This window comes from Xyrauchen texanus, chromosome 2 (assembly GCF_025860055.1).
Source record: "Xyrauchen texanus isolate HMW12.3.18 chromosome 2, RBS_HiC_50CHRs, whole genome shotgun sequence".
Classification (NCBI taxonomy): Eukaryota; Metazoa; Chordata; class Actinopteri; order Cypriniformes; family Catostomidae; genus Xyrauchen; species Xyrauchen texanus.
The window spans coordinates 58,721,741-58,865,919 of NC_068277.1; the positions used below are offsets into that span (position 1 = coordinate 58,721,741).

A 144,179-nucleotide genomic window follows, 5' to 3' on the forward strand; every position below is an offset into this window, starting at 1 on the left:
GAAAGCTTCAGAGAGCATTGCGGCAGTATATCAGATGGTAATAAAAAACAAGGTAGCATTTTAGTGTTTGTCAAACAGTTTGCTTCTGTACAACTGCAGATTTGCTTCGATGTAAGGATGAACTGCCCTTCATCCTTTGCTGTCAAATCACTTTGGCCATTTTTCACAAGTATACCATTCACGTACAAGATACAAATCTCACTTTTAAAACAGTCATGGGTGTATATATATCTTGGTTTACACAAAATAGATTTATCACAGCAGTCTGAGTGTGTGAGTACCCTTAATGAACACTTTCCACAAATTCTGCACACAAAGCCTCTGTTGTGCCACAGAAACAGTTCAGACAGTGTAAATGTCAGTACTCTTGTACTTTGTGGTCTAAGGTTATAGACTTTAAAACGGCAAGTTCCCTATTGGAAAACGTGATTGTTACCCAGCACAAATGGATCTACAAAACATTATGCCCAGATAGTGTAAACATTTCTAAACATTTTCAAGACAATGAGAAAAGAATAGAATATATTTTTAATATTTCAAAGAAATGAAGTAAGAAATATAGACCTCGATTCATTACATCCACACTGACATTTCATGATATGCAATTTGCTGTCGAACACATATTGAGCTACACATAACACACAAGCTACATATACTGTATGAATTTTTTCGACGCCTAAATGACAAAATCCAAATCATACTGTTAAACTTGCTATAGTTTACTTCCATGTTGCTTCTTTGTCAAATAGTGATGTCAAATGTAAATCATGTCAATCACTATCACATAAACATATATATATATATATGATATATTTTACACTATTCATAAGAGAAAGGTTGAGGAATGTTAAAGAGGTGTGGGCATCTAAAAAAATGGATGAGGTACAAGGGGAGGAATGAGGTCTTGGGTCACTAAAGCCTTGGGACTTGGGTAAGCATTACTGGGTTAAATGTGGCAAAATTTTGTCATCACAAACTTACAACATTAGCAGAATGAAAGTGAGAATAAACAACAGAAGCAAAGATAAAGAGAGTATTTATTGAATTATTGATCCATTTTTTGCCATTATTCTGTCCAGCGTGCACAATACCTGACCAACTATATACACTGATCCACATCACTTGACATTCTTGTGGTTAAACATGTTACACTTTAAATTCGACTATATTAAAGGTTTAAAATAGAATAAAATAAGTTTCCATGTAGACAGCAGCTTTAATTATGTTGCAAACCAAATATTTCTTTGTCATTGTGTAGTGTGACAGCAGCATTCAGTTCATGATTTGGAGAGTCAAACACGTATCGGACCCTTAATTCATCTTTCTGGGAATCAAATGCTCATATGCCATCCTTAATAAGATCAGATAGTCTCCTAAAAGCCTGTGGATAAAGTGGAAAGAGGCATAGAAAACCTGTAAGTATAGATATTGGAAATACTGTTTTGTGTATCAGGGGTCAGTTCCATAGAAAGATGGATCAGAACGTACAGTAGTTCTGTTCCATTTACATTTTCATTTATGCATTTTGGTAGATGCTTTTATCCAAAGTAACTTACAGTGCATTCAAGGTATACATTTTTTCAGTTTGTGTGATCCCTAGAAATCGAACCCATGATTTTGGCATTATTAGTGCCATGATCTATGGGTTGTGCTAAAGACCGACCGCTGACTTCCATGATGCACTGCGAATGACACAATCGAGTCGGCCTCCCTACACTCTCAATTTATATACAGTATATCTGAATATTTTGCAATAAAGTATATTGTTTCTATACATATAATAAGCAACTTAAAATCAAAAGTTATATATATATATATATATATATATATATATATATATATATATATATATATATATATATATATATATATATATATATATATATATATATATATATACAGTGAGGAAAATAAGTATTTGAACATCCTGCTATTTTGCAAGTTCTCCCACTTGGAAATCATGGAGGGTCTGAAATTGTCATCGTAGGTGCATGTCCACTGTGAGAGACATAATCTAAAAAAAAAATCCAGAAATCACAATATAGGATTTTTTAACTATTTATTTGTATGATACAGCTGCAAATAAGTATTTGAACACCTGTCAATCCGCTAGAATTCTGACCCTCAAAGACCTGTTAGTCTGCCTTTAAAATGTCCACCTCCACTCCATTTATTATCCTAAATTAGATGCACCTGTTTGAGGTCGTTAGCTGCATAAAGACACCTGTCCACCCCATACAATCAGTAAGAATCCAACTACTAACATGGCCAAGACCAAAGAGCTGTCCAAAGACACTAGAGACAAAATTGTACACCTCCACAAGGCTGGAAAGGGCTACGGGAAATTGCCAAGCAGCTTGGTGAAAAAAGGTCCACTGTTGGAGCAATCATTAGAAAATGGAAGAAGCTAAACATGACTGTCAATCTCCCTCGGACTGGGGCTCCATGCAAGATCTCACCTCGTGGGGTCTCAATGATCCTAAGAAAGGTGAGAAATCAGCCCAGAACTACACGGGAGGAGCTGGTCAATGACCTGAAAAGAGCTGGGACCACCGTTTCCAAGGTTACTGTTGGTAATACACTAAGACGTCATGGTTTGAAATCATGCATGGCACGGAAGGTTCCCCTGCTTAAACCAGCACATGTCAAGGCCCGTCTTAAGTTTGCCAATGACCATTTGGATGATCCAGAGGAGTCATGGGAGAAAGTCATGTGGTCAGATGAGACCAAAATAGAACTTTTTGGTCATAATTTCACTAACCGTGTTTGGAGGAAGAAGAATCATGAGTACCATCCCAAGAACACCATCCCTACTGTGAAGCATGGGGGTGGTAGCATCATGCTTTGGGGGTGTTTTTCTGCACATGGGAGAGGGCTGACTGCACTGTATTAAGGAGAGGATGACCGGGGCCATGTATTGCGAGATTTTGGGGAACAACCTCCTTCCCTCAGTTAGAGCATTGAAGATGGGTCGAGGCTGGGTCTTCCAACATGACAATGACCCGAAGCACACAGCCAGGATAACCAAGGAGTGGCTCTGTAAGAAGCATATCAAGGTTCTGGCGTGGCCTAGCCAGTCTCCAGACCTAAACCCAATAGAGAATCTTTGGAGGGAGCTCAAACTCCGTGTTTCTCAGCGACAGCCCAGAAACCTGACTGATCTAGAGAAGATCTGTGTGGAGGAGTGGGCCAAAATCCCTCCTGCAGTGTGTGCAAACCTGGTGAAAAACTACAGGAAACGTTTGACCTCTGTAATTGCAAACAAAGGCTACTGTACCAAATATTAACATTGATTTTCTCAGGTGTTCAAATACTTATTTGCAGCTGTATCATACAAATAAATAGTTAAAAAATCATACATTGTGATTTCTGGATTTTTTTTTTTAGATTATGTCTCTCACAGTGGACATGCACCTACGATGACAATTTCAGACCCCTCCATGATTTCTAAGTGGGAGAACTTGCAAAATAGCAGGGTGTTCAAATACTTATTTTCCTCACTGTATATATACACATGATTTTTATTTGGATTACATAATTTGCAATGAGATTATCATTCCCTCATGAAAGGCGGTAAGTACACAGTCTTGTACCTTTATTTTGTTGTCTGATTTTCAAATACTTCTCTGCTTCAAAACAAAGTTTGTAATGTTGTAATTCACCTCTGAGCTTGTTGGTTTGGTTCATGACTTAGAAATCTAATGAAGAATTTAATGAAAACAAACCCTATGGCAAAAATGAATTTGAAAAATACTTCAAGAACCAAGGCAGCCGAAAAAGTGGGCGGACACGGTTGCACACTTTAGAGTTTAACCAAAGAATTTCTAGCAAGTCAGTCCACTGGTTGCCATCTTTGGAATGCTCTCGGGTAGTTATTACAAGAGCAGCTCCTATCTGATCAAGACTATGATCAAAGAACATATTTCAAATCAGCAGTAAAATCTGACAACACTGGAATCATACATTGTGTCTTTACCTCAGATAACACTAGACAAATGGCATTATTCTGGCATGTATAGTTAGTGCGAAAGCACATTCTTAAGTTGATTAACAGGCGATGTCTGTATTTAAAAGGTGATTGGCTCTTTTACCTTTAATATGGGACTTTCTTCCTACATCTGTTGACCATTAGGCATTACAATTTCTACCATTCATTTTAATAGAAGTGACCCGTTTCTGCTAAATAGTCTCTGGTTTAACATTAGCATGTTGCTAAGCTACTGCTTCAATAATCTGATAAGAAAGCAATATATAGTATATATATATATATATATATATATTGGGGAAAATAGTAAAATTTGAATTAGATTTAACTTATTATTATCAATACTTTTTTAGTATTAAATGGAAAAATTATAAATCAACATTTCTTAAATCATCCACCATCTTGGATGTTGTTTTCCCCCCACTGAGCTTGTCGCAGTGCATTCTGGAATTGCTTTCTCTGTGAATGACAAATGTGATATTGCCTTAGATTTTGTCCAAAGAGAAGGTATCTTAGAGGGCAGCATAATTGGAATATCTTTTGGAATATCGCTTTGGGTCAGGAGCCTATGATGCCTTTAAATGCTACCATGGGTGGGCTGCTCACTAGTCTGTTGTCTGAGTTTGTGCATGTACCTCATCAATCTGTTGAGGGGTTGAGAGCGAGAAGGCTGCTCTAACGTATGGACACGGATCTGAGCTGTTGATGTTGAACACTCCACCAGGAACCAAAAGAACCTATGGACACATAGAGAGTAAATTAAACAAGAGTCCATTATTGGTGTCAGAAACCTTGACAACAAATCAAATCCATGTAGTTCTCGTGTATTAACGTTTTGAGTTAGAACAGACTTAAGTACAACATTTAAAAGTGTAGCTAATCTTCTTACAACTCAGATTGTTGTATTTAACATCGTTTTTTATTTTTAAATTCAGTATTTCCTTCTTTAAAAAAAAAACTTCAACTAACCTTTAAATTTGGTGTGAATTAAAAAATGAAAAGATATATTGCTGGCCATATTTGAAGCGAACAAGAATTTGAATTGAAATAATTATACTGAATGGACCCAAGGTCAAAAACGAATACTCTACAAACATCAAAAGGCAAGTTCAAATCGGCCGGTAACTTTGTTAGGAACTAAATTAGAATTTTCTGCATCCAATAACAACATGGAAAACTGTACAAAATTTGGAATCAGGGGATCATCTAGGATTAGAGGTCTACATCCCGACATGGTCTACAACCCGACATGGGCCCGACGGGACCTGACAAACTGTCGGGTTTTGGGACAGATTCAGGTCAGTGTTTCAAGTCATTTCTGGTTTGTAATTAATGAAAAAAAAAAATAAATAAATCTGCCAACCTAACTGTTTCGCAAATGCACTCTTGCTCACAGACACACACAATCTTGGTTACAGGTCAGGTTCAGGCTTTATTTTAAGGCCCGTGCAGACCAATACCTAAGATGCAGAAGGTTTCAGGGGATATTTCGCCAGAACTCCAATATGTATATGCAGTATGTGAAATATTTCTTAAAGTATCTTTTTATATACATTGATGAGCCAAAACATTATGACTATGCAGAGGTGAAGCGAATAACATTGATCATCTCCTAACAAGGTCACATATCAAGGTCACATGTCAAGGTCTGAGTAGATTATATGGTAGGCGAACAATCAGTTCTCGTAGTCAACGTGTTGAATGCAGGAGAAATGGGCAGGAGTAAAGACCTGAGCGATTTTGACAAGGGCCAGACGACCCTGTTATGGCCAGACGACTGGGTCAGAGCATCTCTGAAATGGCAAGGCTTCTGGGGTTTGTGGAGTCCATGCCTCAGTAGGCGGGCGCTGTTTTGGTGGCATGCAGAGGACCAACATCATATTAGGTCATAATGTTTTGGCTCATCAATTTATATTTAAATAAGCACAATGCAGTTTCATGACTAGTTTTTATTTTTATTTCATTTCACCTGCAATAGGTGTAGCAAAAATGTACATTTAGCCCTATATAAAACCTATTCATACTGGGGACAAAATTTGACCAACAATTGAACAAGGAATTTTTTTTCCTTCCAGTTGAACCCCCCCCCCCCCCCAACTATTTGGATACATGTTTAAAATATATTTGTACTGCACCTACCTTGCACCATTTGATTACTAATAGTCCTTTTGTCACTCTGGCAAATATTCCAACACAAAAAATCAGTTGGCTTGTATTTTGCATTAGAGTGGACCTATTATGCAAAATTCACTTTTAGATGGTGTTTGTGTGTACACAACCACCCTACAATGTTAAAAGTCCACCCACTCCTCTTTCTTATATATTTCTATTAATCAAAAACAGTGTGTCAAAATGAACGGTTTTCATTTCTGGTCTACCCTGACATCACGTTAGATCAGGCCACACCCACGACTGGTGACGGACTCCACCCTATTATCATAGATCCTCCCCTGAGTGATCTACACACAGTCCGACATTTATTTCCATGCTAGAGCAGATACAGTGAGAAGAATAATGTCTCAGCTACATAAGTATCATAAGTGTTCTGTTGTTGGCTATAAAAGTGACAAGAGTCTTCATGTACTCACGGCATCAGAGCCACTGAAGATGCAGTGGACAAATTTTTTTTTTGAAGGAAATGTGCCCCAAAACATAAAAAAATGTGTGTATGTTTGTGCAAATCATTTTACACCGGACAGCTATGTGAATGAGTGCCATTATAAAGCAGGATTTTCAAAAAAATGGATTCTCAAGCATGGATCAGTACAACTGTTCGTGTTCCAGCTTTATATCCTGAAGATGTAAGTATCAAACTTTATATATCGTGAATGTTTGCAAATCGCCTTTCCGAATGTGCTTGTTAATGGATTCCACGGCTAATGTAGTTACCATTGTCTCTGATTGCATTCACAGAGACCAGAGCTATGTTGTGGGCGGGGAGAAGAAGCTCATTTGCATTTAAAGAAACACACGCTTTTGATTTCACCCAAAATGAGGCATTTATCAACATGGTATAATAAATCATCTGTGGGGTATTTTGAGATGAAACTTCACAGACACATTCTGGGGACACCTGAGACTTATATTACATCTTGTAAAAAGGCGCATAATAGGTCTCCTTTGAAGTGAGTGAAATCTGTATTATCAGAAGTGTTGTTCTTGCACAGTGTCTTTTCATTTCATTTTTGGTGAAAGGACAAAATGAAGTAAGTGGATTGTTGACAAGCTCATAGACTTTTTAAATCAACCTTTATCAAAGATTTTAGGTTATAATTTACATAAATATATGAGTGTGAGAATTAAAATCAGGTTCTTTCAGTCAGATCACACACAATTTTCAAGCTCTGATTTGACAAAAAGCTTCAGTAAAGCTGCTGTACTGTATTAATCCAGCACTTCAGTCACATTGAGACATACAAATGACTTTCATTCACAAGAAGTGCTTGTAATCCATGTCTGCCTCAAACAGATCTATGCCACATATCACAGAAAGGTCTTTTATATTGCACACGTGTGCATTTGTACATGTAGTACATTAAACCATTTAGTAATGAAACTCAGCAAACCTCTTTCTCCAGTGCTCTCTCCATTATTAGCTGTTGTGTGTCTTTAATCCCCCTGAGTTTAATCCAAAGGAACATCCCGGCCATCGGAGGATGCCACTCAGCTACATCTACAAAACAAACACACATTTAGAGTGGTGCTTGCCTGTGCAAAACACTTTGCCACGATGATAGGGTGTTGTGGTTGGTTACCAGGGCAATGCTATTCGGTTTCTAAGGCATTCTCAGTCTCAGCTGGCCCCTAGATATGACTCGGGTTCTTGTGAAAAATGTTTAATCCTATGGTGATTTGTTGCTATTATTAATCAAATTCAGTCCACTGTGTCATCTCGATGTTTAATTATAATGCAATTTTTAAATCTCAAATAATTGTAAAAAAAAAAAACAAGTGGTCCTGGCAAGGTCCAAGTTGACAGTCAAGCACATATAGTCAGAAACGTATTTTGTGCAATACAAATGTCACTGATTATAATAATTGGCACAGGTTTTACCTTTGAGCCATTTGTCAGCTGAGGAGAGCATGGCATTTCTCTGAGATCTGTAAAACTCAATCACTCTGATGAAGAGAACAAACAACAGTCAACCACAAGAATCTCAGTTCATCTGCTCAAAATACAATACACAAATCCGGCCAAAGAAAATCAGAGATTACAGAGGTTTAAAACTGCACACATCAGCCCTGACTCCATCCAATACTTTATGGTCAATTTATTTGCAATAAAGCAAATAATAGAATTTATTTCATAAATGCATTTCACTATAAAGTAAAACCTGCTCAATTTCAGTTAATCTCAGTAGTTAAATCAGACTCAATCAAATCCACGACAGACAATATCGCTAGTAGATCTAACAAAACTGCTTTTCCTTTTCACTGTGGTGTTCAAATCCAACGACAGAACCATCTATACAGATACTCTCAACTGACCCCACTGTGTTCTCACAACCCAATGGAGGTATAGTAATGACAAATGTTTTTCATACAAAAAAATTAAAAACTGCCGAATTGCACTAATTATTCGCACTAATAAAGACAGTGCTTAAACAATTTTAGAGCTGAAATTTAATATGGTTGAACATTTAAGCTGTAAATTTTACAATGGAAATCTTTTCGCACAAATTTTCATCATTAAAAATGCAATGGTAAATGGTATGTACTTATATAGCGCCTTTTTAAGCCTTAACGGTATTCAAAGCACTTTACACTCTGTCTCATTCACACATTCATACACCAATGGCGGCAGAGCTGCTATGTAAGGAGCAACTTGGGGTTCAGTGTCTTGCCCAAGGATACTTCGGCATGTGGAGTCGTGTGGGCAGGGATTCGAACCACCAACCCTGCTCTACCACCTGAGCCACAGCCGCCCCATAATAATAATAATAATAATAATAATATACAAGTATATTCACCTTCCAAAGTTTATTTCCAAAATATACTTATTTTTTTAAATTCATTGTTTTTATTCAAAAGCTGATTTTGGTTCCATTATATTCGCATAAAACATTTCAGTGGTTTAAATTCGGTTGGAAATTCAACCTTGTACACCTTGGCATTGCAGGAAAAGCAGTAAAGTGCTAATGCACAATCTTTACTTTCTGCTACTAGGCTTCACCACTCTGGTGTTGATAAAGACAAAGAGAAACAGGGAGAGGAATGTGAATGTTTATAATTGAATTTGTAATTATTCAACTAAAAAAAGCACAACTTAAATATACAAACCATGTTAAACTACAGCCCCCCCAAAATGCAAGCACTGTAAATGCAAGGCATTTATTTTCCAATTAGTGCAAATTAGCGTGCTTTTTTTGCTTTCATTTACAACTGTGTCAACTTTTAGTGACAACTTTGTTGATAATAATTGGATGGGAGCATCAAAATATCACACAAAATATATTTTTTCATTCTATAAATTGGAATTATTTATCTTGATTACAAAATTTAAGCAAATATTCAACCATTTTAATTTGTTACACTCGTGCAACCCTATTTTAACATATGAACTTACCCATCAATGTGGTTAAGAAAGCCATCTTGACCCCAATTATGCAGCAGCTGAGAGACCATTAACTAAAAACACAGAGCAGAGCTAAAATTTCCATGTGATTCCTTACATTGACTGCACATGTTTTTATATAGATTGACAAACATTTCTGTACGTTAATACACAGTAGACATGCAACAGGGAAGCTAGCCGATTTCAGACTAGATGCCCATGGACCGTTCACAGATCGACCAAAGCAAATTGTGCATCAACCTGTAAAACCCAAACAAAATCACAAGCTGTGATCAGATTGCCTGAATTAATAGTAACTTCTGGGACTCAGGGGGAACAGGTTTTTAATAGTCTGCCTTGAATCAGTCCTGTTTACAAGGTACCAGGCTGCTACAATAACTGCTTATTGAGGAAGAACAAATTAATTTACAGGTGTTTGCAAGGTTAGTGGCGCAAAATCTTCGAAAAAATTTCAAAGATTTGTTTGAAGCGCTTGGTAGCTAGTAAACTAGATGTCCACAAGGAAAACTTTTCACTGTGATTTCAGAAAATATGACTTTAGCTGAAAGGTCAGTAGTTTGGTTACCTGTGTGTTGTCTGGAGCATTAGCTCCTGGTTGTGCCTCCCTTGGTATTTTGGTCCCAAGCGAAAGGCCAGACAAAGAGCAATCTAGAAATCCACCTATAATGTGGTCAACAGGCAAAAAGATTGCCCAGATCAGGGAAACTTGGGCCCTCTCCTGGAGCCAGGTCTGTAAGAGGAGTGTCTGGTGGCTGGGCTTTGACCCATGAATCCCAACTCAGCTTAGCCTAAAATAAATGACATTGGTCCACCTCCTTGTGGACACAGTACCTGCAAGGAAGGAAGATCTGAGTGAGGCTCTGGAAGAGGTGCCATCTGGGGACACTATAGTTCTGCTGGGTGACTTCAACACCAAAGTGGGTGATGACAGAGAAATTGGAAGGAAATGATTGGCAGGAACGGCCTATCCGATCTGAACCCAAACAGTGTTTCCATTGGACTTCTGTGCTAGTCATGGATTGGCCATTACAAACACCATGTTTGAACATAAGGATGTTCATAAAAGTACTTAGTTAGCCGTCAACTGATCACCACCAGTTGGTGAGTTGGATCAGATGGCGGGGGAGGCTACCGAACACCCCTCGCAAACCTAAACATATTGTGAGTGTGAACCTACATAGGTTTCTGTACAGAAGATCTTCAACTACCACCTCCAGAGGAGGTTGCCACACATCCCAAAGGGATGCTGGGGACATAAGAGTTGGGGACAACCTGTTTAAAAAGCCTCCATCACTGACGTGGCTGCTTGGAGCTGTGAATACAAGGTTGTTGGTGCCTGATGGGGCAGCAACCCAAGAACTCGTTGGTAGACACCAGCATTGAAAGAACTGTCAGGCTGAAGAGAGAGGCCTTTCAGGATTTGGTTAGCCAATGGGACTCCTGATTCAGGAAAAAGGACAGCCGCAGGGGTAGCTGTGGAATTGAAAACTCTGGTATGGATGGAGTTTGTGGATGCCATGGAGAGGGACATTTTGTCAGCCTTAAAGAGGTTCTGGCAAACCATCAGACAGCATAGGCGTGGGGTGGGGGGAGAAGGACTCAGGCAGGGATGAAGGACACAGGGGAGGTCACTGAGGTGGTCAAAAAGCCAAGTTGCAAGGTGCCAGGTGTGGATGAGTTTCACCCTGAGATGCTGAAGGCCCTTGAAGTTGATGGGCTTCCACAGCTGAAAGGCGTTTTCAGCATTTCACATTGAGGACAGTACCTGGTGATCGGCAGGAAGTCAACCTTGTTCCCAGTGGGTGTTGGACCCAAGGCTGTGCCTTGTCACTTAACTTGTTAGTGTATTAAGATACAATAGGCTGAAATTAGCCTATTGTATCTGGAGGATGTGGCTGAGGAAAAGGATGGGCTGCTCGGATTAGTCTTCAGCCATCACGAGTTTGACCTGTAAAAGCTGCGAAAAATGGATGGATGGATAGATGAAGGGATGGAGAGGGACTTTTTGGGGTTTCTCTTTGCTTGAGGCCCATGGCAATCAGAAGCTTTTTTTATAGTTAAATGACTTTAGTTATGATTTGTTTGTTTTTTTACATCAAATCTTAATTAAAGATTCGCAAAGCAACCCGATGTGACAAAATAATCTTTATCACAACCACAATGGGAACAGAACTGACTTAATTCTCATCTGTGTCTCATGTCACAACTTACAACAAAATTCTTTGCTCTCACACTTGTTTTCCCCGCATCTCTCTTCTCCTGAGATTCTCGCTGTGAGATTCATTATTTAGATTCAATAAGTTCAAATTCATCAGCACAGTATTGCATCCCACTGGAAGCTGATAGACATCATACATTACAAACGAACAACCACACTGCCGTCTTATGATATTCACTCCAACATTGCCAAAGATTGTGACATGTTTTTTCACATTCAATGAAGCAATCAGCTGTAAGTTTGATGCAATACTTCAGCATTAATAAAATGTGATACATTACTACTGTATGCATTCAACTTTATTATCAACATAAAGCCATTATCCTTATATTAGTATTACTACAACAATGTATATTTAGTTGGAAATTAAAGATCATTTACATAAGTAGGTCAGTTATTCAAATATGTAACAAATAAAAACATTGCCAAAAAATCTCATATATTTCTTGTAAATATAATAATTTTAATTTAGACAGACGTGATAACAAAGTGGCTATTATAGCTCTGTAGTGCGCCAAAAAGAGAATTGCATTGCACCACAACAGACGATTCTAGGGTTTACAGCTTCCCTGATTATATTTTGTTTTGACATGTCGCCTGCTAATGTCTGGTTTAGACGATGTACATGATTTACATTGTCTTCTTCTAAATATAAGCTTGCAATGCATTGCCCAAGCACTCACATTTGCATGGAGTATGTTTCTGTATAAAGAAAAGATTTAAAGGATGTCTGACCTGTGTGAAGCTGCTGGTGTGCATTGTAGAAGCCTGTATATGTAGCACAACTCTGTCTACTAACGGCTTTGGCCCAGTGACGAATCCTATCCTTAACCTGCCAACAACAGAAACACACAATAAACACACACATTGTAATTAACAAATGTGTTACACAAATTTTTACTAAATAAACACTAGAAAAATATATATTTATGACACACTTTAGGAAACTTAATGGCCATATTAAAAAGGGTATTCAATTTATCAAAAATATATTGTAAATATATCACCCAGCTCTACTACTGAATGAATGCCAAATTCATATACCATACATGGTAATTCTCCAAGGTACTTCAAAGAAGGTCCAAAAACAGTATATTATCACAGTCCCATATTCATGAAACCATAGTACACTTTTGTTAGTGAAAGCCTTTCCTTACACTTCCTTTGCACAAGCCTGTCTCACTCCCTAAGGAAGTCGCACACTGATTTGTTCATACCATCACTCCCTTGAGTCAATATCACTGAGAACATCTTAGGGAGAAAAGCTTCCACAAAGAACTAGGCTTTTCAGTCAGCATCATGTCAACTGTGTCTAATGACAAAAGAGCTACTGTTCGAGCTGATCTACACACTGACATTTAAAATACAACAATGCTTTCAACAGCACTCACCCCGATGACAGAATCTTCGAGAATGAGTCAGTACGGAGGACGCGACCATCAATGTCCATCGAGAGGAATGTCGGTGCCCACGGCTAGACAAGAGCATTATAAAAAAATAAAAAGAGCAGAGCTTTGAGTATTGACTTAACATGGGTTACTGACTTTGCATTGAGTGTTTATCTTATCACTAGAGCAATAAAGAGGCTATTAGACAGGTCAGGTAGATCAATCACTCAATGCTAATTGATTCTGTAAAGATAGCTATAAATCAGTGGAACTCACTTTTTGGAACTGAAGGAAATAATACGGGTCATCCTCTATGATAAGGAAGTCATATTTCCTGGCAAGCTGCAAAAGAAAGACACTGTGATAACATTGTATGAAACTAACCCAGTAAGCACAAGCGGTACGGTTCAAAAGTCTGAGAAAATGAGAATTTAGAGAAAATGCTTCTACTTTGCAACTTTAATACAAAATATTTGACTACAAATGATATTATCAGTCAGTACTAGAGGTAGAATGATATATTGGTTTTACAGGTCTGTGTCAATGGAAGCTTTTTGGAACTATCGGCTATCTGGAAAAACTCTATGATGATGGTTATCAATAGTTTTTATTTTATTTTATTTTTTAATTGTTCCTTTGTGGCCAGCACTGGGGGATTCCAAGCGTTTCTGTCTGAATCTTGCAAGACGACAAAGAACACCCACTACATTGACTTGCCCACTCCAAATAATATGAACTTTTTAAACCTAATGCAAATCTCTGAATGATTCATGTTGTCTTAATTATGTGAATATGACAAACTCTAACTTTTTAATTGAATGACACATTTCAAATTATTAAACTGCATATATACAGTAAATGGGGAAATTAAACATTTCTCTGTTTGGTTTTGTTAGTCTATTAGCTAACCATTCCACTAGCCGATTACCCTGTTAGCTAATGGTACAGCCTTTTCTCTACTCTAAATTTTTTCACATGTCTCCTCACTGCTGCCACCTAGTGTTATGGTGTTATGAACGTATTTGTGACATCAATTTATAGTCAAATCCAGATATTGAATTTGCCATGGGTTCCCTCTGGAGTTTTTATAATGGGGGTTTTGCCATATTGTGTCATCATTGACAATATTCATCAATCTTTTTACTGTATCCTCACTTATTATATAATTACATACAGTATATTATTATTTTATAATTTGATTAGAAAATAAATTGTTCAAAATTAAAGCGAAGCTTGCAAAAAAATAAAAAAAATAAAACGTGACTATATAGAAGCGTGCCCTCTCAGCTCTACATTGAGTCTCCAACTTTATATCAAGTGAAAAATATTAAGTCTTATTCCTCTTTAAACCTCATCTGGTAAAACATATATATATACACAGATCAGCCACAACATTAAAACCACCTGCCTAATATTGTGTAGGACCCCCTCGTGCCACCAAAACAGCATTCTGAGATAATATTCTTCTCACCACAATTATACAGAGTGGTTATCTGAGTTACCATAGATTTTGTCAGTTCGAACCAGTCTGACCATTCTCTGTTGACCTCTCTCATAAACAAGGCGTTTCTATCCACAGAACTGCCGCTCACTGAGTGTTTTTTTGTTTTTGGCACCATTCTGGGTAAACTGTAGAAACTGTTGTGCGTGAAAGTCCCAGGAGATCAGCAGTTACAGAAATACTCAAACCAGCCTGTATGGCAGCAACAATCATGCCACAGTCCAAGTCTCTGAGATCACATTTTCCCCATTCTGATGGTTGATGTGAACATTAACTGAAGCTCCTGACCCATATCTGCATGATTTTATGTACTGTACTTAGGCTTTATGAGAGAGGTCAACAGAGAATGGCCAGACTGGTTTGAGCTGACTGAAAGTATACGGTAACTCAGATAACCACTCTATACAATTGTAGTGAACAGAATAGCGTCTCTGAATGCACAACACATCAAACCTTGAGACGGATGGGCTACAACAGCAGAAGACCACGCCTGGCAGTTTATTAGGACCATAGTGTTTCTGTATACGTGTATATTTATACAAAACCCTTTGTCTGGTGAAGATATAGGCTATTAAAAACTTAATTTGCTTAATAGCTTAACTAAAGACAGTATCTGTCATTTCAAAATAAAAGTCCCCAGTGTGTTTCAGGCTTGTTTATACTTAAACAGCCCAAACTATGCAGATAATCTTATTTTTTTTTCTGGTTATTATTGGGATTTTGGTTAAACAATAAATTGCATCTGGGATTGTATTGATTTACACTCTACGCATTCTCTCAACTAACTTCATGAGGTCTTTAAACAGTACTGAAGGAGTTCCCATGTATGCTGGACACTTGCTGGCTGGATATCTTCATTGCCTGCTCCTACAATTTCAGTTTTGTCAGTTTTAGAATAAATTCTTATGTAGGTTGGCAGTAGGCACAATTCACATTTGTCTTTAAAACTAATTTCAAGCATTTAAGCACAAGCATGAGAATCACAAGCTATGTCATGTGTGTCCAAACGTTTGACTGGCAGTGTATTTGCGTTGAGTGTGTTTCAGGCCTTAGAGACAAATTACAGGTAAGCAAATGCTCTTAAAATGACACGCATCTAATAGATGTCTGGGCATATGCATCGTATGCTACTAGTGAATTAGACGTGTAAACACTTCTTACTTCATAAACTTGCTGTTTCCTTTCTAAAGTCATGGATGCTCCTGTCGGATTGCCTCCATTGGGGATGGTGTACAGAACTCTTGGTATAGTACATCCTGGCTTTTGAGCGTCTGCCGGGGCCCACTGGGCCAGAACCTTCCTGAGATCCTCTGGGATCATTCCAAACTGATCACTCGGCACGTTAATGATGTTACAGCCCAGCGGTTGAAGCTGTTAAAGAAACAGTTGCAAATAATTCAACATTTTAAACATGTTCCTTTAAGCAATGAAAAACAAAGGGATTCATGGTGAAGGGTGAGGGTCAAAATCCCTTGTCTCTTCAGATATATCAATACATATATATATATATATATATATATATATATATATATATATATCCTTTTATATCAATATCTATCTGTATTTTGTTGCTTAACTTCTTTAATAAAGTGATGAATTAACTATATGCATGATCACATAATCAATTCTATTTTCTTATGCATAACTGAAATATACTTTGAATCATATGTGTGTTGAATGCTAACTAGTCTCTTTTAGGAACATTCCAGAGTCTTTCTCTCTGTCCTGCACGTAGGCTGAAGGTCTTTTGGGGATAAGCTTATCTGTGATGCTCTCCAGCCTCTCAGGGAGGGGGCCGGAGAATGCGTTAAACATAGGTTCCAGATGTATTCTGTGTTTGATTGTTACCTTTCCATGACTAATTATATGGTTTAAAGTCCTATGTAATAATACCTGAATAGTAGAAGTGTGATTTTCTCTTATTATTTCTTTAGGGAAGAAATGTATGTTATTTCTACCCCTCTCCTCTGCCCGAGGAGTGAATATTTTATCTCTCTGTTTTGGTTTAAATTGCCTGATAACGTTATGCTCCGGCTCTCTTGTGCCCAGAGAAGAACTGTCGTTCGTCAGTGTTTTGTGTGTGCGTTTGACCTTCTACCCAGGTTTTGAACCCAGGGATGCACACCAGGCCGACTCGAAGACGCCCAGCGACCATCTGCGAGGTCACTTCAGATGTAAATCTCGGGCTCGGACGACAAGTGCGCTGATTAATGTTGATAGGCCGCATAGCTGTCTATATGTTGTGACTTTATGGTCTTTTAGCCAATCAGGAGTAAAATAATGGAATGTACGTCCTTGCAAATGGTATAATTGATGTAAGATTTTGTGTAAGGTACGAGTTGGCTTTCGATCTCCTCGTGAGACTTTGCCGCTGGCTCTACCAATTTCACTGCAGACTATACTTCAGTAAATTTTTGATTCTTTAATTGAACTTCTCGACTCCTGGTCTTCCTTCTCCATATCTGGTCTGGGTCATAACTGTTATACCCCTAACAATGGTGATGGCAAATGTGTTTCATTTGTATCCTTACTGATGCCAGCGTTCCAGAGTACGTAGGTGCATCAAGGAGGACGTTGTCGCCAGGATTGACAAGCATCTCAAATATCTGATGATCAGAATGACAGATAAATAAGGTTTTTTTCTCTCATTGCATACTGTAATTCTCAGTTTAATAGAATATGCGCCATATATCATAAATCAGCCAAAATGTATTTTTCAGCACATCCCTAGCCAAACAACAGTCATGCATTATATCAAGGGTGTTAAATAGGTGGCGTACTTTGCAGAGCCCCTCCTGACTGCCCGTGGTGACGCACAGCTCCATCTGTCCTCTCTCTGGGCTGTAGCCAACTGTAGGCGGATTGTGGAGATTCTTCTGAAGATCCTTCATCCATGACACCAGTTCTGGAATACTATGAGCACACGACACAAGCAGATGATGTGAACATTATAAGTGTCCAGATACCAACAGCTGTCATCTTTATTTTGCTGGATTTATTTGACGTAGCTTATCGAGTGTGTTCTATACCCATATGAGCCGGAGTACTGAAGCGCTCTTTTCATCAGATTCTCATCAAACACCACAGATTCTCCACCCTTCACTTTAATGATGGCCGACTGGAAGGGGAAGGTGTTGGGGTTTGGAGCACCTCCAGCCAGTGAGATTAGAGATGGAGGAGATCTCTGCTGCAGCTCCGCTGTTATAAAATAACAGACAGAGCTGTGCCAGTGTTTGTCAAAAGAATAGTTAACCAAAAAAACATTTTTGTTTTTAAATCTGTCATCATTTGCACATCTTTATGTTGTTCCAAATCTGTACAACTTCAGTTATTTTAAATATTTCGTGGACCACAAAATGAGATAGACAGAATGTTAGGGACTGAAAGCTACCATTAACTTTTACTGAATGGACAAAAGATGCATTATAAGTGAATGGTGACTGAGGCTAACATTCTGCCAAATACCTCTTCTTGTGTTACACGGAAGAAATAAAATAATAGAACCAGGTTCATGAAGCTGAGTATATGATGATTTTTGGGGGAATTATCCTTTTAAAGGTGCACTCAGTCATTTTTTCCTCACTAAAAAAAGCTATACTCCTTCAGAAATTAATTGTAATTTTGCAATACATGTAGGAAATCATGAGCATGGACTGAAGAGGGTCCACACATGGGGGCTGCCATGTTAGAATCACATGACCAGCCGAATACTACTCGCTTAATCTCAGTAACCATCCTAATATTGGCAACTTTCACTCATAGATTAAATTAATAATGGCGGAGTGTAAATTCAGCCATTATTGGCATCTGAAACTGAAAACTATTGATTTTAAATGATGCTGCATCCAAGCCACTAGGTGTCAGTGCAAGTCCAAGATGACATGAACAGAAACTTACTGAGTGCACCCTTTAAGTTACATCTCTGAGATGCAGTTTATGTCAATAATGAAAATGTAAAAACTAATAATAATAATCTAATAATAAAGCTCAACATGTGTCTGGGATTTCAGACTCACTCAGTATCCGAATAGGTGATGGTTTTCGTGCTGCACTCACAGCTGTCAAAAAACGAGCGTAATTCATGTTTCTGATGGGATAAAAATTGAGACAAATTAACTGTACAAGACAAAGAAAAGTGAGTTTATGTGAGGTTTTGTTTCTCTAAAAACAGGTCTTCCACAGCGATAGTGGCAACAGAAGACAACACAGATGCACAAAAACCAGAGAACAATGTCTGAAGTCAAGTCAAGTGGTTTTTATTGTCGTTTCAACCATATACAGTTAGTACAGTACACAGCGAAACAAGACAATGTTCCTCCAGGACCATGGTGCTACATAAAACAACATAGGACAAACACAGACCCACATGAGACTACACAGACTACATAACATACCTATATAAAGTGCACGTGCAAACGTGTGCAAAAAGTACGGGACAGTACAATAAATTACTAACAATGAACAGGACAAAAGGCACAGTGAGTGACCTGTACACAGTAGTGCAAAAAGATGACAGTTTCTAAAAATGCCAAACGTAAACATAACATACAATGAGATAGTGTTCTATGGACATAGCAGTTATTGAGGTAGCAGCCAGTTATAAAGTGACAAAATTAAAGTGCAACTCAGGACACGTGTGTGTGTGTGTGTGCGCGCGTGTGTCAAACCAGTCTCTGAGTATTGAGGAGTCTGAGGGCTTGGGGGAAGAAGCTGTTACACAGTCTGGCCGTGAGGGCCCAAATGCTTCGGTACCTCTTGCCAGACAGCAGGAGGGTGAAGAATTTGTGTGAGGGGTGTGTGGGGTCATGTAGCGTTTTGTGTACATGTCTTTGATGGAGGGAAGAGAGACCCCGATGATCTTCTCAGCTGTCCTCACTATCCTCTGCAGGGCTTTGCGGTCCGAAACGGTGCAAGTCCCAAACCAGGCAGTGATGCAGCTGCTCAGGATGCTCTCAATAGTCCCTCTATAGAATGTAGTAAGGATGGGAGATGTGCTTTCCTCAGCCTTCGAAGAAAGTAGAGACGCTGCTGGGTTTTCTCGGTAATAGAGCTGGTGTTGAGGGACCAGGTGAGGTTCTCCGCCAGGTGAACACCAAGGAATTTTGTGCTCTTGACGATCTCCACAGAGGAGCCGTCGATGTTCAGCGGAGAGTGTTCACACTGTTCTTTCCTGAAGTCAACAACCATCTCTTTTTTTTTGTCGACAATCAGAAACAGGTTGTTGGCTGTCCAGTCCATTAGCCGCTGCACCTACTCTCTGTATGCTGACTCATTGATCTTGCTGTTGAGACCCACCACGGTCGTGTCATCGGCGAACTTAATGATGTGGTTTGAGCTGTGCATTGCCGCACAGTCGTGAGTCAGAACAGCAGTGGACTGAGCACACAGCCCTGGGGGTCCCAGTGCTCAGTGTGGTGGTGGTGGAGATGCTGTTCCCGATCCGGACTGACTGAGGTCTCTCAGTCAGGAAGTCCAGGATCCAGTTGCAGAGGGAGGTGTCCAGGCCCAGCAGGTTCAGCTTTCCAATCAGGTGCTGGGGAATGATTGTGCTGAATGCTGAGCTGAAGTCTATCAACAGCATTCGAACATATGAGTCCTTTTTATCTACGTGGGTGAGGGCCAGGTGGATGGTGTTGGCAACGTTTGGACGATACGCAAACTGCAGTGGGTCTTGTGAGGGGGGCAGCTGGGTCTTAATGTGCCTCATGACAAGCCTCTCGAAGCACTTCATGATGATGGGTGTGAGTGCGATGGGATGGTAGTCGTTGAGGCAGGACACTGAAGACTTCTTTGGCATGGGGACGATGGTGGTGGCCTTGAAGCACGTTGGAACAACGCCGCTGCTCAGAGAGATGTTGAAGATGTCGGTAATGGAAGAATTGATGCCTTTCTATGCCCAGCCTTATTTTTTTTTTTACAGAGTAATGTGTAGTTACGCACGCAATGCCGAAAATAGAAAACAAGCGATCAACAGAATGTACTGTCGCTCGTCACAGCTGGTTAGGACAAAAACTGATTACCATAGAAAATAAAACTTTTAAAAGCGTGTCGTTTGCCATCAGGTGTGACTGTGGCTTCTGGTTTCTGTTTGATTTCCGAGTAGTCCATTATAAAATATAAGGCTTGGCGTAGAAATGCATAAATTCTTCCAATACAATCTCTTCAGACATGTTTAGTTCTGTTCTCTGGTTTGTGTGCAGCTGTGTTGTGTTCTGTTGTCACTATCGCTATGGAGGCTTTTTGATAAACAAATTAGTTTTCGTTTGAACTCCCCAATGTTGCGAGGTGGCTGCGGGAATTGATGCTCTCGTGCCCTATCATGAGATCAACGATCAGTGCATTTTTGAACATTTTCACTAAATAATACTATATCATTTTTTTTCTCACCAACCTTATCGTATGCTTTCATAAGTCATGAGTATCATGGAAAAATTTTTTAGTCTTCTGAATGATACTTTTGAGTTCTTTTGAAGCTTGAACTGGTGCGATAAACTGGCACCAGTATGACATCACTGAGCACAATAATAAGCAATCTCTTGTGCAACAAGTTCAGCAGGGTTAATTTCAAAATCACTTCTTCGGTAAAATCTTAATCATTTTAATTTTCCAAAATAAACATGACACGATTGTGCACATATGTCAATAACATGCACATTTTCCTCGTACGCGATGAACTCAGCCAAACTTAAACATTAATCAATCCAACATGACATGAGGTGACAATACATCATACACAAATATATAAACACTCTTTCTTAAAAGAACATGAAATCGGATTATTCGGAAAGGGCTAAAGCACATTTCCGAAAAACATTGTCCATGCAATAAAGTCTAATCTCAAAAACACATTTACTGACCTTGCGTAGTACTTTGTACTACCGTTTAATAATCGCAAAGCTATCTGGACTTTGTAGTTTGCGGAAATAATCGGGCGTAATAATAATGCGTTTGAAGTCTCTATGCTAAAACATATATTTTTAAATATATTATTTTGAACATTTACACCTGAGACTCAAATTCGGCTCTGAAATCTCCATACAATTCATTTAAAACATGTGATTGATTCATAATAATCAGCGCTGAGAAAAGTATCAGCTACCACGTGACTAACGCTAGCACTGTGTTGCTTCAGCAGGTAACGAAACACCTTTTAGCGAAGATTTGAAATATGAAAATTATTATTAGACCTATGAAAAATTCGGGAAGTAATATAATAAAAATAATATATATATATATATATATTTTTTTTTTGTGACAGTGAGCAATTAGACTACATTACCCACAATTCATTTGGCAGGCAGAATCCGTTTGGAAACGCCATGCTAGTATGCTAAGAGACACTGGGATGTTTACGACTGTTGTTGTGACTAGTTTAGTATCATCTTATTGTCGATAATTTAGTTAGGTTTTATTGTTTCAGAGGTATTAGTTATAATAATAATAAGAAGAATAAAGCACTGTTAGTTTCAGTTAATTGATTTGATAGGAGTTCAGGCCTGCAGCTGGACGAATACTAATATATTATTGAATATGATTCTCGAGGTGAGCAAATAAGTCCAAACTCCTTTGACGTGTCCATGGGGAAAAGGAAAGACATGATTCACCCCAGATTTCTCGCTGGTAAGGGTAATTTAATGCTTTATACAGAGTCTTGACCCACGTGTCTTTTAGAGTATTAAAACACAACATAAGGCTCATAAACCTTCAACATGTGATGATGTTGTCCTTAAATTGTGAACATGGACCTTGACATGTTATTCATTTTTTACATGTGTTTATAAGTAAACTCAGAAAATATGTGTGGTTCAGGAAATGGGGATGATTATAGTGTCCACAAAAAGAAACACAAAAAGCACAAGAAACACAAGAAGAAGCATCATCGGGATGATGGACACAGTTTCTCCTCTGAAGCTCTGGAGTCAGACTCTGGTATCGTGCTGAAACCTCCTCAACTCAAACTCAAGATCAAACTTGGTGGACAAACTCTAGGTACCAAGAGGTCAGTGAGTTATCATGCAGTGTATTAACTATTTAGTATGCTGTAGTTCACTCACAATCAAAGCTTTTTTGTATTTCCCTGCATCACCACATTTTTTCGTGTTTGTGTATAACAGTTAATGGTTGTGATATTGCCTGACTAAACTGCTGATGCCATAACCAGTATAAATTGTATATAGTATATGTATAATTGATCCTACTCAACTCGGTCCGAGCGGAATTCGAACTGGCATCTCCGGCAAGGGAGGCAGTCGTGCTAACAAGGAGGCTAAAGTTAAGAGAATAAATCAGATTGATAATACAAATTGATTTGAACAATAACAGTAAAGTTTGTTAAAGATTAATGATTTAAACTTTTTACTTTTCAAATTGAATGTTTTCTTGACCAAATTAATGATTAGAACTTTTCTGTGTCTCCGAACTAACTTCTGTGTCTCTGTCATCCATAAATGTTGTTCTTTAATATTTCCATTTCGTCTAAATTATGGATAATGATTATTCATACTGCAACCTCCGTAAGCATTTAAAAATGCGGCACTCATGCACGAGACACTGTTAAAACATTGAGACCTGGCGCGACTTCCGTCTAGAGTCAGACGCCTACATCATACGCTGGAACTTGACTCCCTTGTGAACGTGTAGACGGCAGTTACCGGAAGCTAGTGATTATAGTTTATAAAGTTACAAATATGGATGTTTTTCTTACAAAAACGCATCGCTTCACTTCAGAAGGCCTTTACTAACCCCTGGGAGCCGTATGGATTACCATTTTGATGGATGGAAGTGCTTTTTTGGTCTTCAAAATCTAAGTTAACCTTTATTCCAATTATAAAGCTTGGAAGAACCAGGATATTTTTTAATATAACTCTGATTGTGTTTGGCTGAAAGAAGAAAGGACAACTAGGATGGCTTGAAGGTGAATAAATTATGGGATAATGTTTTTAAAGGGTGAACTAACACTTTAAAAAGAAAACTCTCCATAGAAGCAGTTGGATTGCACTATTCTTTCTATAGTGCCCCTTGTGGTAACGTTGAGAATAAAACGCATAATTGCGCTGTGTTATGTATTGCAGCCTGACACATTTGGGAATGCAACAATGCACAAAATCGAGCTCGAGTATCTTGAAGCGTCTGTTTTCACGCAGTTGCTTAGAGTATGTTTCAGTCTTAAGTTGCTTTGGATAAAGTGTCAGCTAAATTAGTCTTAATGGTAATCTCTGTCTGTTGTTAGTGTTCCCACATTCACAGTGATCCCAGACTCTCTACACTCCATATCACCAATGACTGTAGACAGTGATGATGACAACGATGATGATGAAGACTCTGATGATGAAGTGCCATCAGAGGGAGTTCCAATCGAGCAGTACAGAGCGTGGCTAGGTAAGTGACCGCACGATTAGTGGATGCATAAAATGTTTTTGTGCCATCATCAGTTTAGGTTCAAATGTATATGGTTAGTAACTGATCATCATTTCTTTAAAATATCAAAGAAAATGGCTTGGAAAGTGTGCTTATTCTATCTTTCTTTTAAAAAAGAAATGCTTCGATATTTTGTTTTTTAATGCAGTGACATTCATACATTGCCAAAAATCATTATTGGGGTCACTGTAATTACAACGCATTTAGAGCTAATTTGGTCTTTGTGTTAATGGTCATGCACTTATTTTACTTGTAATACTTAGATGAAGACAGTAACCTGGACCCGGGTCCTCTACCAGACATGAACACCGATTCGCTGTTGGTAGGACCCATGGATGAGGAGGAAAGGTGGCTGGATGCTTTGGAAAAAGGAGAATTGGATGATAATGGAGAGTTAAAGAAAGAGATGGATGAGTCTCTACTTACTGCCAGACAGGTGGGCTAAAAAATACACGCAATCCATTTTCATTTAATAATGTGTGTATTTATATCCTTCTTGTGTGTATTTATATCCTACCGTCAGTTGTTAAACAAAAATATAAAATAAATATGAATTCTAATAACGCATAGCAAAGATGCAGTAAAGCAACCATGCAACTCATCTCTCGTTAATGAGATGATTTCTAAAACATTTCAGAAACATGTGCTGGACTACCTGCATTCTTAAAGAGACAGTACCATTTTAGGGCTTGTTACACAAAAGAATGCAAGTTCTTAAATTATTTCAAGTAGTGACTCATATCATTATTATATATGTAATTTCATGACATAATATTAATTGATAGAATGTAAATGTTTTTTTTTTTTTTTAAACTTAAGGGCCCAATTTTAAAAGTGCTACGTCTGAAGCAAAGCACTATGAGCTATGACACGTCATATGCCCAAAGTCAGTAGGCACGGCCATGAAGATTTGGTATTGTTCTGCAAGCATGTGCTAAGTCTAGGTGCAAAATGGTTTGCAGAATTGCATGCACAAAGCACTAATGGGCTGGGTCAATTGCAATTTAATATGGAAGTTCTTCTCTGGTTATTGCAGCATCTGTGTCCTATTATGTATTTAATTCCCTGTTAAGCACCAGTGATATAAACGAAGACGGCACATTCAGAAGACATTGAGTCCTTGTTGTATGCCAGGCATACAGTGGTAACAAAAAGTATGTGAACCCTTTGGAATTAGCTGGTTTTCTGCATTAATTGGTCATGAAATGTGATCTCATCTTTATAAAAGTCACAAGTATAGACAAACACATTGTGCTAAAGCTAAACACACAAACAATTATAATCTTTCATGTGTTTATTGAACACATCCCATTAAACATTCACAGTGCTCTGGAAAACCCTTGGATTTAATAACTGGCTGATCCTCCTCTGTAAGCAGTAACCCTAACCAAGCATTTCCGGTAGCTGCGGATTACCTGCACAACGTTCAGAGGGAATTTTGAACCATTATTCCTTAAAACTGCTTCAGCTCAGCCATATTCTTATGATGTTTGGTGTGAACGGCTCTCTTGAGGTCAATCCACAGCATCTTCATCCACAGTATTCCTGAGTCCCATGACGTTTTGTGGGTGATGTGGGCGGAACTTCCGGTTAAATGCAAACAATCGTTATGTTATGTAAACGCAGCATAAAAAATGACAGAAACTCTAGAGCAAATGACCATAGAATTATAGTGAGGCGATATTGTTCTTCTCCACCTATTTGATAATGATTGTGGGATTCAGGATGATGGCCAAATATTGCAAATAGAAGCATTTTAGTTATTTTGTTGAGTCTTTATCCATCGATGGAAGAACCTGAGCAGAGTAAGCCTGTTAGCGCCTTCGCAGTTGTAAAGTTGTTTTGAGAACTGTAGATAATTATGTTTATTTTAAAGCCTATGTTGAGTCTAGTCAGAACCTGAAGAGTTTGTTGTACTGAGATTATGTACATACTGCTGATTTTTTTTACTGCATTGAGTCATCTTGGCTGGACGATCACTTCTAGGGAGAGTAGGCCCTTCGAGATAACTTTTTAACCCTTTCCTGCTTAATGCAAAGCAATAATTCTTGATCATAGCTCTTTGGAGATCTCTTTTCTTTTTTTTTCTTTTTTTTTTGCGAGGCATGGTCCATGTCAGCAGATGCTTCTTGTTATTAGCAAACTCAAAATGTTTAAGTGCTTTTTAGAAGTTGGAATAGCTGTAACCCTGATCTTCAATCTTGTCTCATTTATTGGATGCCAGGTTTGCCAACTCCTGACTGTAATTATCTTTTGTTGACTTCATTAGCTTTGGGGTTCACATACTTTTTTCCAACCTACAATGTGAATGTTTGAATTATGTACTCAATATGTACAAGAACAATGTTTGTACACAGACATCTTAGTGCAATGACCTATTTCTCAGGGAAATAGCAAATTGTTACTGTTTGCAGGAAAACCCTCATACTTTGCGCTGGCATGAAAATTGCACTTAGAATTAGCACTCTTACGGAAATTGGAAAAGATGCAGCGTAAGGTCATTGTGCGTAGTGCTGCTTCTAGCGCGGTCAAGTAGAGCCCAACATGTGATTTATAATAATGATGAGAAGAAGAATTTTTTTTTATATATATTAGTACATTTTCACATAATATGCATCAAGTGCATTACTATTCCTGGCCAGTTACATCGTTGATCCAGTTGTTAATAGTATGTTCACACCATTTTGGATTTACTATAACTAGTTCCCAACTAGTAAATACCAATTTGGAAACTCTGAATTATATCTTCTGAGATCTCTCCACTGATCTATATATATAACTGGATAGCTCATAGAATTCTAAACTGCCAGCGGTAGGTGAAGCTACCGGAAGTGCTCTGGCGGCCATCTTACTATTCCCTACCGACAGAGGGCATCGCGGCATGTGCAGCGTTTAACCGCGAAACAACACTCACTTAAGGATGCGGCTAAAGTGCCCACAGGTTGTAATTTATGACTATGTACATATTAAGCACACATTAGTCGTTATCCCCATGTAGAGTGTCCATAACGATCATAATCAACAGTAAAAATACAACACCAAAGTGTATTAATACCCCTTTTTAAAGCAAAGTTATCCATCTGCAGATTGTTACAGGATGCAATGTTTCTCTGCCTTCATAGTTTAAATCTGTTGATGCTCATTAGTTCATAATGTTGACAAATTATACATCTGCATAATTTGCCAACATTATTAACCATTTTTGACTAGATTATATAGTAAATGTGAACTAATTTAGGGGGGGTGCATGCACATCAACAAATTTTAAAGTTAAGAAAAACTACTAGCTTTGTGTTGATATTGTAACTAGACAGTATCTCTTAGAATAAATCCAGAACCAAATATAAAAATGTAGCATAGTATACACACACAAGTTCATATGTAGTATGTGTGTGTGTGTATATATATATATACACACACACACACACACACACACACACACACACACACATTAATTTACCTTTACTTAATGGAATTATCCATTTGCATTCATTTCTGGAACATGTACATACCAGCTTGTGAGCATTTAATTATTTCAACAATCCCCTGATATTTTAAATCATAATCAGAAATAGGTTTATTGACATATGCACACTCAAGGAAATCATACATATTTATTTGTTCAATAACAAAAGCTTCCAAGTACATAAAAAAATTGACTTAAAGAACAGGTGGAGCAACCAAATTAAGCACCAACTTAGTTGCAAACTAACTAGTAGTTACTGAAGCCTTGAACTTTATACCCCAACTTAAGACCTTACGCACAGCTATTTACTCAACCTCATGTCCTTCCAAACCTGTATGACTTTTTCTGTGGAACACAAAAGATGACATTTAAAAAAATGTTTTTGTCCATATAATGAAAGCCATTGGTGACTAAAACAAGCTATTTTGCTCACCATTTACTTTCATTATATGGAATACAAAATACATTTTTGGGGGTTCTGCAAAAGAGTCACATGAATTTGGAAGGACATGAGGTTGAGTATATGATGACAGAATTTACATATTTGGGTCAACTTTTCTATTAATATTAAATGTTATAACTATCTGAAACACAGTAATTTTATGAGACTTATACTGCATGTTGCAAAAGTATCTTCATTGCAAATAAAAACAGACAGTATAATATTTTTTACTCTGTTAAAACAGCTCTTCATTGAAGCCAGGCTGACTCCTCATACAGCTTTTCCTCCTGTTGCAAACCAATTCCAGTTTTATCTAGCATTCAGTGCGATGTTTATTGAAATCCAAACGGCAAATTCACCTTGTTTAACTTCAACAATATCCATGTGCACCTTTTCAGGGCTGGACTGGAAAGAGAAATCGGCCCGGGATTTGACATAACTGTCAAAAAGTTGTTGGGGGGGTAGTGTTCGCTAACGCGGCAGCTCGTTTTAGATTATCGCGGCCGACACAGCGACCCGCTCGGTTCTCCCGATGGCCAGTCCACCCTGATCGGCCCCAAAGTTTGTCGGTCCACCGGAAAAATGTCCGGTAGTCCAGATTACCAGTCCTGCCCTGCTCCTCGTCTATTCCAATTGATCACTTTATAAATGATGCCCGTGAGCTGGACCGTATTCAGGCCTGCACTGCAAAAAGTACAAATCACACACAGAGAATTAATGAAAGCCCACATTATATTTATCATATGTAACCGGTGTTGATCTGCAATTAGATATTCAACTTGACCAAAAAAGCTGACTTAGGAAAATAACCACAATGAATAACAGTATAACTCACTAAGTTAACGTTAGCTGCATAGCTAATATTCATTTATCCTAAGAAAATAACGACAATGCACGTTCAACGTAAACAAAAGCTACAAAACATAATTATGTATTCAGAATAAAAACTTTAAAGCCTGCAAAAAATATGTTTGAAAATGTCTACTGATATCTTACCTCAGTTTCTTAAACTTGTTTCTATTGAAACACGTGCGCCGCTGAACGTAATGCTGCTGCAATAAAGAGTAACAACACGCTCACATTTAGAATAAGCAGGGGGGAAAATTAAAGTCAAAATAAATAATGAATTACATATTTAGGAAGATTGCATTGTGATACAGTGTATGCAGACATAAGAAATGTGTTTTAATGTGACTGGATGGGTACAAATTACTCACCAAAACAGACGATTTCCCATTGAGACACATAGGAGTACAGAATGTTAGGGAATACCAAGATGGCGGCGCAGTAGCTTCACTGTTGTGACGTCATGAGCTATCCAGTCATATATATAGATCAGTGGATCTCTCTCATATGAGGTCCTTGAAAATTTAAAAATAGTGCTGGAAAAAGTCCTGAACAGAACTGTCTCTGTCCAAACAGAAAGCGCTCTTACTCAAGCACCAGGTCCAGCCTTTACTGGAGCTCCCTATGGGATACAAAGAAAAGGAGCTAACGGCAGAAATGATGCAGAAACGTGAGGAACGAGCTCGCAAACGACGCCTTCAGGCAGCCAAGAAAGCTGAGGAGAGCAAGAACCAGACTATCGAGAGACTGACTAAGACAAGCAAAGCCAAGATTAAGAGTATGAAGGAACGCAGGTCAAAACAGACCCATCTGCCTATGGTGCGCTATAGCAGTTCTGCCCATGGCACAACTGTTTCTTACCCTGTTGGGGTACTTGCCCCGACCCCTACACCGCCCCGAGCACCACCTGCTGTGCCAGTAAACTGTGGAGTGTCTGGATGCTCCAACCTGAAGAAATACTCCTGTTCTAAGACTGGGACGCCTCTGTGCAGTCTGGAGTGCTACAAGAAGAACCTGATACTTGTGGAGGGTGTTGCTTAAAGTGTGGCAATTCAGGTGCAACTTTGTGCGTGTAGTGTTTGTGAGTTTTAGTCAATTGAAAATTATGTGAGCATGGCATTCCAGGATACTACAATTATGCTGACTAATCAGTGTAGAATCAAGATAAAGTTGTATTTATATTAAGGCACATTTGGCCTCATTATCTGAATATTCTATTAATTGTAACAGTTTAGGTAAAAATGGTTTTATGAATGATTTACATAGAAATGTATAAAACAGAAGCAAAGCGAATTGGTCACACCAATCTTTTGTAAATAGTTGCATTCAGTTTGTCAGTTTACGTGAAAATGCTCCATAAAACCAATTCAATGACCCAATTTGACCCAATGGTTTTATGAAAGATTTACAAAGAAATGAATTCTGTTTATTACTCATAAAAATGGCCCAGTGTTTTCAGAACCATTCTTACGATGAATGTTGCATTTAAAATTCAATGTGTCAATTTGTGTAACAATGGTTTTGCCAACAATTTGCATGAAAAGTAGCATAAAATAAAAAAATGTCTGTAAATCCTTTGTAAACTATTTATTAGATTGTCGCATTGAATTGAATGTGGACCGATATGTCAAAATACATTTTCATTGAGACTATCTGGTCATGTAAGAGCAGCTTAATTTTTGTATAAAGATGGAAGTAATAAAGAACACCTGAAGTACATTTTTCATGCATTTATTTGCTAAGCCTATTTTAACTTAGAGAAACAAAGTACCCCCACATAACCTAAGTTCTGAAGCACAACTTTTTGTAAGGCTGTGGACAACATTTCTGCATATCTACTGCCAAGAAAATGTTATTCCACTTGATCCAGCAAGAAAAGGTAATATAAAAAAGCCTAAGTTCCTAAGCCGTTCATCTTATTGTGCCTGTTTGAGAAATCAATCATAGGTATTAAAGTTTTTTTTTTTCTCATTTCAGAAGCATGTATTGTCTGTAAAGAGATGGACAATTGATTTATTAGTTTGTTGCTTCTGACAGTTTGTGAATCACATCGAACTCTGATTTTGATGCCTTGGCTGACTTGTCAGTAGCCAGTTCTACTTCAAACCGTGCCTGTATTTAACTTCCATTGTTGAAAAAAAAAAAACAGCAAAAGGTAAGTTTAATCACATAAACCACATATGATTGCCACATGGTTAGCATTTTAGCTAAGCCCACCTATGGAATTATTTGGTCACTTTTACCTGAATTTATTTTCCCTTGTTTAATAAAATGGTTTCCTTTATCTAAGCAGCACAAGACTTGATGACTTCAAGTCACAATGCTAAACACACACACTCAGAAATTAAGGGGTGAAACGATAACACACACATACCAGGTCATCACTAAGTGGAGCTCTACAGCCATCTTTTGGTCATTGTTGGCAATACAAGGCAATTGTTGCTTTTCAGCTGATGACAACAATCTGACACACACACACACACACTTTTGCAAAATACATTTTTACTATAGAATGTTTGAAATTTCAATTTAATTTTCAGAATTCTGCAGTTCATTTCTGTTTCTTGATGTAAATTTTCTTGACATTATTGTGCATTTACTCTGAGTTATAAATGTTTATGTTTGAAATAAATTATTGATAGAAAAATCCTTATTCTGTGTCTTTTCTTTGTAGCACCATGGTCAGGTTTGATTGCAAACATAATGCAAAAACTAACACTTCATTTTTAGAATGTGACATAATAAATTGATAATATCCAAATGCATATCATGTGATAAAATATAAAATTAGGTTACAACAAGCCATCAGACTACACCATAGGTGGCTACAGCCCTCTACAGGCTGTTACTGGCAAGTCATGTTTATATTTTGTTCACAAGATAGCAGCATTTTTTTGCTTATTTGTATATGCAAATTAATGTAGAAATGTACATGTAAATAAGATAAAAATAGCATGAAATTCCTAAATAAATGCACGATTTTATTGTTTTTACTTCAGGGAAGAAGAAATGGTATTATTATCATAAAAATGGGTTACACATATTGAGCCATTTTTCAATACCATAGAAGGTTTAAGGATGGACCGGTAGCCTGTTTGACAGAAGGGTGCTTTTCGAGTATCATTGATGTCTGATTCTCTCTAGTGGAAAACATTTCTGCAGATAACTCATAAAAATGAGAAGCCCTTCAATGAAATGTCATAGACCAGCCCTGTGCTGCACAACAGCATGTAAATGTTAAGGACGATAACTTGTAGAAGTCTCTCTGGAATATTATCACATGGCCAAGCCGAAAGACAGCCGGAACGCCATCTCCACAGGAACCTCTGCGACAGAATCATGGAAGCACACGTAGAACTCTTGGGGCACAGGTTCTAGAAGCATTCGTCTGTAACACAAATCCCAAAAGAGAATATGCTTTGATGTTGCCAACGTGTGTGGCATCTCACAAGACTGCAAACTAAGTCTGTATTGATTTGGTGTCAAGTTGGAAAGCTGCTTTCAATTATATTCACTGTATATTTAATATAAGGAAAAAAGTTCTCAGCCTGAAATATGTCATCAGTAATTGATATAACTTACAGCTATTCCAAGAACTGTAACCACAGATACCAAACATTGAGGTTTGACGGTGTTAGTTTAGAAACATACGTAAGTACGCAAACACTGATGTGAATGCTTGGCCAATGCACTGCAAGTGTGCAGTCCCATTGTACGTACATAACATGTTCTTGCATCACTGCGCTGGTCTCAAAACTCAAGGGGACCATAACGTCGATGTCTTTGCCATTAAACCCAACTTTTTATTATATATATACTGTAGCTAGCGAGCTATAAACATGTCAACTAACTTGCTTGGCAACTGATTATCTTTTGTTGCTCCAACATGACAGTAGTTGATCTTAAAGAGAAACCCGTTTGTAGAAGAAGACAGTTTACACTAATACACGCACTAACGTCCCTCTTAGACACGCTGAGAATGCACGTGAAATCTAGCTTGCATAGCTAGTAGCATTTGTGTTCACGTTCTTGTGTAGAGTATGTTTCGGGCTTTAAGATGATGCTCTTTATGAAAACTAGATTATGTACCCTATAACCCAGTACGTCATGGTGGGTGCTGGTTTCTTCTGATCTGTCCAGTTTTCAGGTTTACACTGGAACAGAACGCCGTGTTCTTTGACTGGGCCCAAACCCCGAGTGCTCTGCGGTCGATCCGTCCCTCTACGATCCTGAAGTAAACATTTACACATAAAACAAGTCTTAGCAAAACTATTTAGGGCTGTTAAAGTGTTAATGACTAATTTAATTATAAATTAAATCCAGATGGGGCTTTTAACTTTTTTTAAAGGGAAAATAAACAATATAAGTTACAAGTTAAATAAGTTAAAAATGAACTTTACATTTTTATTTGAATTCTGTCACTATTATTGCATTAACATTAAGAAAAGGCTTTGGAATAAAAGAGAAACCCATTTGTAGATTTTCCTTTTCATTTTAATATTGGCAGTCTTGCCTGAAGATTGCAGTGAAAATGAAATGTAAAATCATCAATTGCATTTTAGTTTTTAACTTGACACGCACAATGCATTGTCAATGTAAATATTACAATTAAAACGTAATTATTTCATTTTTAATTTTGTTACTTTGCAGAATGAAATGGTTAATGTTTTTGTTTTCATTGTTTTTTTCTCTCTTCATTTTCATCATTGTATTTATTTAAAACTGGCATCAAATAAGCTCCATTTTGGAGTGCCATGTAAAAAAAAATTGATCAAAAATGTATTAATAATAAAAAAATAGATCACTTTCTAAATTGGCAAAAAAAAGTTTTAAAATGTAGTTAAATTCAACAAAATAATACATATATTAATGCATCTTTAAAATTGCAAATATGCATTTGCCAGTTGCTTTCCTTTATCCGTTTGCAAACTGAGTTAAACGATGCCATTGGACACTTGATCACATGGATGCAAACAATAGAAAAATTCTGTTTATGACAGAATTACAAGATAAGAATATAGAATTATAAGACACACCAGTATTTCTTAAAACTAAAATCTCCATTGACTACATTAAATTAAATCAATAAAACATAGTAACATCAATATTTTGTTTTCTTTACTTAAGAGAAGCTGAAAACAAATATTCTGTGTACAGCCAAATGTAATAATTTGAGTGACATATTTAATAAAAAAATAAATAAAAAAAGCGAAATTTCACCAAAATGTTTTAATTCTCTCATCATTTACTCAACCTCATTCCATCCCATCCCAGATGCATCCTTTAGTAGTAGTCCTTTTTTACTATACGTTTTCCTCCTTGACCAGTAGGTGGCGATACAGACAAATAACTATTATTTTAAGACAATGAATGCTTACTTTAAAATATATTAATAATAGATGATCATGATAATAAAGAAAAAAAATGTATATAAAGAAAAACATTGCAACTATCTAAGTTAGTGTAATTCAGGGGTCCAAAACACCTTTAGAATCAGTCAGATCTATATATGTTCAACAGCGTTTCCCCTTTATGTATTTTGCAACGGCGCAGCATAACGCTTGCCAGCCCATTCAGCTGTGTGCTTTCTACTGCAAAAGAGACACATACACACAGTGACGTCATTGCATAGCACGTGTCAAACTCACTTCATTTAATGTGGCCCGCATGCAAATTTCTGAATGTAGGATGGCAGGGGATCGCAACGTTTCACTGACCAAATGAGATAGCGCTTTCCTCGTGAATATTAATGAGCCTACCCCTGTCATCTTAACCTAATGTTTTGGAGCACATTTTGCTTGCTTCAAAAGAGGAAAGTCAGCGCTACACGGGCCATTTATCAACACGGATCAATGGATAGAGCAGCACGAGCGCAGAGCAGGTGCGGTAATTCATGGACTTGTCTCAACCAAACAGACTAATTTAAATGCATTTGTGAACCAATAAGATGTGCGGCGGGATTGCGAAACCCATTTGAATGTGGTGCAGAGTTGCAAAACTCTTGTCTCAGAAAATTCTTCATGATTTTGTTCTTGAAATTTGTAACTTGGATGGAAACATGACTATTGTAATAGCAACCGGCAGCAGCAGTATATAAGCCGTGTTTACCCGTGTGGGGAGGCTCTGCTGGAAGGCATGACGTATGGACAGACAACAGTGGTAGAAGTTCTGGATGAGCTGCGGGTGGATAGAGCCGCTGAGTTGATTCACTTCTCTGTGTGTAGGTGCAATGAAGATGCCCTGCACTGTCTCCATTAACACGTAATGAAACAATGTGTTCTCCGCACCTGCTGTTAGTCTGAAAACACATACATACATAAAAACTGTGATAATCTGAGCATTGCTCAGCCTGTGCTCCATCATCAGCCAATGGGACGTTAGTCCATGCCCCATTTTCTGATGAATGACATAATGTAAGAAAAATCGGTATTATAATGTGATTATACCATTATTATAAAAAGCTTTTTGGCGGAAACCAAGGATTGGAAATTCATGACTCGTCCATTAAGCATCATTCAGTAATGGAACCTCTAAATAAATATTACATTTTCATTTGGTAAATTATGTAAAAATCTGTATATTTAATTGTTGATTTATTAAATTATTTAATAGATTTAATTATCTATAAAATGAAGGTCACTTTTGGTTTGGTTTTAAAATGTACAACGTCAAATGGCCTTATTTACTGGCAAGGTTCGCGCTTTAACTTGCCAGAGTAGATGTATACACCACGGGACCCCCAAAATGAAGCACAAAATGGAACCCAATTTGGAATGCTCAATTCCCAAATGCGCTCGGAGTCCTCGTGGTCGCGTAGTGACTCACCTCAATTCCAGTAGTGGAGGACGAATCTCAGTTGCCACTGTGTCGGAGACCGTCAACCCGCGCATCTTATCACGTGGCTTGTTGAGCGCATTGCCGCGGAGACACGCCGTTTGTGGAGGCTTTACACAACTCACCACACGCCCCACTGACAACAAACCGCATTATAGCGACCACGAGGAGGTTACCCCATGTGACTCTACCCTTCCTAGCAACCGGGCCAATTTGGTTGCTTAGGAGACCTGACCGGAGTCACTCAGCACACCCTGGATTCGAACTAACTCACTTGAGAACATTGTGCATCATCTCCTCAGTTTCCCGGTCTGTCAGACTCTTCTTCAAGGAGCCCAGGTAGAACGGGTTAGGGTGTTTTAACCTCGGAATCTGACAAAAGAAACAGGAAACAACAGGAAAGAAATATGATTTACTTAAATCTTGTTTTGGGCTAAATACAGTATTTAACAGAAAATCACAAATTTCACAATTTAAGATATACATTTTCTAATGAAAATGTTAGTGGCGCTTGCTCATGCCACAATATCGCTACAGTGCCCGTCCACTTTATCAATATTTTGGATCCTGAATTATTTTTCTCATTCCTTTCTTCCATAGGGATCTCATAAAATTCTTCACAAAAGAACTTTTAGCCCACCAAATCAACCACCTCTGAGGTGAATCACATTACAAACATTGATTTGAAGCAAAAATATAATTGAAAATTGGACAACAAACAAAGGTACAAGACTGTGTTCTTGTCATCTTTCATGAGGTCATGAATTCCGGGGGGAATATGCAATTAGAGAGGAGGGTTTAAATGTCTTTATTTGTCATGGAAAAAATATCACAAAGCAAAACCCTAAAATATGTTTTCTTAATGCAAAATATAGTTATTTTTCCCCTTTTGATTTTTGGGCAAAAATAAACCTGAAATGTTCTTGACAATATTTGTGACATTGAATGTAAAAACATAATACTAAAAACAGGTGTATATAAACACAATACAGAATTTGAGATGACACTGTGGTGGAAACTTTCACGATTTTCAGAAAACAGTAGTGATGTACATAAATCATTGGACATAGTTAATTAGTAGACAAACTTGTATTAGTGTGAATATTTTTTTAACAAGACTTTAATATCAGGAAATGCACAGTGCTAAAAGTGCCTGAAGTTAAGCAAACACCCATATATGACATAAACCATAATTAATTTTAAGATAAGCACCTTGAAAAAACCTGCACTGCCCAAGCTGCCGTCTGACCCTCCCGACCCGAGGGAGTCCCTGCGTGTACCACTAAAGGGTGTTCGCTCATGAGGACTCAAACCCGGAGTTAAAGATGCCACTCCCTCCCCGTGACCCTCGCTGCCACTATCAGACAAACTCCTCTGTGGACTTGGTCTTCGTCCTTTTAGACCCGATGTCCCTATCTCTCCAAACAGACTTCGACTGATCACGGCCGGCGATGTGGGTTTGATGGCTGCCGTCAGCCGGTTGAGTATGGGTGAGCTGCCAATGACATCTTGACGATCCCGCCCACCAGCAGGAAGGAACCAATCAGCGCAGGAGAGGCACGGAGTGGGTGGAGCTGAAAGCCGCTCCTCGATGCCCGCATACAGGCTCTCCAGTTGAAGCAGGGTGGCTTTGACCTGGTCCACGTAGACACAGTCTGGACCAGGAGACCCCAAAGTGGGTGAGGCACAGCCACCAGCCTCCAGCAATACACACTGCATAAAGTGTCTCTGGAAACACAAATACAAATGGGATGAACTGTCTTGCTGTAATAACTTAATATCCAAAAACCTGCCATTGAAAGAAGTCTTCGAACAAATACGCACAGCTATAAATGAATAACAACATGAGCCATCTTAAATGTGTGATGTAAGACTTTGAGGCAGAAGAGAACTAAGAGAAATTGAACAATTATACACAGAATGACTTAAATACAGAATCTACACTGACATTCTCCTGAGCTATAAATAAATTCAGACTGGTGCCAGGAAGATTTAACTGTGGGGGAAAGCATAACACAATCTCTCTCTTAATCAAATAAACCCCCAACTTAACTCATCACATGACTGATAAGGGACTGTTCTATGACTGCCATGGAAACCTCCATTGTTTTTAACCAACTCTGTATCCTTAAAATGATTACACTAATCATGAGGCATGTTTCCGACTTGCCAGCTCAATCAAAGCTTAATTCAAGAACATTTCAAATGGACTTTGGACTTTGCTTATTTTACTACTATCAAAATACACAGCCATGTGTAGGATTATACTTAAAAAATGGACAAATATATCCTATGTTGATGTTAACCCTGACAATTATGTTTTTCATTTTGTGTAATGTATTGTCCATGTTTAAAACTAACAAATTAAATATTAGGAAGTTTTACCATGCATTATAACTTAATTATAACTGTAATTTAATAAGAAAGTACAAGTGTCTGGTATGTAATGTTTTGTCTTTTTGGGTTATTTGCAGTTCTAGTTCTCTTAGAACAATAGGTCGAAAATGTAATATCTTGAGGAAGGACAGAAATGACCATGTGACCTAGCAAAAGACATGTCTGATTGGCTCAAGATACATTTGATGTGCGGCCAACCTCAACTCAACAAAACCTCCCCGGCAAGGACGAACGCTCTCTGTTCTTCTTCTAGCAAACAGGTGACAGGGAGTCCCTAGTCTCACTTGAGGGAGACTTTGCTTCCGCGGTTCTGCCTGGTCATTCCATCACCCATACGGCATCCACGATCTTCAACAGAATTCCAAACATCGATGCAACAAAGACTTTCAACGGAACCAGCCAAAGAAAAAAAGCAATGCACAGAACTTGCCCAAGTACTTTCGCTGAAAGTGCTGATGTTTTATAAATAATTTCTTATCCGATTACAAATCGAGGCATACTAAATTAAGTAATGTTGGTTCTCAAGGCATGGTCTGTAGACTCCATAAAGTTAATTTTTCTGTTCCAGATTATTTCAAATGTATCTTCTGTCAAAACTCACTTACCAACCTGTATTTATGTTTATCTGTGTTTTAGTTTAGTTTTTTAATAGTTTAGTTGTAAGTTGTAGATTAGTTAATAAAGTCTTGTTTGTATTCAAAGAGGAATTTGACTGTATATTTGATTAAATCATATCAGTCCCTAGAAATCTGGTCCTAAGAGCTACAATTGCTCATAAAAAGTATTTAATCTTACAAGCTGATCAACTCATCGCTGGCCGAAGACTTTGATCGGACATAACCATTAAATATTAATGGTTTATCCCCCTATTGTGCTAAATGACTTGCATTAATGGTCGGAGAATGACGCAGGCACAATCTCAAAGTCATAAGCGAACCATTATGATAATTCCCTACATATAATTGGTTGAGGAACTCAATTCCAAAACAAATTACATATATATTAGTGGATTGAATACTGGTAGATTCCGAAAACATGATGAATGCTGGCTGTTGTAAATATACCCTCACAAAATTGCTAATTCCCTACAGTGAAAAGGCTGAATAGTCTCACCAGGCCCACTATGAGCAGGAAGTGCCGTGCGTGTGGTTCACTGTAACTGAGATGTGATGTGGGGGGTGTTGTGAGAGGACAGGGGTGGGCTCTCCGCTGGGGGAACACCTCCCTCCACACCACCAGCTGTCCCACATGCTGTTCTGATGCCAGTGGCAGCAGACAGTAGTGCTGACAGTACAGACACACGTCCAGCAGGTCTTCTTTAGGGAGGTGATTCGCTATCAGATATCCCTGCATGACACAACAGGCAAGACCGGCATCAATGATAATGATGTGTAAGGACTAATTGACTCCAGACCATTAAATTACTGAAAATGAAAGGATTATCTCACTTAACAAAGGAAAATTCTGTCATCATTTACTAAACACACTTTCTTGGATACAAAATGAGAAATTTTGAAAACCTACTGGTTGTTTTTACCCATGCAATTACAATGAATGGCTTTCAAGCTTCAAAAAAGGATGCTTGTCCAGCATCTGTCATTTTCTACTGAGCCCCTTTGAGGGTAGGAGGAAATTTATTTTCCACAATAGTTTTCCATTCCCTCACAATAAGTTATGCATTCCCACACATTGAATTTTTTGTGTTCCCAAACAATAGTTCTCTTTCAAACATTCGTTTGGTATCTCACTATGGAAAAATGCCTCATGCATGAAATCATGGAAGCAATTTTTTATAGCACCACGTCTGTCCAATGACAGACAATGACAGCAGTGACCAGGAAGCCCAGCCTTCCCGATATAACACCTCCCTTTATGTTATTCTCGTTCCCTTCCCCATGAAGATCGAGTTGGAAGCTACCCTTCAGCAGAATTTCTGAGATTATTGCCATTTAACTGTTTTCAAGGATGAGCCATTGAAGTATGTCACTAAATGTGGTAATATTTTTTACTTTTAAAAACTGTAAATTGTCAGAGACTTTACCAGCATGTTATGGTGGGTAATCTCTCTTATTCTCTCTCCATGTTATCGACAGTCATAGTTGGTAATATTGCTGCACCGCTGTGGTGTTATTTATCGCATTTAGTTAAATAAATAAGATAAATAAGAGAGAGGAAGTGATTTTCTGCCTCAAATGAACATGTCGCGGTGAGTCAGGATGTTAATCACTGTACCATGGCCACTGCTAAACCAAGCGGATCCAAAGAGAAGGAAAGTATGTGCTTGCTTGGCCATGACTTCAGCCAAGGTCTTGCACCCCCTGTGCATTGTTTGCCTGGGGGTAAAACATGGACGGGCAGCATTGGCTCTTCTTGAGTGCTGCCCATACTGCGTCAGATTCCAGTTAGGGTTTGCAAAAGGAGAGTGCAATTCTCAGCTGCGGGAAAGGGAGACCCGTATCTTTCTCCTCTCCTAGTGGAAAACAAACCATCAAAACCTCCAGAAGTCCAGAAGTTGGGGGGACATTATGGATGAGGCCTGCCGAACCTCCTTCCTCTTTTCGCTGTCTCCGACAAGAAGAGGAGAATGAGGATGACGATATGGACGATCACCTTCTAGGATGATGAGGAGGATGAAGAAGATGCAATCCTTCCACCTCAAGATTCCAGGCTGCCAAGCAGGCCGAGTGGGGGCTCCCCTTCATCGACACCCGTGGATCTTGATCTGATCGAGATGTGCCATCGGGTGGTGGCCAAGCAGTCTATTGACTGGCCATCTCAACAGATGGAAAAGGGCACAGAAAGGGACTTGTATGATGGGAAGAGGCTGCCATTACATCTCACTCCTGAAAAAAATTTAAAGAGGCAGCTCTGGCTCCATTGAGGAGAGCAGGTCTCAGAGTGTCCGCATATTTGGACGATCTGCTCTGCTGTGGGAAAACATGGGTTTTGTGATAAACCTCACAAACAGCTGTCTGGTGCCATCTCAGGAAATAAATTATCTGGGTCTCAGACTGAACTCCGATCTGTATCGAGCATTTCTTTCAGAGGAACGCATCAGATCATTTTGCAATTATCAATCATAATTGATAATTTAATGGCCTCAATAATTTAATGGGTTAATGGCCTCAATATTTTCAGTCATTCCTTTGGGACTTTTGTGAATGAGAGAGTTTCAGCACTGGATGGAAATACATTGTTTGTGTCCACTCAAACCGAAGAGGGGATACACGCTCTCCGACACTAAAGAATTCCCGCTTTCCTTAACAAGGAAATCCCTTTGGGGCGGTCTCTTTGTGGTCATGATGACAGACATGACTCTCACAGGTTGGGGCGTGGTGTGTGAAGGCAGAATAAATTTAGGCTTTGGCCCACGTTACTACAAAACGTGCATATAAACTTTGTTACTGACAGTATTTCTAGCATTGAAGCACTTTGTGCAGTTCCTTCAAGTCCACCATGTCTTAGTCAGATCAGACAATACAACATCAGTGGCATACATAAACAGACAAGAGGGCACATGTTCCTAGCGGCTACACAACCTGGCACAAAAACTGATTGTGTTGAGTAGTGTGCACTTCCTCTCATTACAGAAGACTCAATTGAGTGCTAATGGAAAAGCATGAGGTATATATTTATGCAGTTTACATGCAATTTAGAACAAAATACCCTTTTTTCCCCCAACAAATTTCAGTAGGCTACATTTGGGCGGTGGGGATGCCGATGTTCCACATGCTCTGATGACATCATCATAGGATTATTGCTGGGCATATCGCAATATCCAACAACATAACGCATATATTGTTTTCCTCCATATAATTTTGAAGAGCCATCAGAGCACCAAAGACCCTCAGATGGTGGGTAAACACAGGAAGTTTATCCTTTTGAAAACAATAGACCCCAGAACTTCAGGGATCTTGTGACTAGAGCTCAAATTAAAATCACACTTTAAATATACACAAAAAAATTTATATATACAATCACAACATTAAAACCACCTCTCTAATATTGTGTAGGACCCCTCATGCCACCAAAACAGTGCCAACCTGCATCTCAGAATTGTACAGAGCGGTTATCTGAGTTACCATAGACTTGTCAGTTCAAACCAGTTTGTCCATTCGTTTTTGACTTCTCTCATCAACAAGGCATTTACGCCCACAGAACTGCAGCTCACTGGATGTTTTTTTGACCAACAATCATGCCACTGTCCAAATCACTGAGATCAAAAATGTTCCCCATTCCGATGGTTGATGTGAACATAAGCTGAAGCTCCTAGCTCTTTTTTATGCACTGCTGCCACATGATTGGCTGATTAGATAATCGCATGGATGATTGTTGGTGCCAGACGGGCTGGTATAATTATTTCTGCAACTCCTAATCTCCTGGGATTTTGAAATGACAAAGACTACGGTAACTTAGATAACCGCTCTGTACAATGGTGGTGAGAATAATATAATCTCAGAATGCTATTCTGAGATGCAGGTTGGTGCTGAGAGGGGGTCATTGGGGATTTTGAATGTTAAAATAGGGGTCCCCATGGAAAAAAGTTGGGAACCAAACGCTCTACGCGATCATTATAGGATTTAAAGTGGGGTGTGTTTGAACAGTGGTGCGCCCACAAACATATCATTCCCTTCTTATGTTCTGTAGCGGATGTGCAGAGTTTTCTGCAAGACCTTTTGCATAAGGGTAGACCACTCTCTACTATTAAGGTATATCTTGCAGCAATATCCGCATGCCATGTTGGGTTTGACTTGGGAACAGTTGATCAACACCCTCTGGTGTGAAAGAAATGCACAGTGACAAATATATTATGATACAATAAGTCATGAGCCATCACATTATAATCGAGCAGCAAGTAAACGCGCTTGAGGGACAAGCGTCCGCGTGACAGAGTGTGCATCAGCCAGGTGCAGCTTTCAATCTCTCCCCCTTATATTGGGACACTTCGCGCAACTCATAGAAGAGGCGCTGACAGCACAGAGAAATGGCAGTTTCGGAGTTTGTAGTTATTTACATGAACTGCTTCCTTATTTTTTAACTTAAATAAAACTATAACGCATTAAATATAACTCCATTTAAGACATAACGCTGGGGTTTTTTCCTTTAAAGTCGTTCGACATTAATTTCCGAGCGGTAGCTCCGGTTTCCACAACAAGAGTGCTTCTGTATTTACTTGTTTGGTATTTTTGTATAATTCCCTCATATTTGCGATCTACATCACCTGAAGCTGTGAAAGTTTAGAGTGTATCTGGACTGTGAGCAGTGTTTTCCTCCACTCTTCAGTTAGTTGCAAGCTGCAGTGCTGCTCTCACGCACCATCATTTGAGGTTTAAATGATCACATGTAACGGGAAATGGCATCAAACGACTATTCAATAACGAAAACTTTTGCCGGCAATTTTTTACTGTCGACAACGCCGACTAATCGCTTCAGCCCTAATTCCCAAACAATAGTTTGCATTCCTTTGCAACGGTTTGCATTCCCTCACAATAGTTTGACACTGGGCAAATTGTGGATTGATTGTTGAAAATATGTGATAGCATGTTGCTTCAGAAGGTTTCAGACTCACCTTATAGAAAAGACAGGAGCCCAAAATTACATACAGACGCCTCATGCAGTAGAAGTCTTCAGACTGGCCAATAAAAGAACAGAGAGAAAAATCAATGTACTGACCTTGGCGGTTGATGTGTAATGGTGCGACGGGCCATATATATTGGTACTGTACTGTATATTTATTCTGAGAAAAAATGGTTTTAGTTCTTAGTTGAAAGTGACAAACATTAAGCTTTTCTTTAGTATAGTACTTTGTTTTGGATCATTTTAGTCATAATTTAGTCATGCCATTGCTACATACAATTCATTTTTAATTGTTCATTTTGGAATGTAGTTGTTTCCCTAACACCCTGTTTACACCAGACGTGAGCGAGGTCACATTGCGATGCAACACCTTAAGGCTGTTTACACTGGATGCATTGAAGCAAACTTTCTAAACCGTTTATTTGTCTTGTTGGTAGGAGTGCAGCCAGAATGGCCATTTACTATCTGCGTGACAGGACCTCGGCATCCAGTGTAGACAGCATCATTGATTATAATGGAAGTCTGGTGTAAACAGGGTGTAAGAAGCTTCATCTCGATGCTGCTCTCTGCATATCTCTGATTCTGGCCACTTATCAGAATGCATGAATTGACTCACCATTTCACCAAAATCTGAGGACTCAAAATCTGATAGTATAGTGTCCACCTCTACCTAGAAATACAGTCAAAACAAAAATCTGTCAACTTTTAATTTTATTTTCATGAATTCTGGTCGAGATGCAATAAAAATGAGCTAATAGTGTTAGGGCTAGTCCATGTGTATAAAATGTTATCTGGGACAAAGGTCTTACATTTTGGAGTTCATAATTACTGTCATCTGGTAGTCAAACCTTTATATCAGGTGGTAAAGTGAGCCAGCGTACGGCTGGTAAGCCATCTAAGAAGAGAGTCCCTGAGATGTCTGAGGAGGGCGGTTCAGAGCTATCAATCAAACGGGAGGGCTGGAAAAGCTGCTGAAAGAACAGGCAGAAGAAATGATCCAGACGGGGAGAGTTCTCCACCTCACAGAACGCACTGAAAAGAGAAAATGAGTTAATTAAGACACTGTGTTTATACATAGCAATTTTATAATAATTTTTAATAACTGTGAATATTTAAAGGGGTCAAATCACAAAAGAATCAAAATTTTCTTGATTTGTTTTTAGATAAATAGCTTTTTGTACAGTACAATGAAAACATACTGTAAGTTTCAGAACTCAAATCTTCCTCCCCGGGTTCATTTACAAAAACAAACTGCAAAACTGCTCGTTACAAATTTCCACTTTCTGATTTCAGATAAAACATGAACTCATTACCTTCCATGTTTGCGTGTCATTGACGCTTGTCGGGTGTTCAGAAACTTTAGGTGAGGTAATAAGGAGGAACCTAGAAAGATACTCCTATACATTGTAAACATATACTCCGAAGAACTAATGATAATTAGGGCTATCGATTTAATGCATTCATTTAGTATGATTAATTATATAAAAAAATAATGCAATAAAAATGTTACGCAATTAATCATGCCTTCTGAACCGTTTATAAATGTCGTAATAAAGGTACGTATTTTCCTACCATCAAAGCATATAAAGCTTGAAATACAGGTAACTTGCGTTTTTTACGTGCTGTGTCAGTAAGGGCAATCAGCATGCCTCAACAAAAGTCACAAACAGTGCAGACACTGAATAAGAGCTAGTCACACAGAATGCATTCTTGACAGCTGGACAAAGCTCAACAGAATGTATGGATCTTGAGTAGCGTTTTTCAAAGTTTCGACTACTTTTAACTTGACAAAGCATCCTAAAAATGTCGCGTTTATGATGCTCCAAAAGCCTCTGTCTCACTCATTTACATAGACTGTCAATATAATTACAACACATTCAAAATAACACTGATAGAATGCAAGAACTTGTTCTGTGAGAACAGGACAGATTGACAAACTTAATTGCAAAATGGTTTGCCGTCAACTGTAGGCCTATGTTCAATGATATGGGTATAAAGCAAACATTCCTTTTGCAAATAGAATAGAAGAACAGGGAGCCCTGCAACAGATGGCATGTACCTCACAGAGCCCCCCACTGTTATATTATACTCTGAATATCGAACCAGTCTGGGATTACAAGAAGGGACTGAAGCAATTGAGACCGCCTAAATAGATAGAAAAACTGTGGCGAATTCTCCAAGAAGCTTGGAACATCCTATCTACCAACAACCAAGAAAAACTGTGTCCAGTGGTCCCAGACAGTCATTATGCTTAATGTAAATAATGTAAATGATAACCAATCTGAATGCGAGTGGATCTGGCAGGACGTTGTGTTGACACATCTGATTTAATAACATACAGCAGTACAGCACTGTATTGATCCAACTATTCTCAAATAGTGTATTCTATATTGTGTGTATTGTTTACTGTACATTGTATATTATTATTGTGTTGTGTAATTATGTGTACATTAGATATGTTAATTGTGTTGTGTAAATATGTTGTTTATGGTAAATTGGTATAGACACTACTTGTCTCTCCAGCCCAACGACACCACAGTGACCACTCGAATCGCTGCCTGTCTGGCAGACATCTCAGCCGGATGAAGGAACACCACCTGCAACTCAACCCAGCCAAGACCGAACTCCTTGTCTTTCCAGCCAACCCTGCTGTTGAACACAACATCACCGTGCAGCTGGGTCCAACTACAGTTTCGCCTTCCAAAACGGTCAGAAATCTAGGGGTAACCATTGATGATGAGCTAAATTTCACAGACCACATCTCAAAGACTGCAAGATCATGTAGATTTACACTCTACAATATCAGGAAGATAAGACCTTTCCTCTCTGGACATGCCACACAACTGCTCGTTCAGTCACTTGTAATAACTAGACTGGACTACTGTGACGCTCTCATTGCAGGCCTTCCTACATGTGCTATTAGACCTCTGCAAATGATCCAGAATGCAGCAGCACGTCTGGTCTTTAATGAACCAAAGGGAGCACATGTTACACCACTCTTTGTCTCTCTCCACTGGCTGCCGGTTCATGCACGTACTAAATTCAAGGCCCTGATGCTGGCATACAAAACAGTCACTGGGTCTGCTCCAGCATACCTAAAAACATTTATGCAGAGCTACGTTCCCACCAGAAGCCTGCAGTCGGATAAGGAACGTTCCCTTGTCGTACCAATAACAAAAAAGGCACCAAAACACTTTCAGTTTCATCATACCATGTTGGTGGAATGACCTTCCCAACTCAATCCGTGAAGCTGACTCTCTCTCTATCTTCAAAAAACAGCTAAAAACACATCTTTTCCAAAAGCACTTAATCGGTCACAAAAAAAATTTTTTACAATTCTTGTTGCACTTAAATCTGTTTTGTCTACTATTCTGATGATAGTGAAACTTTGTAGTATGGCACTTTTCGTACCACTGTCTCCTTAAGATGATTCGCTTATGTTTTCCTCTTTTGTAAGTCGCTTTGGATAAAAGCATCTGCCAAATGAATAAATGTAAATGTAAACGTAAATGTCTCGTCACTGTCATGACTGCTATGTTGCTCGGAACTGCACACAAGACTTTCACCCACTGTTGCACTTGTGTATATGGTCGTGTGACAATAAAGTGATTTGATTTGAGAGTCTGACTTTTGCTATCAGCATAACGTCTGCTCCAGATTTTTCTGGCCAAGAACAGCCACTTAGACAGAAAGAGGCCATCTGACCGACATGACCAAACACAGCTTTCTTTGTGTCTTTAAGGGCAGGTCAGTCTGAAATTGATAATACCAAAAAAATAGACCAGCATGGAAATTAGCAGAAGCTCATTCACATAATGATGCCACAGTCTGTGAGAGATTGCTCAGACCATGCTAAAGATGTGTGTTGACATTGTGGTCAGAATATCTGTCAATATAAATGACATAATTAAAGATTATTCAATAGATATTACTCTGAAAACACCTTTATTTTCATCTTGCCATATTTGCGTTCAATATGCATTAGAGGTATAAATGGTCTTGTTGGTGGTTCATGCGTGTGATGTCTGAGGCTGAGGCTATGACCCACCTATCAAGAGAGCCGTACATGACCTTGAGAGTTCGGACGACTCCTTCGATTATAGTCTGCAGGTACAGCAGTGGAACCCTGCAGAACCAATTGAGATCATGTAGAAATGTACTATAATTATGACTGTTAACCGATTAAAATCAAATGAGGTGACTATAATGATTCAATGTTATCCAAGTTCAGTGTTAGGAGCTGATTAGAATGAGATTAAAGCTACTAGTTTGCAGACTGGATGGTAAAAAAAGAGAATTACTTGCTGGCGGGAACGCCGATGACTAGTAGATTGCTGCCATCCTTCCAGTAGCCCACATGAACTAACTCATTCTGCAGCAACAGTGAGGAACTGTAAAGTGAAGGATAAATTAAATTACATTTTGTTAAGAAAATGAGAATGCTGCTAGCCACGGGTTGTGGGTGGTTGCCAGGACTTTGCTATGGGATTGCTATGGTGTTCTGAATGGTTTTAGAACGTTGATATGCAATAGAGAGCAACAGATTGGTTCCCATTGATTTTTTCGATGAGGGAACAAAACATTTAACAATACCTTATAAACATTTCAAGACAAACCTACCATGAGCTTCAAGGTTGTTAATCAATGGCATATGCTTCTGTTGAAGTCATCATTCTGTCATTTCAATTTCATAAAAAAAAAAAAAAAAATCACATTTAATAGCAGAATTCCTGATGACAACTACACTGCCCATAATCCTAAAGAAAAACGGCAAACCAATCAGAGAATCGCGGACAACAAAGTGTGCCAAGCAAGTGCTGCAGCGATCACCCACTTCGCATGATGTACTGTGCATGACGCAATCAAGTCTGTCTTCCTACACTCTCAAACTACTTCTATATTTGTAAATATCTGAATAATTTGCAATACAATTTAAATATATTGTTTCTATACTTTGAATCATCAACTTTAAATCAATAACATTGTGATTCACCTCAGAGCTCGTTGGTTTGGCTCAGGGCTTAGAAATCTTTAAAGATGGATTTTATGAAAAGATAAATGGGAAAAATACTTAAGTGGGCGGGCACAGGCGAGCACTCTATTACCAGGGTGTTTTGGGTGGTTGCTTTCATGCCCTATTCAAAAGAGCCTGCCCCAAAGTCTATGCGATATTCTGATCTATAGGTATGGCTCAGTTCCCGCTCTCAATGTAAGTTTAAGAGATTTTTTGGCTGTTTTATCAACTGCCAGGTGAAAATCGTTAATTTGATCGCTTAACAAAGTAACAGCACAACTCTCCTAAACAAGTCACATGATTTAAAGTATCATTCATGTCTGTAGAACAAATGCTATGAGTTACTTTCCAAAAGTTGAATACTTTTGTATAAGGTATTTATTAAAATCCCTAACCCTAAGTGAGTTATATTAACCCTAATATGAGCTATATTAAGAAAGATGCTTGCCTTAGCAATCACCAAAAAAAAAAACAGGGGAGTCCAGATGAAGGGGAATGAGAGAGAGTTATAGAGAGAAAGTCAGCAAGAGAGAGACAGAAAGAAAGAGAGAGTGCCAAAAGCCACAACTTTTACCTGACTATCTGTCCACCAGTGACATTCTCCAGCATGTCACAGAGCGTCAGGAAAATCCCTCTCACCGCTTTCAGCTGGGTCGAAGCCTCAGACACTGGATACTGGTACAACATGTCCTGCTATAAAGAAAAACACTTCAGTTTAACATGGAGCTGTTACCCCAGTTCAATACCTTTGGAGTACTGGAGGGCCGGCACAATGGTTAAACCAACTGCGGTTTTAAAATGCGCAGTCAATCCCGCCTTGACAACAATATTGGTGTGTGCCTATAATGAAAATGACATCTCTAGAAAGAGTGGAAAGATGCCGCTGTTTTATCATAGAAGATTATTTTCTGCATCTACCACAAGTTGTGTTTTTTAGCATCATGTAACCAATAGAGTATGTACAATGACAGATAAATGACATGTCCAAGCACATGTGAAGAGAAGAGGACCAAACAAGCCACATTTTATAGAATAGATCCTGTGGATGCTGTAGACAGCTGTTTTTGTGCTGAATTTTTACTGCTTTGATGACAGTTGCATAAGAAGCATTTTCATAAGTTGTAACAACTTCCCCCTAGCAGGGGAAATTGATCTCAGAATGTTCTGTTGTCCATGTGTACAAAGTATTGTTTATGAATATTGAGCTTAAAAAGTGGCTTTTATCTTCCAAATGACTTTCTGAAGAACTTTTTGTCAGGAGGATCCCTGTCTGATATGTCAACTTTTGTTTGAATCGGCCTATAGGACGAATTCGAAAAAGTATGTTTTTCAAAAAATCAAAGTGGTAAAAAAAGTTTTCTTGCAGAAAAAGAAATTTGGAGGTACTGAGGGATTAAAAAAAACACAATTTTATTTACTCTAGCCATTCCGGAGTTATTAGCAAAAAATGTGAATTAGCTTATTATAGCACCAATTTGTGGTCAATTCACACAAAATGTGGTATGCATACCCTGCTTGTGTATACATGGTTTCATAGCCATTGGCCATTTGAAATTTAAGTTATTAGCTGCCAGTGGCGGTTCTAGCTTGTATGGCACCCTGGGCTCAAAAAGAAGTAACAAAGACAAATAGAAACAAATTGTAGTATATAGATAAAAATAAAAAGAGAATCGAATTATTACACTATTACCCTATTGCTAACAAAAAACACACAAATAAAACTAAATTGCACACATCCTATATCACACAAAGACACAAATAGAATAACACACTTATAAAGAAGAGAACCCGATTTTTCCTAAACTGGGCACCTGATGTCTTAGACCTTTTCTTATACATCTGTGTTGATTTGGCTCTCGAGCATCAATAACCACTGTCAACCAATCAAGACTAAACCAATTCACCTTGGGGAGTGCAGACTGTCTGGTTTTATATTATTCTTAATGATTTCACACAAACCAGAAAAAAATGCAACAATGTGTCTGTGAAACTATATATTCACAGTATTATGAATTAATTGTGTTTTGTAGTGTGACTTATTTCATTAGTACTGTACAAAGTTAGTGCGCTATTTGATAGATTCCCCTGCTCCCCCTACCTCAGGCTTCCAGTGGTTAGACCTGAACTACCCCCACCCCATACCCATCTCATACTTCTGAGTGGGAGAACTTCCCAGGTAGTACCCTGCCTAGCTCACAAAAAAAAACTAGAATCAGGGCACCCACTCCGACAAGGTTAATTGACCCACAGTCCCACACGGTGACATGGTATCATTGACGTGACGCGCAAATGAGCGATAGAAAACTGAGTGCACAAATGTCACCATTCCAAATTTGTTTCGTTAGGGCGCCCTGTGCCCCTGCATTGCTGACAAGATGGCACCCTGAGTGCTTGCCCATGTTGCCTATAACTAAATCTGCTAATGTTAGCTGCTGAAAATGTATATGTAAGCACTTGAATAAAAGATGCATGCTTTTAGTTATAGCTCCCCCTATGGGCAGAAGTGGACAAAATTTGGTGGGTATATTCAAAATGTTTTTGTGTGGACATTTACCACGTCTTGTTAAGTTTTGACTTTGTATTTAGAAGATATAGGTGGGTAAGTGAAAATGGGCCACTCCCAAACATTATACTGGCTTGTAACTCTAAAGCACTTTGACAAATCAAAATTATTTGAACAAAGTTTTGTCAAGACGGTCACTAGAGGGGGCCTGGGTAGCTCGGCGAGTATTGACTCTGACTACCACCACTGGAGTTGCGAGTTCAAATCCAGGGCGTGCTGAGTAACTCCAGCAACCAAATTTGCCTGGTTGCTAGGGAGGGTAGAGTCACATGGGGTAAGCTCCTCATGGACGCGGTTAGTGGTTCTCGATCTCAGAGGGGCACTTGGTAAATTGCACATGCCTCCACATGTGGAGTCTCTGCAGTGTCATGCACAACGAGCCATGTGATAAGAGGCGTGGATTGACTGTCTCCGATGCAGAAGCAACTGAGACTTGTCTCCGCCACCCAGATTGAGGTGAGTTACCACGCCACCATGAGATCAAGTCAAGTGTCAAGTCAAGTGGTTTTTATTGTCGTTTCAACCATATACAGTTAGTACAGTACACAGCAAAACGAGACAACGTTCCTCCAGGACCATGGTGCTACATAAAAACAACAAAGGACCAACATAGGACCACATGAGACTACACAACAAAATAAAATACCTATATAAACTACCTATATATACCTATATAAAGTGCACGTGCAAACATGTGCAAAAAGTACAGGACAGTACAACAAATTACTGACAATGAACAGGACAATAGACAGTGCAGCGCCGACCAGTACTCAGTAGAGCAAAAAGATGACAGTTTCTAAAAATGTAAACATAACATACTATGGGATAATGTTCTATGCACATAGCAGTTATTGAGGTAGCAGACAGTTATAAAGTGACAGTTATTAAAGTGCAACTCAGGACACGTGTGTGTCAAACCAGTCTCTGAGTATTGAGAAGTCTGATGGCTTGGGGAAGAAGCTGTTACACAGTCTGGCCGTGAGGGCCCGAATGCTTCGGTACCTCTTGCCAGACAGGAGGAGGAGTAAAGAGTTTGTGTGAGGGGTGTGTGGGGTCAGTCCACAATGCTGGTTGCTTTCATGGATACAGTGTTTTTTGTAAATGTCTTTGATGGAGGGAAGAGAGATACCAATGATCTTCTCAGCTGTCCTCACTATCCTCTGCAGGGCTTTGCGGTCCGAAGCGGTGCAAGTCCCAAACCAGGCAGTGATGCAGCTGCTCAGGATGCTCTCAATAGTCCCTCTATAGAATGTAGTGAGGATGGGGGTTGGGAGATGTGCTTTCCTCAGCCTTCGAAGAAAGTAGAGACGCTGCTGGGCTTTCTTGGTGATAGAGCTGGTGTTGAGGGACCAGGTGAGGTTCTCCGCCAGGTGAACACCAAGAAATTTGGTGCTCTTGACGATCTCCACAGAGGAGCCGTCGATGTTCAGCGGAGTGTGTTCACCTTGTGCTCTCCTAAAGTCAACAACCATCTCTTTTGTTTTGTCGACATTCAGGGACAGGTTGTTGGCTCTACACCAGTTCGTCAGCCGCTGCACCTCCTCTCTGTATGCTGACTCGTTGTTCTTGCTGATGAGACCCACCACGGTCGTGTCATCGGCGAACTTGATGATGTGATTCGAGCTGTGCATTGCTGCACAGTCGTGAGTCAGCAGAGTGAACAGCAGTGGACTGAGCACACACCCTGGGGGCCCCAGTGCTCAGTGTGGTGGTGGTGGAGATGCTGTTCCCGATCCGGACTGACTGAGGTCTCCCAGTCAGGAAGTCCAGGATCCAGTTGCAAAGGGAGGTGTCCAGGCCCAGCAGGTTCAGCTTTCCAATCAGGTGCTGGGGAATGATTGTGTTGAATGCTGAGCTGAAATCTATGAACAGCATTCGAACGTATGAGTCCTTATTGTCTAGGTGGGTGAGGGCCAGATGGAGGGTTGTGGTGATGGCATCGTCCATTGAACGGTTTGAACGATACGCAAACTGCAGTGGGTCTAGTGAGGGGGGCAGCTGGGTCTTAATCTGCCTCATGACGAGCCTCTCGAAGCACTTCATGATGATGGGTGTAAGTAAGACGGGACGGTAGTCGTTGAGGCAGGACACTGAAGACTTCTTTGGCATGGGGATGATGGTGGTGGCCTTGAAGCACGTTGGAACAACGGTGCTGCTCAGAGAGATGTTGAAGATGTCGGTAAGAACATCTGCTAGCTGGTCTGCACATCCTCTGAGCACTCTGCCAGGAATGTTGTCTGGTCCAGCAGCCTTCCGTGGGTTGACTCTACGTAGAGTTTTCCTCACATCTGCCGTGGTAAGACAGAGCGCCTGGTCGTTGGGAGGAGGGGTGGACTTCCTCGCCATCACGTCGTTCTGCACTTCAAACCGAGCGTAGAAGTCGTTCAGCGCATCTGGAAGGGAGGCATCTTTGTCACAGGCAACTGATGTTGTCCTGTAGTTGGTGATGGCCTGGATGCCCTGCGTGTCACCGCTGTCCTGGAAGTGACTGTGGATTCTCTGGGCGTGTGCGCGCTTTGCCTCTCTGATTGCCCGTGACAGTTTGGCCCTAGCTGTTCTTAGGGCTGCCTTATCGCCAGCTCTGAAGGCGGAGTCTCGGGACCTCAGCAGCGTGCGCACCTCCGCAGTCATCCACGGCTTCTGGTTGGAGCGTGTGGTGATGGTCTTGGAGAAAGTGACATCATCAATGCACTTGCTGATGTAGCTGGTCACTGATGCTGTGTATTCCTCCAAGTTGGTAGAATCAGCCATATGTTGCAGCCTCCTGAACATGTGCCAGTCAGTACACTCAAAACAGTCCTGAACAGCAGAGATGGCTCCTGCTGGCCAGGTTTTCACCTGCTTCTGAAGCGGTTTTGTGCGTCTGACTAGCGGTCTGTATGCTGGAATTAACATAACAGAGATGTGGTCTGAGTAGCCGAGGTGGGGGCGGGGCTCCGCCCGTACGCACCTGGGATGTTTGTGTAAACAAGATCAAGCGCGTTCGCCCCTCTCGTTGCAAAGTCCACATACTGATGGAATTTAGGGAGCACTGTCTTGAGATTTGCATGGTTGAAATCTCCGGCGACAATAAACAGTCCGTCGGGGTGAGCGTTCTGCAGTTCGCTCATAGCCCCATACAGTTCACAGAGCGCTTCCTTAGCGTTAGCGCTGGGGAATGTAAACTCCGGTTATGCAAACAGTGGTGAATTCCGTGGTAGATAAAAAGGTCTGCATCTAACAGTCACAAGCTCCAACAGCGATGAACAGTAACTAGAGACTAGCATAGAGTTCTTGCACCATTCCGTGTTGATGTAAACACACAAGCCACCACCGCGAGTCTTACCGCAGAGAGCTGTATTTCTGTCGGCACGAAACGAGGCGAGCCCGTCTAGCTGAATGGCGGCATCCGGAACTCTGTCGCTGAGCCACGTCTCCGTGAAAACAAAGACGCAGCAGTCTCTAAACTCACGCTGCGTAGCCTGCTGGAGTCGGATATAGTCCAGTTTATTGTCCAGGGAGCAAACATTTGAGAGCAGGATAGACGGGAGAGCCGGCCAATTCCCACTAATCATACTAATTAGTGGGAATTGGGCATTCCAAATTGGGAGAAAAAGGGGATAAAAAATTAAAAAAGAAGGTCCCTAGAGGATACTTGAGTAGAGATGGAGGCGGGGACTAATTTGCATATTCATAGATCCACGCATACTAAATGATGCAAAGGTGTAGAGTTATATCTAAACCATTTTAAGGCATGAAGGGATTATTTTAATTTTTTAGGGGTTAAACCAGTGACTGGAGAGGGACTATAAATATCAAAGTATGATATCAAAATTAGGGCTATCAATCTAAAAAAAAATATCGAATTACAAATGCAAACACAATTAATTGAATATATATCAATAATATATATCAATGACGTTGGTCTTCTTCAGACTGATGGTTAGCCTTGCAGGCGTGGGAGAAGCAGCTGACAAACTGCTGCAAACTGTCCTCTGTGTGTGACTTCAAGGCAGCATCATCAGCGAAGAGCATCTCACGGATGAGTACCTCTGTGAATTTAGTCTTAGCATGGAGATGGAAGATGTTAAACAGCTTGCCATCATCCCTGGTGCAAATGTAGACTCCCTTGCTGCAGTCCCTGAAGGCGTATTGGAGGAGCATGGAGAAGAAAATATATAAGAGCATCAGCGCAAGGATACAGCCTTGTTTAACACCACTGCCAACTGGGAAGGCCACCTATGTTGCACCTTTAAAGCAGAGCATGCTGTGCATGTTCTCGTGGAACGAGGTGACGATGGCTAGCTGTCGTGGAGGGCAACCAATCTTCTGCAGTAGCCTGAAGAGTCCGCTCCTGTTGACCAGGTCAAACGTCTTGGTCAGATCAATGAAGGCGATGTAGAGAGGCATCTGCTGCTCTCGACACTTTTTCTGCGGTTGGCATAGTGAGAAGATCATGTCTACAGTTGATCAGCTGGCTCTGAAGCCACACTGGGACTCTTGGTATACCATGGAGGATAGGGTCTGCAGGCACGCCTTCCCGGCGATGCCGAGGAGGGAGATGCCCCCGTAATTATTGCAGTCCCTGCGGTCTCCTTTGTTCTTATACAAAGTGATGATGTTGGCATCTTGCAAGTCCTGGGGGGGTGTGGCCCTGTTCTCAGCAGAGGAGTTTGTGTAGTGGCTGAAGCAATGCAGGTTTCCCACTCTTCAGGACTTCTGTTGGGATGCCATCTCTCCCAGGGGCCTTCCCACAAGCGAGGCAGTCAATGGCTTTCCTAAGCTCTTCCAGAGTGGGTGAAGTGACTAGCTCCTCCATGACTGGCAGATCTGGAATGGTGTCCAGGGCGGTTTGTGTGACGACATTTTGGGTTGAGTACAGCTCGGGGTACTGCTCAACCCAGTGCTGCAGCTGTTTCCCCTGGTCTGTGATGACTTTGCCAGACTTGGACTTGAGGGAGGCGGTCTTGGTGGTTGAGAGGCCTGTTGCCTTCTTGATGACTTTGTACAGCCCTCTTACATCTTCAGTGTCAGCAGCTGCCTGGATAGTGCTACAAAGTTTTAGCCAATAGGCAGTGGCGGTCGGACTGCTGGGCATTTTTCCTAGCAGTCCCAAGGCCCTAAAGTGCTCTCGGGCTAAGCAATGCCTTGTAAGCCAGGAGGGCTTTCCTCTTCACCTCAATCATGGGTTCCATTTCCTCCCTGTGGGCTTCATACCAGTCTGCATTTTTACGCTCCTTCCCATAGGCAGTGATGACTGAGCTGTACAAAGCGTCTCAGAGGTGGGACCAGCTTGAGTCAATGGTGTTTTCATCAGGTGTCTCCTCAGTGAAATCCTCCTGCAAGTTGCTGATGAATTGCTGCGTCTTCTCTGGATCGCTTGCACAGCAGATGTTAATGCATGGGCAGACCTTCTTCTAGGAGTGATGCAGCTTTTTCAGTGCTGACCTTGCTGGCTACGGGGGAGTGTTCCATGTCATGGTCCGCACTGTGGTAACTGTGGGTGAGGAGGACACTGGCAAGTTTTGCCCATCTGTTGATGACGAGGTCTAGCTAGTGCTAGTGTTGGGAGCGTGGGTGTCTCCATGACACCTGGTGGATCTCCTTGCATTTGCAAACTTGCAGCTCCCATTCTAGCATTGAAGTCTCTGAGAAGGTCCTTCTGTGCTGGGGATTTTGGAAATAACTTCAACCAGGGCCTCGTAGAACTGGAGCAGATGGTTGGGGCATACACATTGAAGGTTTTGGCTGGAACAAAGGATGTTGACAGGCTGAGGGAACGGATCCTCTCGTGCTTGATGAGGGAGGCTCGATGAAGGCAACGGGCATGTTCTTTACAGTGAAGCTGACACCGTGCTGCCTTGGTTTGTCCGAGGACTTCCCTTGCCAATAGAATGTTGCCACTGTCGTCCAGTCAGGTCTCCTGTAGGCAGGCAATGTCAACTTTCAGACTGGAGAGTTCCCTGTTGATGATGGCAGTCTTACATGTATCACTGATCTGCTGCAGGTCGGCAGTGAGTCCAGGACATGAAGAGCTAGAGTCTTCTTTCTTTTTTGAGTTTGCCTGGTGCGGTGTTTATGGTCTACTTGTCGAGTTGGTTCTCTAAGCTCCACATACCCAGTGAAGCAGGCAGGACATGGCGAGATGGCACCTTACTGGCTGGGGGCTGCCCAGCTTTGGAGGGTAGCTGTCCAATGAGATGCGATGACCTTTCCGACCATCGCAAGTGACCCCTGGCACTCGTTTCCTACACCAATCGGTTTATCACCAGTAACTGCCACTTCCCATGTTGTGCCGATGCCTTGCGACATCGCTTGTGTGAGCTCTTCAGTGGAGCCATGAAGCCTGGGCAGGGTACTATGGAGAATTAGCTGTTGCCCATGCAGCACAATGATACAATGTCAGACCACCTTAGGGACTCTGGATTTGTTGTCGGGGTTGACTCCCCTAGACTTTCCCATGAGTGGGTATAGCCCCCAGGGTTTCCGTTGTCCGGTAATTACCGGACATTGGCCGGTAAAAAAATTAAATGTCCGACAAAATTAAATCTCTCCGGTCAAATTGTCCGATTAAAATTGCCTAATAATCCCGTCCACCTAACACAATCTGAATTTGAGAATAAGCCTAAAATGTATAAAGCAAAAATACACCGATCTCTTGCTATGTTATAAAGGAACAGGCTCTATCGTTTGAAAGTTATGAAACAACATCGCATGCTGCATTTCAAATAAAGCGCAAGCCTAAAACGGCTGCAATATAGACCTAAACAACGAGCGATTGAGTGAGACGTTTCAAATATGGCCAGGCCCAGGCAGACTAGCTTTAAAAGCTTTTTTCAGAGGCCAGGCGATGGTGAATCAGGAACATCTCATTATAGATAGATCAGTGCTTCTAATCCGCGCATTCGTGCAGTTTTTTCTCTATCATCAAAACTGAATAGCCTATGTTCATCAGTGCATGATTACAGTCTATATCAAGCAGGGACACGTTTGTGTGCATTTTATTTTGTGATTTCACCGAATTAATAGAGAGTCTCTGCAACGGCGATAGATTGAAGCAGCGTCCTAGTGAAGATTGCGCAACTTCGCGCAGCGTCGTCCATGCAACTGATAGCAGCGGACACGAGCTCAGCTTGATTTAAAAAACAACAGAATTTAGCGCTAGATCTCTTATTTAATAACGGACTAAATGAATGATCTGCTAGTTAACTGGAGATGTTTTATTTATTTGTATTAGGTACATCCGTGCCTCAATGTTTCAAAAAGTGAATGTGTGTGAAACCACAGTAAAAAACAATTGGCGTTGATTGGCGTCAATCGGACGTTCATGTTTTTTTTCCGTCTATTTGAAAGTTAAGCTAATAATAATATGTTGCATTCTATACGGCCTGATTATGTCATTTTTTAAGTTACATAGACTGCCTCCAGTTTTCCTCAACTTGACTAATTAAGAGGCGATATATTTGACCGGCATATCATCAAAATGTCCGTAAAACGAAACCTCTGCCGGTCACTTTGACCGGCACCATTTTTTTCTAGCGGAAACTCTGATAGCCCCATCTGCCCGAAGCAACTGGTTTTAAGGAGCCGATGACCTGCCTTAATCCGTTCTCCTGTTCGAAAACATGGTCTACCAGGCTTAGAAGCTAAGCCATTCATGAAGGCCAGGAGCTGTATTTTGGTTGACAGACCATATGGAGTATTTCTAGGGAAATGGGAGCTTATCCCCACTTTCACCCCGGCTGTATCAACCTTTGACCACAAAGTTTTTATTAAAATTTAATAATGTTAATATTAATTAACATAACAATAAATGTTAAAATTAACAATGTTTCAAAATTAGTAGACCACACAAGGATGGACATTCTCTGCATCTGGTCACTGCAGCAGTATGAGACAAATGGTTGGGATGAATGGGAGGGACATTTTCTTCAGGCAACAACTTGCAGACTATGTGAATCTGTGTGAGAAATTAGGTTTTCATAGAAAGATGACCTCACACATCGCAGAGAGGGACAAAAAACTGAAACTATCTCTCACCCCAAGACACACACACTCTCAATATCTCTATAGAGCAACTCTCCCTACTCTCTAAAAATAAAAAAGTCAGCATTTGGAGGTGGCCACTGGTGTCGTATTAGCATTCATTTAGCATCCTGTGGTTTGTAGTTCAGAGAAAAACACACATTCTGAATACTTAAACTCACATTAGAACTCCGCAGAATATCAATCACTGGAGACAGTAAGAGGATTTTAAGTGTGCCAGAGAGCAAATGCTTTCACAAAGAGCAAAACACTTCTCCCAGCAAAAGATTTAACACTGCAAATCAAATGGAGGGCTGAATTTTATGTTCAAAACTGCAGCCTGAGAGTAACTTGGTGATTTACATTGATGAGCAAAAACAATATGACCACTCACAAGTGTAGAAAATAATGTTGATCATCTCTGGGTAGATAAGATTTTAAGCAAACAATTCGTTCTCATAGTCAGTGTGCTGAAATGATGTGTGAAATGGGCAATAATAATGACCTGAGTTACTATGACAAGGGCCAAATTGTTATGGCCAGATGACTGGGTCATAGAATCTCTGAAATGACAAGGCTTGTGGGGTGCTCCCGGTCAGCAGTGGTGAGTACCAACCAACAGTGGTCCAAGGAGATACAAACCACAAACCGGAGATGGAGCATTGGGCACCCAAAACTCATCGATGCATTAGGGCAACGAAGACTATACCATCTGGTCCAAACTGACAGAAGGTCTACTGTGGCACAAGTCAAAGAAAATTTTAATGATGGTTATGGGAGGAATATGTCACAACCAGGGTATGAATTTAGCACCTGCCAACCGCCAAATGCAGGTAAATCATGAACATTGGTGGGTAATTTTGCTCATCTACACGCCACTGTGGCAGGCAACCTGAAAGTTATCCTGGAGTGACATAAGACAAGAAATGTCATTTGACACAAAGATGCACACTTGAAGAAACACACTTAATGATATTTTACAAAACAGATGAAAGAAATAAAGCCTGTCTGATTCACTGTGTATTAAGAGGGTCATTGACGAGGGTGTCTCGGGGAACACGAGCATGTATCTGAAAATGTAGGCAGCTGACTTGCTGCCTTATCAGTTAATGGCTTAACCAACAGTGTTTTTGAATGAATGGAAACTGGTCTCAGAACAGTTTGAAAAGCACCTTATTTCACCCTACATCTGAATACATCCTCCAAGTCAAAAGGCATCATTTTTCAGTTTTTGAATGCAGCATTTCTTCTCTGTCAGTCTTCTCTGAACATTTTGCAAGAATAGTGTTGTGTAAGAACACTGTATATGATCACAGAACATCTCAGGATATATAGGCAAATTACATGCAACAATATTGTGACTACAGGTGAATTGTCATATGTGTTATAAATCATAATTCAGTACGGTCTCAGAAATGGTTTATTGAACAAGAAGTTTCTCTTCTGTGCTTGTCTACTTTTATCCTCCATTTGTATGTTGCAAAATTATCTAATTATATATATATATATACACATGTATAAATTAGGGCTGTCAATCGATTAAAATCTTTAATCTAATTAATTACATTGTGTCCAATCGTGATTAATCGCATATACAAATATTTGCTGAGAAAGCCCCTCATATAACAATAATTAAATATATAAAGATTATACATATTTATATCAATATATAATTATACATAGTTATCTTTAAATATTTAAAATTATATATATATATATATATATATATATATATATATATATATATATATATATATATATATATATATATATACATATATATATATATATAAATATTCTGATAATTCAAATGCATTACATTCTTGTAGCAGAAGAATTAATCATTGATAAGACAATACAAAAAGCAGCTTTAGAATACAATGTATGGTTTACTACCATATTATTGATCATAAGTCAATCATTGGCATACAGTTCACAGCAATCTATTTCACAAGTGAATTTGTCAATCAGTTTGAGATTTATTATGCGGGCTTGTTTAAGAGCCCGTCAATCTACACCTGAGTCAGAAATGCTTGTGTAGCGTCTCGGGTGCATTGCATCATAAACATAAAATGTTTAGTTCACTGTGTCAAGTTAAATATAGTTTAATACTCAATCTTTAAACACATCTTGAGATCCCTTAGTTCGCATTTGCGCTCCTTCAAGTGTTTTGAAAGCAAGAACGTAACGCATGTCTGTGTTATGGGTTGTTTTCTTCACTGTATAAACTGTGCATTGCTCATACTGCTGAAATTTCACTTACTGCCCTCTGGAGTAAACAGGTGGTACTACAAGCTTGCATTTCTCAGCAATCTTCCTTATTATGGTGCAATTAATTGCGTTAACGCGTTATTTTTTGTCAAATTAATCACACTGAATTAACGCGTTAAATCGGCAGCCCTAATATATATATATATAATTATTTGACAATATATATATATATATATATATATATATGATCATAAAACATCGTTGCAGACCAGGTAAAACCCATTTATGGCAATGGTATTCCCTGATGGCAGTGGCCTCTTTCAGCAGGATAATGTGCCCTGCCACACTGCACAATTGTTTGGGAAGGGCTTTAGAAATATAATGAAGAGTTAAAGGTGTTGCCCTGGTCTCCAATTTCCCCAGATCTCAATCCAATTGAGCATCTGTGGGATGTGCTGGACCAACAAGTCTAATCCATGGTGGCTCCACCTCACAATTTACAGGACTTGAAGGATCTGCTGCTAATGTCTTAGATACCACAGGACACTTTCAGGTGCCTTGTAGAGTCCATGACTTGGCAGGTTGGAACTGTTTTGCCGGCATGCAGAGGAACAAGAGCATATTAGGCATTCAGTGTATGTTACTGAAACCTGTGTAAACCTGTGCAAGGCAAGCAGATACTGAGAGGATAATACAAAATCCAAAAACAAAAGAAAGAAATGAAGCCTGTTTTTTTACCATAATAATTATTTGACCATATCTGCAGTGAAAACTAATTACTCACTATTGATATGATGTACAGCTGAAGTCAGATGTTTACATACACTTAGGTTAAAGTCATTAAAACTCTTTTTTTTTAACCACTCCACAGATTTCATATTAGCAAACTGTAGTTTTTGGCAAGTCGTTTAGGACATCTACTTTGTGCATGACACAAGTCATTTTTCCAAAAAAAAATTACAGACAGATTGTTTCACTTTTAATTGACTATATCACAATTCCAGTGGGTCAGAAATGTACACACACTAAGTTAACTGTGCCTTTAAGCAGCTTGTAAACTCCAGAAAAGGATATCAAGCCTTTAGACTTAGCTTCTGATAGAAGGTGTACTGAATTGGAGGTGTACCTGTTGATGTATTTTAAAGTCTTCCCTCAAACTCAGTGCGTCTTTGCTTGACATCATGGGTAAAACAAAAACAATCAGCCAAGACCTCAGAAAAAAAATTGTGGACCTCCACAAGTCTGGTTCATCCTTGGGAACAATATTCAAATACCTGAAGGTACCACATTCATCTGTACAAACAATAGTATGCAATTATTAACATCATGGGACCAAGCAGCCATCATACCGCTCAGGAAAGAGACACATTCTGCCTCCTAGTGATGAATGTAGTTTGGTGCAAAAAGTTCAAATCAATCCCAGAACAACAGCAAAGCAGCTTGTGAAGATGCTGGAGGAAACAGGTAGACAAGTTTCTATATCCACAGTAAAATGAGTCCTATATTGACATAAACTGAAAGGCTGATCAGCAAGGAAGAAGCCACTGCTCCAAAACCACCATAAAAAAGCCAGACTACAGTTTGCATGTATGCATGGGGACAAAGATCTTACTTTTTTTAATTAAAATTTTGTATCGATCCATAGACATATCACAAAGAAAAAACACAACATATATACATTGAATCACATTTAACATTTAACCCCCACTCTTACCCATGAATGTTCAGTGAGTCAGGCACACTCGGCTGCAACATGAGAACCACACATAACTTACTCAGTCATTGACTTTATGAAGGACAATGCTTGCTGTGGGCATGGAAATATTTTGCGGCCATCCTAGGTATCGATTCTCAATTTGGCCAGGAACATCAGTGCAAAAGCGACCTACCATTGATGTAAGAGTTTCTTGCATTCCTTGAATCGATCACGTTTCTCTCTTGTCGAATTGGCAAAGTCTGGGAAAAAGAAAATGTTGTGGTTCTTCCAAAAAAGCCTTCCTTTACTCCTTGTGCAACACGAGATCTTTATAGGATGATCTCAGAAATTTGGCCAGAATTGATCGGGGCCTGTCTCCCTCTGCGGATCTCTAAGCCGGAACTCTATGAGCTCGCTCGGTATCCAGCTTATGGCCTGTTATGTCGAGCATCTCTTCTATCTCTGCCTTCTTCGTCTTCAGGAATCCAAACAATTCAGACGCTGTTTCGCCAGTTACGATTATCCAAGTATTCTAGCTTTTCCCAAAATTGCTCCAAGTCTGCCTTGGTCACTAACGGGTTAGCAGCTAATTCCCTCTCCGATGACTCCAGATAAATCAATCCTTTTCTCAACATCCGCCATTCTTGTAACCATCTCAGTTAATTTCATCTCCATGGCAGTGATCGATTGACGTATTACAGCAATATCCTTCAAGTCAGCAACATCCTTCATCAGCATTGTCTACACATTCATCAATTGACAGCAAATTTCCTGCACTTCAATGTCCAAATTGACCCCCGGGCTTGCGGCTTGCTGCACAGGGGCTTCAGCTTGAGCACGCAAGTGTCTTTTAATATCTCCAGAGGCTGAGGATTTTTACTTCTTTGACATATAGTCTTCCTAGAACAGTTAAGAATCAGGTTGTATCGAATCTCACTGATGTATGACACAAAATGTATTTAAACTAGCAAAGTGCTCAGAGCTCGCCGTTCATACGTCCGAACCTCACATGGCTCCACGGGACCCTCGCAAATGTTTTCAAAGAGCTTACTTTTTGGAGAAATGTCCTCTGGCCTGATGAAACAAAAATCGAACTGTTTGGCTATAATGACCATTATTATGTTTGGAAGAAAAAGGGTGAGGCTTGCAAGCTGAAGAACACCATCCCAACCATGAAGCATGTGGGCATCATGTTGTGGGGTGCTTTGTTGCAGGAGGGACTGGTGCACTTCACAAAATAGATTGCATCATGAGGAAAGAAAATGATATGGATATATTGAAGCAAAATCTTAAGATGTCAGTTAAGTTAAAGCTCGGTGGCAAATGGGTCTTCCACATAGACAATGACCCCAAGCATACATCCAAAGTTGTGGAAAAATTACTTAAGGACAACAACGTCAAAGTATTGCAGTGGCCATCACAAAGCCCTGATCTCAATCCGATAGAAAATTTGTGGGCAGAACTGAAATGTGCGAGCAAGGGGGCTACCCAAAACATTTTGTCCCAAATATAAACATTTTAAAGGCAATGCTACCAATACTAACAAAGTGTATGTAAACTTCTGACCCACTGGGAATGTGATGAAAGAAATAAAAGCTGAAATAATTCTCTCTACTATTACTCTGACATTTCATATTCTTAAAATAAAGTAGTGATCCTAACTGAACTAAGACAGAGAACGTTTTCTATGATTAAATGTCATGAATTGTGAAAAACGTTTAAATGTATTTGGCAAAGGTGTGTGTAAACTTCTGACTGCAACTGTACATACATACATACATATTTATACATACAATATATTATTTAACTTAAGTATTTATACATCATGGTAGTATAATATAGTACCATCTTTTTTCGCATTGTGGTAATGACAATTGGGGGCTAAAATGGGCAAAACTGCCATGAAAATAATGTCATAATTTAAAAAATCTTGTAAGAAAAATTGCCCTAAAAATCTGCTTCATTTTCAACAGGCAGAATACAATTTAATTGATTCTGGAGTAAAATAGGACCAGGACATTTTATTTAGTAAAAAACAAATCAAAAACCAAACTGTATAATAGTGTCAAATACCAAAATTCCACTTGATTGCTTTTGTGAGGCTTGCTTTGAATATGATCTAAGCTAATTAAGATAATGACTGGACAAACTTTGTAGAAACCACACTTTAGTTGAAAATGGCCAAAAGACATGCCAGACATTGAATACTTGTCTAAAACCAACTGATACAATATGTGCCTATGTACCATGTCATTGGCCTCTACACTGCAGATCATCAAAAGGAATAGCAAAGCAAATTTTACCAAAAATGTATGTACTGAGAGAAAGTGAATATTTAGTTTTTATGCAGACAAACAGACTGACCTCCTCTTGTGGCGACTCAGAGTCGAGTTTAAGTGAGAGGAACATCACTATGTGTGGTATATGTGCTATAGACATCTGGAGCTCAACAGTGTCCTCCCCCCACAGCAGTCTGACCAGTTGACTGACCGGGGGAGATGCTTTCAGTCTGGGTACTGCAGAGTCTACAGGGCTCCCAACTGGACCAACAGTCTCCAAAGTTAGTCTCACCTGAGAAAGAAAGAGAAATAATCTGAAATACTTACTGTGCTACATATTTAAAAAAATATTTATTGTAAAGGGGTTTGGAGAACTGATGAAACAGGGGAATATTCACCATGTGGTCTGGACATGCAAAATGCTGCTGACTCTATTGGAAATTTGTGGCTGTACGAAGCACACTGGAATCAGAGGCAATCAGATTACATCTTCCCAGACACTCTTCAAAACCAAGATTGCTTCTTTTCTGCTCTGTCACACAGTACACTTTAGAACAACTTTTAATGTCCATCAAACACGTGGAAGTGTAAAATGTACTTCTTTTGTCTTGCAGTCTGTTAATTTTTTTTATTAATTCATCAACCTGCATGGGAATTGAGCTAGTCTTGCATAGTCAGACCTTGGCTTTGACTAAAATGGCAAAAGGACTGATACTTGTTCGATTGCACAGAAAACACATGGAAAGTCCTTGTGGAACACAAAAAAATGCAGTACAGACAAGGACCTCTTTACACCTGTTATTAAAATGTGTGATGGGTGACCCGATCTCAAGTGGACAAGCAAGACATCACTGTTTACACTTGGTCGCTTAAAGCTGGTCCGTTAAGTTCTTGTGCAGGTCCATGTATTCGCTTTCTCAAATTTTCTTATCAGACAGTAATTTTTTCATAAGCTTTTATAATACAAGCCCCATATGGTCACACACATTTTCGACCACTCTTGGCCAATTCCAAATGTGGTTGAGGTGGACAGATCTCAAAACATTTCGGACCCAGTTTATATCTGCCTTAAGCGTCACCCCGTTTTAAATGGACTGCCCCAAATGCACATATACCAGGTGTAAATAGGACCTATAGTAGCAAGAAAATGTATGTGAACCCATTGAATTGAATGTGCTAAAATCCTAATAATAGACAAACACAATCTGATTGAAATAATGACAAAAAAATAATTGCAGTTTCATGTTTTTATTGAACATGTTGTTTAATTATTCACAGTCTGTGAACCCTTGTATTTAATAACTGGTAGCACCTCTTTCAGCAGCAATAACCTCCACCAAACATTTCCTATAGCTGTTGATCAGCCTTGTATTTCACAGAGGAGGGATTTTGGATCATTCCTCCCTACAAATTTGTTTCAGTTCATAAATATTCTGGATTTCTTGTATGAATAGCCCTCTTCAGGTCATGCCGCAACATCTCTATTGAGTTAAGGTATGGACTCTGACTTGACCATTCCAATTTCCATTCCATTTTCCTCCTCTTTAACTATTCTGTTACTGATTTGCTTGAGTGTTTTGGGTCATTGTCTGTTGAATCACCCAATTGTTAGATGACGGACTACTACACTGACATTCTCCTGTAAAATCTCTTGATAGACTTTTGAATCGTTGTTCCCTCAATGACTGCAAGCTCCCCAGACCCTGATGTAGCTTAGCAGCCCCAAACCATGATGCTTCCTTCACCATGCTTCACATGTTTTGGTGTTGGTGTGCAGAGTCTTTTTTCCTCCAAATATTATGTTGTTTATTTCTGCCAAAAAGTTACATTTTGTTCCATCTGTCCACAGAACATTATTCCAGAAGCTTTTTGGAGCATCAAGGTGGTCTTTCGCAAACTTGAGATGTGCAGAAATGTTTTGTTTGGAGAGCAGTGGTTTCCTCCATGGTATCCTCCCATGAACACCATTCTTTTTCAGTGTTTTCCTTATATTTGACACATGAACAGAGACTTTAGCAAGTTCAAGAGATTTATGTAGATCTTTTGCTGTTACCTTTGGGTTGTTTTTCACTTCTATCAGCATTGCATGAACATCCAGGTCTTTTAGAAATGTTGTGTAGCCTTTACCAGATTCACACATCTCTACAATTCGTCCTCTGATATTTATTTTGATCAGGGCATGGTTCACAGGCTTCTTGAGACGTTCGTTCTATGTCAGTACACAGAGTGTACTGTTTTTATACAGCAGGGCACCTCTAAAGTCCACACCTAAAACCTCAGCTCATTGACTCGAACACCTGCCTCCAGTTAGCTTTTTTAGAAATCAGAAGCCCAGAGGTTCACAAACTTTTTCCAACATGGACTGTTAATAATTAAACTACATGTTCAATAAAGACATGAAAACTATTTTATTTATTTTGTCAGTATTTTAAGCAGATTGTGTTTTGTCTATTATTAGGACTTAGGTGAAGATTAGACAACTTTTTATGAATAATTATTTTTATGAATGTGGATATCTGCTTCACTTGCTACTACATGGCTCAAACAAAACTCTGAATATCATTAAAATATTTAGGGTCTGTTCCAAAACCTAGCGAGCTTCCTCCGGAGGTGGCATTTATAAGGAATCATAGGTGCTCTACGATGCGAAGGTTTCAAAAGTTTAGGTATCTTATTTTTGCTACTTCATAATCTAGTTTTGGCCAAATTCTAAGGAAGCATTGTATGTATCCTTCCCTGGGCAACCCCAGAATGCACCTTGATGACCTCTGTGGGAAAATAATTCAAGATGGCAGACAAAAAGAGATAATTTTTTTTAATAAATATCCTTAAAGAAATGGTTTAATATGATATAAAACTGTCTATTTTACCTTAAATGTGTGTGCACTATGTATATTTATGGACATTAGTATTGGGTCGTTCCTCTCACGTCATCTGTATTGCAAAGTATTGTGAGTCAAGTCTTCCTTGTGCTGCGCGTGAGGAGCGCTATTTAAACGATCTCACTACATTTTGAAATAGGCCCTTAATGTCACTTACCTAGCAAACCTTGATATATCCGGTGAAAATTTTGAAACTGCTCATTTGTGTTAACCAGGAACTTTGAAAACACGACTCTGTCTCCAGGGAGACTGGAGATAAAAAGTCCTGTGTGCTTTTACTTGCAGAATTTGCTCCAAACCAGCAAGTCAGTTTATGACTGTCTCACTTGAGAAAATGTTTTTCAGTTTTGTGTGCAATATGCATCAGAGATGTATTGCACAGACTTGGGCCAAGACTTGATTTGAGTGGAAATGTTAACATTAATTGGAATACCGTGCCATTCACACAGAACATCCATGGCCCATAATGAACAAGTAGCAGCAAAGTTAGCCCAGAAACACTGCTGAAAACAATGTCTCTGTTTGAGAAAGGGAGCCCATCTGTGCTTTAACAGTCACAGAATGTCCACAGTCTCTTTTCCCACTTACCTGTTTATCATGCAGAACAGAGCACACATGAGCCATAGCAGTAAGTTCCACTAACCACAAGCAGCTGGGTTGTAGCACTGTGCTTTCGTATGCTAGAAAGGATGCCACAGTAAGCAGCAAAAGATCGGGAGCATGTTATTAGGGGATGTGGGAAGACCTCCGAACTCATATTCAAAGAACATACAAATATGTTATCAACATACAGTGGGGTCCAATAGTCTGAGACCACAATTATTTATTTTATTTTTTTCCATAACAAGGTTTTGATTTTTTTGTTTTTAATTTAAAACAAAGACTGATGTAAATCCAATCTGGATTGTCTCATCAGGAACATTTACATGTATTCATTTGGCTGACGCTTTTATCCAAAGCGACTTACAAAAGAGGAACAACATCATAAGAGGAATAATATATCATAGAACAGCTTAAATGCATGGAATGGTGCAACAGAGAGCGACAGAGAGTGTTCCGTAATTGGCTCTACTTCAGGTTATCTATTTCCCGCTCCTTAAATCCCTGCTCATCAGATTGTGCCATCTTGAGTGCATGCTGTCATTAAAGCAAAAGGGTGTCATAGTAAATACTAAGATATAATATAGCTGATAATATAATTTGTGAAATAGTATAAAAGGGATAGTTACTATAAACCTACACTTTCATTTCCACATGCACATTCTTCTTCTATTGTTTTTGGTGATTCACATCCTTCGTGCATATCGCCATCTACTGGGCATATATATAGTAAAAAGACTTTAGATTTGATCTGTTTCTCATCTTTCATATTGCTTCTGAAGATATACATTTAAACACTGGAGTTGTATGGATTACTTTTATGCTGCCTTTTTGGACCTTCAAAGTTCTGGCCACCATTCACTTGCATTTTATGGACCTACAGAGCTAATATATTCTTATCTTTGAAATCTTTGTTTGTGTTCAACAGTAGAAAGTCATGCACATCTGGGATAGTATGAGGGTGAGTAATTGAAGAGATAATTTTAGGACACCACTGTACACTGCAGCATTTCACTCATCCTGACTGAGATATGTTCATATTTAATTTTTCAGGGTTCTGGACTGTTGGTGTCAATGCCCAAGAGAAAGAAGTGAAAAAGATGTTTCTGTTACTGTGGTGTAGTAACTCCAAAGACTGGTCTTCCCATTTAAAGTAAAAAATCAGTCAATGCTTGCCTTATAATTACTTATATCGTTGGCCTATGCAAGGCTTATTTAATAATCTTGGCAAGCAGCACAAAACCTCACAAGAGTGTGGTTTCCCTACCCTAATATCATAATAGTTTTGCCAACCCTTTTTTGGTTCTATGAATGTATTTGCTGCTGGTTCTCATCCTTGAACTCTCCCTCTTTCTTCTCTGCAGAGTAATGGCACTTTTCCTGTGGCCTCCAAAAACAAGCACTGCTATAACAGTCATCTCTGCTGGGGCACCAGTACACTCTGTAATTTCAGCATTCCCTCAGTTTCAGGCAGTTGAGTGAATGCAACCAGCTTGAGAAGCGATCAAACGAAAAGCATTCACAGAAATAAGCATCATCTACATCAGACATGGGCAACATATGGCCCGCGGGCCTGATCAGGCCCTCCAAATGGTTTAATGCTAATTTATCGTAAAAGCGTTTTTTTTTCATTGGATATTTCAGTTAACTTGCATTGGGACCTAACGCGTCTCCAAAAGCGTTTAACATGCTCAGGGTTGCCTGTTAAGAGATGCAACACCCCAAGTTTGAGATTTATACTTGCGCAAATTGGAAATATTCTGCCTAATGTTATACTTATTTTGTGCAATCTGGCAACCATACACTCGAGTGCGCTATTTCTATCTCTCGCTTTCCCCTTTGAACAAGATTAGTGACCTGTAGTGCAATATTCTGCTCAAGGTAAAGTGTTATACGGTCACTCTGTGTCCATTCTTGAGGCTGCTTGTGATGTTTAGTGCTACTTTTTAGGTAAACCTTCTCAGTGATTAAATTAAATATAAATGTCTCAGCATCATTGACATGCAAGCAAAAGCAAGCCAGAGACGAATATGTATATGTATTTTTTATTTTTGCCATTTAGAAATGTTGAAGTCCCTTCGCACCTGTATGTTAATCTAATTCTTGCAGTAATGTGTTATTCAGTTGTATGCTGTAAGTGAAACCATCGAGGGGACCCTTTTAGTATGTAAATGGGTAATGATTTAGAAAAAATAAGTAAACTCGCCGCTTTGCGACAAACATTAAAAGATATTTATTAAAACAGACCCCGGATGTAGAGATTATTTAATGCCTAATAGAAAAGTATCTATCTTTGTAGAGCAATACAATATTTTAGGCAATTGCAGAATAGTCCCATTAGTCACAGATACACTTCAGAAAATTGAGTACACAACTATTTCTGGGCTTAAAAGATACAAAAACCAAATCAATGCAGAACATTGTATCTCAAAAGGAATACAATGTGGCCCCCCATGCACTACACTAGCCCGATGTGGCCCCTTTAGCAAAATAGTTGCCCACCCCTGATCTACATGCAAATCATCTAAGGGATTTGTGTCCACCTGGCAGAAATCGTAAGTCTCGAAAAAAAGTCTTCTCAAACAAATCTTTCTCAGATTATTATCAACTGGATGAGTTTCTCTTGAGATACAGAGAAACAAGTCTTTTTGACTAGAGCAATTCATCTCCTCAACAAGCCACATGAACAGTGCGGGATGAGTAAAGCCAAAATTTAAGGTCGGGGGTTTGTTCAAATCCCTCACATTTTTCCAGTATGTTTCTGGCAATCATATGAGCAATAATAGTGATGCTTGCCTTAGCAAACACAATTAATAAGCATCCCTATTAGTCTGAAAATGCATGAGCCCTTGCAACAGAGCCAAAGGTTTTTCAAGGTTACAGGTAGAAAATTCAGATGGACTATGAAAACAGAACAAATTTATGGTTCATAATATTTTATAACATTGCTCTTTAGTAGACTGCAGGAGTTTGTCAAAAGCAGTAAAACAATTCAAGCCTGAGGCCAATACAAGGATGAAAGCTAACAAGCAACTGAGCCTAGAGCAAAACTGTAAATCTCAGATGCTTTTTTTCCCACTTTCCAAGTGCAGTTTTCCTGTCCACAGGCCTCCCATAAACTCAAAAACACTTTAAGCGCAGTGAGGGCACATAAGGGCAATTTCTGTTTTGGTAACAGATGTTTTATTTAAGGGATTAATCTGACTTAATTGCCTTCAAATGGGACCTTTTTTAAACAACACAATCTAGATGAGCACTTTCTAAAATGTCTTTGGCTTCTGTTCTGTGCATCTTTTTCTGTGATTAAATGCTAGTCTTGCTCAAATGCTTTGTTCTTTTCTTTGAAACTTTGCAGAGTAACAATTATTTTCACAATAACAATGAATTCTGTAAATTGTTCTCAATAAATTGTTTATCTTCATCTAAGATACGATAATGAACAAAAACAATCTGTTTTAACGAATAACACGTAAATTATTGTATTGTTCTTGTACATATTTAATACATCATTCAAACAAAAAAGTTTGAGAACCCCAAGGCTTTTGACAGCAATAAAAGCTATGATGAATATGAATGAAACAAGATTGGCGGTGTGGGTTAGAGCTACTTTGACTTATAAAAAGCACTCAAACATTTAAAATGTTTAATTCACAAGAAACATCTGCTGAAGTTGACCATGCCTCACAAATAAGAGATCTCAGAAGACCTACAATCAAGAATTGTTGCTTTGCCTAAAGCTGGAAAGGGTTACAAAGTTATTTTGAAGAGCTCAGATATTTATCTGTTAAGACAAATTTTATATAAATGCAGATGATTTAGTACTGTGGCTACTCTCTCTAGAAGTGGCTGTCCAGACAAAGGGCATACCGCAGAATGCTCAGTGAGATAATAAAAAAAAAATAACCCTTGAGGGACAGCTAAAGACTTGAAGGAATCATTGGAACTGGTTAACATATCTGTTCATTAGTCTACTATATGGAAAACATAAAACAGGCATGGTGTCCATTGATGCTCACCTAATGTTTGCCAAAGACCACATTGACACTCCAAATTGCAACTGGGAAAATGTTTTGTGGACTGCTAAAACTCAGGTGAAATTTTTTGGGAAGAACACGCAGCACTGCGTATGGCGTAAAAAAGGGCACTGCATACAAACATGAAAATATCATCCCAACGGTGAAGTACGGTGAAGGAACCATCATCATTTGGTGCTGCTTTGTTGCTTCGGGGCCTGGACCGCTTGCCATCAGAGGGAAAAATGAATTCCCAAGTTTATTAAGATATCCTACAGGATATTGTCAGGGTGGTTCACTTAATTTTTTTTTTTTCCAAAGAACTGTGAATGTTTAATGGGATGTGTTTAATAAAGACATGAAAGATTAGAACTGTTTGTGTCTTGTTAACTTAAGCACATTGTGTTTAATTAAAAAAATTAAACACAAACTTTGTTAAAAAGTTTCATTGTGTTGGTCTATACATGTGACTTTGATGAAGAAGTCCGTCCTTCGGATAAGACATTAAACCGAGGTCCTGACTCTCTGTGGTCATTAAAAATCTTCTCGTAAAAGAACAGAGGTGTAACTCCAGTGTCCAAATTCCCCCCACTGACCCTTATCAATCATGGCCTCCTAATAATCCCCATCCATTAACTGGCTCTATAACTACTCTCTCCTCCAATAGCTGGTGTGTGGTGAGCATACTGGCGCACTATGGCTGCCATCACATCATACAGGTGGATGCTGCACACTGGTGGTGGTTGAGGAGAGTCCCCTGTTCACTCTGTAAACCACTTTGTGTGCAGTGTCAGAAAAAAGAGCTATATAAATGTAACATTCATTCAAGAAGAGATCACATTTTATGACCAATTAATGCAGAAAACCAGCTAATTCCAAAGGGTTCACATACTTTTTCTTGCCAATATATATTGCATTATTGTGGCAGACAAGAATTAAACAATACAAAAAATGGCAATAGAAGTAAAAATATTCTTTGTTTTATTACCATATTTGAACTTGAGTTCGTCAATCTGTCCCGTTTTCACAGGAAGTGTTCTTGCATTCCATCAGCGCTATTTGACATTTTCAATGTAAATGAGTCAAACGAACGCTTTTGGATCCCTTTACTGGTTTTAAGCATACAAAACGCTGCAGTTTTAGGATGCTGTGTCATGTTGAACGTAGTTGGAACTATAAAAATCACATCTTGAGATCCCTGTATATTGTTGTGCTTTGTCCAGCTGTGAAATATGCGTCCTAATGACATGCTCTCACCCTGTGTCTGCACTGTTTGTGAGGTTTGTTTATGCGGGATTACTGATTTGCTGTAATTTTTTAAACACATTATTTTTTTTAATGTAATTAATCACACTAAATCAGAATATTAATTCGACAGCCCTAAAACAAAACACTTCATCTTAAAGGGTTATTTCCCTCAAAAATAACAGGAAAAGCCACTTGGTGGACCATGACCACACACACACACACACACACACACACACACACACACACCCCTACCTGTGTGGGGCCAGGTATACAGGAGAGAACTCTCTCAATGTTTTCTGAGGTAACATCCACATCATCCACAGCAACCAGGACATCGCCTACAGAAACATATAAAAGGTACTCACTTCAAATATCACTAACAGTGTTAGCAATCGATCAACATCTGCCACTTCACAGAAAAGAAATGCTTTTCCAGTGCATTAACTGTGCAAATAGCTAGGCAAATTGGATCTCTCCAATTAGATATTGAATAAAAAACACGTCCTCATCAAAGATCACGTCCACCTGCCTTCGGTAGATTTGAACGCTCTTATCTTTGCAGCATGCAAAGATTTCCCCCAGTTATTTCAGATATTTCAGCAGTCTAATTGCTTTAGTATGGAAGAGCGTCTGAGAAATAATTGTAAAAAGCTGCTGGGGAAAGTGTAATCCATTTGGAATTTCTTTGGTCCATCTTAGAGAGAGTGTCTGTGGCATTTCCTTGAATTTCATTTAAATAAATCAACAGAAAAAAATTCACAGTATAGAATGATGAGCCAAAACATTATGACCACTCAAAGGTAAAGCGAATAATATTGATAATCTCCTATCAAGGTCACATGTCATGGTCTGTGTAGATTAGATGGTAAGCAAACAATCAGTTCTCATATTCAACATGTTGAATGCAGGAAAAATGGGCAGGAGTAAAGACCTGAGTGACTTTGACAAGGACCAAATTGTTATGGCCAGATGACTGGGTCAGAGCATCTCTGAAACGGCAAGACTTGCGGGGTGCTCCAGGTCAGCACTGGGGGAAGTGATGGCTCCAGGATGCACTGTGGAAAGACGACAAGCCCGTGGAGGGAGTGTGATGCTCTGGGCAATGTTCAGCCATTAATTTGGACTCAATCCGATTGACCGTTTAACAGGCATGTGTGTGAGAAAATATGTATAAATTCATGTACAGCACCATCCCTCAACTTTACATATAATTTAAATTAAATAACTAGATTTTTCATGCTGCTGTTCTTACTAGGCTGTGCCAATACAATCATATATCACCATTCTTTTTCCTTATACTAATATTTTGTATTTATGTGAGCACTTATTTGACTTCCTACAGATCTACTAGTAAAAAAGCAATGAGGCGGCACAGAACTCGACAAAAACAAAGTAAAACCTCACTAGAGAAACTGAAACTTGTGTTCAGTCTTTCTCCTGAATTTCATGTAGCTTTCATGTAACATTTTGGAAAGATATATAATGGGTGTGTTTGTCCATACAATGTAAATCAGTGAGGTCTAAAACTTTCAAGCTTTAAAAAAGGATATAAAAAGCATCATAAAGATTAATCCATACAACTCAAGTGGTTTAATCCAGGGCTCTTCAATTACTTTATTTTTGGGGCCAGATTATAATGATAAAAACTCGAAGGGGACAAACATTTTCTTTATTTACTGTATCTCAGCTAGCACTTTTATTTTATGTAATATTAAAATTAAAAAAAAATGTAATCCTGTGTGCAGGATTAAGCAAAGGCTGATAAATCTGTGCATATTCTGACTTTTTAATTATCGCATCTGCCGATAAATTTTCCCACGTGGCCAATTTCTTTCTTGAGAGAATCGACTGCTTGCCTGTAAAGCAACTGAGAAATGTAAGCTACCAGTCATGGTTTGTTTTGTCATACGTGCCATCGTGTTACTACAATAATAGACCGGTGTGCAACACGGTCTCATTTAAATGGTCCGACACGTTTGATCTCATAATGTTAAAGCGCTCACCTGTTTCATTCTCCCTCTCTCTCTTCAACAGTTCCCTGTAATTTTAACTGTTTTGTCTAATAAGAAAAAGGCAAATATCAATAAAACTTATATCATATATACTGTCTGCAAATATGTGCATATCTTGTTTAAACAGATGTAATAAACCAACCTCACACAACTTCAGCAGATCCAGCATCCTGTGAAGCGCTCATAAATCTTCCTCTGAAGCACATATTCTAACAGTCTATTCTCAATACTTCCCTGCAACTTCTCTAATGATACAAGGCAAATATCAATAAAACTTGTATAATATACCGTTTGCAAATATATAGCCGTTTCATTTAAACATATGTCATTCACAAACCTCACAAAAATCCTGCATTTTCTTCCTGTCGAGCATGCATTCCTCTGGAGCGTGTATTCCATCAGCCAAAACCAAAAACTTCAGGATCAGGATCAAAAGTTCCTCTCATTCACAAATCATGAAGGTCACTCCGTGACAATCTAAGTAGGTAATCCAGGCTGTTTAAAATGTCAGGAGATTGAGTGCAACTTCAAGGCTGCATCCAAAACAAAAGAAAATGCTGCCTCCAGAGGCTGTATATAGAGGTACGATGAAAATAAGGTGCTTTTCAAACTGTTCGGAGACCAGTTTCCTTAAGAGTTCCATTCATTCAAAACAGATGTCAGTTGGGCCTGGGTAGCTCAGCGAGTATTGACGCTGACTTCCACCCCTGGAGCTGCAAGTTTGAATCCAGTGCATGCTGAGTGACTCCAGCCAGGTCTCCTAAGCAACCAAATTGGCCCAGTTGCTAGGGAGGGTAGAGTCACATGGGGTAACCTGATCGTGGTCCCTATAATGTGGTTCTCGCTCTCGGTGGGGCGTGTGGCGAGTTGTCACGAAGAATAGAGCGAAGCCTCCACGTCCTATGTCTCCATGGTAACACGCTCAACAAGCCACGTGATAAGACGCGTGGATTGACGGTCTCAGATGCGGAGGCAACTGAGATTCATCCTTCGACATCCTAATATATTTGCCATTTCTTCATGTGCATATCTTCATGTGCAAATGAACCAGGAGTGCAGGAGCCAGATAATTGTGCAAACGATCATTGATAATAGAAGAATAAACGGACTCACATTTTTATATACATATTTAGTATGTACTGTAGGTACACATGTATGCAGGTTCAGTGGTGCTTCAGGTTATCACTTTTTACGAGTACTGCTCTACTGAGGGCCAGATAAAGATGATAAGCGGGCCGGATTTGGAGAGATACCAGAATGTAACTCCTTTTACACTATACATCTTGACATGTATCATCTGCAGTCTCCAATTTGAAGCACTCCAATTACACTTCCTCACACTTGATGCATGTATACGCATTACATTTTTGAGATACATTTTGGTCCGTTTCTCACAAAGACCAACCGTATCGCTTCAGAAGACAGGGATTAAACCACTTGAGTCATATGGATTACCTTTATGCAGCCTTTGTGTCCTTTTTGGAGCTTGAACATTTTGGACCCCAATAACTTGCATTGTATGGATATGTCCACGTCATATCTCCTTTAAAAAACGTAATTTGTTTTCAGCAGAAGAAAGAAAGACATACGAGTTTGAGACAGCATAAGGGTGAGTAAATGATGAGAGAATTATAATTTTTGGGTGAACTACTCCCTTAATTGCGATTCTATTGATATTGTGATGCTCCAGTATCTTTTGAATTGTGACATATGTATTGCAATGTGTATTGTATCATAAGGTAGGTAAAGTTACCCTGCTCTTGTTGTTATTTGCTAATGTTTTCTGGGTGGTTGCTAGATGCTAGGTGCACCATTCAAGTCTATAGCAAAAATGGTGCAGAATGAGTTTTGAGCCAACGTTTAATACCAGGGTAACTCCACTTACCAATAAGAATTTTGGCACACTTGCTGGCGGGACTGTGTGGGACCAGGCCATGTATAATGAGTTTTCCCCCCCTCTTCCCTGAACTTCCTCCTGGCCGATGCATCACACCCAGCAAGGCTTCCAGCAGCCCCCCTCTCTCTGGAGATGGAGGTGAGGCGGTGCCGAGCCGTTTGGGGTTCAGATACACACACACGTCCTTCAGATGCTGCTGCTGTACCACCACCCCAGACCGGTGCTCTGCTTGATTCTTCAAAATAGAGGTGGGCCGCTGGGAAGCCCCTTCCTCTTTTCCATTGGAGGTTTTTCTAAGAGACGGTTGCCGCTTTCGTCTCAGGATCTTGCCCAGCTTCCAGAGTTTTGCTTCAGATTTATTGCTGGGGACTGTGTTCTTTTTACTGTTTTCAGTGATAATCTCTGCCTCCTTTTCACTGAAATGTACATGATTGGTGGCAGCGGACTGACTGGCGGAGACCTGGGCCAACAGAGCTTCTTCCTCGCCCTCACTCAGCTCAAGATAGAAGAGTTCACCGTTCTTCTGGACATCATCCAACCATTCTGGCTCCAAGTCACTGTGCCACAAAACAAAGAGAGCATTAAAGAAGGAAACATGTCTACTGTCAGTTACAGAATACAGTAGCCACAAAAGTATTTGGACATTTAAGCCATACTTAAAAATCTATGAATGTCATTGCATTAGTTAACAAAATATCAAACCAAATCAAACTGTCAGCTGAAAACTCGTTTTTTCCTATTTCTGAACACTGAATTTCAGACTGATCTCAGTAGGTTGAATTTTCTTAAGCTAAAATTCTAAATGCTGCCCCAGTGGCCAAAGCCGTAAGTGTTGTTGGGTGTATGGTCATGTGTGAGCTCCATTTTTGCAAGTAGGTATAGCTGCAGGCTGTGATCTCCAATTGGGGGCTGAATCTCCAAAAGAGGGCGGGGATAATCCAAAAGTGGGTTGCATCAACTCCAAAAGGGGGCATCACTTCCACTAATGGTTAGAGTTAGGGAAAGTGTTAGGTTAGGGGCTCCCAATATCTCTCCTGGCGGTTTGGTTTAAAGCTGCCAGCCCTTTTTAAAGCTCTGCCTGCAGCTATATCCTTCTAATTTTGGGGGTGAAATGTCCACGGAGGGGCGCCAAAAGCAAGTTGTGAAGCTAGTTGTTTTCATCTGTTCAGGATGTAATACAGTGAAGAGGAATGCATATTTTATAAACTGAACCCCCCCAAACCTAAACATCAGTTTAGTAAAAATGTAATGCGAGAGGAAAAATTGCAACCTGCGAATCACACTCATCATTTATTATACGAACACGACTTTTTCCTAGGTTCGACATGGCATCCGAACCAACATCTCCAACGCTGCGGAAGCAACATGGTTCTGGTCGCACCACAAGGGGAGATAAACACAACTGTGCTATCTTTCTTATAAAAAATGTATTACACTTGCTGTTATTAAATACAAGTCATACAATATATATTCATCATAGTCATACAGACATTTTTATGTGTGGCTTAAGTGTCCAAACACTTTTTCCACAGTGAAAAGTGTATAAATATTTAGTTTTTCATCTGTAGCAAGATGAAAATACATGAGATGATTTTAAACCTTTTAAGCAGATTTAATTTAAAAGTAAGTGGACTCATTTTGATTGGTTGTCAAGTGACGAAACAACTGGAACTTGCATAAATAAGAACAAAGACAATTTAGGCTTATTTAAACTTCCTAAAGGAAGCAGTTGACACTAGAGGTAGACTGATATATTGTTTTACCAATTAATTGGTGCCGATAGTTGCTGATGGTTCTCTTTTTCTCTGTGGTCACCGCTATAGGAAACTAAAGTTATAATGGCTTGGTTCTACAGAATAGACTAACAGTTTCAGGCTTGTTTATAGTTAAAAGTCCAGCATTACGAACCAAATACAAACAATACACTGCATGTGGGATTTTATTCATTTTAGACTTGTAACATCTATGTCGCTGCCCATCATAGAAAAGAAAGAATACTTCTTTTTTTTTTTTTTTTTTACATTTTAAAAAAATCATTTTTAAAAACAATCATCTACCTTTTCCAACAACTTACTTATCGGTATCGGCAAAACCCACTATTGGTCGACTTCTAATTCATTCCCCCCTCCGCATAAACTGAGAGGATTTGGAGAGCGACATCAAGTTTCTTGAAGTTTACATAAAATATTTGTACATTCTAGAAATCGATTTTAATAACTACAGGCCAATTATTTGGTTATTGGCATTTTCAGCACCTTAGTTACAGTATCGGCAAAACCCCACTATCAGTCGATCTCTAGTTGACAGCATGTCACTACATAGAACAGTAGTGGACATTTATGGCATACAGTTTTGGCAGACCTGTAAAAACAAACTAGCTGTTTACTAAAATGCAGGAAAGTATTGCTCTTTTAGTTCTTGCCACAAACTCCAAAAAGATGAGGAAGCAAAACTTAGCAAAAAAATGTCTTCAAGCACAAACCAAACTAAACACTACATTACCAATGAGTCAGAATGCTCCAGGGGAAAAACAAATCCCAAATCTTTGAAACCAAATACTGTAATTAATTTCCAAGAGAACAGAACTAGAAATTTCAACCAGAGATTATTCCTCTAAATTCATCTACACTGCTTTGGTGGTTAGCTCCTGGCAACCATGTCCATAAAGTCACTTAAGATGGTGAATAGCATACAATTATGTATGATGACTGACTTTCCAAATTGGAAACAGAAATGACCCTACAATGAGAGAGGGCAGAGGACAAGGTCTATTCTTCCTTTTCCTCTTTCTAAATTGTGGGTACGTATAGAGCACTTAACTAAACTGAACCACAATATGAAGAATAATATTTCACAGTACAGTGAAGTAAGTCTAATTAGCAATCCAGTTATTAGTATGTATTATATTGATGCTTCTTACTTGGAGTAATCTGAGTAACTGTAACTTGATCCAGTCGAATCAGTCTCGCTTCCTGCGTTTCCTCCTTTATCCTGTTCAGTTTCGCTCGAGCCGGGCTCGAAAAGAACCTCAACACCCTCTGTCAAATGTCTTGAAGCCATTAGCGCATTTTCCACTCAATAAAACATCTTCGTGCCCATCTTACGCTGTTTTCGACTTGCTTTTTCTTTTTCTGTATCTGTGAGATCATCTTGCGGTGTTGTCCACATCCGGGTCTTTTTCAAAGACCACGTGACACGTATCTCAACTCGTGATTGGGCAAATGGAATCGTTGCTATAGCAACTTTGAAGCTTTCGTTGACCAGCTTGGAAAGCGAAATGACAACAAATCCCCTGCGCGACAATACAATTACAGTAAAACCTAAATGGAATACTAAATCGTATGATTTCAAGTTTTGTTTTTGTAAAAATGCAAACCAAAGATCTGTGGCTGAACGTTTTGATCTTGCACGCGGTCTTAATCAACTTTGGCACGCGCTGCATGCAAGCGAGGGAGAAAAGGCTACTCAGCATTAAACAGTGCAAAGTGTCGCTGAGAAAAACAAACACCGCAGAACATACTACCAGAGATAAACCATTTAAACTCATCATACCAACCTGTAAAGGAGCACACTCCGTATAGAATCAAAATCCTCCAAGTTCTTGGAAAAAGATTGAAAAGATTCCCCATCCGAGCAATTATTAAACATTGTTTATTCTTCATACTTCTGAAGGCAAACGGGTTCGTCGCTACTAATAAATTAGTGAACAGCACGCGAGGAACTCAATGTCGCGACGCATTGTCCCTGACGCAGTTGATGATGCCCATTTGGCCATCATTTTAATATGTTGTATTCCACATTTGTTAGCGAAATTCTATGAAAAAGGTCACGAATTTGTTTTGCTGAAGTCCACCGAACGTTTTGCAAAGTAAAGGACAGGTTGAGGAAGAATCCAGTTTCTTTTTTGCCAGTAAAAATAAATATGCGGTCTTGAGTGCTTGTCCAGACTACTTCGACTGAGCCGACGCTCTCATGACAAGCGGTGCGTGTGTGTGTGTGTGTGCGCGCGCGCGTGTCCATGTGTGCCCTACGTCGTGGGGTCGAAATGTCCCCACAAGCAGAGCCGTCGCAATGGGGTAGGCAAGGTAGGCAGTTGCCTAGGGCCCCCAGCTGAAGGGGGCCCCCGATGGCCGCACGGTCGTTTAGGTTGTGTATCTGCCCTCGTCAAACAGTATCAACCACTGTAAACAAACTACCACAGTGAGACAGCGCTGTCACTCAGTACTGTGCTCCGTGAATGAGAGGGGCCCCCCAAACTAGAGGGATTCCCCCTATGCAACGACAAACACTATGAGTGCCCTATTCACTGTAATTTTGAAGTGACATCCACCATCGCGCACCCCCCATCAGGTCCCCCACTAGCTGTCAGTGGAAGAGAAACTGTCGTTTCCACACTCAGCGCTACGCGGGCATTTAAATTTAAAAATGTCATCATGATGAAGCGCTCATACCCTTCAGGATTTTCCAAAAGACAGAGAAAGAAAGAAGAAGAGGAAAAACGCCAAAGACACAGCGGTAAATAAACCATTATATACAACTGTCTGACGTGTTTTTCACATCTCTGCGAACAAACCTTGACATCAGTGACCAAACACAACGGTAGATGTGAGCGTTGTTAGAGGGTGAAAAAGTTCAACTAATTAATAGTCATACACAACTTTGTTCTGTTTGCAGCTGTCCCAGAGACCAGTGAGATACCTCAGGACACTTATTTCATTAATATCTTTATTCATTTTTGCATACTTTTCCATGAAAAAAAAATCGCAGCACCTTTAATGAGCTAATTAATTTTATTGGAAGAATCTATGCAATCAGGTTGTTTCAGTCATATTAAATAATATGTTTGACTTGAAAAGACTGAGAGGACTGGCACTTATATCAATAGAGCGCAACATAAGGAGGTCACTGAACATGGAAGATTTGGTCACTGCTTTTGTGCGAGCTTAAGTCCGCAAGCGTTGCTAAACCTCTTAATTTTGGATGGTTATTCTTTGACAAAAAAATCCTTGTTGTACAATGTTGTCAAAATAGTTTGTGTTATACACCATTTTAATACCTTTCTTTTAATTCAATATAAATTGTATAGCTCAAGATTAAAACACTGCTCTGCATAAAGAGACGACAGTTCTTAAGAATGATAATAATAATATGAATAATTATACTTTTTTTTTTTACCTTGTTTTTGCCTTGTTGCCAAAAATAAACATTAATCAAATTGTGTCATTCCCATCAACAATGCCTCATTGAAGACACTGTGTCCTTTACTACACTCTAGTGGCCACTTTGTGTAGCGTACTACAGAGTAATTCATGACTCTTAAAATGCACCAGAATACAAGAAATCCCATCTGAATTTTAAAATTTTTCCTGAGGGAGGACTTGGGACCTCACTTCACTCTTTTGCCTAGGGCCCCCAAATATCTTGAAACGGCCCTGCCCACAAGGATAGTAAAACCTGAATTTTTGACGTTGTGGGGACAATCAGTCGTTCCCCATGAGGAAAACAGCTTATAACTCATACTAAATTATGTTTTTTTTAAATGTAAATTTGTTATAAAACCAGAGGACAAAGGTTCAGCCATGCTATTTATTGATAGCCAATATCTTTTAGAAGCGAATCATCAAGTACAGTTTTATTTATTTTACTATAGATGCACTAGTAAGGCTGGACACCGATGTAAAAAAGGCTCTGGCAATGAAAGAGGTACTGATAGCAGTGTATTCTGACATAGAAAAGGCATATGATATAACGTGGAAAGAGGGATTATTATTAAAGTTACAGAAAATTGGAATTGGAGGAAGACTATATAACTGGGTATTGAGTTTTCTATATGGTCGTTTAATTAAAGTGAAGGTGGGAGATCTACTATCAAATATTTTATCAGTCCCTTATTAATATGGTTAATGATATATTTGAAGAAATTAATCCAGACATCAACACCGCGTTATATGCAGATGATTGAGTATTGTGGAAAAGGGAAAATGTTACATTCGTTAATAAAAAAATTCTAAAAGCAAATGGGAACATTGAATGATGGTCATAAGTACAGGGTTTCAATTTCTGTATCCAAATCTTGTCAGTTCTTCACCAGGAAAAGATAGGATCAAATATACAGTTACGTATGTATTGACAACCACTAGAAAGAGTAACAAAGTTCAAATATTTAGGATTATGGATGTACTGTAAAATTACATGAAAGATTCATATAGAATATATATATAGAAGTGTAACAGAGTACTTAACTAAATGAGGTGTGTAGCTGGACAGGATTGGGGTGCAGACAAACAGTCGCTGATGGGAATATACTATGCAATTCTTTGCTCCATAGTAGACTATGGATGTATAGGGTATGAGTCTGTATCCCAATTGTTGCTCAAGAAACTGGGTATTACACAAGCTAGAGCCTTAAGATTCATTTTAGGAGCTGAAAAAACAGCACCAGTAGCAGCAATGCAGGTGGAGTTGTCAGAAATGCCTTTAAATTTATAGCGTCAAAAACTATCTATGGAAAATTGGATGAATCTAAAGGGCCACAATAAGGAAAATCTAGCATGGAAAGTATTGAAAGAAAGTTGAGAGATAAAACAATCAAATGGATCAGGATTTGCATGGAAAGCTAAGGATTGGGCAAAAGAAATGAAACTGGACTCAAGAATATTTGGACCAACTGTTGCAATATCTCCAGTACCCCCTTGGTTATTTAGTGAACCACAAATTGACTTAAATTAAATTGCATTAAATGAGAGAATCCAAAAAGGAGAGGGTGAAAGGATATTAAATCTATAACATTAGAACATATTAAGACTGCCCATTATGCATTTACTCCAGTATACACCGATGGATCAAAAAAACCTGATCTGGTGCAGCATTTTATGTCCCAAAAAAATGGAAACAGAGGGAGATTGACTGATGCAACTTTAGTGTACACTGCAGAGTTAGTCACCATTCAAATGGCACTTGGTTGGGTTGAGGAAGTGATGACAGAGTCTGAAATACAAGTTTTAATTTGCTCGGACTCAATGGCATCACTTTAAAGCCTTCAATCTTTCCAATCATGTCAAAGTGATTGATAGAAATAATGGTTATGTTACATAGACTAAGGCATATGGGAGATTTAGTACACTTTCTGTGGGTTCCAACACATGTTGGGGTACAAGGAAATGAAAAAGCAGACAAAATGGCTAAAGAAGCACTTAATTTGGATAACATTAACTTGACAAGTCAATTTAAGTAGGATAGAAGTGTCTGATTCAACAAGCATGTTGTAATAAATGGCAGAAGTACTAGGACACATATCAGAAAGGCAGAGATTTCCATAAAATATAAAGTAAAAGAAAACAAAGTAAAATTAGTCATAACATAAATAGAAAGGAATAAATTATATTTACAAGATTAAGAATGGGTCACACTAAACTTAATGCAACACTTCACATCATGGGCAAACACAACACAGGTTTATGTAATATGTGTCAGGAAATGGGACCTGTAGAACATTTTTTGATTAAATGTACTAAATATGAACAGGAAATAATAAAACTTCTAAGAGTATTAGAAGCCTCTGGAAGCATAGAATTCACTATATGCAATATTTTAAGTATTGGACCAGAAACTGGTAGAACAATAATGGTGAAGATGTTCCTGAGAAACACTAGTTTGAAATATAGAATATAGAAAATCTTCCTCGAATTCCATCCTTGTCACACTCAAGGTGTATTTTACTTGTCAAACATTAGGTGTTTTTAGTTGGCTACAACTTTTTAGTTGGTTTGCAACCTGCCAGTAAATCCACAAAATAAGATGAAGAATTTCACATCTGTGGAATATGTAGCAGGCAGGAGACAGACAAGGGCAAGAGTCTGCAAGAGGAAAGGGCATTAGAGTGTTGGGTGGTATGGTGAGGGTGTCGTCAATAGTCTATCCAATCAGGAGAGAAAACATGTTTAATCAAATATTGTACTGCAATACCTTCACACTGGTATTCCAGTAAACATAGCCAATGCATGTCTCAGAATTGATGTAGAATACATTGACTTTACTGTGCTGTATTTTCTGTCTAAGACTGAGCGTCTGCCCCATGGTGGTGGCAGAAGATCAGTTTTCACTGCTCAATATCTTGAAATTTGTAATATGCTCATAGAAAACAATGCTACTGACAGGGTTGGGGAGTAACGGAATACTTGTAACGGGATTACTTATTTAAAATACAAAATATAAGTAACTGTATTCCACTACAGTTTCAATTTAAAATATAGCTGCAAGCAGCAATGCGGATTCCTCCTCAAAATGGCAAATCATTTCAAATTGATCAGTAGAGGGTTGGGGTTAAACCCTCTCAATGGATGAATCCAAAAAACATGTATTTCTGTCTGAATCCTAAACGAAACATTTTCAGTCTACAGGAAAATCCATCATACCTTATGGATCCTTGAGGCGTTTTTGTTCCCAATGAGAAATGAGGCATGTACACCAAGATTCAAAAGAATTGGTTAAATGGCGTGGAAATGGTATCACTTTGAAAATATTTTTTGGGGGCGTGGCCTGTAGCGCCTCCTATGGGCAAATGTGGGTCATTCTTGGTTTGTGGGTTCCTGTTGGCCTGTAGTATCAATGTACATAATTAGAAAATATTTGACCAGAAAGTGGGACTTTTGGGAATTACCTGTAGCGCCCCTAGGGGTGAATGTTGGCCATTCTTGGTTTGAGGGTTCCTGTTGACCTGTAGTATCAATGTACCAAATTAGAACATTTTTGACCATAAAATGGGAATTTCGACGTGGCCTCTAGTGCCCACTAGGGGCTGAATGTTGGCCATTCTTTGTTTGTGGGTTCCTGTTGGCCAGTAGTATCAATGTACCATATTAGAAAATTTTTGACCAGAAAACGAAATTTTGGGAGTGGCCTGTAGGCTCCCTAATGGCTGAATGTGGGCCATACTTGGTTTGTGGGTTCCTGTTGGCCTGTAGTATCAATGTACCAAATTATAACTTTTTGACCAGAAAATGGGAATTTCGGCTTGGCCTCTAGCGCCACCTAGTGGTGAATGTCGGTCATTCTTGGTTTGTGGATTCCTTTTGGCCTGTACTATTAATGTACCAAATTAGAACATTTTTGACCAGAAAATGGGAATTTCGGCATGGCCTGTAGTGCTCCCTAGGGGCGAATGTTGGCCATTCTTGGTTTGAGGGTTCCTGTTGACCTGCAGTATCAATGTACCAAATTAGAACGTTTTTGACCAGAAAACGAAATTTTGGAGTAGCCTGTAGCGCCCCTAAGGGCTGAATGTGGGCCACACTTGGTATGTGGGTTCCTGTTGGCCTGTAGTATCAAAGTACCAAATTAGAACATTTTTGACCAGAAAATGGGAATTTTGGCTTGTCCTGTAGTGCTCCCTAGTGGCTGAATGTCGGTCATTCTTGGTTTGTGGATTCCTGTTGGCCTGTACTATTCTTGTACCGAATTAGAACATTTTTGACCAGAAAATGGGAATTTTGGCTTGTCCTGTAGTGCCCCCTAGTGGCGTATGTCAGTCATTCTTGGTTTGTGGATTCCTGTTGGCCTGTACTATTAATTTACCAAATTAGAACATTTTTGACCAGAAAATGGGAATTTTGGCATGGCCATTCTTTGCACAGTACTTCAGAGTGATGTCATCTTTAAGCATGTTAGGTTTGAAAAACCATCAGTCAAAATTACATTTGATTTATTGACACGTATATATTGTTAAAATTTGGACATTTACATAAACACGCCCCTTTCAGCCATTTTGTATCGTATTCATTTTTCCTAAGTAACGTTTTCAAGGATGTCCATTCTACACATGTGTACCAAATTTCAAGTCAATTGGAGCTACGGTTCAGGAGAAGAAGAGTTTTGTAGGTTTTCGCAAATTTTCAACGTACGGGAAAATCCATCATGGCGGAAGTTATGGGTTCTTGAGGCTTTTTGTTCCCCATGAGGAATGAGGCATGTACACCAAATTTCAGAAGATTTGGACAAATGGCGTGGAAATTGTATCACTTTGAATTTTGTTTTTTTGGGCGTGGCCTGTAGCGCCACCTATGGGCGAATGTGGGCCATTCTTGGTTTGGGGGTACCCGTTGGCATGGAGTATCAATGTGCCAATTTAGAAAATTTTTGACCAGTGACTTTTTGAGCTATTGGGGCTCAAGGAGAAGAAGAATAATAATAATAAATATAGCTGCAAGCAGCAATGCGGATTCCTCCTCAAAATGGCAAATCATTTAAAATTGATCAGTAGATGGTTGGGGATAAACCCTCCCAATTAAGGAATTCAAAAAAACATGTCTTCGTCTGATTCCTAAACAAAACATTTTCAATGTACAGGAAAATCCATACCGGACCTTATGGATCCTTGAGGCTTTTTTGTTCCCAATGAGAAATGCGGCATGTACACCAAGTTTCAGAAGAATTGGACAAATGGGGTGGATATTATATCATTTTGAAAAAAAATTTTGGGCGTGGCCTGTAGCGCCACCTATGGGCAAATGTTGGTCATTCTTGGTTTGTGGGTTCCTGTTGGCCTGTAGTATAAATGTACAAAATTAGAAAATATTTGACCAGAAAATGGGAATTTTGGAGTGGCCTGTAGCACCCCTAGGGGCAAATGTGGGCCTTTCTTGGTTTGTGGGTTCCTGTCGGCCTGTAGAATCAATACACCAAATTAGAAAATGTTTGACCAGAAAATGGGATTTTTGGAATTACCTGTAGCGCCTCTAATGGCTGAATGTTGGCCATTCGTGGTTTGTGGGTTCCTGTTGGCATGTAGTATCAGTGTACCAAATTAGAACATTTTTGACCAGAAAATGGGAATTTTGGCATGGCCTGTAGTGCTCCCTAGGGGTGAATGTTGTCCATTCTTGGTTTGTGGGTTCCTGTCTGCCTGTAGTATCAATGTACCAAATTAAAAAAAATTTGACCAGAAAACGGGAATTTTGGCGTGGCCTTTAGCGCTCCCTAGTGGCTGAATGTCGGCCATTCTTGGTTTGTGGGTTCCTGTTGGCCTGTAGTACCATTGTACCAAATTAGAACATTTTAGACCAGAAAATGGGAATTTCGACATGGCCTGTAGCGCTCCTAGGGGCTGAATGTCGGCCATTCTTTGCGCAGTACTTCAGAGTGATGTCATCTTGAAGCATGTTAGGTTTGAAAAACCATCAGTCAAAATTACATTTGATTTATTGACAGGTATATATTGTTAAAATTTGGACATTTACATAAACACGCCCCTTTCAGACATTTTGTATCACATTCATTTTTCCTAAGTAATGTTTTCAAGGATGTCCATTCTACAAATGTGTACCAAATTTCAAGTCAATTGGAGCTACGGTTCAGGAGAAGAAGAGTATTTTTAGGTTTTCGCAAATTTTCAACGTACGGGAAAATCCATCATGGTGAAAGTTATGGGTCCTTAAGGCTTTTTTGTTCCCCATGAGGAATGAGGCATGTACACCAAGTTTCAGAAGATTTAGACAAATGGCGTGGAAATTGTATCACTTTGAATGAAAAATCACTTTGAAAATCTCTACTTTCACTTTCACTTCTCTCTTAAGATTTTTTTCTGTTTTTTTGTGTGATTTACATAAGCATATCACAAGCAATTTTATTTGAAAGACTATCTAGGCACATAATAACACTGTATAGCTGTGACTGTTTATAACTATTTCAAAATGTAGCCTACAAGCTCACACTTTAAATGGTCAGTGCTTTGATTTTTAAATCATTAAAATAGCAACAGATCCAGTGAAAAAAATGGAGTGATTGTGTTTACATGCCATTCAAAAACGTGGCATTTTACAAGGTAAGAGAGAAATAAAAAAACTTAAAATAATACCATTTGTACTTCTCAATTACTTGGGAATGTCTATGTTCAGGACGAAGGCTAAATTGTTACTGTCTCTTTAAGAGGCTTTTATCGCATGATACGATACTTAAGGCACAGTTCAGTTTAATCTTTTGAGAACTGAGAAGTATCATTATTTTCGTTTTGTGCCATGCTTGTTGCATTTGTATTCATTGTGAGATGATAAAATACAGACTGCGTGAATGGTTGATTTTGTTCACTTGAATTTTGTGACGTGTTTCAGAAAAATAATCGCGAAGACAGAGACTGAGCACCCTGTTTATTTATTTTACAAAAGCACAAGGTTTTGTTGTTATTGTAAGTGTACACAAATAAAAGTAAACATTTCATAGTTCGTAATGATGTCTTGCATGTTTCTGTATGGGCAAAAATGACGCAGTATTTTGTTTAAGTTGTTTCCGCTGTTTCGAGAGAAAAATATAGCAGGACGTCATCTGGAATAATGCCAGAATAAAATATAATTATTCCAGATTTCTTTCTCAACTGTTTGTTCACTTGAGACATAACAGACTCCTCAATATATCATGTATTTTGACACTCTGTTGTATGAAATTGTCCGTTCAGACGCAAGCAGCAGCGAAAGACATCGGAGTGCGTGAGTTAGACGCGACGCGGCTCGCTGTGTCACACAAACAGCTCGCAAACATGTATTTGAGTTGTTTTGACATTTGTTGAGTTGAATAGTGTAAAATCGCTTGAATGTTCAAACAGGCAAACATTGTATACAACCGACAAACCTTCATGATGATGCGAGCAAAAATGATCTCGCCTCGTGGTTTGCGTGTTGTCAGAGACAATTAAACAACATCATTCTCGGAAGTTTTGATACGTTAGGATTGATCAGCCCATCCCTACTTTCTTTAGACATATGTTTCATGTTTGTGTAAGTTTTTGTGACGTGTTTCAGAAAGATATTCGCTTAGACAAAGAGCACACGGTTTATTTTCTTTATTTTACAACAAATAAAAGTACAACTTTCATAGTTTGTGACGATGTATTAAATGTATCTGTATGTGCAAAAATAACGCAGTATTTTGTTTAAGCTGTTAACGCTGTTTCGAGAGAAAAATCTTAACAGGACACCACAGCGGCATCCGTGTTGTTCACAATAATTCATAATTAAATATATTGATACCCAATTTCTTTATCAACTGTTTGTTCACTTGATACATAACAGACACCCCAATATATCATGTATTTTGGTGTATGAAATTGTCCGTTCAAACGCATGAAGCTGTGAAAGCTGAACTCTCATCGGCGCGCGAGCGTTAGTCGCGACGCTGCTCGCTCGCTGTGTCACACAAACTGCTCGAAAACATTTATTTGAGTTGTTTTGCCTTTGTTGAGTTGAATAGTGTAAAATCGCTTGAATGTTCAAGCAGGCAACCATTGTACACAACCAACAAACCTTCGTGAAGATGCGAGCAAAAATGATCTCGCCTCGAGGATTGGCGTGTTGTCAGAGACAATTAAACAACATCATACTCGGAAGTTTTGATACGTTAACGCTGTCTCGATAGAGAAAAATCTAACAGGACATCACAGCGGCATCACTAGACCCCTTCAATAATTCATAATTCAATATATTGATACCCGATTTCTTTATCAACTGTTTGTTCACTTGAGATATAGCAGACACCCCAATATATCATGTATTTTGGTGTATGAAATTGTCCGTTGAAACGCAAGAAGGGAAAGCGAACTCTCATCGGCGTGCGAACGTTAGACGCGACGCTGCTCGCTCGCTGTGTCACACAAACTGCTCGAAAACATTTATTTGAGTTGTTTTGCCTTTGTTGAGTTGAATAGTGTAAAATCGCTTGAATGTTCAAACTGGAAAGCATTAAGACACACAATTGATTTGACATACCTCCATGCAGACGCAAAATGTCTTCTGTAGTCTAAGTCTGGAGCTCCACCCACTAGGAGACCGAAATGCTTCATTAGAGAGATTGCTACAGAAGAGCTGCATGTGGTAGACAGAGTTACTCCAGTAGAGGGAGCCTCTTTGCTCAGCCAATGTAAGTGAATGGGATTTTACATGTGGACCATATTTGTCCAGTAGAGGGAGCACTTTTGCTCAGCCATTGTAAATCAATGGGATTTTAAAAATTTTTGATCATCTTTTGTGTGTACATTTACATAAACACGTCCATTTCAGCCATTTTGTATTGTATTCATTTTTGCTAAGTAACGTTTGGAAAGACATACATACTACACACGTGTGCCAAATTCCAAGTCAATTGGAGCTGAGGTTCAGGAGAAGAAGAGTTTTGTAGGTTTTCCAAAATTTTCACTGTACAGGAAAATCCATAATGGCAGAAGTATGGGTCCTTGAGGCTTTTTTGTTCCCCATGAGAAATGAGGCATGTTTACAAAGTTTCAGAAGATTTGGACAAATGGGGTGGAAATTATATCACTTTGAATTTTTGTTTTTGGGCGTGGCCTGTAGCGCCACCTATGGGCGAATGTTGACCATTCTTGGTTTGGGGGTACCGTTGGCATGGAGTATCAATGTGCCAATTTAGAAAATTTTTGACCAGTGACTTTTTGAGCTATTGGGGCTCAAGGAGAAGAATAATAATAATAATAATAATAATAATAAATATAGCTGCAAGCAGCAATGCGGATTCCTCCTCAAAATGGCAAATCATTTAAAATTGATCAGTAGATGGTTGGGGATAAACCCTCCCAATTAAGGAATTCAAAAAACATGTCTTCGTCTGATTCCTAAACAAAACATTTTCAATGTACAGGAAAATCCATACCGGACCTTATGGATCCTTGAGGCTTTTTTGTTCCCAATGAGAAATGCGGCATGTACACCAAGTTTCAGAAGAATTGGACAAATGGGGTGGATATTATATCATTTTGAAAAAAAAATTTGGGGCGTGGCCTGTAGCGCCACCTATGGGCAAATGTTGGTCATTCTTGGTTTGTGGGTTCCTGTTGGCCTGTAGTATAAATGTACAAAATTAGAAAATATTTGACCAGAAAATGGGAATTTTGGAGTGGCCTGTAGCGCCCCTAGGGGCTGAATGTGGGCCTTTCTTGGTTTGTGGGTTCCTGTCGGCCTGTAGAATCAATACACCAAATTAGAAAATGTTTGACCAGAAAATGGGATTTTTGGAATTACCTGTAGCGCTCCTAATGGCTGAATGTTGGCCATTCGTGGTTTGTGGGTTCCTGTTGGCATGTAGTATCAGTGTACCAAATTAGAACATTTTTGACCAGAAAATGGGAATTTTGGCATGGCCTGTAGCGCCTCCTAGGGGTGAATGTTGTCCATTCTTGGTTTGTGGGTTCCTGTCTGCCTGTAGTATCAATGTACCAAATTAAAAAAAATTTGACCAGAAAACGGGAATTTTGGCGTGGCCTTTAAGCTCCCTAGTGGCTGAATGTCGGCCATTCTTGGTTTGTGGGTTCCTGTTGGCCTGTAGTACCATTGTACCAAATTAGAACATTTTAGACCAGAAAATGGGAATTTCGACATGGCCTGTAGCGCCCCTAGGGCTGAATGTCGGCCATTCTTTGCGCAGTACTTCAGAGTGATGTCATCTTGAAGCATGTTAGGTTTGAAAAACCATCAGTCAAAATTACATTTGATTTATTGACAGGTATATATTGTTAAAATTTGGACATTTACATAAACACGCTCCTTTCAGACATTTTGTATCACATTCATTTTTCCTAAGTAATGTTTTCAAGGATGTCCATTCTACAAATGTGTACCAAATTTCAAGTCAATTGGAGCTACGGTTCAGGAGAAGAAGAGTATTTTTAGGTTTTCGCAAATTTTCAACGTACGGGAAAATCCATCATGGTGAAAGTTATGGGTCCTTAAGGCTTTTTGTTCCCCATGAGGAATGAGGCATGTACACCAAGTTTCAGAAGATTTAGACAAATGGCGTGGAAATTGTATCACTTTGAATGAAAAATCACTTTGAAAATCTCTACTTTCACTTTCACTTCTCTCTTAAGATTTTTTTCTGTTTTTTTTGTGTGATTTACATAAGCATATCACAAGCAATTTTATTTGAAAGACTATCTAGGCACATAATAACACTGTATAGCTGTGACTGTTTATAACTATTTCAAAATGTAGCCTACAAGCTCACACTTTAAATGGTCAGTGCTTTGATTTTTAAATCATTAAAATAGCAACAGATCCAGTGAAAAAATGGAGTGATTGTGTTTACATGCCATTCAAAAACGTGGCATTTTACAAGGTAAGAGAGAAATAAAAAAACTTAAAATAATACCATTTGTACTTCTCAATTACTTGGGAATGTCTATGTTCAGGACGAAGGCTAAATTGTTACTGTCTCTTTAAGAGGCTTTTATCGCATGATACGATACTTAAGGCACAGTTCAGTTTAATCTTTTGAGAACTGAGAAGTATCATTATTTTCGTTTTGTGCCATGCTTGTTGCATTTGTATTCATTGTGAGATGATAAAATACAGACTGCGTGAATGGTTGATTTTGTTCACTTGAATTTTGTGACGTGTTTCAGAAAAATAATCGCGAAGACAGAGACTGAGCACCCTGTTTATTTATTTTACAAAAGCACAAGGTTTTGTTGTTATTGTAAGTGTACACAAATAAAAGTACACATTTCATAGTTCGTAATGATGTCTTGCATGTTTCTGTATGGGCAAAAATGACGCAGTATTTTGTTTAAGTTGTTTCCGCTGTTTCGAGAGAAAAATATAGCAGGACGTCATCTGGAATAATGCCAGAATAAAATATAATTATTCCAGATTTCTTTCTCAACTGTTTGTTCACTTGAGACATAACAGACTCCTCAATATATCATGTATTTTGACACTCTGTTGTATGAAATTGTCCGTTCAGACGCAAGCAGCAGCGAAAGACATCGGAGTGCGTGAGTTAGACGCGACGCTGCTCGCTGTGTCACACAAACAGCTCGCAAACATGTATTTGAGTTGTTTTGACATTTGTTGAGTTGAATAGTGTAAAATCGCTTGAATGTTCAAACAGGCAAACATTGTATACAACCGACAAACCTTCATGATGATGCGAGCAAAATGATCTCGCCTAGCGGTTTGCGTGTTGTCAGAGACAATTAAACAACATCATTCTCGGAAGTTTTGATACGTTAGGATTGATCAGCCCATCCCTACTTTCTTTAGACATATGTTTCATGTTTGTGTAAGTTTTTGTGACGTGTTTCAGAAAGATATTCGCTTAGACAAAGAGCACACGGTTTATTTTCTTATTTTACAACAAATAAAAGTACAACTTTCATAGTTTGTGACGATGTATTAAATGTATCTGTATGTGCAAAAATAACGCAGTATTTTGTTTAAGCTGTTAACGCTGTTTCGAGAGAAAAATCTTAACAGGACACCACAGCGGCATCCGTGTTGTTCACAATAATTCATAATTAAATATATTGATACCCAATTTCTTTATCAACTGTTTGTTCACTTGATACATAACAGACACCCCAATATATCATGTATTTTGGTGTATGAAATTGTCCGCTCAAACGCATGAAGCTGTGAAAGCGTAACTCTCATCGGCGTGCGAGCGTTAGTCGCGACGCTGCTCGCTCGCTGTGTCACACAAACTGCTCGAAAACATTTATTTGAGTTGTTTTGCCTTTGTTGAGTTGAATAGTGTAAAATCGCTTGAATGTTCAAGCAGGCAACCATTGTACACAACCAACAAACCTTCGTGGAAGATGCGAGCAAAAATGATCTCGCCTGAGGATTGCGTGTTGTCAGAGACAATTAAACAACATCATACTCGGAAGTTTTGATACGCTAACGCTGTCTCGATAGAGAAAAATCTAACAGGACATCACAGCGGCATCACTAGACCCCTTCAATAATTCATAATTCAATATATTGATACCCGATTTCTTTATCAACTGTTTGTTCACTTGAGATATAGCAGACACCCCAATATATCATGTATTTTGGTGTATGAAATTGTCCGCTGAAACGCTAAGAAGGGAAAGCTGAACTCTCATCGGCGCGCGAACGTTAGACGCCGACGCTGCTCGCCGCTGTGTCACACAAACTGCTCGAAAACATTTATTTGAGTTGTTTTGCCTTTGTTGAGTTGAATAGTGTAAAATCGCTTGAATGTTCAAACTGGAAAGCATTAAGACACACAATTGATTTGACATACCTCCATGCAGACGCAAAATGTCTTCTGTAGTCTAAGTCTGGAGCTCCACCCACTAGGAGACCGAAATGCTTCATTAGAGAGATTGCTACAGAAGAGCTGCATGTGGTAGACAGAGTTACTCCAGTAGAGGGAGCCTCTTTGCTCAGCCAATGTAAGTGAATGGGATTTTACATGTGGACCATATTTGTCCAGTAGAGGGAGCACTTTTGCTCAGCCATTGTAAATCAATGGGATTTTAAACATTTTTGATCATCTTTTGTGTGTACATTTACATAAACACGTCCATTTCAGCCATTTTGTATTGTATTCATTTTTGCTAAGTAACGTTTGGAAAGACATACATACTACACACGTGTGCCAAATTCCAAGTCAATTGGAGCTGAGGTTCAGGAGAAGAAGAGTTTTGTAGGTTTTCCAAAATTTTCACTGTACAGGAAAATCCATAATGGCAGAAGTATGGGTCCTTGAGGCTTTTTTGTTCCCCATGAGAAATGAGGCATGTTTACAAAGTTTCAGAAGATTTGGACAAATGGGGTGGAAATTATATCACTTTGAATTTTTGTTTTTTGGGCGTGGCCTGTAGCGCCACCTATGGGCGAATGTTGACCATTCTTGGTTTGGGGGTACCCGTTGGCATGGAGTATCAATGTGCCAATTTAGAAAATTTTTGACCAGTGACTTTTTGAGCTATTGGGGCTCAAGGAGAAGAAGAATAATAATAATAATAATAATAATAATAATAATAATAATAATAATAATAATAAAACCGACAAATACAATAGATTCCCTCCTTACGGAGGAATCTAATAATAATAATAATAATAATAAATATAGCTGCAAGCAGCAATGCGGATTCCTCCTCAAAATGGCAAATCATTTAAAATTGATCAGTAGATGGTTGGGGATAAACCCTCCCAATTAAGGAATTCAAAAAAACATGTCTTCGTCTGATTCCTAAACAAAACATTTTCAATGTACAGGAAAATCCATACCGGACCTTATGGATCCTTGAGGCTTTTTTGTTCCCAATGAGAAATGCGGCATGTACACCAAGTTTCAGAAGAATTGGACAAATGGGGTGGATATTATATCATTTTGAAAAAAAATTTTGGGCGTGGCCTGTAGCGCCACCTATGGGCAAATGTTGGTCATTCTTGGTTTGTGGGTTCCTGTTGGCCTGTAGTATAAATGTACAAAATTAGAAAATATTTGACCAGAAAATGGGAATTTTGGAGTGGCCTGTAGCACCCCTAGGGGCTAAATGTGGGCCTTTCTTGGTTTGTGGGTTCCTGTCGGCCTGTAGAATCAATACACCAAATTAGAAAATGTTTGACCAGAAAATGGGATTTTTGGAATTACCTGTAGCGCTCTCTAATGGCGTAATGTTGGCCATTCGTGGTTTGTGGGTTCCTGTTGGCATGTAGTATCAGTGTACCAAATTAGAACATTTTTGACCAGAAAATGGGAATTTTGGCATGGCCTGTAGCGTCCCTAGGGGTGAATGTTGTCCATTCTTGGTTTGTGGGTTCCTGTCTGCCTGTAGTATCAATGTACCAAATTAAAAAAAATTTGACCAGAAAACGGGAATTTTGGCGTGGCCTTTAGCGCTCCTAGTGGCTGAATGTCGGCCATTCTTGGTTTGTGGGTTCCTGTTGGCCTGTAGTACCATTGTACCAAATTAGAACATTTTAGACCAGAAAATGGGAATTTCGACATGGCCTGTAGCGCCCCTAGGGGCTGAATGTCGGCCATTCTTTACGCAGTACTTCAGAGTGATGTCATCTTGAAGCATGTTAGGTTTGAAAACCATCAGTCAAAATTACATTTGATTTATTGACAGGTATATATTGTTAAAATTTGGACATTTACATAAACACGCCCCTTTCAGACATTTTGTATCACATTCATTTTTCCTAAGTAATGTTTTCAAGGATGTCCATTCTACAAATGTGTACCAAATTTCAAGTCAATTGGAGCTACGGTTCAGGAGAAGAAGAGTATTTTTAGGTTTTCGCAAATTTTCAACGTACGGGAAAATCCATCATGGTGAAAGTTATGGGTCCTTAAGGCTTTTTGTTCCCCATGAGGAATGAGGCATGTACACCAAGTTTCAGAAGATTTAGACAAATGGCGTGGAAATTGTATCACTTTGAATGAAAAATCACTTTGAAAATCTCTACTTTCACTTTCACTTCTCTCTTAAGATTTTTTTTCTGTTTTTTTGTGTGATTTACATAAGCATATCACAAGCAATTTTATTTGAAAGACTATCTAGGCACATAATAACACTGTATAGCTGTGACTGTTTATAACTATTTCAAAATGTAGCCTACAAGCTCACACTTTAAATGGTCAGTGCTTTGATTTTTAAATCATTAAAATAGCAACAGATCCAGTGAAAAAAATGGAGTGATTGTGTTTACATGCCATTCAAAAACGTGGCATTTTACAAGGTAAGAGAGAAATAAAAAACTTAAAATAATACCATTTGTACTTCTCAATTACTTGGGAATGTCTATGTTCAGGACCGAAGGCTAAATTGTTACTGTCTCTTTAAGAGGCTTTTATCGCATGATACGATACTTAAGGCACAGTTCAGTTTAATCTTTTGAGAACTGAGAAGTATCATTATTTTCGTTTTGTGCCATGCTTGTTGCATTTGTATTCATTGTGAGATGATAAAATACAGACTGCGTGAATGGTTGATTTTGTTCACTTGAATTTTGTGACGTGTTTCAGAAAAATAATCGCGAAGACAGAGACTGAGCACCCTGTTTATTTATTTTACAAAAGCACAAGGTTTTGTTGTTATTGTAAGTGTACACAAATAAAAGTAAACATTTCATAGTTCGTAATGATGTCTTGCATGTTTCTGTATGGGCAAAAATGACGCAGTATTTTGTTTAAGTTGTTTCCGCTGTTTCGAGAGAAAAATATAGCAGGACGTCATCTGGAATAATGCCAGAATAAAATATAATTATTCCAGATTTCTTTCTCAACTGTTTGTTCACTTGAGACATAACAGACTCCTCAATATATCATGTATTTTGACACTCTGTTGTATGAAATTGTCCGTTCAGACGCAAGCAGCAGCGAAAGACATCGGAGTGCGTGAGTTAGACGCGACGCGGCTCGCTGTGTCACACAAACAGCTCGCAAACATGTATTTGAGTTGTTTTGACATTTGTTGAGTTGAATAGTGTAAAATCGCTTGAATGTTCAAACAGGCAAACATTGTATACAACCGACAAACCTTCATGATGATGCGAGCAAAAATGATCTCGCCACGCGGTTTGCGTGTTGTCAGAGACAATTAAACAACATCATTCTCGGAAGTTTTGATACGTTAGGATTGATCAGCCCATCCCTACTTTCTTTAGACATATGTTTCATGTTTGTGTAAGTTTTTGTGACGTGTTTCAGAAAGATATTCGCTTAGACAAAGAGCACACGGTTTATTTTCTTTATTTTACAACAAATAAAAGTACAACTTTCATAGTTTGTGACGATGTATTAAATGTATCTGTATGTGCAAAAATAACGCAGTATTTTGTTTAAGCTGTTAACGCTGTTTCGAGAGAAAAATCTTAACAGGACACCACAGCGGCATCCGTGTTGTTCACAATAATTCATAATTAAATATATTGATACCCAATTTCTTTATCAACTGTTTGTTCACTTGATACATAACAGACACCCCAATATATCATGTATTTTGGTGTATGAAATTGTCCGTTCAAACGCATGAAGCTGTGAAAGCGAACTCTCATCGGCGTGCGAAGCGTTAGTCGCGACGCTGCTCGCTCGCTGTGTCACACAAACTGCTCGAAAACATTTATTTGAGTTGTTTTGCCTTTGTTGAGTTGAATAGTGTAAAATCGCTTGAATGTTCAAGCAGGCAACCATTGTACACAACCAACAAACCTTCGTGAAGATGCGAGCAAAAATGATCTCGCCTCGAGGATTGCGTGTTGTCAGAGACAATTAAACAACATCATACTCGGAAGTTTTGATACGTTAACGCTGTCTCGATAGAGAAAAATCTAACAGGACATCACAGCGGCATCACTAGACCCCTTCAATAATTCATAATTCAATATATTGATACCCGATTTCTTTATCAACTGTTTGTTCACTTGAGATATAGCAGACACCCCAATATATCATGTATTTTGGTGTATGAAATTGTCCGTTGAAACGCGAAGAAGGGAAAGCTGAACTCTCATCGGCGTGCGAACGCTAGACGCGACGCTGCTCGCTCGCTGTGTCACACAAACTGCTCGAAAACATTTATTTGAGTTGTTTTGCCTTTGTTGAGTTGAATAGTGTAAAATCGCTTGAATGTTCAAACTGGAAAGCATTAAGACACACAATTGATTTGACATACCTCCATGCAGACGCAAAATGTCTTCTGTAGTCTAAGTCTGGAGCTCCACCCACTAGGAGACCGAAATGCTTCATTAGAGAGATTGCTACAGAAGAGCTGCATGTGGTAGACAGAGTTACTCCAGTAGAGGGAGCCTCTTTGCTCAGCCAATGTAAGTGAATGGGATTTTACATGTGGACCATATTTGTCCAGTAGAGGGAGCACTTTTGCTCAGCCATTGTAAATCAATGGGATTTTAAAAATTTTTGATCATCTTTTGTGTGTACATTTACATAAACACGTCCATTTCAGCCATTTTGTATTGTATTCATTTTTGCTAAGTAACGCTTTGGAAAGACATACATACTACACACGTGTGCCAAATTCCAAGTCAATTGGAGCTGAGGTTCAGGAGAAGAAGAGTTTTGTAGGTTTTCCAAAATTTTCACTGTACAGGAAAATCCATAATGGCAGAAGTATGGGTCCTTGAGGCTTTTTTGTTCCCCATGAGAAATGAGGCATGTTTACAAAGTTTCAGAAGATTTGGACAAATGGGGTGGAAATTATATCACTTTGAATTTTTGTTTTTGGGCGTGGCCTGTAGCGCCACCTATGGGCGAATGTTGACCATTCTTGGTTTGGGGGTACCCGTTGGCATGGAGTATCAATGTGCCAATTTAGAAAATTTTTGACCAGTGACTTTTTGAGCTATTGGGGCTCAAGGAGAAGAAGAATAATAATAATAATAATAATAATAATAAATATAGCTGCAAGCAGCAATGCGGATTCCTCCTCAAAATGGCAAATCATTTCAAATTGATCAGTAGAGGGTTGGGGTTAAACCCTCTCAATGGATGAATCCAAAAACATGTATTTCTGTCTGAATCCTAAACTAAACATTTTCAGTCTACAGGAAAATCCATCATACCTTATGGATCCTTGAGGCGTTTTTGTTCCCAATGAGAAATGAGGCATGTACACCAAGATTCAAAAGAATTGGTTAAATGGCGTGGAAATGGTATCACTTTGAAAATATTTTTTGGGGCGTGGCCTGTAGCGCCTCCTATGGGCAAATGTGGGTCATTCTTGGTTTGTGGGTTCCTGTTGGCCTGTAGTATCAATGTACATAATTAGAAAATATTTGACCAGAAAATGGGACTTTTGGGAATTACCTGTAGCGCCCCTAGGGGTGAATGTTGGCCATTCTTGGTTTGAGGGTTCCTGTTGACCTGTAGTATCAATGTACCAAATTAGAACATTTTTGACCATAAAATGGGAATTTCAAGTGGCCTCTAGTGCCCCCTAGGGGCTTAATGTTGGCCATTCTTTGTTTGTGGGTTCCTGTTGGCCAGTAGTATCAATGTACCATATTAGAAAATTTTTGACCAGAAAACGAAATTTTGGGAGTGGCCTGTAGCGCCTCTAATGGCTTAATGTGGGCCATACTTGGTTTGTGGGTTCCTGTTGGCCTGTAGTATCAATGTACCAAATTATAACTTTTTGACCAGAAAATGGGAATTTCGGCTTGGCCTCTAGCGCCACCTAGTGGTGAATGTCGGTCATTCTTGGTTTGTGGATTCCTTTTGGCCTGTACTATTAATGTACCAAATTAGAACATTTTTGACCAGAAAATGGGAATTTCGGCATGGCCTGTAGTGCTCCCTAGGGCTGAATGTTGGCCATTCTTGGTTTGAGGGTTCCTGTTGACCTGCAGTATCAATGTACCAAATTAGAACGCTTTTGACCAGAAAACGAAATTTTGGAGTAGCCTGTAGCTCCTCTAAGGGCTTAATGTGGGCCACACTTGGTATGTGGGTTCCTGTTGGCCTGTAGTATCAAAGTACCAAATTAGAAAATTTTTGACCAGAAAATGGGAATTTTGGCTTGTCCTGTAGTGCCCCCTAGTGGCTAATGTCGGTCATTCTTGGTTTGTGGATTCCTGTTGGCCTGTACTATTCTTGTACCGAATTAGAACATTTTTGACCAGAAAATGGGAATTTTGGCTTGTCCTGTAGTGCCCCCTAGTGGCGTATGTCGGTCATTCTTGGTTTGTGGATTCCTGTTGGCCTGTACTATTAATTTACCAAATTAGAACATTTTTGACCAGAAAATGGGAATTTTGGCATGGCCATTCTTTGCACAGTACTTCAGAGTGATGTCATCTTTAAGCATGTTAGGTTTGAAAACCATCAGTCAAAATTACATTTGATTTATTGACACGTATATATTGTTAAAATTTGGACATTTACATAAACACGCTCCTTTCAGCCATTTTGTATCGTGATTCATTTTTCCTAAGTAACGCTTTCAAGGATGTCCATTCTACACATGTGTACCAAATTTCAAGTCAATTGGAGCTACGGTTCAGGAGAAGAAGAGTTTTGTAGGTTTTCGCAAATTTTCAACGTACGGGAAAATCCATCATGGCGGAAGTTATGGGTTCTTGAGGCTTTTTGTTCCCCATGAGGAATGAGGCATGTACACCAAATTTCAGAAGATTTGGACAAATGGCGTGGAAATTGTATCACTTTGAATTTTGTTTTTTGGGCGTGGCCTGTAGCGCCACCTATGGGCGAATGTGGGCCATTCTTGGTTTGGGGGTACCCGTTGGCATGGAGTATCAATGTGCCAATTTAGAAAATTTTTGACCAGTGACTTTTTGAGCTATTGGGGCTCAAGGAGAAGAAGAATAATAATAATAATAATAATAATAATAAATATAGCTGCAAGCAGCAATGCGGATTCCTCCTCAAAATGGCAAATCATTTAAAATTGATCAGTAGATGGTTGGGGATAAACCCTCCCAATTAAGGAATTCAAAAAACATGTCTTCGCCTGATTCCTAAACAAAACATTTTCAATGTACAGGAAAATCCATACCGGACCTTATGGATCCTTGAGGCTTTTTTGTTCCCAATGAGAAATGCGGCATGTACACCAAGTTTCAGAAGAATTGGACAAATGGGGTGGATATTATATCATTTTGAAAAAAAATTTGGGGCGTGGCCTGTAGCGCCACCTATGGGCAAATGTTGGTCATTCTTGGTTTGTGGGTTCCTGTTGGCCTGTAGTATAAATGTACAAAATTAGAAAATATTTGACCAGAAAATGGGAATTTTGGAGTGGCCTGTAGCGCCTCTAGGGGCTTAATGTGGGCCTTTCTTGGTTTGTGGGTTCCTGTCGGCCTGTAGAATCAATACACCAAATTAGAAAATGTTTGACCAGAAAATGGGATTTTTGGAATTACCTGTAGCGCCTCTAATGGCTAATGTTGGCCATTCGTGGTTTGTGGGTTCCTGTTGGCATGTAGTATCAGTGTACCAAATTAGAACATTTTTGACCAGAAAATGGGAATTTTGGCATGGCCTGTAGCGCCTCTAGGGGTGAATGTTGTCCATTCTTGGTTTGTGGGTTCCTGTCTGCCTGTAGTATCAATGTACCAAATTAAAAAAAATTTGACCAGAAAACGGGAATTTTGGCGTGGCCTTTAGCGCTCCTAGTGGCTAATGTCGGCCATTCTTGGTTTGTGGGTTCCTGTTGGCCTGTAGTACCATTGTACCAAATTAGAACATTTTAGACCAGAAAATGGGAATTTCGACATGGCCTGTAGCGCCCCTAGGGGCTTAATGTCGGCCATTCTTTACGCAGTACTTCAGAGTGATGTCATCTTGAAGCATGTTAGGTTTGAAAACCATCAGTCAAAATTACATTTGATTTATTGACAGGTATATATTGTTAAAATTTGGACATTTACATAAACACGCCCTTTCAGACATTTTGTATCACATTCATTTTTCCTAAGTAATGTTTTCAAGGATGTCCATTCTACAAATGTGTACCAAATTTCAAGTCAATTGGAGCTACGGTTCAGGAGAAGAAGAGTATTTTTAGGTTTTCGCAAATTTTCAACGTACGGGAAAATCCATCATGGTGAAAGTTATGGGTCCTTAAGGCTTTTTTGTTCCCCATGAGGAATGAGGCATGTACACCAAGTTTCAGAAGATTTAGACAAATGGCGTGGAAATTGTATCACTTTGAATGAAAAATCACTTTGAAAATCTCTACTTTCACTTTCACTTCTCTCTTAAGATTTTTTTTCTGTTTTTTTGTGTGATTTACATAAGCATATCACAAGCAATTTTATTTGAAAGACTATCTAGGCACATAATAACACTGTATAGCTGTGACTGTTTATAACTATTTCAAAATGTAGCCTACAAGCTCACACTTTAAATGGTCAGTGCTTTGATTTTTAAATCATTAAAATAGCAACAGATCCAGTGAAAAAAATGGAGTGATTGTGTTTACATGCCATTCAAAAACGTGGCATTTTACAAGGTAAGAGAGAAATAAAAAACTTAAAATAATACCATTTGTACTTCTCAATTACTTGGGAATGTCTATGTTCAGGACGAAGGCTAAATTGTTACTGTCTCTTTAAGAGGCTTTTATCGCATGATACGATACTTAAGGCACAGTTCAGTTTAATCTTTTGAGAACTGAGAAGTATCATTATTTTCGTTTTGTGCCATGCTTGTTGCATTTGTATTCATTGTGAGATGATAAAATACAGACTGCGTGAATGGTTGATTTTGTTCACTTGAATTTTGTGACGTGTTTCAGAAAAATAATCGCGAAGACAGAGACTGAGCACCCTGTTTATTTATTTTACAAAAGCACAAGGTTTTGTTGTTATTGTAAGTGTACACAAATAAAAGTAAACATTTCATAGTTCGTAATGATGTCTTGCATGTTTCTGTATGGGCAAAAATGACGCAGTATTTTGTTTAAGTTGTTTCCGCTGTTTCGAGAGAAAAATATAGCAGGACGTCATCTGGAATAATGCCAGAATAAAATATAATTATTCCAGATTTCTTTCTCAACTGTTTGTTCACTTGAGACATAACAGACTCCTCAATATATCATGTATTTTGACACTCTGTTGTATGAAATTGTCCGCTCAGACGCAAGCAGCAGCGAAAGACATCGGAGTGCGTGAGTTAGACGCGACGCTGCTCGCTGTGTCACACAAACAGCTCGCAAACATGTATTTGAGTTGTTTTGACATTTGTTGAGTTGAATAGTGTAAAATCGCTTGAATGTTCAAACAGGCAAACATTGTATACAACCGACAAACCTTCATGATGATGCGAGCAAAAATGATCTCGCCAGCGGTTTAGCGTGTTGTCAGAGACAATTAAACAACATCATTCTCGGAAGTTTTGATACGTTAGGATTGATCAGCCCATCCCTACTTTCTTTAGACATATGTTTCATGTTTGTGTAAGTTTTTGTGACGTGTTTCAGAAAGATATTCGCTTAGACAAAGAGCACACGGTTTATTTTCTTTATTTTACAACAAATAAAAGTACAACTTTCATAGTTTGTGACGATGTATTAAATGTATCTGTATGTGCAAAAATAACGCAGTATTTTGTTTAAGCTGTTAACGCTGTTTCGAGAGAAAAATCTTAACAGGACACCACAGCGGCATCCGTGTTGTTCACAATAATTCATAATTAAATATATTGATACCCAATTTCTTTATCAACTGTTTGTTCACTTGATACATAACAGACACCCCAATATATCATGTATTTTGGTGTATGAAATTGTCCGCTCAAACGCATGAAGCTGTGAAAGCGAACTCTCATCGGCGTGCGAAGCGTTAGTCGCGACGCTGCTCGCTCGCTGTGTCACACAAACTGCTCGAAAACATTTATTTGAGTTGTTTTGCCTTTGTTGAGTTGAATAGTGTAAAATCGCTTGAATGTTCAAGCAGGCAACCATTGTACACAACCAACAAACCTTCGTGGAAGATGCGAGCAAAAATGATCTCGCCTCGAGGATTGCGTGTTGTCAGAGACAATTAAACAACATCATACTCGGAAGTTTTGATACGTTAACGCTGTCTCGATAGAGAAAAATCTAACAGGACATCACAGCGGCATCACTAGACCCCTTCAATAATTCATAATTCAATATATTGATACCCGATTTCTTTATCAACTGTTTGTTCACTTGAGATATAGCAGACACCCCAATATATCATGTATTTTGGTGTATGAAATTGTCCGTTGAAACGCAAGAAGGAAAGCGTAACTCTCATCGGCGTGCGAACGTTAGACGCGACGCTGCTCGCTCGCTGTGTCACACAAACTGCTCGAAAACATTTATTTGAGTTGTTTTGCCTTTGTTGAGTTGAATAGTGTAAAATCGCTTGAATGTTCAAACTGGAAAGCATTAAGACACACAATTGATTTGACATACCTCCATGCAGACGCAAAATGTCTTCTGTAGTCTAAGTCTGGAGCTCCACCCACTAGGAGACCGAAATGCTTCATTAGAGAGATTGCTACAGAAGAGCTGCATGTGGTAGACAGAGTTACTCCAGTAGAGGGAGCCTCTTTGCTCAGCCAATGTAAGTGAATGGGATTTTACATGTGGACCATATTTGTCCAGTAGAGGGAGCACTTTTGCTCAGCCATTGTAAATCAATGGGATTTTAAACATTTTTGATCATCTTTTGTGTGTACATTTACATAAACACGTCCATTTCAGCCATTTTGTATTGTATTCATTTTTGCTAAGTAACGTTTGGAAAGACATACATACTACACACGTGTGCCAAATTCCAAGTCAATTGGAGCTGAGGTTCAGGAGAAGAAGAGTTTTGTAGGTTTTCCAAAATTTTCACTGTACAGGAAAATCCATAATGGCAGAAGTATGGGTCCTTGAGGCTTTTTGTTCCCCATGAGAAATGAGGCATGTTTACAAAGTTTCAGAAGATTTGGACAAATGGGGTGGAAATTATATCACTTTGAATTTTTGTTTTTTGGGCGTGGCCTGTAGCGCCACCTATGGGCGAATGTTGACCATTCTTGGTTTGGGGGTACCCGTTGGCATGGAGTATCAATGTGCCAATTTAGAACATTTTTGACCAGTGACTTTTTGAGCTATTGGGGCTCAAGGAGAAGAAGAATAATAATAATAATAATAATAATAATAATAATAATAATAATAATAATAATAATAAAACCGACAAATACAATAGATTCCTCCTTACGGAGGAATCTAATAATAATAATAATAATAATAATAAAACCATCAATTACAATAGATTCCTCCTACGGAGGAATCTAATAATAATAATAATAATAATAATAAAACCGACAAATACAATAGATTCCTCCTTACGGAGGAATCTAATAATAATAATAATAATAATAATAATAATAAAACCGATCAAATACAATAGATTCCTCCTTACGGAGGAATCTAATAATAATAATAATAATAATAATAATAATAATAAAACCATCAATTACAATAGATTCCTCCTACGGAGGAATCTAATAATAATAATAATAATAATAATAATAATAAAACCATCAATTACAATAGATTCCCTCCTACGGAGGAATCTAAATATAGCATTTGGGACAGGGCCTAGGACCGTGAACCACAATAGTCACATCTATGAGATTTCAAATGAAGAATAATTTTTTATGTCATAGGATGTCATAGGTGAATATTTTTGCAGCCAGTATTTATCTGGAGGTCTTTGTACAGATTTATCAATGTAATTATAATTTACGCTTATGTGTTCCTATGATATGCAATGGAAGTACATTTTTATGTTTAACATGGGTGTATTCACAATACATAGCATACGATATAATATCTTACGATTATTTATCATTATGTTAAGTACATCACACAAATTTGACTGTATTCACCTGTAATGTCTCCAGTAAGTACAGTATATATTGGCCTGTATGGCCATGATATATTGCCTTAGCTAGACTTTAGCTAACCTATTACATTAGCTAGTAGCTCATGAGTCATGAATGTTAGCAAGACACAAGTTAACTATATTTGCTTTTGGCTAATTAGCTGTATAGTCGAGGCACTGTACACCCACGTGGAGGGAGGGAGGGAGGGAGGGCGGGCATAGACAAAATCTCATCTACCGACCTGATGTTTTGATTTTTTATTTAATAAATATATTTGTTTGACAGGGAAGCTGTGTGCAAACAGGAATATATATATTAATTTATTTATAAAAATAAATAAAAAACACCCCAGAAAAAAGAGCACTTTCTCTCGAGGAAGAAAAAGGGCAGGTGCTCAAGTCCCCTTTGATGTCTATGTGTGCACGTGCCTGAGGGTGAGTAAATGATGAGAGAAATATCTTTTTGGTGTAAACTCATTTTATTTGAAAGACTATCTAGGCACATAATAACACTGCATTGCTGTGACTGTTTATAACTATTTCAAAATGTACAAGCTCACACTTTAAATGGTCAGTGCTTTGATTTTTAAATCATTAAAATAGCAACAGATCAGAGAAAAAAATGGAGATTGAGTCATTATTTTTACATTTTACATGCCATTCAAAAACGTGGCATTTTACAACATAAGAGAGAAATAAAAAAAACTTTAAATAATACAATTTGTACTTTTCAATGATTTGGGATGTCTATGTTCAGGGCGATTTGGAGCTTCAAAGTTCCAACAGAGAAATTCCCTCCCCCTCCCCACACACACACACACACACAGACAGAATGGCAGGGCCACTATGTCTGTCAGAGAGAGACAGAGAGAAAAAACACAGAACGGGAGCGGGCACTCTGTCTGTCAGAGAGAGAAAAATTCCAAGAAATCCACATTCAAACCACAATATCTGACTTTCTGTTGGTCGGAGATAATGACTGAAATTAGAAAGTTGTTCAGCTTGACGACAACAATATACACGCCGAGTTTTGTAACTGTAGATAGAACTAACTAAGTTATAACACACTTTATGTGTCCTTTTTTAGTCCTAAATCAATTTCCTCGCCACGGCCAAACCGTTCGAGATATCAATAATCCCTCCGGAATGTAGCATCCTCAATGTCTTGCCTTCATGCCGACCGAGTTTGGTGGCGATTGGATTCATTCTCTAGGAGGAATATATATAAATCCAGAGCATGTGTTTCCAAACAACCCATAATAGCCGACTTCCTGTTGGGCTGGCGTAAAACTTAGAGCACGAAAGTTGTTCGGCCCGATGAGATCTACAAGTGTACCGAGTTTCATATTATTACATGCAAGCATGTTTGATATATGGACAAGTGTTCGAATCCCATTCCAGGGGGGCGCTGTCGAGCCCCCCTGCCACGCCCGGGTACCATCTTCGGCCCAGCCCTGATGGCCGCGGGTTCTGACCCGTGTGCAAAGTTTCAAGAGTTTTCGAGCACGTTAAAGGCCCCAAAACCTTGAAAAACAAAAATAAAAGCATTCTCACTCAACTGCCAAATCGTCCCCATCCCCCCAGACATGTAGGGTCAGTGGGAGAGGCAGAGAAAATTCTCCAAAACATCCACATTCAAACCAAAATATCTGACTTTCTGTTGGTCTGAGCTAATGACTGTAAATTAGAAAGTTGTCCGGCTCGATGAGAACAATATAATTACTGAGTTTTGTGACTGTGGGTCAAAGTGTAAAACCAACCCCCTCACTTTTGTCAAAAGGTGGCGCTACTGAGCCCCTGCACCACGCCCGTTTCTGAAACTTTGCACATGTCTACTGGCTAATAAATGTGATGTGTCTGTCGAGTTTCATGCAATTTCAAGAATGCTAAGAGTCTCAAAAGCATCAAAAAGAATATTCGAGTTTGTAGCATTGCCGCGCAACAGTATCCAAGATATCAATAATCCTTTCACATGTCTACATCTGCCGTGTGTTTACATTACACACCAAAAGTTTTAAGTAAATCGGGTAAAAATACGAGGGTGATTTCAAAGCATTTTGAAAGTGACACACTTCCTTCTGCCAGTTGGTGGCGCTATAACTTTGACTCACAATAGTCACATCCATGCGATCGGCCTGTTACAGCAAACACACTGCTGAAGTTTCATCGAGATCAATTAATGTATGCAGAAGTTATAACACACTTCCTGTTTCTCTTTTCGCGCCATCATTTCGTTTCCTCGCCACGGCCAAACCGTTCGAGATATCAATTTTTCATCCTTAGTGTCTTGACTTCATGCTGACCGAGTTTCGTGGCGATTGGTGGAATTCTCTAGGAGGAGTATTTCAAATTCCATTGCATGCGTTTTCCAAACAACCCTAAATAGACGATTTCCTGTTGGGCTGGGGTAAAAAGTAAAAGTATGAAGGATATATGAAACGATGAGATCTATATGTGTACCAAGTTTCATATTATTAAATGCAAGCGTGTTTGATTTATGGACCAAGTTTTCGGACCCCGTTCCAGGGGGCGCCGTCGAGCCCCCCTGCCACGCCCCGGTACCAGCTTCAGCTCGGCCCTAATGGCCGCGGGTTCTGACCCTTGTGCAAAGTTTCAAGAGTTTTAGAGCACTTTAAGAGCCCCAAAAGTGCCCGAATAGTCGTAAGAAAAATAATATTCTAACGAAAACAATAGGGCCTTGCCTTTTCAAGGCTTGGGCCCTAATAATTGGTAATTAGAATAGTTACATTAAAAAAGTATTTTGATTACTTAAGAGATTACTTTGCATTTTATTGTCATTTAATATAGTCCAGTTGGAAAACATTTATACATATAAATTATGTGATCCAAAGTGCATTTGAACAGCGATGTAACACTTATGATGTGTTACATTCATACGAGCAGACAGAGAAGTAAGTTTGAAGTACCTTGTGTAAATTTTCAGTTTTACGCTGAGCTAAAATGCTATTTCTAGCCATTTTACATGCACATGTTACCAGACACAATCATATTTTTTATCAAGAAAATTCACATTGGATCATAATTTCTTTTTTTCTAGTCAGATCTTTGATATTAGGGCAAAAATCGTATTCTTGATGATAATTTGGGTGTTTTCATGTAAAAATATCTAAAATTCTTAAAACAAGATCAATTAGATTGATCTTGTTTTAGAAACAACACTGCATAAGAAATTTAGGGTTTTCAGAGAATGTATTTTTAACATGTGTATTTTGTCTCACTGTACTGACAGAGTTTTTAATAGTCAAAACAAGTGAAAAAATCTACCAGTGCTGAAGAAGCAATCCAAAGTATTTTGAATATGTTACTGACCTTGAGAACTGAATGCATTACAAATAACATTTTACATCATTTATTCAGTAATCTGTAGTGGAAAAAGTAACCCTCCCAACCCTGCCTGTTAGACAAAAAAAAATTCAAAGTGCAGTCAAAGATAGCATCTCTCAAAATTTCAACACCATCAGAAAAAGAAAAAAAACTGCAACAATGAAAAAACATTCCATGTCATAGATTTATAAGTCTGACAGATGTTGATAATTGAATGGATCATTTCGCATGTGATGGCTCACACGATGAAAGAAAAAGAATGTTTGGAAGTTGTGAATAGTATGACAGTTTCACTGAGAATCAACTGATCAGTTTTGTTCAGCAAGCCATGTGCATTTAGTTATTGTGCAAATTGTAAACTTGTGTACTTACTCTTTTGCCTACATGTGCCAAAACGCGTGCAATTTGCTTGAATAAGAAATTCAAATCTGGTGGGAACAAGAAGCTACTTGTTCAGAGATTTTAACTTAATGTTTTCAAAAAGATAATTCTCATTCGAGAATTGAGCCAAATCGATTGAAAACTGTAAATCTCAATAGATCTGATTTCATAAAATTTGTTCCCAACCAGAAGATGTTGAAGAGGCAGCAACATCTGTACTTTTTAAAGCCCTCAGACCTAGGGGTTATAGCAAGAGATTTCTGAATACTAAAGCGAGGGTTTGTAAGGAGTTTTATTTATTTTTTTGAATTTTTATTCAAACACAGAAAATCAAATACACATAAATACACAGAATCAACTTTAACACCCACTACCACCCCTCCCCATCCCCAACCCCACCTGACCCAAAACAAAAAACAACTAATAAAATATATATAAAAATCAAACACATATATTAACTACCCCTCTCTCTCCAATGATCCACCCTGAGAACCCTCCAAGAATGCCAAGTATCTACCCCATTTCCCAACAAACAAATCTAAATTCCCCAGTCTTCTATATGACCCTTCTAGAGCCGCCACCCTCCCCATCCCCGAGCACCACTCCTGAAATGGGGGCTGTCTGTTAAAACAATAATAATTCTTCCTAATTTATCTTTAATCTGTTTGAGACATTTGAATTATAGATGTTTACTTATCAATGTAATGACTCCCCTGCTCTTATTGAGCCAGCACTAAAGAAAACATGCCCACCCCATATCTTCCCAAATTTTTCAACTTCTTGCCGGGAAAGATGCGTTTCTTGAAGAAACACTATATCATATTTCTTACGTTTATGAAAAGAAATAACCTTTCTTCTTTTTATGGGGCTCCCCAACCCATTCACATTCCACGTGGAGAGAGACAATCTGCTCAAATTAACATTTGACGTTTTGACATATGAGAAAAAATAGATTGTGTGTCAAAAATAAAATTATAAAGACCACATTCCAACATTAGTGCAACAGTCAAACCCCGACCCCCCCCCCCCCCCCCGGAACCAAACAAAGAGAAAAAATAAAAATGTGCACATTAACCCCACGCAGGACATCACCAACTGGTGTCCATCCCTCTGAACTCAAACAGTCCATGTATGCCTACGAGAGCCCTTGTGACAACTTTGCCATCTGATTGCATCCATTGAGGCCATTGTTTCTATACAAATTTGTGAGACAGAATTATATAAGACAAAATAATCTATAAAACAAACTCCAGCCAATAGGCAGACACAAAGAATGTGTAGATTCATTCACAAAACTGTCTTGAAGGTGTGCTCCTCCACAAAACAAGCTCCAGCCAATAGCGGAACCATCACAAAAAAATATGCTGAGTTTCCTCAGGCAGTCAAATGAATATTCAGTGAACCGGCTGTTCATGAGTGCTGCAGATGACCTAATCCTTCCAATGTCCTGCAAAAAATACTCCACAAAACAAACTCGAGCCAATAGGCGACATAAACACAAGGAACATGCAGATTCATCCACAACTGTCCCAAAGGAGGGTTATTCCACAAAACAAATTCCAGCCACTAGGCGGAACCAGCATAAAAAGAAACAAAAAAGGCGCCCAGCTTCCTCAGACAGTCAAGTGTATGTTCAGTGAGTCAGGCCTACTATGCAGCAACATGAAAATCAGCAAATGGCATGCTCACCCCATTGTCTCTATGAAGGACAATGCTTGCTGTGGGCATGTAAATATTTTGCACCATCCTTAGTATCTATTCTTAATTTGGCCGGAAACATCAGTGCAAAAGCGACCTTCCGTTGATGTAAGAGTTTCTTGCATACCTTGTATCGATCACATTTCTCTCTTGTCGAATTCGCAAAGTCTGGGAACAAGCAAATGTTGTGAGTCTTCCAAGAAAGCCTTCCTTTACTCCTCACCTCACGAAACACAAGATCTTGGATGATCTCAGAAATTTGTCCAGAATTGATCGGGGCCTGTCTCCCTCAGCCGATCTCCAAGCTGGAACCCTGTGAGCTCGCTCGATTTTCAGCTTACGTTAAGTAGACTCGGAAAGAACTCATCTAGGAATTTTACCATAACTCTGCTTTCCTCATGCTCAGGAATCCCAACAATTCAGATGTTGTTTCACCGATTACGATTCTCAAGGTCTTCCAGGTTTTCCAAATAAAACGTTTTATGTTACAAATCTACTTTGGTCGCTAGCGGATTAGCAGCTAATTTACTCTCTGATGACTCCAGATAATCGATCCGTTTCTCGTTGTCCCCGATTCTTGTTACCAACTGAGAGAATTTCGTCTCCATCGCATTGATCGATCGACATATTACAGCAAGATCCTCCAAGTCTGCCACAACCTTCGCCAGCATTACAGACATGCTTGACAGTTGCCGTTGAATCTCTCCCGCCACAGTCTGCCACTGTCCCTGGTCTGTGGCCCTGTCTGGGATATCAGCTTGAGGACATAAGTGTCTTTTGCTATCTCCAGAGCTTGAGGATTTTGAATTCTTTGACATGTTGACTTAATTGAACAGTTATGTAGCAGGGTGTATCGAATCTCACAGGTTTAAGACACAAAAAAGAATTAAAAACTAGCAAAGTGTGCAGAGCTCGCTGTTCACACATCCGACCCCGGCATGGTGCCACGCGACTATCCTTGGAGGGACTTTAATGTAGACAGAATTTACATGAGTGTCCCAAAGGATATTAATAAGCAAGCATCTTTGATTGGTTAGTTTATTTTCACAAATGGCTGGAAAACTGATTTCTACCCATAAGACCCATTTTCAGCAGTCACGGGACAGACACAAAGCTTTGAGACCATTTAAGGTTATAGCAGTATTTAGAAGAAATGGAAATTTAAAAGATATGTTAGTGCATGCCTGATTTTACAACATTCTGCCTATAAACCCAAGTTTCTATCTTGGCATCTTCTTTTTTAATCCAGTAATTTTGCTTTTAACAAATCTTCCTAGTTGGGGAGTCCCATTTTACAAACTTTTACATTGCAAAGTTGAAATGTTATTTATGTTATATTGTATGAAGTGTGGGAAATTATATATAGGTGAAACAAACCATACCCTACAGTTTGTTTAAAAAAAAAAAAACATTTATATCAGGTGGGCCAGGAGCCGGACAAAATATTATATTTTCATTTTAGAGAACCTTCAGTTGCAAACCTTTAGATTTCAGGCCTAGAAAGTTATTGACTGTGGTTAACTCAACAGTGAAAGCAGGTGTACAGGATTAATAAATTAGGAACAATACAACCAAAGGGTTTAAACCAAAAATATTAATAGAATATAGTTATAGAATGGTTTTTGGTAAGGCTTCAATTTGAACCATACCCCTTTTTACTGATATTATCAATTTGTTATTCCAGGATTCCATTCCTATACTGACTCAATATATCATTAATAGTCCCTTGTCATAAGAATAACGTTTAAGGACTTTTATTTTGAAAAGGATAAATTCCGGTTTTTCCATGTTATTTCTTTAATTCCTCCCAGGAATGCATTAAGCATGTGTGCCAGAGCAATCTATCTATGTATACACACACACTATTGATCTGTTACTCAATTATTTATTTTATCACCAATAACTTTAAACATATTAAGGAGATTAACCTTATAAAAGTTACATTCAGATTCAACCGTTTTGACCAATTTTTTATATCCACAATTTCCCCAAGTTAGTTTATTTTACATATATCTTAAGGATGGAAAATAGATACACCCAAGATATTTTAACTTAATGTTATGTTTAAAAGACATAAGACAGAGCACTGTTGCTTCAGTTAAATAAGCCCGATCTACAACACGCTTTTGCTTATGCAGAAGATTTTCCGGGATAGGAAATAATCTTGCAGTTACATATTACAGCCACTAGGTAACACTGTTGTTCGAATAGTAATGGATAGTAATTTTCTTAATGATGAATTATAATAAAATATACACGTTAAGCAAATCATATGTTAAAATTGTCCGTGAAAATATAACTTTAATTGAAATATGGTGAAGCTAATCTGAAGTTTTCCATCAGTTATATTTATTAAAAAATTCTTAAATTGACCAAGTTTCTCAATGAAAATACCAACAACAGCATTTCTGGGGCTTTTGCACTTTTAATCACATCTTATGCCCAAGATGAACCTATGGCACTGGATGGTAATTGCTTTGCCATACAATAGAACAACTGTATTTAACATTCACAAACCAAAACAAAAAAAAAGCTAGATTTTTTTTAACAGCTTTCAATAACTTCAACGAAAAACATGTGAATAATAACATTATATAATAATAATGTATGTAGTAATGTTCATTCAAATAATTGAGGCCTATCTACAGACAACACTTAGATTTACCTGTTGCATCAGGTGTGATACACAAAAAGCAACTTGATGAAGCATAAACTTGTCTAATATAGATTACAGTGTCACTGAATATTGGTCAAGGCCCCATAAATTCAGTGAACCCAAAGCCAGTTTGCTCTGGCTTACAGCTCCTCCGGAGGGTTGATCCTGTCTGGAGATGCTTCTGACGTAACCATGTAACCCTTTCCAGGCGGGATACCAGTGGCAAGTGCTTTAGTCCAATCTTTGGTGTCACAAAAAATCAGCAGGATTTCAAGCACTGTAAATTAGACACAGGCAATTAAACAGAATATTTCAATAAGGGACGAGAAGAACTATTCTTTCAGGAGTGTAAAGACTGAAGTCTGCTGAAGTTAACACCTTGGTTGATGGCTAAGATTTTGGAGTGGAAGTTTTTGGGGTTGGATCTCTTCACCATGTATTCGTCGATAGGTAGTCTCACCATGTGAACACCAAGCTCTTTCGCCCTTGTGTAGCTTATTTTCTGTTAAAGACAATATCATTCAGATCTTGTTATTAATGGCTTTAGGCAGCAGTACGGTGACTTGCTGCCAGACACTACAGAACACCTTCAGGGGTCTTGAAGAGTCCATGACTCGGTGGATCTATGCTGTTTAGGACCAACAGTATATTAGGTGGGTGGTCATAAAAGTTTTGGCTCATCGGTGGACACAGACATACAGAGTTCAACATGTATGACATGCAGCTGCGCAATTACACAAATACAATCCCCATGTAGCAGATCTAGACAAGTGGCGCTGGGGTGGTGGAGGGTTTCAGAGAAAACTCACAGCATGCTGCAGAGAAACTGGCTCACTTGCAAACTAAGCAAGTTTAAATGTTAGGCAAATTGAAATTACGCAAGTTGACTGGCTACTGATTACACATCAAAGGACCTATCTCCTTACTACATGTGCCTGAAGTTTAGTCATTTGTTCTAAACTGATTTTGCACATTCCTTCAAACTAAGTCTAAAAACAATTAACGCAACAATCTAAAAAGTTTGTAATAGTCCAAAAACACTGCACACTAATTTCTCTGATCCAAGATTTACCCTAACAGTAAACACAGACAACTAAATTGATCTAAAGAGAAGTGAATGACACATTCTTGCCATTCATATTTATTATAAACATATATTTTTAAACAGTATAGTTTTGTGTCTATAGCTAAATAAGTTATGAATTCAAAAGAGTGTGTTGATAGTTTTGGTGCAAGTATTTTATTTTAATAAATGCTTATCAGAAAAGAATACAGAGCTTCATTATGAAGATAAACTGAACTGTTTTGTTGGCTGTGTTAACTGTTTAGACAGCATAGTATGGGGAAACTGTAAATGATAATAGTATGAACTCTCACCTTTTGTATGCTTTCATCCACTAAACCTCCAAGGATATAAATTTTATCTTCCTCCACACGTTCTAAAACTAAGAGAAAGAAATCAAAACAGACAATTTAAATCTATACAAGATCTAGTTTGAGTTTTTACAGCAGCACTGTCTAAAGGGATATTTACACCGACAGCGATTTACAGCAACTACGGAAAAGGAAAGTAGTTTTGTTTCTTTTCTTTGAACTAAAATGCAGAGATAAATTGTGCACCATAAGTATGTTCTATATAGGAATGTTTCATACATATAGCTAAGGTTAAGATAAGGTCAGTAAGCAATTTTATCAGACTGAAATCATGTTAATATAATGTTTATGTATAATGGCTATACTTTTGAAACAATGTGTATTTTAATGTTTATGGACAATCACCATTCATTTACATTGTAAGTGCCTTTTTTCTTTTAAATAAATGAGTCAAAATGAATTTTGTGATCGACTGAATGCTGTCGCTTGAGCTTAACTTGTGATGAACCCGGAATATTCCTTTAAAGGTGCACTCAGTATCTTTTAAACTTGTGTCATCTTAGACCTACAGTGACATCTAGTGGTGTGGATACAGCATCATGCAAAATCAATAGTTTTTAGTTGCAGATGTATTATGCAGTATTGAGTTGGTCATGTGATTTTAACATGGCAGCCCCCATGAGAAGACCCTCTCCATGTAGAATAAAATAGCTTTTATATGGTTACTGATATGACTGGAGTCTTCGTGTCATGTGATTGCTCATGATTTTATACCTATGTTTCAAAATTAATTTCTTTGGGAGTAAAACTTAAAAAGGAAAATATTACCGAGTGCACCTTTAAATGCAATGTACAGTATGATTGATATGAACCTTCACTTGCATCTGGGGTTAAATAGATCAAATCTTCAGAGGGAAACAGATTGAACCAGCTCTCCTCAGTCACATCAATCTGTCAAATACAGAGATGGTGGTAATTCATTATATCAAAACTATACACTAAAATGTTCAAATGTATGCAGTCACCCCCTTTTTAATAACAGGTTTGGCTATTCCAGTCATTTCAGTGATGACAAATCTTAAATGAAGTTACTACCTCTTTTTATTTTTTACTATAACTATATTTTTACTTTAGTACTATTATACTATAAATCTACTTCTAAACAACCCTCTTACAGGTGAAACTCGAAAAATTAGAATATCGTGCAAAAGTTCATTAATTTCAGTAATTCAACTTAAAAGGTGAAACTAATATATTATATAGACTCATTACAAGCAAAGTAAGATATTTCAAGCCTTTATTTGATATAATTTTGATGATTATGGCTTACAGCTTATGAAAACCCCAAATTCAGAATCTCAGAAAATTAGAATATTACATTAAATCAATAAAAAAAAAGGATTTTAAATACAGAAATATCGGCCCTCTGAAAAGTATAATCATGCATATGTACTCAGTACTTGGTTTGGGCCCCTTTTGCATTAATTACTGCCTCAATGCGGCGTGGCATGGATGCTATCAGCCTGCGTGCACTGCTGAGGTGTTATGGAAGACCAAGATGCTTCAATAGCGGCCTTCAGCTCTTCTGCATTGTTTGGTCTCATGTCTCTCATCTTTCTCTTGGCAATGCCCCATAGATGCTCTATGGGGTTCAGGTCAGGCGAGTTTCCTGGCCAATCAAGCACAGTAATACCATGGTCATTGAACCAGGTTTTGGTACTTTTGGCAGTGTGGGCAGGTGCCAAGTCCTGCTGGAAAATGAAGTCAGCATCTCCATAAAGCTTGTCTGCTGAAGGAAGCATGAAGTGCTCTAAAATGTCCCGGTAGACGGCTGCGTTGACTCTGGACTTAATAAAGTACAGTGGACCAACACCAGCCGATGACATGGCTCCCCAAACCAACACAAACTGTGGAAACTTCACACTGGACTTCAAGCATCTTGGATTGTGTGCCTCTCCATTCTTCCTCCAGACTCTGGGACCTTGGTTTCCAAATGAGATGCAAAATTTGCTCTCATCAGAAAAGAGGACTTTGGACCACTGAGCAACAGACCAGTTCTTTTTTTCTTTAGCCCAGGTAAGACGTTTGACATTTGAAGCCCATGTCCAGGACCCGCCTGTGTGTGGTGGCTCTTGATGCAGTAACTGCAGCCTCAGTCCACTCCTTGTGAAGCTCCCCACACATTTGAATGGCCTTTTCCTGACAATCCTCTCCAGGCTACGGTCATCCCTGCTGCTTGTGCACCTTTTTCTTCCACACTTTTCCCTTCCACTTAACTTTCTATTAATGTGCTTTGATACAGCACTTTGAGAACATCCAACTTCTTTTGCAATTACCTTTTGAGGCTTTCCCTCCTTGTGGAGGGTGTCAATGATGGTTTTCTGCACAACTGTCAGGTCAGCAGTCTTCCCCATGATTGTGAATTCAACTGAACCAGACTGAGAGACCATTTAAAGGCTCAGGAACCCTTTGCAGGTGTTTAGCTGATTAGAGTGTGACACTTTGAGCCTACAATACTGAACCTTTTCACAATATTCTAATTTTCTGAGATTCTGAATTTGGGGTTTTCATAAGCTGTAAGCCATAATCATCAAAATTATATCAAATAAAGGCTTGAAATATCTTACTTTGCTTGTAATGAGTCTATATAATATATTCGTTTCACCTTTTAAGTTGAATTACTGAAATTAATGAACTTTTGCACGATATTCTAATTTTTCGAGTTTCACCTGTATGTGCATTCACTAAAGTTCTTTGTTTTTTGGTGATTCACATTCTTTGTGCATATTGCCACCTACTGGGCCGTTGTGCAAATAGGATTTATTTATCCTTTATCCCTCCCTTTTTACTTCCCCTCCCTACCCAGTAGGTGGCAATATGCACAAAGAATATGAGTCACCAAAAATATGAAGCAATCCCCTAAATGGGCATACAAGGTCTGTTTGAAAGTAGATTTATAGTATAAAATGACTTAAATATTGATCTCTTTCTCACCCACACCTATTATATCGGTTTTGAAGATATTAATTTAACCACTGGAGTCATATGGATTACATTTATGTTTCCTTTATGTGATATTTGGAGCTCCAAAGGTCTGATCACCATTCACTTGAGACATTCTTCTAAAAATCTTTGTTTGCGTTCTGCAGAATAAAGAAAGTCATATACATCGGGGATGGCATGAGGGTGAGTAAATGAGAGAATTTTCATTTTTGGGTGAACTGTTCCTTTAATGTGACGGCATACAATGACATTCTAGATAATTGCTTTCAACTTGACTGACCTGCACAAAGCCTAGACCTGAACCCCACTGAACACCTTTGGGATCGGCCCCATCGCCGATCATCAGTGCAGCAAAGGGATGGTTTAATCCCCATGCTATTGAAATAGTATGATCAATAAGACTAAAAACACCAGTGAGGTCAGGCACTTGCAAAAATGTGCGGACAGTCAGTCCTAAAGTCCAGATTTGAAAAACAACTTGTAATGTGTGCAGTGTGAACTAAGCCCCAGACATTTCCGGACCGTCTAACCGAATAATTCAGGAAGCCGTCATTCATCCTAATGCATTCTTTATACAGCAGACTGTCCTCCTTTAACTCCGTCAGGAAAAGGTGGAATGGCCGTATGGCTTTCTTATTGGATCCATAGAGGCGCCTGATCTGACCCGCGAGACGGCTGATTTCCTATGAGAGAAAAGTACACATTTTACCACAAGGTAGGAATTGTCATGATCGTCGAAAGGAATCAACACTTCAATTTTCACAAGAACTCTGGAAATTGTGCGTGTAAAGCATATTGTGTTTTTGTAAAGCTCACTTTGTGTGACATGCAGTCAGTCATGCTCAGATCCACACACAGGCGTGGTCCTGCACATCTGGCCTCTTCTAGTCTCTCTTTAGTAATCGCTTTAATGACGCGTTTACTGAGCTGGGGCCCAGAAGTATCTGGCATTAAAGGAATTTTTTTTTTATGTTAATACTATATAATTATTGTTAAATATATACAATATTATATTATATTTTTCATCATTGATCATCTAACTGTTGTTGGGTCATTCCTGTTATGCAGTACCTTATAATGTAACAGAAAATTATTTTATATAAATACAAACAAAGGAATAGTTTACCCAAAGTTGTGACATGTTAAAATTAAACTGATATGATTTTCACCTTTTAAATGTGAGTTTAATATTTAATTCTATATAAAAGCATATATGGGGCATGGACTTGACTTGACTTGACTTTAGGCATAGTTCGCCCAAAAATGACATTTATTTCATCATTTACTCACCCTCATGCCATCCCAGATGTGTATGACTTTCTTTCTTTTACTGAACACGATATCTCCGCTCTGTAGGTCCTTACAATGCAAGTGAATGGTGGCCAGAAATGTGAAGGTCCAAAAAGCACATAAAGGCAAAATAAAAGTAATCCACACTACTCCAATGGTTTAATCCATATCTTCAGAAGCGATATGATAGGTGTGTGTGAGAAAAAGATCAATATTTAAGTCCTTATTAATAACTATAAATTCTCCTCCCTGACCAGATGACAATATGCACGAAGAATACAAATCGGCAAAAACAATGTCGAAGTGAAAGTGGAGATTGATAGACAAAAGCTATTTAAATATTGATATTTTTCTTACTTCTGAAGACATGGATTTAACCACTTGTATCTTTTGGATTACATTTAAGCTGCCATTATGAGTTTTTTTTTTTTTACCCTGCTGACTTGCATTGTATGTACCTACATAGCTGAGATATTTTTCAAAATATCTTCGTTTGTGTTCAGAAGAATAAAGTCATACACATCTGAAATGGCATGAGGGTAAATTATGAGAAAATGTTCACACTTTAAGATTTACTGCATAGCATGTGTGACCCTGTTATGTAACAGCATCAGCATGCATTAAAGGGAAAGAGAGTGCACCTTTATTTTGGCCGTTGAGCTTCTTTCTCTGTTTCTCCTCTTTTCGTTTGCTTTTCTTCGCTTCCAGCCTTCTTTCCCATTTGCGTTGCTTCCGCATGACATTTTTCTGGGCAGAGGTAATAAAATAAGTGACACACAATGGTGTTATCTCAACAATATGGCTCATCCTCAACATAACCACGGTAACGAATCTTATCTTACAGAACACGTGGTTTCCTGTCTGTCAGCACACACGGATTCGAGCTCCACATCGATGTGCAGAAAGTCCAATAAATCCGTGATCGTCGCGTCGTTTGCTTTCATCCGCTCATCTTCGTTGTAACAGCTTTCGTGATGTGTTTCACCTTCCATTTGATTCATTTCTAATGTGAGATCCAGACAAACGAAAAACGAAACAAACAAAACAAAGGACTAAAAGAGAACATGAATCGCGCACCGCTTACGTGTAAAGTGATATATTCTGATGATGTGGTGGCCGACACATAACAAGGAAGCAACTAATAACTTATATAAAGACATAAATAAATAAAATGAACAGTAATCGTAAAAAGAGAACTCATTAGTGTCTCTGAAGTAATCACTAGTGATGTAACGTTCGCCACCGGCACAGAGGCTTCGAAGCTCGAATCAAAAACATCTCACAGTGAAGCACTGTACCGGAGCTTGATTCGGCTCGCTATAACCACGTGATCTGTGACGTCCGAAGCTTCGTTTCCGCACACAACCACGTGACATCTTCGATTCAAAAATAGCGCGAATCCCTTGCGCAGGTTTCGAGTGTCATTCGCTGAGATAGTGAAACAGAGGGTGAGTTCTTTTGAATTGCTAGCATGGAACCAGCCAAGAAAAGAGACAGCATTTTCAGGTGGTGTCAACAAATAAAGTAAGTTTAATAATATCAAGAATTATAATAATAATATTAATAAGAATCAAACTATTTGATAAGAATAAATCATAAGAATAATTATTTAAATGTGTAATTTTGTTTATATTCAATGTGTAATAAGCATATACATATATAACATAATTAATATGAACATATTACATGTACTCAATGTAATACATGTGGGCTTTTTCTGTATGTTAAGTGCTTAATTTGTTCTCAGCAGTTGTCATATAATAACAACACTTCCTCAATGTTGAGTAGGGCTGAAACGATTAGTGGACATTATCGACAATGTTGACAATTAAACCATTTTTAGACAAAAAATGTCTCTGTGCAGTCAGCGCCTCTTCTATGAGATGTGTGAATGTCCTGATTTAAGGGGGAGTGATTGAAACGGCACCCGGCTGATGCAGACTCTGGCTAGGGGACACTCGACCCTTGAGCTTAATTCAGCTAGATTATAAAATGATGGCTTTCAACTTATTATATTAATCATAATATATGTGTCACTGTCATTTCTTATCATGAAGAAAATTGGCAATACACAGCTTTATTAATAAGAGAGAGTTTATTTTTTGTGAGTTAAAGATGGATTGAAGTGAACAGAAAGGTGCGAGAGGGTAGTCTTGACCCCATTATACACTGCAACAAAATACGTTTTTTGATTTGTTTTTGTTTTGGCTTGTTTTCCAATATACATATCTAAAACTTCATAAAAACAACATACAGTTACTTCTTCTTTTTACTTTGTCTTCAGCAGCTATACTGCAGAAGAAAAAAATGTTCTCTGAGAATGTTGAATATAATATTAAAAATACAAATATTTTAAAATATTTACAAATCCTTTAAAAAAAGATGCATTCACCTGAGAGGCAGCGTATAAGATATTTAGGCTTGCTTTTAGAGAATAGATCTTGAATATAAGTATATTTAGTCTTTACTGCACTTGCAGAAGTATAACCAAGTGAAAAAATAAATATACTAAATATCTTCTATGTTGCTTCTCAAGTAAATGTATCTTGTTTTAAGGATTTTTGACAATTTTAAATGAACAAGACAAAAACACGATAAAACAAAAAAACTTTTTTTGCAGTGAATTTCTTTACTGAATTAAACTAAAAAGTATTTTTTCCCTTAAAAGTTAATGTCATTTAGAGGTATTTTTAAAAGATGATTTTGTCCTTTTATTGTTAGTAAGCATAATTAATACAATATTCAACTTGAAACACAAGCCGAACAATCGTTTAAGAGCTAATGATTAATCATTGCACTAATCGCCGAATAGTTGAATAATCATTCTAATAGTTGTTAGATTATTAGCCCTAATGTTGAGACATTTTAGAACTAAACATGAGAACACATCTTCATGAAGTGGACCAACAGTTACAAGCAACCAAGGTATAAGGCTGCAGTCATTTATTTGTTTGTCTATTGCAGCATTTATAATAAAGTATATAACGCTAAACTGTATAAAGTTATTTTTTTTTGTGATTAAAATGTTTTATTGATTCAACTAGTAATCAATGAAAAACAACCTGGAGAGAATGTCACATGTAAGCCCAGTGTTTGACATATGCTGCATGAGAGAACTATATGTTATTAAGAAGTTTATGTTTGCTGAGCGATTCCTGTTGATTGTGAAGCTAAATAAGCAGCAGCATAAGCTGTATGCGGGCTGAGAATTTGGTCCATGAGACGTGAAACGTAGCCTGGGCCCCAATCAAGATGAACGGAAGCGTCACGAATTGGTGCAATCCGAATGCCGTGGAGAAGGCTGTTTTTTCACAGGAAATTGGTGTCAAGGGGATCTGCCAATAACCCTTTGTCAAATCCAATGTCGAATAAAATCGAGCAGTATCTAACTGTTCGAGCAACTCATCAACTCAGCATAATCCACTCGAAGGGGACCTCGATCAGTGGGAGGGGGCACAATGGCGCTTTTGGGGTGGCCAGTGGATTTACCAGCTGACATTCAGGGCAAGCCGCACACCACCTGCGGACATCGCCGCCAATGCCCGGCCAATAAAAACGGGCTATTAAGCGGTTCAGTGTCTTTCTTTCCCCTAGGTGACATCGGATTGTAGTGAGCCGCCTGGAAAACCATTTCCTGGTGGCTCCGTGGTATTAAGAGCTGGGTTGTATCTTCCTTTGTTTGAGTGTCCTGCGTCACTCTGTACAACCGCTCGTTTATAATTGTAAAATATGGATATGAGAGTGCGACATTCGGGCAGAGTTGTTCACCATCAATCACTCTTACTTGGTCAAAGGTATGCTTAAGGGTCTCGTCTCACGACTGCTCCAAAGGGAAATCCCCTTTGGGAAATCCCCTGAGGATGGGAGGGGCCGCCGCCTCGCCCCCCCCCTCACGTCATCATGATGTGGAGCCGACGAAGATTGCCCAAGCTCCACCTCCCCCACCAAAGCATCGCACAGATCACATCTCATCGCTTTTATGCAGGACCCATCCGCACACATTCCCTTCAGTACATTTCTAAATTCAGGCCAATTAGTCCCTAAAATCAGCGGATGGGTGAGGCGGGAACTAACCGTGGCCTCCACTCTATGCTTTGTTCCTTTAAATTTAATCACCAAGGTCACTACAGGGTATTTGTGAATGTCCCCATGCACACACCTCACCCTCCTTAGCTGTGCCCAACACCTCGGGTTGAACCAAGTGTTGGTGGATCGTGGTTTGATTGCAAACTGTGTCCACCAACGCTTGTTGAGTACCCCCCTTGGCCCTTATCAGTTTCCGGTACGCTCCGGCACCGTCGGGGGCAGCCTGCGGGGTGTCGGGGACCCAGACCACAGTCCCCAGCTCCATCATGGGGCATTGATCCCGGAAGGTCCCCGGATCCCTGCAGCCCCAGCAGGCCGGCCCAGACGCCATGCCTGCACCTGTGTCGGCGGACACTTCCACCTGAGGGGGAGGACGGCGGGGTGCTGCAGAGGCGGGGGACATCCACTGCCTTGCGTGGGGAACTGGTCGCGTTGGCGGAGCTCCTCGCCTCCGTGGGGCAGGAACGGGTTCTGGGGAGAGAGCAGAGTGAGGGGGGGGTCACACAGGGGGAGGGAGAAGAGAGAGAGAGAAAAGGGCTCTTCCGCCCTCGGGTACTCCACCAAGTGGTCCTCTGCAAGCTGGACAGCTTCCTCCAGTGACGCCGGGCAGCCGCACTGCGACCCACCCGCTGCAGGATAGCCTTCTTCAGGTCCACGTAGGTCAGCAGATTAGCCACTGGCAACTGTTGGGCAACAAGTTGGGCTTCCCCCGGACAGTAATGGAAGGATCCTGGCCGCCCATTGTTCACAGGGCCAGCCCCAGATCTCCGCCGTTCTTTCAAAGAGGTCGATGAAGGCCTCAGCATCGTCTTCCACCCCCATTTTCAGAAGCGGAGGGGGGCAGCTGGGGCTCTCTCCTGGGCAAGGAGGCTCCAGATCGCATTCTGGTCCTCTGCTTGAGCCCGCAGAACTTCAAAGAACCGTCGGTCCTGATCTTGGCGCAGCTCAACCAGGGACTGTTGGTGTGTCTGATGCATCCCGGCAAGGGACTGGAGGATCTCGGCCAACTGGGAGGGCTCCATGGGGCGTACTTGGGTTTTCCCGGGTTTCGGCACCAGTGTAAAGGGTTTTGAATGTTAGGGAGGACACAAAGACGAGTTGCTCTACTCAGGTAAGTGCTTTAATGGCCACACAGCAGTGCTCACAGCTTCACAATCAACAGGAATCGCTCAGCAAACATAAACTTCTTAATAACATATAGTTCTCTCATGCAGCATACGTCAACACTGGACTCTCTCTCTCTCTCACTGCTGGTGGCGTGGGTCTTTTATCCGCTCTCCCCGTGCTCACTGAAATCAGAGACAGGTGTTAGACATAATTTAGCTCAGGTGTAAGTGCCCTTACTGCTTCCCTCTCTCCGGACTGGCACTTGACCACACCCCCGGTGCCACAAGGGACAATCCCCCAGGAGTAACCTGGAGTTAAGTTTCTTGCTCAAGAACACAATGGTGGTGGCTGTGGGGATCGAACCACTCCATGAGTGCCAAAACATCACACATAAAACTGAATCCTCAACCAAAATTCTTAGATCTTAACACATCCCCAGAAGACATGAGTTGTGACTCCATCTTCTGACTGACATCGCCAGCTGGTGGGTGTGTCTTTAAGACCAAGCCTATGCAATCCAATAGACGCTATATACAATCTTGAATTGCATAATGCGAACCTTTGCATCTCTAGATACAGACTTGATGTTATTTAGAATCCTAACCCACACTCCCTCCTCCAATACCATGTTTAGATATTTCTCCCATAATCTTTTAAGAGAAGTTGAAGTTCGACTCTGAATTAGCTGGGTGTAATACACTGATGCCTCATGACCTTTTCCAAAAGCAGTAATCACCACTCCCAGAGTATCTGCCACTTTAGGGGGGTGTAAACTACTCCCAAAAATAGTACAGAGGAGCTGGTACAGCTGTAAATACTTAAAGAATTGAGATCTGGGAATCCCAAAAAATGTATCCAAATTTTGAAAGGATCTCAACACTCCATTCTCATGTAGGTCACCGAGTGTAGTAACCCTCTTACAATCCACTCTGACCAGCAAAAAGGGGACTTGTTGATACATAATTTGGGGTTTAGCCACATGCTCGAGGCAACATTTAAATAAAGTTCACAACAGATGAAATGAAGGACTTGGATATATAAAAATAATCTATTCTAGAATAAATCTTATGGACTGATGAAAAACATTTATAGTCCCTTCCAGGTGGGTTCAAAAGTCTCAAAATATCTGTAAGAATGAGATTTTCACACATCCTGTAAAGCATCAGTGTTGCTCTAGGGGGCTTATGCACTTTTGCTTCACTATGATCAAGGACTAAGGTCATCAATAGATTAAAGTTCATCTAAGTCAACAACAACTTTGGCAGCTTCACAGACATGTTGGACAGTTGAAGTTGAATTTCTCCTGCCGCATCGTCCAAACCGAGTCCCTGATCTGCTGCTTTGTCAGGGGCTTCAGCTTGAGCACGTAAGTGTCTTTAATGTATCCAGAGCCCGAGGATTTTGAATTCATTGTCATATTTTCTTCATAGAACAGTTATGAAACAGAGTGTTTTGAATCTCACCGGTTTAAGACACAAAAAGTATTAAAAACTAGCAAAGTGCACAGAGCTCGCTGTTCACATGTCCAAACCTCGCATGGCATCACGTGATTCCCCCAAAACTGTATACATTAATGTTTTAAAGACTGTTATCAGACGCGGCGTCAGCCGATTTTGCCCGGGGCTTCAGCCCCGAATGTTTTGAGTGTAGCCCGAATGTATTTTGAAAAGTTGACTGACAAATATGAAACCGGACAATAGCCTATGTAAACCCCTGAAATCATAAGTTGCCTTATTTCATTGTGCTTTGGCTTTGCACATACTGCATACAGCCTGTAAAAATAGACATAGGTCTTAAAAATAATCTAGCCTATAGAATAAGTTTCTTTTCTGTCGGTAGCCTATGGGTTACTCCGTTTCTTCCTCTCTGTTGAATATGCAGCAGGTAGGGGTGGAGCTAGCACAGTCGTTGACATCAACTAACATTACTTAGTGGCAAGTTAACAGCAGTTAGCAGGAAAGACATCAAAAATGAAGCAAATAAGGCTTTGGGGATCTTTCCGAAAGAAGTCAGTGGGTAAGAATTAAAAATTGGTCCTTAAAGTCTGAAGATCATCATCTGGCTGGCTTTCACCCACAGTAGGCTAGTTATTACCATACGTTAGCGCTTGGATCAGCATGCTTATCATCGCATTTGAAGATAAACAAAGGCTACACATTTCGAGATAAGTGTGCCCATTTCTAGAAAAGTGTAGGCTACATAACCTTGCTATTGTTCATGCTGTAGGTAGCCAGAAACACTAGTTTTATCCCACTGCACTGAATACTTTCCTTGTTTATCAGGTGTTGTATTCTCTAAGGATAACCAATAAGCATTAACATAAAATGTATGTGTGACTTGTTTTATGATATTAGTTAGTAGTAAATATACACTTTGATTTAATTAAATGGTTTTGTAGAGGGTAGCAAAGATGAGCTACAGACTGAGTAGCCAGCAGCAGCAGCTGTGCCAGAATCAGGCATGGAAACTGATAACAATTAATCAGACACTTTACTTTAGAGAAAGTTAAAAGTTAAACATTGTTTATCCCAATGCTCCTAATGATCCATTGAAAGGATTTTACAGATGAACATTGAGAATTATATACAGTTCGATGCTATTGTGTGTCAATGAACTTAGACTAAAGTCATTCAGGTATTGATATAACTTAGGATCTTATACATCATTTTGACTATTTATGTCAAAAAATACAAATGATTTATATAAAATATTTTTTTTACCTCACTTTACTCACTATAATATAACTCTTTTGTGATGACTTTATGGTAATGTGCACGAAAATTAAAGAATCATGATAGATCTTAGGACAATCCCACTGATCTGCTCTTTCCAATACATTTTCTTCAATGGTATTGGTTCACAATTTCAAATATGTAGCACTTGATGAATTAGTTGTTTGAAGCTGATTTGCAATAAGTTATGTGCTGTATCTGTTCTTTTGCATCACAGATGATTCAGGGAGGAGAGAGAATGAGTTAGTCGAGGATAGTACTAGAGCGAGAGAAACAGCAGCAAGTGATGAGAGAGACAACATTAATTGATGAGAGAAACAACAGCAAGTGATGAGAGTGAAATATATAACATATATATATATATATATATATATATATATATATATATATATATATATATATAAATATATATATGTTTTACCCCGTGTGTCACCCCAATGTTCACCACAGTGACCCTCAGTGTATGTGTGTATATTAATTTACGTGTAAGTATATGTCAGTTCTCTTCAGTTATTTAAACAGTGGTCTTCAGCAGTTCTGAACCGGTTTTGTATTTATTTTTATATTTGTTAAACTAAATGTAATTATAGATTAAGATGTAGTTCTGCTTTTTTACGCAACCTGTGCTTTCGCAATACTGTATTGTTTACATTCATGCCAATAAAGCCCCTTTGAATGGAATTGAATTGAAATATAACAAGTAATGAGAAGGACACCAGATAGACAGCAAGAGGTGAATAGTGTATGTTGTATGTTGAATGTGTGTGTGTGTTGAGAGAGAGAGTGTGTGTATGTGTGTGTACATAATGTTAAACTAATGCTAACATTAAACACCTTTTGTCTCTCTGGTAGCTTTCTGGTGGAAGGAGAGAGAAAAAGACAGCAACATTTGATGAGAAGGGAGAGCGACAGGTAAAAAGAGATTGACTGAACTCTCTAGGACAGTTGTTTTGTTGACTTAAAATGTAATATACCAATACACAAAAGTTCATATTATGTTCTACTAAAGTCTCACACAATTAATATGTATTTTGACTGAAAATAAAGTGTTACTGTAAAAAAAACCAACTCTTCGAGTGATCCCTGTATTTGCATAAAATGGTCTGGGCTAAGCCCCGGATGTCCTTCAATGCTGGAAACGCCTCTGGCTGTTATTATTCCTGCAATTAAAAACTCATACTTCTGAGAATATAGCTGAAGTGAAGACAACTGACGCTGCTGACAATATGGTAGCATGTGCCACTATTGTGTAAATTTGGTTTTGAGAAAGGCCATAGAACAAACACCAGGATTGAGGATTTTAGAGTAAAGGCACGAAAGATTGTGGCTCATTTCAAGTCAATCACAACAGCAGGAGAAAGGCTATTTCTGTTACAAAATCAGATGGGCAAGCCAAATCACAAGTTAATTCAGGAGGTGGATACTCGTTGGAACAGCACGCATGCCATGTTAGAGCGCCTCCTTTCTCAGAGGGAGCCAGTAGGTGCTGCTTTGGTTACTCTAAAGACAAACCTCACTCCTTTGACTTCAGAAGAGTACCAGACAGTAAATGAATGTCTTGGTGTACTGTGCCACTTCAGTGAGACTGCCATAGAATTGTCAGAGGAGCAGAGTGTCAGGGTCAAAGGTAATTCCTCTTATACAAATGCTGAGGCATGCAGTCACCTCAAATAGCTCATGGTTGATGATGAGAGGGCTTTTCAATTGTGTAAAAACCTCCTGAGGCTTCTCAGAGAGTATGTCTACATATGAGACTATGAGTGTTATGACCCTGGCAACTCTGCTTGATCCACATTTTAAAACCGTTGGCTTCTGCAGCCAGTTAAATGCACAGACTGCCATGAGATGCCTCACAGCAGAATGTGCTGCAATCATAAGAGCTCTGAAATCCCCTCTTCACAAACAGAGCCAGCAGGAGCCACAGGCAGCCATGCAACCCACTCAGGTATTGCTTCTGGTATTGTGTGTGTGTGTGTGTGTGTGTGTGTGTGTGCGCGCATGTTTTATTACATTTGGCATGGATCATGCATGTATTGCAGAGAACCTGAATCCCATTAAACTTTTATTATGCTATCCTTTTTCAGGTAAAGGTCTGTGGGATCTACTGGAGTCATGTTGTAGAAACCAGAAGTATGAAAAATGCATCTGCAGGTGCCACAATTTGGGTTCAATAGTACACCAGTGACCCACATATTCCACGCACAGAAGATCCCATGCCTTACTGGGCTATTCAAAAGGCTGTCTATCCACATCTGAAAATGCTGCATCATCTTGCCCTGAAATTTGTATGCACACCTGCCTACTCAGTCCCGTGCGAGAGAATATTCTCAAAGGCAGGGAAAGTAGTAATTAAAACAAAATAGAATTAGCCCCCGCACTGTTGAACAAATCCTGTTCTTTAATAAAAAAATTGTTCATAAAAAGCCTTTCATTTCCCACAAAATAATATTTCAACACCCCAGTTCACAAGCACTTCAACTGACCATTCCACAATAATCTTCATTTATTTTTATCATATATATGCCTACATGATCCTTGCCGGTAAACTCATAGGTTTAGGACTAAGGCAAAACCTTATGTGAATAAGGCTGCATGTGTTTATCAAAGCAGATTCATAAAATTTGCTACAGTACAAGTTAATTCATCCCATTTATAAATTCTTACAATTATTAATGTATTAATTGTGTAAGTTCTACATCAACAGTAACACATGAAATAAATTATTTAGTCACAAAGAGATTGATTTTTTACATAAAATGTTCAAAAAAAATGATGGATCCTCTGGGAAGCAAAGGCAGCTTTTCAACCTTTTGACCACAAGATGTCAGTAGTGTGCTTCGAGTTAAAAACCATTTCATGACACAGTTGAGGGAAAAAGCTTCATTTCACTATCACTAGTAATCACCACACCTACTGTGAATACACATGAGTGCCGGTGTAGTGTCTAAGTCTGTTCCCCCAATGTTTAATGTTTAACGGCAATATGGGGAACACAATCCGGGGAAATATAGGCGGATCAGACTTCGACAAAACACCGGTCGTGGCCGCGCTGTGATTCTTCTTCTGTCTTTTGCCGGTTGGCAAACCAACTTTAATGCATTGCCGGCATCAACTGGACTGGAGTGTGGAGCATCAACGGACAGGAAGAAATAATAATAATCATAAAACACACACACATGTTGGTCTACCTATTATTATGAGGACTTTCCATAGACATAATGACTTTTATACTGTACAACCTTCAGAATGGAACTCTCATGATGGCGCCTGTGTTCGGCTATGCATCGGTCACCACTCTGCTCTCTCATACACTCGTAATCCTTCTTGTGATTTTCCTTGTGTCAACCCTATCAACCACTAGTTATGTCTCTGCAATCATACAGTATGATTGGGCTGCGTTGCTCCGCATTAAGACACATATGCAGGACTTTTGTATTACCCGGGAAAGATTTTCGGAGTTTTTCCCTCCAAAGCTGGAGTGCCACGCATCATCGCCGGAATACCTGTTGTTTACCCGGCGCCGCGGTAGGAGAAGGAAGCGAGGATCCAGGGCTGGGGTCCAAGTCTGGAGGAGAAAGTGGCGATCCCGTGGGTTTTCATCTGGGCCGAATGGATCCAGAGCTCCCGGGAGTGAGCGGTGCCTGAGGCCGGTTCCGGTCTGCGAGTCATATCGGGACGCGGTCTGTGTGTCATCGCCTGTGTGGAGCACCTCCGACCGGATCTTTCCCACCCGGCCTGTTTGCTGTCGTGCGCCCCGCCAGCGTGTTCTGTGCCAGGTTACCTGTAGGACGGATCATGCCATCCAGCCCGTCCCAGGCCAGCCCTTGTCACACACGTGCTCTACCAGGATTGCGCTTCTCAATGCGCGCTCCATTGCAAGCAAGGCTTTTACCCTGAACGACCATTTCACTAAGGAGAACTTGGAATTTCTATTCATTACGGAGACGTGGCAGCGTGAGAACGAACACATTCATCTTAAAGAATTATGCCCCCCGGACTGCTCCGTGTTTGGGACCCCTCGGCTTGCACGTCGTGGAGGTGGCCTTGCGTTGGTCTTCCGGGATTCTTTCTGCTGTAGTTTGATGGACACCGCTTCGTCCGACTCCTTTGAGCTGCAGATGTTTAAGGTTGGGAAAATACACCCCTTTTACTGTGTTTTAGTTTACCGACCCCCTGGTTCTGCACGTACATTTCTTGATGATTTCTCTGAGTTTTTAACGTTTATCGTCAAACTAGATCGCATTTTAGTCCTTGGAGACTTTAATTTGCATATTGACGATCCCTCTTGTTCGAATGCAGTTGAACTGTTGTCAATTATGGATTCTTTCAATTTTGTACAGCATGTTTCTGGCCCCACGCATAAAAAAGGCCACACGTTGGACTTGGTTTTTTCTTGTGGCCTAAACATTGATAAACTGAGTGTTGAAGATTTTCAGATTAGTGACCATTGTTGTGTCTTTTTTAATTTGTCACTTATCACGATGCCTGCTGTCAGTCCTCATGTGTGTGCAAATGTTGTAACACAAAAACGCATCATTAGTGAGACAACACCAAGTGATTTCTCTGCCTCTTTTGAATCTCGCTCCTTTATTGAATGTGATGATGTTGATTCACTTGTACAAAGTTTTAACAACCACTGTCTGTCGGTCTTGGATATGGTAGCACCTGTTAAAAAGATTTCAGGATCACAGAAGAAGGCTCTTCCATGGATAAATTATAATATTTGTAGTTTTAGGAGAAAATGTCAGAAGACAGACCGTCTGTGGAAAGCCACTAAATTAGAGGTACACAGACTCCATTTAAAAGACATAATGCTAGATCTGAATGAATTGATAAAGCAGGCTCGCTCTGCTTATTGTTCTAATCTTATATCAGGAAATAAGAAAAATCCAAAAGTCTTGTTTGACACCATTGAAAATCTTACTGCGCCTCCGGCTCCTCTTGTGCCTGTGCACACACATGAGGACTGTAACAACTTTTTGACTTTTTTTTTAAACAAAGTACATGACATTAGGGCCAGTGTAAATCCTCCACTCATTCCTGGTTGTTTTATTGAGTTTTCACCGGTGTCGTCTTGGTCGTCCTTCACTCCTGTCAGCCTACAGGATGTGAAGACCATAACAGGAAATATGAAACCGTCCTCGAGCCCCGCTGACATTGTCCCAACAAATCTATTTTTGAAATTGTTTGATATTGTCGGCCCTTGTGTGGTAAAAATAATTAATCTGTCACTTAGATCTGGCTCAGTCCCCAACTACTTCAAACACGCTGTGGTAAATCCGATCCTTAAAAAGCCCAATCTTGACCCTTCAGAACCTAAAAACTATAGGCCCATATCTAAACATCCATTTATCTCCAAAATTTTGGAAAAAGTAGTGGCATGCCAGCTGACCTCCTTTATGGAGCAGCTCAACCTGTTTGATACTTTTCAATCTGACTTTCGAAAATTACATTCTACTGAAACAGCCCTTATCAAAGTCTCTATTGATGTGATGATGGCAGCGGACTCTGGATGCTACACTGTACTTGTACTACTTGATTTGACTTCTGCTTTTGACACTGTGGATCACGGTATACTGATCAATCGGCTTCATAATGAGATGGGACTATCAGGATCTGTCCTTCAGTGGTTCTCTTCCTATACTCATGACAGAACCTTTAATGTTGCTGTGAACAATGTACAGTCTGATGTGACCAATTTGTCCTGTGGAGTGGCACAAGGTTCAGTTTTGGGTCCTATTTTGTTTTTACTGTACATTTTGCCACTTGGTCAAATTATTGGTTGTTTCAAGGATGTATCATACCATTTCTATGCTGATGATGTCCAGTTGTATTGTTCTTTTAATGAGTCTGAGTTTCATCGTTTGTCTCTGTTTTTAGAGTGTGTGTCCTCCATCAAAGACTGGCTAGCCACAAACTATTTGCAGATAAACTCAAACAAGACTGAAACTCTGATTTTTGCCCCAGACCATAAGATCCCGCTGATCAAACAGCACCTTGGCTCTCTGGGACGCTCTGTCAAATCCAGCCTCAAAAACCTGGGGGTTGTGTTTGACCAGGCCATGACTTTGGAGACACACTCTAAACAGCTCGTCCGAAATTGTTTTTATCATCTTAGGAACGTCTCTAAAATTCGCAAAATGTTGTCAAAGAAGGATCTGGAAATAATAATTCACGCTTTCATATCAACAAGACTTGACTACTGCAACTCTGTTTTTATTTGTCTGAATAAGTCTGCTTTGAACAAATTGCAAATTGTTCAAAATTCTGCTGCTAGACTTTTAACAGGTGCCCCTCGAAGGTCTCACATAACACCAGTCTTAATGGATCTCCATTGGCTCCCTGTAAAATTCAGGATTGATTTTAAGATTTTAGTGGTGACTTTCAGAGCCTTAAATGGTCAGGCCCCACATTACATCCTGGACCTTTTGAAACTGTATTCCTCTGACCGCACTCTCCGGTCCTCTGGCCAGAACTTGCTTGCAGTCCCTAAGACTCGTTATAAGACCCGAGGGGACATGTCATTTCAGTCTGTAGCTCCCAGACTGTGGAACGCCCTGCCCCTGTCCATGCGTCTGGCAGACACTGTTGCCTCTTTTAAAAAGGCTCTGAAAACATGTTTATTTAAGAAGGCTTTTGGTTGATGGGTTTTCACTATTGTCACTTTAATCTTACATATGTATATACATTTTATACTGTTTGTTTTTACTTATCCTCCTGTACAGCACTTTGTGATTTTATCTGTGAAAAGCGCTTTATAAATAAACTTTACTTACTTACTTACTTACTTACTTACAAACTATAGATTCTAACCCTAAACCTAATCCTCACAAAAAAACGTTCTGCATTTTCACATTTTCAATAAAACATTGTGTAGTATGACTTTTAAGCGATTTAAATTATGGGGACACTAGAAATGTCCTCATAAATCACATTTATAGCATAATACCCTTGTAATGACCAGTTTGTAACTTAAAAAATGTTCCTCGTATATCACATAAACATGCACACACACACACACACACACCAGTTGCTTTAATATATTTTAAAATAGCACTATGTGCTTTTCCTTCCCCTCAAGAATGTTCAAGCAGGCTATGTAAATTAAATGTGGTGTCACCCATTTCTCCTAATCTTTTATTATGCTCTGCTCTTTCTTTCCCTGTCCCTGCTTGACCACAGTGATCATGTTTTCCTATTATTAAAGTGAGTAATTTAACACAGAATTACCTATTCAAAGTTGATTAATTATTGAATCTTCTTTCATGTTATTATAATCTATCCTCTCAATATCCACTTGTTTCTGAATATTATAAAAATGACTGCCCTTAATTTCTCTATTCCATGCTTCTTGCCATTTGTTATTAATGTGTGCATTAATTCGTCCTTTGATTTCAGCCTTGCTCAGTTACTTGTTTATCTATTTCTGTGTGTTTTCAGGCCAGTTGGCAACAATTTCATTGCCCTGCACTACCACATGAGCTGGAACCCAAAGAAAAAGTATATTAATACCTGCATATTATGAATTCTTAACAGACTTGTAAGAATCTCATGGGTAATGTCCTGTCTTACTGATTGTATTCCACTTGCTGGGCTTGTCAGTGCTGCAAAGGAGTCTGTGCATACTACTACACTAGAAGGCTGAGCATCTTCAACCCATTGCAGGGTTAACTGAATAGCAATTTATTCAGCTGAAAACACAGATAAATGATCAGTTGTTCTTTCCTTAATACTGTATTGGATTTTGGGAATATACATAGCAGCTGTGCGACCAGAAGAGGGCTCTTTAGATCCATCAGTAAAAATATACAGCATTGTAGCATACCCCTGATCTAGGTGTTGTTGGACAATAAGCTCCTAGGAACACATTTATTATATTGTTCTTAGTTTTAATTTGCAGCTGAAGATCGTTTATTGGCACAGGGTATAGCCATGGTGGCACATTTGGTATTAACACAGAAGGGCTGTCTACATACTCTGTAATTCCCATTATTTGAGCATCTCTGTTAGCAGACCATCCAAAACTTTTAATCTTTCCATTTCCATGCTCCCAACATTCTTCCAGCACCCTCTTAACCGGATGATTCTCATTATGTCCTTTACAATTAATCCAATATGTCATTGACAATTTATACCTACGAAGATAAAGGTACTTCCCCCATTTCCACCAACAAGGCTGGAATTGGGGATGATTTAAAAGCACCACAGCATATTCTTAGCCCTTGAGCCAGCGCTATCTCTATCTTTTTAATTAAAGGGTAACTAAACCCCTGCTCAGAGTCTGACTCCACCCACTAGCAATATTTGAAAAATGTTCGAAAAGTGGGCAGACCCCAGCGGGGATAGAGGGGACGAACCGAGGGCGGGGCTGAGCGGTTGGGGGGCATGCACCTGAGACCCGTAGTGACAGATTACTTGACAGCTGCTGTCAGACTCTAAAATGGAGAGTGACTGGAGTGACGCAAGTAGCTTTGCCACGGAGCGGTCTTTTGAAGTCGAGGACCTTTCTCCCCCACCTTCACCTGAAGTGGAGGAGGGTGAATTGTCTGTGGACACAGGGCCGGAGCCATATCAATTCGAGCCGCTGGTTCAAACTGCGGTTTTAACTCCCTGTTGAGCATCCGAGTGCGCATTCACCTTCACTCGCGTGCAGGAAAAACAAACGAAACGCTGTTCAGTGATGTTTATCATTTTAGCAGGATTTTTATTTAGCAAGCTTCACTTGAACATAACATCAGTTAGCTGTTCTCTCAGCTTAGAAGAATGTGACGTAAAGCGTAACGTCATCATGTACAAAACCGTATACCTCCAAATAAAACTATACAGTCAATACCGTAATACAATGTATAAGGGTGCAATACGTTTAACACTCCCGCATTGTGAACGTGCGTTTGTCGACCCAAGGGGATTAACTTTAGCCTAACCATAAATTGTGATTCAAATATATATGATCACTCACCTCAAGACGCCGCTGAGGTGGTGGAGTCTATGCAGGAGGAGCAGCGTTTGGCACTGCGTCGCTTTTCAGCGCGAGCTGTTTGGAGAAGCCCATTTCCACCTCCATTGCGTTGGAGAAGCAATCCCGCGTAAAATGCAGTTTGCACACTCCTCCAGCTCTAGGCGGGAACTCGTGGTCTTCCAGAACAAGGACGTGCAACCCCTGAGCCTAATTTCCAAGTCTATATGGAAAGCAATACAGTCCAGCAGTGCTGTTGCAACCAGAAACACTACACCTACGTACCATCCTGACCACTGTACTAAATACAGATAATCTACGCTAACTTGAAGCTATCCTAACTGACGCAATACTATGCTACTAACTAACTATGCTTCTAACAATACTACACTAACAAATATGCTAATTAACTACCTAGGCTACACGAAATAATCTAAATAACTATATAAATGCTATGCTAAATAGATGCTAAAATACTCTATCCTGATGGTTTTTATACTGCCATGGGCGTGGTAGCTCGTACCAAGGGCGTGGTGAGTTGGAACCTGCTTACGTCAGCTGTCACCGCTTACGTCACGAAGTACCGCAAACAGCCAATAGGAAAATTCAACTGCAGTAGCCACCGTTCAACCTGAAGAGGGCAGCACTCAGACGTTTTTACACCATATATTGTAGAATTAAAACACTTTATACACAAATGTCAAAAAAATTACTTGAATCAGTGACCAGTACTAATAAAGCCCCATTCTTACAGATCATTAACTAAAAAAAGTTGGTTTAGGGTTTAGTTACCCTTTAAGATGCTGATGCATAACCATAAATTATTCTCCCATAGTCTAACTTAAACCATTCTTTCGAATGAAAAGTCCATAACTCAGTTATACAATTTCCCTCCAATTCCTATATTTTTAAGTTTAATTAATAATCCTTTCCATAAAACGTCGAATGCCTTTTCTATGTCAAACAACACACTTACGTGTGTCAGCTAGTGCATTTTAATGTCGCTTCCAAATATAACACAGCATATATAGTATTACGTCCTGTAATTGGTGTGATGAGTCCTTTCCGTTCAAGTACATACTTTAACCTATAATCATTCTCTCCATTAGTTTGTACAAATTAGCAGTTAAAGCAATAGGTCTATAGTTATTTGGGTTAGATTGATCCTTTCCAGGTTTTGCAACAGGCACAATAATTCCATGAAGAGGGAAGTTTACCGTAATTCCACTCCTTATTAAACAAACTTAATAAATATCACACAATGAACTATATGATAAATGTTGAACCATTGCATAACAACTATCATCCTTGCCAGGAGATGATTGTGTAACTATTCCAAGAGCTCTTTTTACATTCTACATATATTGCATCATCAGAAGGACTACTTTAATCAGAACATTTGTTCTCTGTTCCTTTTCATATCTGATATATTATCATTACTATGTACTTTTACAAATACTTCTGCCAACATTTCTGCTTTTTTCAATGTCTGTCACTGCTATCCTCTTATAAGACAGGAAAACCGTTCCTGCCATTTTCTTAATTTGCATAATTAATTGATGTCTGATACCAACCCCCCCACCAGTCTCACCAATATTTACTTTTAGCTGCTCGAATTACCCTTCTTACTTCAGCTTGTGCTTTCTTGTATGCAATAAAATCTTGAAATGTATAGGCCTTTCTAATCTTTCTAAAAGCTTTATTCTTGTTTTTTTTTCCACATTACTGCACTCATCTGTCCAACATAGCACTGCTTTTTTGTTTTTATAGTTTTTCTTCATTTATAGGGTTTATTCTCCAACCCACAATTAGGCTGCTTTAGTTGGGTCTGCCGGAACCAGAAACCAGAAACATTGAGCATGATCTCTAAATCTGCAATAAATTTAATGGCATCTATGCTAATATTATTTTATTTGTTTCCATGTCTCAACCTCGGAACTCCTATCCTGAGGTCACCAGAACCGGCTGGATCCAGCTCCATTCCTGCTTGATGTTGGACTCCACTGCTATGTGTCGCTGAATGATGATGACTAAATGCAGCCGGTGCCAGCCAAACATCACTTCAGTCTATTATGATGGACTTCAGAGGATGAACTGGTGCCAACTCCAACCTGAATCACCTCGGTCTATTGATGGACTACAATCTTGAAATGGAATGCATAGACTAACTATTGCCAACAAAAGCCTTCATCAGCCAATTTTAACAAGGACAATTGCATCTATGTGAACTTCTGCAATTAATCCATGATGGACTTCAAATACATTGGTCATTAATCATACTGTTCAAACACAATCGATGTTTAAACACTGACCCTTAACACTTACTTAGTTTAATCATTTTAAACCGTGACTTTAACTATACATAAGTAATATTTACATTATATTCATGATGTTAGCCAGAGGGGAACTGGCCCCCACAGTGAGTCTGATTTCTCCCAAGGTTATTTTTCTCCATTAATCCACATCTTATGGAGTTTTGTGTTCCTTGCCACAGTCGCCTACAGCTTGCTCACTGGAGTAATTAATACAACTATTATTTAATTAGTTTTAAACACGATTAAGAATCGTATTTTATCTAATTACACAATGATGATTCATCGACTTTATAGACATTACAGTTTTATCGTCTGTTAATGCTGATCTTCTGTAAAGCTGCTTTGAAACGATGTGTGTTGTGAAAGGCGCTATACAAATAAAATTGACTTGACTTGACTTCTTTTGACCTATAACGTCTGCCGTTTTATACAAAATCCCACATATTTTCCCATTAGACTCTATTCCTTCTCCCAACTTCAACTCTAATTCTAGTAGCCTTACCTCACAAAGGTATTATTTGACACTATAGACTCTTTTCTTCAATCACCTTAGCACCTTCAAAACAACTTTAAGTATCTCACAAAAGTGAGTACACCCCTCACATTTTTTAATATTTGACTATAGCTTTTCATGTGACAACACTGAAGAAATGACACTTTGCTACAATGTAAAGTAGTGAGTGTACAGCTTGTATAACAGTGTAAATTTGCTGTCCCCTCAAAATAACTCAACACACAGCCATTCATGTCTAAACCGCTGGCAACAAAAGTGAGTACACCCCTAAGTGAAAATGTCCAAATTGGGCCCAATTAGCCATTTTCCCTTCCCGTTGTCATATGACTTGTTAGTTTTACAAGGTCTCCTGTGTGAATGGGAGCAGGTGTGTTAAATTTGGTGTCATCACTCTCACACTCCCTCATACTGGTCACTGGAAGTTCAACATGGCACCTCATGGCAAAGAACTCTCTGAGGATCTGAAAACAATAATTTTTGCTCTACATAAAGATGGCCTAGGCTATAAGAAGATTGCCAAGACCCTGACACTGAGCTGCAGCACGGTGGTCAAGACCATACATCGGTTTAACAGGACAGGTTCCACTCAGAACAGGCCTCGCCATGGTCGATCAAAGAAGTTGAGTGCACGTGCTCAGCGTCATATCCAGAGGTTGTCTTTGGGAAATAGACATATGAGTGCTGCCAGCATTGCTGCAGAGGTTGAAGGGGTGGGGGGTCAGCCTGTCAGTGCTCAGACCATACGCTGCATCAAATTGGTCTGAATGGCTATCGTCCCAGAAGGAAGCCTCTTCTAAAGATGATGCACAAGAAAGCCCGCAAACAGTTTGCTGAAGACAAGCAGACTAAGGACATGGATTACTGGAACCATGTCCTGTGGTCTGATGAGACCAATATAAACTTATTTGGTTCAGATGGTGTCAAGCGTGTGTGGCGGCAACCAGGTAAGGAGTACAAAGACATGTGTGTCTTGCCTACAGTCAAGCATGGTGGTGGGAGTGTCATGGCCGAGTGCTGCCGGCACTGGGGAGCTACAGTTCATTGAGGGAACCATGAATGCCAAAATGTACTGTGACATACTGAAGCAGAGCATGATCCCCTCCCTTCGGAGACTGGGCCGCAGGGCAGTATTCAAACATGATAACGACCCCAAACACACCTCCAAGACAACCACTGCCTTGCTAAAGAAGCTGAGGGTGAAGGTGATGGACTGGCCAAGCATGTCTCCAGACCTAAACCCTATTGAGCATCTGTGGGGCATCCTCAAATGGAAGGTGGAGGACCACAAGGTCTCTAACATCCAGCAGCTCCGTGATGTCATCATGGAGGAGTGGAAGAGGACTTCCTATGAAGCTCTGGTGAACTCATGGCAAAGAGGGTTAAGGCATTGCTGGAAAATAATGGTGGCCACACAAAATATTGACACTTTTGGCCCAATTTGCACATTTTCACTTAGGGGTGTACTCACTTTTGCTGCCAGCGGTTTAGACATTAATGGCTGTGTGTTGAGTTATTTTTAGGGGACAGCAAATTTACACTGTTATACAAGCTGTACACTCACTACTTTACATTGTAGCAAAGTGTCATTTCTTTAGTGTTGTCACATGAAAATATATAATCAAGTATTTGCAAAAATGTGAGGGGTGTACTCACTTTTGTGAGATACTGTATAATTCTGTCAGTGGAGACATCTGTTGCTATTCCAGTGATTACACCTCTTATCCAAGCTTTCTTATACGGTATAGTGCATGAAACGTTTTGGCCTTGCATCGATTTTATACCCAATGCAGCTTTTTGCTTGTTTTTCATCCTTACACAAGATTAGTACATTTCCATTTCTAATTTTCCTTGCACTTTCTATATCTCCCAAAGCTTATTTCAGGGCTTTAGTTAGTTTGATAGGGTTTATCATAATATCAGGGTCTGTGAATTTCAACATTACCATAAACTCTTCCCTATATTTCTTGACAGAATGAACTTCCTTGCACTATCAATGCACGATCCATGACTGAAAGATTTCTTCCTTTTCCTTTCCATTGATGCTCCAGTCTCAGTCCAGTGTTGCCTTCTCCGCCTTCTGCTGAGATCCTTCGCCAATCACCCATTCCCAGCTGCGTTGTGATGTCATGACACCAAGGTAAAGGGCACAAACATACTTCATGCAAGTACACAAACGCAGATGCGAGCGATTCATCCACATGGCCAATGCGTGGTCCCACTGTAAATACATTATGTGTGCTCGTGTGTGCTCTGGTGGTAACAAACTTTGGACCACAAGGTGGTGAAACAGTTTTTTAGGCACCACGAAACCGGATGTGGTGGATGTGTGCTTTTATATTTGCCAAAATGACGACAGAAAAATATGTTTGTACAATCTAACTTGTTCGGCAAGACTCTACTCCAAATGCTGCTCCGCCATGACAGTTGTTGATTGAAAAAATACAATCGGCTGTATAATCCCTTGTGGAAATGCTGAGAAAACAGCACGTACTTGTGTTAGGTTATGAATTGTGC

General features: G+C 39.2%; 4 protein-coding genes and 1 long non-coding RNA gene across 8 annotated transcripts; 1 reads left to right on the plus strand and 4 right to left on the minus strand.

Moving 5' to 3' along the window:
* Positions 1 to 569: 569 nt before the first annotated feature.
* aadat (aminoadipate aminotransferase) lies at positions 570 to 21,642 on the minus strand. Its single transcript, XM_052147085.1, has 14 exons — positions 21,525 to 21,642; positions 18,684 to 18,754; positions 17,697 to 17,865; positions 17,448 to 17,580; positions 17,199 to 17,273; positions 15,829 to 16,038; positions 13,443 to 13,508; positions 13,170 to 13,252; positions 12,514 to 12,610; positions 9,552 to 9,613; positions 8,040 to 8,104; positions 7,552 to 7,658; positions 4,621 to 4,722; positions 570 to 1,381 (listed from the first exon to the last, which is right to left on the minus strand). Exons 2-14 carry the CDS (start codon positions 18,748 to 18,750, stop codon positions 1,340 to 1,342), a joined length of 1,278 nt encoding a protein of 425 aa, XP_052003045.1. The 5' UTR covers positions 18,751 to 18,754; positions 21,525 to 21,642; the 3' UTR covers positions 570 to 1,339.
* A 305-nt stretch (positions 21,643 to 21,947) lies between these two features.
* ino80b (INO80 complex subunit B) lies at positions 21,948 to 30,570 on the plus strand. Its single transcript, XM_052146901.1, has 5 exons — positions 21,948 to 22,287; positions 22,477 to 22,666; positions 23,897 to 24,045; positions 24,348 to 24,520; positions 29,415 to 30,570. Exons 1-5 carry the CDS (start codon positions 22,245 to 22,247, stop codon positions 29,877 to 29,879), a joined length of 1,020 nt encoding a protein of 339 aa, XP_052002861.1. The 5' UTR covers positions 21,948 to 22,244; the 3' UTR covers positions 29,880 to 30,570.
* Positions 27,820 to 29,401, minus strand: LOC127657917 (uncharacterized). The gene is made up of 3 exons (XR_007972336.1): positions 29,210 to 29,401; positions 28,989 to 29,044; positions 27,820 to 28,676 (listed from the first exon to the last, which is right to left on the minus strand). It is a non-coding gene; the product is annotated as an uncharacterized LOC127657917 (long non-coding RNA).
* Positions 30,571 to 30,741: 171 nt separating the features above from the next.
* Positions 30,742 to 82,197, minus strand: LOC127657893 (protein inturned-like). 4 transcript variants are annotated; one of them, XM_052146883.1, is made up of 16 exons: positions 81,622 to 82,197; positions 78,054 to 78,622; positions 74,409 to 74,494; positions 65,499 to 65,705; positions 49,235 to 49,353; positions 47,948 to 48,037; positions 47,695 to 47,772; positions 44,495 to 44,678; positions 44,263 to 44,316; positions 43,639 to 43,701; positions 39,183 to 39,416; positions 36,885 to 37,400; positions 35,947 to 36,044; positions 34,947 to 35,136; positions 32,928 to 33,067; positions 30,742 to 32,226 (listed from the first exon to the last, which is right to left on the minus strand). In XM_052146883.1, the coding sequence occupies exons 1-16, from the start codon at positions 81,711 to 81,713 to the stop codon at positions 32,115 to 32,117; spliced, it is 2,832 nt and encodes a 943-aa protein (XP_052002843.1). In that variant the 5' UTR covers positions 81,714 to 82,197; the 3' UTR covers positions 30,742 to 32,114. The 4 variants fall into 4 exon arrangements, with proteins under 4 accessions (XP_052002843.1, XP_052002834.1, XP_052002827.1 ...); XM_052146874.1 differs by lacking the exon at positions 81,622 to 82,197 and adding an exon at positions 80,986 to 81,358 and having other exon boundaries at positions 49,235 to 49,350; XM_052146867.1 differs by lacking the exon at positions 81,622 to 82,197 and adding an exon at positions 80,986 to 81,357.
* Positions 82,198 to 116,003: 33,806 nt separating this feature from the next.
* trmt10b (tRNA methyltransferase 10B) lies at positions 116,004 to 123,252 on the minus strand. Its single transcript, XM_052149520.1, has 8 exons — positions 122,798 to 123,252; positions 122,597 to 122,702; positions 121,482 to 121,609; positions 121,196 to 121,348; positions 118,535 to 118,613; positions 117,666 to 117,733; positions 116,667 to 116,790; positions 116,004 to 116,565 (listed from the first exon to the last, which is right to left on the minus strand). Exons 1-8 carry the CDS (start codon positions 122,954 to 122,956, stop codon positions 116,429 to 116,431), a joined length of 954 nt encoding a protein of 317 aa, XP_052005480.1. The 5' UTR covers positions 122,957 to 123,252; the 3' UTR covers positions 116,004 to 116,428.
* Between the last annotated feature and the right edge of the window lie 20,927 nt (positions 123,253 to 144,179).

Bases quoted from the DNA above. Each gene is read 5' to 3' on its own strand.
- aadat (XM_052147085.1), bottom strand. From the start codon at position 18,750: ATGAATTACGCTCGTTTTTTGACAGCTGTGAGTGCAGCACGAAAACCA. The intron at 12,611-13,169 runs GTGAGTGCTGTT...TGTTGTTGGCAG, and splicing joins TCGAAGATTCTGTCATCGGG to GTTAAGGATAGGATTCGTCA. The intron at 4,723-7,551 runs GTTTGCTGAGTT...ATGTGTCCATAG, and splicing joins AGAGAGCACTGGAGAAAGAG to GTTCTTTTGGTTCCTGGTGG.
- ino80b (XM_052146901.1), top strand. From the start codon at position 22,245: ATGGGGAAAAGGAAAGACATGATTCACCCCAGATTTCTCGCTG. The intron at 24,046-24,347 runs GTAAGTGACCGC...TGTAATACTTAG, and splicing joins GCAGTACAGAGCGTGGCTAG to ATGAAGACAGTAACCTGGAC. The intron at 24,521-29,414 runs GTGGGCTAAAAA...CTGTCCAAACAG, and splicing joins CTCTACTTACTGCCAGACAG to AAAGCGCTCTTACTCAAGCA.
- LOC127657893 (XM_052146867.1), bottom strand. From the start codon at position 81,125: ATGGCTTCAAGACATTTGACAGAGGGTGTTGAGGTTCTTTTCGAGCCC. The intron at 39,417-43,638 runs GTGAGTCTGAAA...TGTGTCATGCAG, and splicing joins GCTCCTGTCTTTTCTATAAG to GGATATCTGATAGCGAATCA. The intron at 35,137-35,946 runs GTGAGTTAGTTC...ATGTGTTTTCAG, and splicing joins ATGATGCACAATGTTCTCAA to ACTAACAGCAGGTGCGGAGA.
- trmt10b (XM_052149520.1), bottom strand. From the start codon at position 122,956: ATGAATCAAATGGAAGGTGAAACACATCACGAAAGCTGTTACAACGAA. The intron at 121,610-122,596 runs GTGCACTCTCTT...CTTTAATGCCAG, and splicing joins GCTCAACGGCCAAAATAAAG to ATACTTCTGGGCCCCAGCTC. The intron at 121,349-121,481 runs GTGAGCTTTACA...TTTCTCTCATAG, and splicing joins CTGACTGCATGTCACACAAA to GAAATCAGCCGTCTCGCGGG.